Below are 144,179 nucleotides of genomic sequence, written 5' to 3'. Positions count from 1 at the left end.
GTGTTTTTTGACATTTAAATAATATCGCTGAAGCCTGTCATTTGGGAGTTGGGGGAAGTCCCCAGAGAAATACCTGGAAGCAAAATGACTCAAGTTCTAATTCTCTGCTCTTGGGATCCACTTGAAGCATCTGGCAGTCACTGAGAAGGAGGGGGAGGATCTTAGTTGCCCATCGTTTTCGAAGCTGCAGAGAAAATCAGGTTGAAGGAGGCCCACATTTGAAAGGTCTGCGGGCAGATTAAGATAAGTAGATTGAGGCCGGCCCAGAAAGCAGGTGTTTAGCTCTTTCCTGTAGAGATTTAAACAGTCCTTGATATTCATAAACGTAACTAAACAGATTGACTCTCAGAGAAGCCATTGACCCAGAAGTGGTATCCGTGGGGCCTGAAAGCATAACGAGCTGGTTGATCAAAGAGCCTTTCTTTCTTTTTTTTTTCTTCCCCACAGGTTTAATTGTGGAACTGGGGTTGGCGTCATTATAAGTGAAACCAAAATCAAACTGGGGGGCTGGCACACGGTTACACTCTACAGAGATGGGCTGAACGGGCTGTTGCAGCTGAACAATGGCACCCCGGCGACTGGCCAGTCCCAGGTGAGTGTGAGCCTCCCAACCTGCCCACCCACCCAGCACCCACCACGCGCGTCCCAAGAGGGCCCTGCTGCCGAGCTCAGGCCACGCTGGTGGGATGCAAGCTCCGGATGGGCTGGTTTTCATGGCAAACCCGTGCACCCCAGCTCTGAGATGCTCCTGTATCTCAGTGGCTCTTACCACTCTCGGTGGGCTTTCAGGGCACACATCCATCCCACATCTACTGAGGAGCAGAATCGGATTTGCAAGCGTCATTACTGCCGGGGCACAGAAGCATGCAGTTGGCTTTGTGCCCAGGGACATGTTCTTTTTCCACAAGGATATCAAAGCCAGGGGTAGAAGAAGGCCTGTATCAGAAGAATAGAAGCCATTATTAGTGCCAAACACAAAGCTCGCTTTTAAGGCAAGGGTGTTGCAATTCTGTGGCTTTAGCAAAGAGTTCAGAAAGTTTCACTTGGTTCAATATGCAGGAATGATCCTTTCATCTACCATTTTGGGGGGCCATGGTTATAGGAAGGGGCAAAACAATTTAACTGTGGGGCTACTCAGTAAATCACCTAGGTATTCACATATTCGTCATGCTCTGGGCAATTTCAGAACCATGTTTAGAATAAACAGTTTAGATTAGCAACCTGCCAAGGAACGGAGTGTGTAATTATAATCAGGCAGGTGTCTGTGTTCTCTCAGGAAAAATGTAGCAAGAAAACCTTTGTGTATATGTATATAGCTTCCTCCCTGCCTGGACTTTTTTACTGGCAAGATATATCCTATAAAGAGCCATGCTTTGCTGATTCCCATTAATTTGGACCCCAAAGCTTCCAAAGGAACAAGAATCCAAATATAGAGAATATGAATCCAGTGAGATCGCTTATGCATATATGCATGTACTTCTAAGGAAAAAAGACAGGATAAATGAACTACAGAATCACATAAATCCCAGAACAATAGCCCTAAATATGATTAAAATTAAGTTTGATAGGAATAAAGAAGCTTTGAACTTGGATCCAAAATAGTAATAGTGAATATAGGGCAGAGAAGCTATAATAAAAGCAACAACACATGTGAAAATGTCTTATGTTTTGAAGCAAGGAAGTTCAGTAAAGGTTAATAAGCAGAGCCATGTGGTAACAGCAAGCTGAAGAAATTACAAGTTGTATTAATAGAGGCATAGCATCTAGAAAAAGCGAGGTGATGATCGTATGATATCCTAGTAGCCCTGTATATAGCTTCTAGTGCTCTAATGGTAACTCTAATCCTCTAAGAGGATTGCATTCAGCTCTGTGATTGTACTCGAAGAGGTCCTGTAAGAGGACCACAGACATATTGGAACATGAAGGCAATCATTGAAACAGGAAACTGACCTGAAATCCCTGGAGTGATTCATTGAAGGAGCATTGTTTAGTTTGGAGAAAAGAAGGTGAAGGTGTGGATGGTGCCTTTTCATAGAATCAGAGAGGGAATTTGGGGAGAGAAGGACTTACTCTGTGCCCCCCCCCCAGGCTGATGTTGAATGGGAGAGCCTAAGGGAGTAATTTTAACTCCACTTAATCATACAAAAGTGCACAGAAGTGCAAAGGACTATCTCAGGAGACGGTTTCCTGTCCTGTCCTTGGGGGTGTTGAAAAAATAAGTTACCGAAACCTTTTGGTAGGGATAATACAAGGGCTCTGGAAGTCAATGTGAGCTTGGCTTATATGAGTGTTTGTATTTTTGCCAATCTTGTCCTTTGAATGAATATAAGAATTAATTGCAAGAAGCGTACAATTTTATGGCTACTCAGGGCAGCGTTTGCCACTCTCCTCCCGGGACTTGCTAGCAAGCTGTATAAGCAGGACAGCAGCTGTGGAATGTTTAGTAAACTATCTTGGGAGATAGTGACTCTGTCTTATATCAAGGTTTGCAAAGTTCTTCAGGGTCTGTCTGGCTTCAGCCTGACCCTAGGGGAGCTCTGTAGTATAAGTTATACCTCAGAGCGGTCCCAACCCAAAGCCGGTCAATTGGACTTTCACACTTTGGCACCCATCAAACACTGTTAAGTACTGTGTTGGGGGAAATGAAAACTCCAGGGCACTTCGAATTCTCTGCCTCGTAGGCAAAGCAGGCTCCAGAAACCCAAAGCAACCCTCACCAGAGGAAGGTAAAAGCCAGCTTTTACCAGACTATTGCCTGGGACGTTGTAAGGGGGGGCTCAGGGTTGCTGTTCCAGAAAGGAAAAAAGCGCAAAGTGGTCAGGCTCCTGGTACAGTCCTGAATCAGGGAACAGAGTGAAGATGGGTTTCAGGAGTGAATTCTGAGGATCTTAACGAAATAAGCCAACAGGGCATTCAGGTCATCCCACAAAAGCAGTGTGCCCAGAGGCTGGCAAACAGTCCTTACAATTCACTGTAAGCACTTTACAGCTGCCTCGCTCACATTCAGCACACTATTTATAAATGATTCTTATCCATTCATTAGAAAATGTAAAGTAACGATTAGATGTTCTATTTGTTGGCAACATTTCGTTTGCCACATTTCAGTGTCTTACGATCTGGACTTTAAAAATTCTGGCAACATGCTTTTTCCCAGTCCCCTTTAATCCAAATGAATGAAATATTTCTGTAATAAAAAAAAAATGACCAAGGGTGCCTTAATTTTGTCCCACCTAATGTTCAGGTCTGTGTTTTGTAACCTCAAAACCTGCAATCCAGTTTGTGGTTTTCTCTAAGATTAGAAATGTCCCGGGGCGCCTGGGTGGTGCAGTCGGTTGAGCATCCGACTTCAGCCAGGTCACGATCTCGCGGTCCGTGAGTTCGAGCCCCGCGTCAGGCTCTGGGCTGATGGCTCGGAGCCTGGAGCCTGTTTCTGATTCTGTGTCTCCCTCTCTCTCTGCCCCTCCCCCGTTCATGCTCTGTCTCTCTCTGTCTCAAAAATAAATAAAACGTTGAAAAAAAAAATTTTTTTTAAAAAGAAATGTCCCTACCTCACCGTAGTAACACACACACACACACACAAGTTGTATCCATGAGCAAATTTCAAAATATTTTGCAACACAATCTGTGTGGCAATTCTCCCCCGCACACACAATGTTTCTTGCAGGATATAGTATAAAGGTGGCTGGGAATAGGAAAGGTAAGCGTTGGCCCACATATACACAAAATTAGCATTATCATCTTTTGAGACACAGAATAACCCTGTGCACCATCCAAGGTACACAGTAAGTTGGTGTCAGGACTGGAAAGACAAAGTTTTTGTTGGATGCCCGGCCCAGTACCCTGCCCGTTGGTTTGCTCTTGGCTCTGACCTACCTTCCCTTCCCTTCTAGGCTTCCAAAATCATCCCTTCTCGAAACACAGCCCTCTGAGGAGCTCACTGAGTTTCCTACGGTAACCAGGGGTTTAATTTTCCAGTAAGGCAATGTCATAAACATAAACACAGATGGAAGAAAGCAGTGGGGCTGTAAACTACATCTTAACCATGTCCCTCATTAAAATCTGTTGTGTTTTGGCTTTTGATTTTGTTTAGTGAGTTACGGTTTTCTTCTTTCTTACAGGGCCAGTACAGTAAAATTACCTTCCGGACACCCCTCTATCTTGGTGGGGCTCCCAGTGCTTACTGGTTGGTCAGAGCAACAGGAACAAACAGAGGCTTTCAAGGCTGTGTGCAGTCGCTCACCGTCAATGGGAAGCGAATCGACTTGAGGCCCTGGCCACTGGGGAAAGCACTCAGTGGGGCCGACGTGGGTAAGTGGTTGCCCAGTGGGCCAGGGTGCTCTTGTGGGATTGCCTTTCTGGTGTGGGCCAGGGCAGTAAGAAGCTTCATGGATTGAAACCCTAGGCAGCTGGCTAATGTCAAACTTTAGGAGGGAGGTGGCCCAGGGGACAAGCTTGGTGCTTTGCAGACATGATGACCTGGATCTGAATAGCAAGATAGGATAAACAACATGGCGCACCAAACCCTCGGTTGTGTCCTGTTGCCCTTGGCTCTCTTCATGAAGCATGGCATGGTCTCATCCAACAAAGCAGCAAGCAGTTCAGCGCTTTCACCCTCCCTTACTCACCCAGTTCAGTGGAAAAGCCAACACAGTAATGTAAGAAGAGGTTCCGTATGCTCTCTGCTTCCAAAAGAAATGGTCACATTCTAATTCTTGGCCACTGTGTCCAACTTTCTCATATGCCCTCTCATTAACTCCTCATGCCAGCTCTAGGAAGTAGAAATTGTTATGATACCTATTTTATACATGAAGAAACTAGGGCTTGTAAAAGTCAAATAACTTCTCCAAGATAGCAGGCAGAGCTAGGACTGATTTTTATTTTTCAGCGGTTTAAGCTTCACAAGAAAACTGAGGAGAAGGTACACAGATTTCCCACCTATCCCCCACCCCCACACATGCATAGCCTCCTCTATTAGCAACACGCCTTTGTACCTTTGTTACAAATGATGAACTTGAATTACCACTTCAGTATCACCCAAAGCCCGTAGTTCATATTATGGCTCACTCATGGTGAGCCGTAGTTCATATTATGGCTCACCCCACCCCCCACCTCTGGCAACCACTGACCTTTTTATATTCTGTATGATTTTGCCTTTTCCAGAATGTCATATAGTTGGAATCATATGTAGCTTTGTCAGATTGGCTTCTTTCAGTTAGTAATATGCATTTGAGTTTTATTCACGCCTTTTCATGGCTTGATGGCTCGTTTCTCTTTAATGCCGGATGATATTCCATTGTCTGTATGTACTGCAAGGCATGTTTGTCATGCCTACTGAAGGGCATCTTGGTTACCTTCAAGTTTTTGGCAATTGTGTATAAAGCTGCTGTAAACAGTGTGCAGGTTTTTTAGATGGACATCAGTTTTTAACTTCTTTGGGTAAATACCAACAAGAAGTGTGATGGTGTGGTGATCACATAGTAAGAGCATGTTTCATTTTGTGAGAAACTGCCAAATTGTCTTCCAGAGTAGCTGTTCCATTTTGCACTCCCACCTGGAATGTTTGAGAGTTCCCGTTGCTCTACATCTTTGTTAGCATTTGGTGTTGTCAGAGTTCAGATGCTAACAGATGTGTAGTGGTATCTCATTGTTGTAAGTTGCATTTCTTTGATGACATATGATGTGGAGCATCTTTTCATACACTTATTTGCCATCTGTATGGCTTCTTTGGTGAGGTTTTGTTAAGGTTTTATTTAGCCCATTTTTTAATCAAGTTGTTTATTTTCTTGCGGTTGAGCTCTCAGAGATTTATATATATATATATTGGGCAACAGTCCTTTATCAGATGTGTCTTTTGCAAATATTTTCTCCTAGACATGGCTTGTCTTCTCTAATTTTAATGAAATCCAGCTTATTAGTTATTTCTTTCACGGGTCATGCCTTTGGTGTTGTCTCTAAAAAGCCATCCCAAGCCTTACCCAAGGTCATCTAGATTTTTGTCCACATTATCTTGTAGAAGTTTCATAGTTTTGCATTTTACATTGAGGGCTGTGATCTCTTTGAGTTAATTTTTGTGAAAGGTGTAAGGTCTGTGTCTAGATTCAGTTTTTTGCATGAGGTTGTCTAGTTGTTCCAGAACCGTTTTTCTGAAAAGACTAGGATTGTCTTTAAAGCAGTAAGGACATTTATTTCCGTCACTGAAAGCAGATAGATAATTCTAAGGTTGGTTAATTCAGTGACCATTTTAGCCTGGAAGGGGTGCCATAACACAATACCACAGAATGGGTGGTTTTAGTAACATTATTTTCTCACAGTCTGGAAGCTGGAAATGCAAGCTGAAGGCACTGGAAGGTTTAGCTTCTCCTGAGGCCTCTCTCCTTGGCTTGCAGGTGGCCATTCTTTCACTGTGTCCTCATCGGGCCTTGTGTCTGTGTCTATATCCCTGGTGTCTCTCCCTCTTCTTATAAGGACACTGGTCAGATTGAATTAGGTTCCCCCCTTAAGACCTCACTTAACCTTAATTAGCTTCTCAAAGGCCCTATTTCCAAATGCAGTCACATTGGGAATTCGGTCTTCAATCTATGAATTTTTTAAGTAACTTCCTCCTAAAATCCCTTTGTCTAGATGAGTTGGTGCTTTGCATATAGCAAGCATGTTGTAAGTATTTGTTATTAATATTATTATTAATATTCTGGCTCCACCCATTCAGCAGGGTATCAGTTGTTTTTTCTCTCTTCCTTGGACAAATGGGAAACAGTCATGAAATCCAGATCTGCAGTCTTGAGGTTGCATGGTGACCCCTGACAGGTAGCTGAGACCTTGCAAAGTTGAGCAAGGACCGATTTCTGGCAGTGTTTTATATTCTCACATTGTGCAAAACCAGCCTCTCCATTGAGCAGGTGGTACCAAATGGGCCCACCTTGCTGGCTCTGGGCCCCCCCCCCCCCCGAAGCTGCTATTGGATTATTTGATGTCTACGAGCCTTGTGATGAACTTTAATGGCAGGCATCAGTCTCATTGCCTTTTTTCATTTTTTCCCCATTTTCCCCCTGGAGTGCTAGAACAGAGCTGGTTATTCAGCCTCCATACTTGCTTTACTTTGAGTTAGTCCTCCAGAAATTCAAGTTCTTTTAAATTAAATGCAGTGCCACCATGAGGGAAGACTGGGCTCATACAAACAGCAGTGAATTTCTGGTGGAGATACAGGCTTCCAGAAGAAGGTAATGACAGTAGCAGAGTCACGGTTCCTTTGTCTGGTATCTCTAACTTGTCACTGCTATCTTCAACCACAGCTTTTTCTCTGTCCCCCTCCCCACCTCCATTAAAGCCTACCTCAACTCCTCAAAGGGGCCTTTCATTACGGAAGCCTTTCCCCTTCATCACCTTCTTTAGATTATTCCCAGCAATTAGACTCTAAACCCACATTCTAGAATAGTGAGTCATCTCAGCAAAATTTCGCATTCGCTCGCCCAGACTTTCTTTTATTATTTCCATGCAAATTCTTAAACCTAAACCACTGGAACTCAGTTTTTCCAATCCTGTCTTGGATTTCCATACCCCACTGGGTCAATGTGACAAGTTGGGAAACCAACTTCTCAAGTTATTTGAGACTCAAGACGTGTGAGGTGGCCATGGGTCTCACCATGGTTTATCACTGTTTCACTCATGCTTTCTCTCCAGATACTTTTTTAAGGATCTGCTTAATGTTAGTCATGATGCCAGGTCCTGGGGAGACAGTAATGAACAAGAAAACAGGATCCTACCTCAGCCCTCATGTAGCTGCCACAAGGAAAGACCAAACTGATCAAATAGTCACACAAGTCAATGAAAAAATTACAATTCAGCATGTTACAAAGAAGAAATGGTGGTATAATAATAGTGTATAATAGCGGGATTTTATGGGCTGGAGCATTCTGAGCATATAACCATTCTGAGCATATAACCCAAAGCTGATATCTGAAGCATTTCTTTTTAAGCAGATAAGAGAGGGAAGATCATTCCAGGCAGAGGAAATGGCTTGTCCCAGTGGGAGTATGAGGGGGAGGTGGTTTACCATGATCTGGTCTGTGTTTTGAAACGATCCTTCTGGCTGTGGAAAGCTTATTGAAAGCTGTGTTCAGGGGGCACATGTAAACTGGCTGGAGGCTATGACGACAATCCAGATCAGAGATAATGATGGTTTGCTCTAGGCTGGTAGTGGTGGTGGAGATGTGGACCGAGTGGACAGATCTTCAGTCCGGGAAATAGACTGGCTTCAGTTACGGATTGGTGGACAAGGGGCAGGTGGTTGCTCACCATCCATGAGTCCTTCATGTAGTCTGCCCCATCCCACCTGCTGTTCTCTCCTCGGAGGCCTAATTTCTCTCCTGCCCTCACCTCATTGTCTTGCATAAAGCTGGCATCTAGTAGGTTCAATGTCAATAAAAGTTATATACTGATGATGAGGTCCTGCCAGCTCTCTGTGCACATGACCTTGCGACTAGCTTCCTTCCTCCCACTCTCAGAGTTGACAGTTTTCCTCCTTCCTAAAACTCTGCACCCATCCTTCCCTGTATCCCTGGACTTTGCTGCCAGGATCATCAATTTAGTAACCCAAAGGTTCTTAACCGTTTGTGTGCTGTGAACATCTCTGGCAGTCTGGTAAAGCCTGTGGACTCTTCCCAAAATGGTGTTTCTCTTTCTTTTCTTTTTTTTTTCTAAAGATTTCAGTTTTAAGTAATTTCCCCCTCCAACATGGGGCTCAAATTTACAGTCCCCGAGATGAAGAGTCACATGTTCCACTGACCCCGCCAGCCGGATGTTTGGAAACAAATAATGTTTTTAAATGTAGAGAATAACATCCATGGTAGGAAACAATTACATTGAAATAAAGCTATGCAATCTGTTTGTTTAATGTTTATTTCTTTTGAGAGAGTGAGAAAGAGCGTGAGCACGAGCGGGGAAGGGGCAGAGAGAGAGGGAGGGAGAGAATGGGAAGCGGAGTCTGCTTCCCAATGCCAGGTCCTCTGTGCCTCAGAAACCAGCTCCTGCTCACAGCCGTGCTCATCATTGTACTCCCGCCACTGTCCTTTCAGACCGCCAGGCGAGGAACCCGGAGGCCTTGCTAGGGTCTGCCTCCGCCTTCAAGCTCTAGAAGGGACTGGCTGGGTCTCCCTTCCCCGTGTCTTCGCTCCCTGTCCATTTCCTCTGCTACCACCCCGGCCAGCCCCACGTTCCCTCCCCGTGGGAGTCCGTTCCTCTTTCCCACGCCGCCGCTCATGGGCCATCTTGCGTACCAATTGCCAGCAGAATCCTGCCGCCGTGTTGCTTTCATCAACGCCCCCACCCCACTCCCCCCTCTTAAAGGATAGTCACAATGCAAATTTGTAAAGTAATATCTTTTCCATGTGTAGCTAAAATAACCCAAGAACCTTGTTTCTTCCTGTGGGAGCCGCCCTTCTCGGGGAAAGAATCCCAGCTCGTCGAGACCTGGGGGGGGGGGGGGGGGGGGGGGGGGCGCTCAGGGGCTGTGAGAGTCCGGCTCTCATGGTTCCATGTCCATCACCCCGAGGAGACTGGATGCTGGCCATGTTCTCAGGCGGTGGCTGCAGAGACCACCGGCCACTTCTGCCCTGAGCTTCCAGTGGCCCCAGCTGGAATTCGCTGAGGCCAGCCCACCCCGGCTGTGGCGACGAGCCATCTGGACGGGCTTTAATTAAACTCTGTCCTCGACTCCTGAAGTCAGCCTCTTCGGCTGGCTGCACACTATACCCAGCCCTGCTCACGCTCGCAGCGAGGCTTCGTGGAAGAAAAGACGGGGTCAGCTCCACAAATGCAGAGGACGGATGAGAAAAGGATGGGGGGCTTGCCCTGCTGAGATGGCCAATGGAGGCTTTTCATCCCACCAGAAGTGGGCTTGCAGTTCAGGCAGGTGCAGCATCACAGCCTGTGGGGCTCAGGGCCGGGCCCCTCACGGCTCAGTCAGAGATGTGCTCCTTTGTCCCTACCCCGGGAGCAAGTGTTTAGTACTCATTTGTGTTGCTCTGGGCCAGCTAGTGGCCCATCTGTGAAATTTATTTCTTATATTCAAGGAGAAGAGGAGGGCCAAAGAAGCAGAAGAAAAGCAGAGCAGGAGAAGTCCATGTGTTTCCATGTCATCTGATGATCTTGACAGTGAGAGTATACCCTGTATGGGCCTCTCTGATACGTGTTTGGTAAAGAGTATGGACCCATCTGGTGTTGAAGCTCTCACCGCTTTTTACTCCAGGCCACCCTCCTGTCCCCCATAAGATCTCAGTTTTGGAGGTGGCAGTAGGGATGCTTGAAGGCATATGCTGAGGTATTATGAAGCACCCCCCACCCCAGCCCCTTCCTGCCCCAGACAGAGCAGTGGAAGGTTGAGGCCAGGTTATAAGTTAGATGTGGCTTCTGTGTTCCCCTTATTGCCTCAACTTTGAACCAACCAGGCAGTAGCACTTAAGGTAACTGGGGCCACACAAATTAGAATGCTTGGAACAGAAACACCATTTTGACACAGAAGGGATTGAAACACGCTCTTGTTGGAATAAGAGACAGATGGATTAACGCAGAAACAACTCATTCATCTTCGTCGGTGGTCGTAAAATTGTCCAAACAATTTACTATTTGATTTATTGTGTCCGCCATGTTTTAAAGATTCTTTGTGGCTCTTCATAAAGAACAGGCCAAAATCAAACTAAAATGAAGGGTACGTTCCACCTACCCTGAAGGCTGTTTTGCAGCTGGGCAGGGGTACAAATTAACACGAGTGGGAGCTGAGCGTGTGTATTCAGAGCTGGTGCGGTCAGCTCCAGCGTCTTGGACTGGCTCACGCGATGAATCGGTTTTGTCATTCCTGTTCTGTATTTAGGGGAGTGCAGCAGTGGACTCTGTGACGAAGCCTCGTGCATCAACGGCGGCACCTGTGCAGCAGTCAAAGCCGACGCCTACATTTGCCTGTGTCCCCTTGGGTTTAAAGGTCGACACTGTGAAGATGGTGAGAAAGAAGCAAGTTGGCTGCACTTTGCCTGCCCTGTTAATTCATGTCGATGTAATTTTTCATCAGCGTGCTCTTAGCAAGTCCCATAAATGTTTATGGGATTAAAATCTATACATTGTTGGGAGAGATGGGAGAATCTGTTTTGTTTTGTTTTTTTATCAGATTGGAGTGCCTTTGAGTGTCAGCGTGTCAAGCCAACCAAAGATAGGTTCATTTTAAGATGCTTCTGGGCCAGGCTTTGGTGGGCTCCTTTTGGCCCTCAAGTAACTTTGAAAAGCCTTTATGCGTGTGGTCTGTATCAGACTGAATTCAGAGCATCTGCAGCTCATGCTTCTGAGAATGTCTGACAGGTTCAGAGAAAATGTGGGGAAGAGACACGCAGAGTCGTTAACAATGGGAAGGCACAAGAGTAATCTTTCTTCTTTTTGTTACTGTTCTAGTGAATTGTCCACCTCTCGATACTATACCTGTCTCAATACGTGTAAACACATGTGCATACGCAAACACACAGAATCAGGGGAAATTTCAAAGATTTCAAAGATTTTGGCAAACGTGTGGAGTTGGACACTTTTTTTGAGAGAAGAGAGAGAGAGCTCATGCAAGTGTGGGAGGAGCGGAGGGAGAGAGAATCCCAAGCAGGCTCCATGCCCAGCACTGAGCCTGATGTGGGGCTCGATCTCACCACAGTGAGATCTTGACCTGAACTGAAATCAAGAGCCGGATGCTTAACCAATGAGCGCCCCCCAGGTGGCCTGAGTTGAACATGTTTTAACTTTCCTACCATTGATTCAAATTTGGACCTAAGACACCATCCTGGGCAGGGTGGGGGGGGTTTCTTTAGCACTGAATAATCTCAGATCTCAGATCACCTAGAAGAGGGCGTGTGAGTTCCTGTAAGTCAAAGCTGTTACATATCATCTCATATTTTGTAGCCTAACATAATAAGGCTCGATCCTTGCTCACGTCACACATCACTGCAGATCAGTGAGGAGTTTGGGTGGGGGTGGCCTCTGTGCCATGCAGTCATTCAGGGACACAGGCTCTGCCAGGCCCTTAGAATCCTCCCCTGCTTCCTGCATTCAGCTAGCAGGTGAGGGACGAGAGGGTGCATGGAAGATGGTAGGAAGTTTTAGGGGTCAGACCTGGGATGCGTATAATACTCCCACCCACAATCCACTGACCGGAATTCAGTTATACTACCCAATTCACTCAGGGCAGCTGGGAAATGTAGGTTAGCTCCGTACCCAGGAGGAAGAGAACATGGCTAGTTCTGCCACAGAGGGATTTCTAACAGCACGCTTCTTTCTTCAGCTTTCACCCTGACCATCCCTCAATTCAGAGAGTCCCTGAGATCCTATGCTGCAACACCCTGGCCTCTGGAGCCCCAGCATTACCTTTCCTTCATGGAGTTTGAGATCACGTTTCGGCCGGACTCGGGTGATGGTGTCCTCCTCTACAGCTACGACACGGGCAGCAAAGACTTTGTGTCCATCAACATGGCAGGGGGCCACGTGGAGTTCCGCTTTGACTGTGGCTCTGGCACTGGTGTTCTCAGGTAAGGGCTGAGACCTTTAGGGGCTCCTTTCCCCCCCAGAAAGCTCAACAGCGGTCACTTTGGAAAAAGATGGCCTTGTCCTGATAGCTTGCACTATTCCTGTCGTCCCTCCGTGGTTCTCTTTTCCAAAACGTGTCCTGGTGGTATGACATACTTCATTATGGATCATTCTCTCCTACTGGCAAGTTTTCCTTTTGTCAGGTAACTCCCCGGCAGGTAGCAACTCTCTGCTTCAACCCATGGATAGGCTGCCTTCATTTTGCACAAGGCCATCACAAAAACCTGATGAATTGTAGTTGATCAGTCCGTGCTCCTAGCATCATTTTGTGGGCACTCCGTCAATAGAGGAAACAAACAGGAAATTTCCTGTTAATACTAGGAAAGAAGTATTAACAGAAGTTGAATGGACAGACATGCCCTTGGTGACCTGACTTTGATTTTTTTACCACCCTCTCGCATTGTTTCTTTGATGGTGACTAGATGGTTAGCACATCTCTGACCATTCTCCAGATAAAGGAGTCTGACAGCGAATCTGCAAATCACAGAGGCTCATCCCTGACCGATATGTTCGAGAAGGCGGTGCGATGAGTGGTTTCAATAGCATGGCAGTGAACAGGTGCTTCTGAAGTACTTGCTGGTATCTGCAGAAGTGGCTCTGGGTCCTCAAACCTTTCCTCCTGTTATCTAGCTTGTACTGTTAATTTACTTGGAAGATCAATTGTTCCCGTACAGCGCGTCACGATTTTTACAACACCCTCAGAGCCTGATGATGGTGGATACAGACGTTTCTCTTATTTGTTTATGTCTCCCTCTTCGCACTGTGTTCCTTCCACGGTAGTTTTTACCCTCCAGCCAGAGGCCTGCTAATCTAATGCAGACATGCTCCTTGTTCCTATATTCGACAGATTCTCTTTTGAAACTCACTACGATGTTTCCTTCAATGGTGCCCCGCAGCAGGAAATCCAAAGGTGGTGGTTGTTTTAAAGGAAATTGCAGGCTGCATTCAATCGTAATTTATGTTGCTAGACTGCCATTTTTAGGAAGACTGCGGGAGAGATGTTACAGCCATACATCGCCCTTAACTGCTGATCATTTCTCACGGCCGATGGGAAATGCTTGCTGCATTAGGTTTCAACAATTCTTAAAAAGGACAGTTCATTTTTGTCCTATGGCTGAATTCCTGCACGTCACTGACACCTCCCACCTTGGGTCATGGGCAAACATTTTTGTGCCTCTGGTTATATAAAAACATCCTATGTCTCAAGACAACTTTGGTGCGTGTTTAATTGATTCAATTTACATAAGATTATGCAAAACAGTCTAAGCAATTCACGTAGAACTGTTTGTCAAGTTCAGAAGGGAAGACACCTTGAATATCACCTTGTACTTTCAAATGGCTTCCTCCTGGATAAGGAATGACCAGAAAGAGTGAGGGAGAGGGTCGGGCTCATCAGCCCTCCTCTTGGGCAGATCGCACACCCCCCCCCCATGGCTCCCCTCCATGGTGGCAGCTCCAGCTCTGGGGTCACAGACACATAGGACCTTAGTGTCCAGCATTTCTCTCTTTCATCATTCTGTGCCTATTTGAGACAAGAAGTGTTATTTAATTTTTTTTTAATGTAAGATATCGTTTCCCTGCCTGTCAGAAAAGTGCCTGGAAAAAGAATTCAGAGTATCAGGTGTAACGAAAAGAAGGCAAGTGCCCAGAATGTCCAAGGGAAAGACCACCCCTGTCCCATCCCCTCCCCAGGGTAACCTGACAACAGGGATTACTGTGGGCATTTCAGGTGCCCCGTTGCAAGATGTTTATTCTGAAGATCATTTCTAAGACTTCCTGCTTGAGTAAGAAAACTCAGTAAAATCCTGAACCACAGGAAGTTGTGGAATTGGCCAAATCATTTTAACTTTAGGAAAAGGATAAGGTGGTCAAATTCATTATGAACTTGATTCAAAAATCGAGGCAATTGAAATGAGCTCGTGACGGCTGTGATCGATGTAACTGTGCCGAGGAAGGCAGGGTATTGACAGGGAATGACCTCTGCAGGACAAGAACACGACTAAGGCGGTGGTACTTATTATGGAGATGGGGCTGCTTAAAGAGTGCCTCTGGTTTCTTTATTGCATATTGATTTAGCCAAGGTGATTAAATTCTAATTGCTAAGGACAAATCACAAAAGCATTTGCCAGAGCAAAAGAATCAAGTGAGGGGGTGGAGACCTTTCAATAATTGTGCCCATTGGTATTCCTGACAGTTTTCTAAGGATGATCCAGGACCAAAAAATAATTGGGAGGTTCAGTGAAGGCCAGGAACTAGACATCATTAGAAATACAAATGCAATAATTATCCTCTTCTTGCATACCTCACTGTCCAAAGTAGCGTGCAAAACTCTTATCGAAATCATTTAAACTTCAAGCACTTTCATGTTGAATTAATTGAATTTTTAGTTTTAATCCTTTTCACAATATCAGACAACATGGACTCTTTCCCCCTGCCAGCGTTTTATTATGAGAAATTCTAAACATGTGGAAAAGTTGAAAGAATTATACAGCAAACATTTTTTATTCCTCCCACCTGTCATCTATAATTAACATTTTGCTATATTTGCTTTATCACATGTCTAGCTATCCTTATATCCATCCATCCATCCATCCTAACTTTGTATGCATTTCAAAAGATGCCGTAGCCATCAGCACACGAAAGAATCTGTGGTTTACACTACAGTCCAGGTAATTTTTGTCATTTTCAAAGCTTGTGTGCAACTATGATCACATTTCACTGTCACCTCTCCTCCAGGACACCAGGCTCATCTTACCCACATTTCAGGCTTGTTGGAAGTAATAAAATAAAGTGATAATTGCAATGCTCCTACCATAAAGGGGTCCAATAAACGGACCGAGCATCGCTGTGTTCACTAAGCAGGAGTGATTGTTTTCTTGTGATGGAATGAATGAGGTAGCTAAGGTTGCATCGGTTCATCAGGGCAGCTTGATGAACACTGTCCATACCACCACTGATGCTATCCCACGCTCAGCTTCCTTCCTTCAACAGGAGTGAAGACCCCCTCGCCCTGGGCCACTGGCATGAGCTGCATGTATCTCGCACAGCAAAGAATGGTATCTTACAAGTGGATAAGCAGAAGGTAGTGGAGGCAATGGCAGAGGTAAGAAGGACACGTGTCAGTGCAAACTGGGTTACTGTTTTCTTCCTGTCCTGGAGAGAAAAGCAGCAGAGTAATGGCTAAGTACATGGACTCCAGGGCCAGATTGCCTGGCTTAAAACCCAAGCTCCCCACTGGGCAAGTTACTTAACCTGTCTGTTCCTCAGCTGCGAATGGGGTCATAATAGCAGCAGTCTCACAGGGCCGTTGCAAGGATTAAGTGAACTAATACAAGTACATCGTTTATGAAATCACTTGCCACCCCCACCCTACCTCCAATCCCTGTCTTTGTTGAGTCAGTGTATAGTGTAGTAGGTCAGGACATACATTGGAGGTCGGGCCAGTGTTGTGGGGGCCACACATCTGGCAAGAACACAGCTCTGATGCCAGGCTCCTGGATTCCAGATCTAGCTCCATTACTTACCAGTAGTGTGAACTCAGATGGGTCACTTGACCTGCAAGTTTGTGTTTTCTCATCTATAAAGTGGGGATGATGGCAACCATAATAGCGCCTACTTTGTAGAGTTGTGCCAATTAAAATAACTATATATGTAAAATACAACAGTACATGGTCAACACTATGTAGCTTTACTTATTCCTGTTGGTTAATAGAGTACTCTCATGACCTCAAGAGCACAGAATTTCTACTCAAATTTATAACTTTCACCCATGATTTTATTTCCAAGGTCGTATCCAAAGAAAATAACATTAAAAAATTTTTCTTTAATGTTTATTTATTTTTGAGAGAGACAGAGAGCATGAGCGGGATAGGGGCAGAGAGAGAGGGAGACGCAGAACTTGAAGCAGGCTCCGGCTCTGAGCTGTCAGCACAGAGCCCGGTGTGGGGCTTGAACCCACGAACTGCAAGATCATGACCTGGGCCAAAGTTGGATGCTTAACCGACTGAGCCACCCAGGTGCCCCAAGAAAATAACATTTTTAAGAAAAGATAAGAGAGATTTGTTTTAAATTTTAACCTACTAGGATTCTTTACACACAAAAAATTTAGTCCCCTAAAGGGGACTTAGGGTTTCCACTATGTTAATTCCCAATATCATTTGTGAATGTGGGTATTCTGATAAGAAAGTGGATTGGTAGAAAAAAGAAAAGGAATAAAAAAAGACTTTTGGTGAGGAAAGAGGTATTTAGTTGGAGAAGAGAGCAGAAGGAAGAACACGTATGTCCCAAGGCCAGTATCAGAGATGGTAGTGGTGGGAGGTCCTGTCAGAACCAAGGACTTTCTCAGGATAAGAAGAATCCCCAACTGGGTTCTGCTTCAAGAGGTGAGCACTCTTCAAACCTAGAAAATGTTCTATATATGTATTTGTGGAAAGAAGGAAGGAAAGAGAGAGGGAAGGAAGGAAAATAGAAAGGCAGGAAGAAAGGCAGAAAGGAAGGAAAGGTGGATGAAGGGGAATGGATTTTAAAGGGAGAACAGGAGTAATTTCTGGTATGATCCAGAAAATTCTAACAACTGACTTCAGTCCAAGATAGAATTAGTAGCTCACAACTATAGACTTGACTAGACTTGACTATATGTTGACTTAATATAAATTCGAAAAAGCATTGTATCTCTGTAGGCCTTAGTTACAAACATTTGTAAAACAGGAACAAAAGTTCAGAATGGAATATTTGCAGGTGGTAGGGTTAAGGCCTTTGATTATGAAGAAGAAACTCTTTAGGACACAGTATTTACTGTCGGGATCCTACAGTGAAGAGACAACACAAAGGTAAAAACCACACCTCAGAATTTCTATTGCTACAATATCAGAGAGTAAGAATTCAACCAATATGGTAGAACCAGTGCCTCCCTATTGGCTTTTTGAATGGACCAAGCTGGCTGGAGTGCTGCCCACCTGGAAAGCAGTGTGCACATGTGGGTACAGGTGTAGCCAGTCTGTGTGCATGTGAGGGTGTTTTGTTTTGTTTTGTTTTGGGGTTTTTTGAGGCAGCTCTGAGACAGGAGTGGGAAGGCTCCATGCTTGATCTCAGTGAGTTGAGCCTTAATCACATCTTCCCCCAGCAGGGGATTCTGCTCCCCAGCTGTCCATACCATGTTCAAAGGCATAGGTGACTCTTTCGGTTAGAGAGCAATGGGATTAGGAGTAGTGGTCTTAGAGCTTAGAGATGGGTGGGATGAAAGAACTCTTCTGGGGATTAACCCAGGGCCTAGGCCCCTCAGTGTCCATGCGAAAGCCAAACTCTGGGTTGCTCAGCTGAGAAATACTAACAGCCAAGGGTTGAGTCTATGCCAGACTTAAGGATGGGATGTGCCTCTGAGGGTTCCAGAAAACCCTAACCAGCAGCTTTGCTCAGGTTTTCCAACCACTTCCAGCTAAACAGAAGTGGCAGATCTAGGCGAAGCCTCCTTTCGGTGGGGTCTGTTTGCTTTTCTCCTGCGGTTCCCTGTGGGTGTGGCAGCTGCAGCCCTGTCTCTTGTCAACAGGAGGGGAGGGGGGGCGGGGGGAAGGGGTGCAGGGGAGGGTTTTGATGAGAAACCAAAAGGAACCAGCTCTCACCCCATGAGGCCACGTCCTGTTCACTGGATACAACTGTAATTCAAAGGTTTTTCAAAACAGCCTGTTTCTCTGACATCCCTTTGACCCTGCAACCTTTCTCCTTTCCACTTACTATCTTATTTTAACTTTAGAAGAGCTAAGATAGTGATTGGGGCCTGGGGGGGCGGGGGCGGTGGGGGGGGGGGGCGGTGTGGTAACAGCTCCCTCCAGGGTCAGCATTCCATCCAGCCACTACAATTCCTGAAAGGCCTTCTGCTTCTTTAATGAACACTGCCTTCCCCTCCCCCTCCCCAAACCCCTGCCTAGTTAAATAAGAACGCTGCCCCAAGGTTACTGATGGAAGGCAATTCTGTCTATGTTCCAATCAAGACCTCCATGCTGTTCCCTGGTGGGACCTGGGCACTGTGAGACTCTCCTAGATCCTGTACCTTCCTCTCTGTTCTGTCTCTCCTTCTCTATATTGACCTGACCCCAAGTCCGTTCTCCTCCCTCTGGCCTGTAATCTGCCTAAAACACAGATATAACTATTTTTTTTCTGCTTAAAGCTTGATGCTTTTTGGGTAGAGGGCGTTTCTAAGCATGCAGTATCTGGCCCCTCCTTGCCTCTGCCCTTATACCTACTATATTCCTCTCAAGCCCTGACTTTGACTGATTTCTATAATTCTGACTCTTCCTTTACTACCTCCCAGACTATCTGTGTCTAGGGTAGGATATGTGCACTCCCTCCTCAAGTGCATCCAGAGTCCCCTGAGCAGCCCTTGCTGAGCTAATCCCACCTGCCCATTTATGTGTCTGGATTCTGCCTCTGAGGGCAGAAACCAGGTCTTCCTTATTTACTGTTGTTTGTCTAGCATTTAGTGCCTGGGACACAGTAGATGCCCAGTAATATTTGTTAAATTAATGACTAAATGCTGCTACTATTTATATTTCCTTTTACCACAAATCAAAGGAAATAATGATTTATGTTAGAGTCTCAAATTTCCATTTATCTCTATTTGTTGTCTTAGGACATTTTCACATTTTGCTTCCAGCTCATGTGTGAAAGAGTTTAGACATTAAATATTATACACAGCTTGTTGTCTAGCCCACCCGTTAGAGTTTAAGCTGTTGAAATGACCGGTAACAGGGCAAGGCTTTGGGGGTTGACCTGGGTAGTTTTCTGAGAATTTGGAAAAGAGAAGAATTTCTCTACCCTTTGTAGTTGATAGCAAGGAATGCCTCCCACCCACCATGCCTTCCTTTTCTCTTGGCCTGAAGAGGTTTTATTTTTACCACTGCCTAATATAACAATAGCTGGTCAGACTGGAATGCTGATTAATCATCCAACTCTGGGCAAAGTGCTAAATCGGTGGGCTCTCTGCCTCCAACAGAGGCTAGGCTGTGCTCAAGCGGGTCACAAACAGCTCCAGAAGATCAGCTACAATAAGGGCTTATTTCTTACTTGCACTACGTGTCCATCAACGTTCAGTTGCAGCTCTAATTTGACACCCCGGCTGAAGGAACAGAGAGAGAGGGAGAGGGCAGTGTGAGTCACCTTCTGGCTCTGAAACCTTCTGCCCGGAAGTGATTCATTTCCCTTCTGTTCATGCTTTATTGGCTGAAGCAGGTTACCTGGCCCCACTCGAGAGCAACAGGTTGAAGGTCATCTCCCTGCAGGGAGAAGGGGCTCTTCTGGAGAAGCGCTGAATGCTGGTGGACAGTGATGCGGCCCACCACATTCACCGTGACGTGTCTATGTGGTTGATATGATGGCTGCCATTTTCTAGATGATGAAACGGAGTCCCAGAGAGGTTAATACATTTCCAAACATACAAACAGGCAGTAAGGTCGCAATGCAAAACAACGTGAAAGTCCAGCCGGCCTGTTGCGGTGGGTCCTCAAGGTGTCTCTACCGTTTGGCAGACCTTACTACCTTTTCTGAAGCTAAGCCGTGTTTTGGTTTTCATCTGTTGGCAGGGAGGCTTCACACAGATTAAGTGCAACACGGACATTTTTATTGGTGGAGTCCCTAATTACGATGATGTGAAGAAGAACTCGGGCGTCCTCAAGCCCTTTAGTGGGAGCATCCAGAAGGTACAGGCTTCGCTTTTGCATGTTTATTGTGTGACCTTGACTACAGACAATGGAATTAAGAACCGTGATCAGTGGAATCTGCAGGATCCAAAAAAGAAGCTTGGAGGAAGTTTTCACGTTTTAAGGTTTTCTTTTTTTAATGCTAGCAGCATAGCTTTCCAACCCCATTTTCTTATAACGTCTGCTCCTGGGCCCCCGTCCAGCAGACATTCCACGAAAGCAACTCAATGAAGATGGGTCTTTACAATACATCCACCGAAGGATCCAGGCATTGCTGGGGGAGGCAGCGGGCATCAGGTGGCTGCAGACAGGCTTCTACCAAAGGGAAGGAAGCCAGTGGAGTCTCAGAGCAACTCTTGGCTCAGTGCTTCTCTCTGAGGTGCTTTGAAGTTCCTGCTCAAGTCAAGAGCCAACTCTCATCCCACCTCCACCCCCATTCCTACCCCTGCAATTAAGCAGTTGCAGCTCATCAATCACGTAACCACACTCTTAAGAGCAGAGATTAAGGAGTCCTTCCATAGAAGGTTCGGGGGCGGGGGGGTGGAATCATGCAGCCAGTGAAAGATACAGGACATTGACCCCACACATATTTGTCTGTTATCCCTTCTCTTGGGGCTGCCCATGACCTCTCCAGTTTCGATAATATGTTGTGTCTGTAACAGAGGTGCAGGCTGACTCACCAAACCAGATTTCCAGGACCATCAAACATCAGGGAAAAAAAGCATTTGAAGAAAAGCATATTCGATTGCTGGATGTTAGCTTCGTCCTGTTTTCCTTTAGCAACCAGTGGTGGAATGTGGGCCATTGGTCTTTCTAGACTTGGGGTGAAACATGAGAGAGGCTAAAATGAAGGCAGGACAGTGAAAGAAAGCCCTACTGTGATTTGCACATCTGGGCACTAGGAAGGGCCCGGTGGGGCTCTGTTCCCCTCCTCTTGTATCCCAGTGTGGAGCACAGAAAAGGGGTCCAGTCAATATTTGCTGACTCTGAGGTGTTTCCCTTTGTTGCTGAACTGTGATGTCAGCGACACCTCATCTCAGCCCATTGTCCCCCGTCAGTGGGTTTGGCCATGTTTCATCATGCATTTGAAATTCTCACTGAGAAATCAAGCTGAGATGCTAAGAGGCCTCCCCCGCCTCCCTCCGGGCCCCTGTCAGGCTTTGCCCTGCCCCCTTCACGTGGCACACACAACGTCCGGGAAAGGCCACCCGCCCCTCCCGGTGGCTGAGTCACTGGCTGTGCCACGTCCTGAAGGGGATGGTAGCCTCTTGGCCTGTCTCAAGGACGTATGACTGAGTTTCACAGTCTTTCCCTTGAAGCACGAAAAGGGGAAGATTGTAGAAGGATTCTGACTACTCTCTTGCAGCTTGTAAGATTCAAGACTGGGAAAAAGTGTTCTCCTAACTCTCCTGACACCCTCCAAGGACTAGGCAGGCCTATGGGACCATGGATTAGTGGCAGGAAGGACCATGGCTAACCTCTTAGGACCCCCTGCAGGGTGGGGGTCTTTCTGAGAGGTGTTCTGTCTCCTGGTTCTGCAAAGCCTGCCTGACACCAAAACACCCAACAGCTCAAGGTAAACACGCTCTCCAAGTGGAGGGCTGAAAACGTTGGGTCCCCCAGACGTTATTTGGGGCTGGGAAACCCAGTGGCCTCTCCCTATAATTCATCATTTTCATTGATGAATGGGGGATGTCATTCCCCCCATTGCAGGGAAAAGGGAGTGAAGGCAATGGATCCCTCTTGTCCCAGTGAATTTGCACAGCAATGACAAGAATGTGATCTGAGTGTCACTTTTTTTTTTTTTTTTAATAGTGGGGAAGGGGATGTGGGGAAGGGAATTCAAGAGTATCAGGGAGAGAGGATAGCAGGAAGGGATGGGACAATCTGGGAGACCCCACTGATGGAGCTGTAGATGACACGAGACCATCAGCCAGAAGAACAGAGCAGTACAGGGAGAAGCTTCCCCCAGCCCCATTGCCACTAGAAGGCGTCAGTCCCCCTTTGATTTCTGCCTGTATGATACTTCGTTCTGTATTCTTCCCTACTTGGCTTTATAGCAGCACCTCTCAACCTTGGCTGTATTTTAGAATCACCTGGGAAGCTTTTAAAAGTTACTGTTGACTGTATCCTGCCCTCAGAGCTTCTGATTCCATTGATCTGGGTGAGACCTGGGGCATTAGTGTATTTCTTAAAGTCCCTCAGGCGATTCTAACAGGCAGCCAGGTTGAGAACCTTAATTTTGTATTTATTGAGACTTCTTTACGACCTCCCGGAATCTTCCAGGACCAGAGGACGCTTTACTCTCTGCAGATTCTCCCAAGGGCCACAGAGCATCACTTCAGTGCCTGCATCACTTACTGGGCGGTAAAAACAGGAACCAGACACTTTCTCTTTTATGAAAGCTCCCCCATCACATGTAGCTGAGGTTAACAGGCTGAGGGAAGCTTTAGCAGACTGCAAAGATGTTTTCTGTGTTTACATTTTCTCCCGAAGATCATCCTGAACGACCGAACCATCCACGTGAAGCACGACTTCACGCGGGGCGTGAACGTGGACAACGCAGCCCACCCCTGCGTGGGGGCCCCCTGCACGCACGGGGGCAGCTGCCGGCCCAGGAAGGACAGCTATGAGTGTGACTGCCCCCTGGGCTTCGAGGGGCTCCACTGCCAGAAAGGTACACGGGGTGGGGCTCAGGCGCTGCACCGGGGAGCAGAGGGGACCGACTTTCCAGAAGGATCTGGCAACCCGGGGACAGCCGTGCCAGTGGTTTTTATCACTGATTTCAATAGCATATGAGATGGTTAATTGTTACATTAAACAAGAATTGAAATGCTGAAATGCCTCTGTAACAGTAGGTAAATGGCTTCTTTCCTGAGAATCCCCTCAGGGTCTAGCCACCAAAAGGTTACATCATAGTGTAGGGGGGTTCCCAGGACCCCTGCACCTGAGCCATGCCTGTCCTCATAGGTGGAGACTTTATAGGCTGGTAACTATTTTGACCCCTTCCTGCGAACGCTATAAAGTGTTCTAGGGCGCCTGGGTGGCTCAGTCGGTTGAGCTTCCGGCTTCGGCTCAGGTCATTATCTCACGGTTTGTGAGTTTGAACCCCGCTCGGGCTCCGTGCTGACAGCTCCGAACCTGGAGCCTGCTTCCGGTTCTGTGTCTCCCTCTCTCTCTGCTCCTCTCCCTCTCATGCTCTGTCTCTCTCTCTCAAAAATAAATAAACATTAAAAAAAAGTTAAAAAAAAAGCGTTCTGTATGTGGCTGAGAAATCGCGCCAAATACAGAAATGTATAAATTCTAAATAGGTTGCTTCAAACTACAAGTACAAATAACCTTCTGTAAAGTGCTGTTTTTCATGCTGTTTCCTCTGTGCCTCAGTTTCTCATCTGTAAAACGGGAATAACCAGGCAATAGTGTCTAACACAGTAGTGTCCTCATTTAGTCCACATGAGACGATGCGTATTGCTGAGACAATGCCTGGTAAGTACTCAACCAGGACTAGCCATGTTGTTACTGGGGAGAAAAATAAAATGCACTACAGGTGCGGTGAGCTACTCAGCTCCCTACCTTCCGTTGTCTGAAAGCTAGAGCAAGTCACAGGTGGTGAGTCCCTGCTGGGCTGAGATTTTCACATCTGCCCTAGGGAGGCAGAGGCCACGGATCTGCTATCTAGAAGAGGCCTGCCAGCATATGGTTATCATATTGGGCCATATGGATCTTCTTGTTTCCAACATCAGTATGGCCTCACCTGTCCGGGAACTAATAAAAAAAGGTAGACAGGCCAAAGGAAATAAGGCAGGGGGCAGCCTAAGTGAAGGGATGTGCTCTCTCTCTTTCCTGTTTATTTCCAGGTTCCCGATCTTTATCAGAATTATGGCTTAGGGAAAGACTGTTAAGTTACAGGTAGATATTGCGGTATATGGAATGCCAGGAGAAGTTGTTTTGCAACAGTCTTGGGAAATATGAATGCTAATTTGCTGGCTGGAAGCCTGAGTAGTATTATATTTAAATGAATTCTGAAAACTGCCTGGAAAATTATATGAAATATATTTATTAACATAGCTCACCCTAGCGGTGAACCTCCAAAGAAGAGTAATTGATCCATTTCTGAAAGATCCTGATTATAATTCTAACAAGCAAATCGTTGTTTAGCTAATAGTGGGTACTTGCAGAGATTTAGTTCGAGAGTAGCCCATTCATTCAGAGAATTGAGTTTGGATTTTACACATTAGTGTTTGAATTTCCTGGGTCTCCAATTTTACCACAGGCAATTCAGGTTTGCTCCTGCCTTAAATGCTAACATTAATGGTCAATATATAAAGTCCAGGCCTAAATGAACATGCAGCTTTGAGAACGAAAGGAAGAAGGACGGGATAATTTGTGATCTTGTTAACCCTCCTTTCCCGCTGTAGAATATCAGCCATGACAGGTGCAAAGCGCTCACATTTATAGCTTCATAACTGTAGGTTCTGGTTCAGTGAGAAACACATCTCACCGGAATGAGGAGTCAGATCTCCATGCAGGGCCTGGGCCTCCTGGCAAGATCCAAGGGAATGGACAGCAGCCGGGGGAACCTGAGGGGACGTTTAGGCCTCTTTTTCTGCAACGTGCTCGGCTAGAGTCAAGAGTAAAACCCAGGCAGACTGTGAGCTCCCCTTGTGTTGTCTCAGTATTTTTTTTTTTTATGCTTTGAAATAAAGATAATGCTCCTGGCAGAATGGCAGCTGTTGCCAACCCTAGGAAGATTTATACATGGGGAGCATGGCCTGTATCATGTCTTCTCCCATCATGTGGCTTGAGAGGATTAATGCGCCTGGGCACAGGTTAGGGCTGTTAAGGACAATTTTCTTCCAGGCCCCAGCAGGCACCCAGTGGTATGCAGTTGCCATACAGACTCATTGGGGTGAGCATCTAGTCCTGAGTAAGGATGGGAAAGAGAGGGGAGAGAGAGAGGCAGCTACACTCTTCCGTAGAGATGCATAAGAACATTCTAAAAGTTGGGTGGATTCTTAGTCGGGGAGACCAAGAGTACTTAGAAGCCATTCTTGGTTGTCAGGATGAATCCTGACAAGTAGACAGGAGATGGTCTTGTCAAATCCAGCAAGGTGATCCCTAGCTTCATAAGTTAAAAGTTTAAATTTTTCCCCCCTCCCTGACAATGTTTCAAAAGCAAAAACCTATTCATAGTGTCCCCTCCAGAAGTTAAACCGGTCCTTTTACATCGAGCGACATATTGCAGACGTCACCAGCATCTGACCTCATTCAGTCCATACCACCTCCTTCAGGAATTTCGTTTTGGGGATCCTCGTGAGTCTAGTTTTCTCCAACCTGGTCAGGGAGTTTGTGGCAGGCAGGCGGTTTCCACGAGGGCCCTCGCTGGGAGATGGACACTCGTCCTCACCACTTGGTGGCACAGGAGGACTGGAGCCAGAAACTCACACGAATCCTGGAGTGGTGCTAGACACTCAGACCATCGCTATGGTTTGGGGACCTCCCCCTCTGTTCTTGCAAGGCTGAGCCCAGACAGAAGTAGGGATAGGGCTCCCGCTGAGCTCCTCGCTGCTCCCAGGGCACAGCAGGCTCCCCGCAGCGCCAGGAGCTACAGAAACCTGAGCCTCTCCAGCCCAACGTGGGGAACCCACCAGGACAGGAGAAGCCAGAAGTTCTTCCCCCCCCCCAAATAATTTTTATTTGATTTCATTAAAATTTTTAAAATGTATATATTTTTGTCAAGTTAGCTAACATACAGAGTATACAGTGTGCTCTTGATTTTGGAGGTAGATTCCCATGACTCATCGCTCATATACAACACCCAGTGCGCGTCCGAACGAGTGCCCTCCTCAATGCCCATCACCCATTTTCCCCTCTCTCTCCCCCACTCCCAACCCTCAGTTTTTTCTCTGTATTTAAGAGTCTCTTATGGTTTGGCTCCCTCTCCATTTGTAAGGTTTTTTTTTCTTCCCTTCCCCCATGTTTCTCAAATTCCACATATGGGTGAGAACACATGATATCTGTCTTTCTCTGACTTACTTCACTTAGCATAATACCCTCCAGTTCTATCCACGTTGTTGCAAATGGCAAGATTTCATTCTTTTTCATTGCCGGGTAGTATTCCATTGTTATATATGTACCAGAAGTTCTAACCCCCAGCCTGCTTCTAACTTCAGGTGCCTACAAAAACCATAAAGCTTGACTTTGGTGATTCTCTCACCTTCCATTTGGGGGCTCTCACTCTTAGATGCCTCCTGCCACCTCAAACTTAGGCACCCCATATAGCACCCCAATACTGAGACCCCCTTCTCATTTCACCAGAGGGGCATCACCAAGTCTTCCCTCCTCATATAATGTATGCCCCATCCTAAGGGATTTCTGTTCTCTCTACTCTCATCCAGATTTACCCATCTTGTGTCCAGTCCCTCAGAGTTCCTGTATCTAAGTAAGTGACCAGCAAGTTAAAGCAGAGTTTCACAAGGCTTGTGTAAAAAATTAGGTTCTAACAAATATTAATGACTGCTTTGAGCACACACACACGCAGAGACAGGCAGACACACAATCACATACACAAAATGGCAGTGGGGTTCCATGGTCAAATAAGCTTGGGTAATCCTGAGCAACCACAATTAAACAGCTCTCTCTTCTGCGGGACTTCTCAGGGACTTGGCGATGATCCGAGTGTCTACGACAGGGGTACAGGGTGCAGCTTCTTCCTCCTGGGCTTCTCCCAGCCAAGGGCACACAGGCCACCTGGGAAAGAACTCAGCCCTGGTCCTCCCTTCCCTTCCCTGCATTGCCAAGAAGCTTGGGCTCAGATCGTGCAGGACCCTGCAGGCCACTAGATGGGGGTGTTCCTCTGTAGCAGGTGGGCTGTACCCCACTCACAACTGACAGCCAAACCGGTTTGGTCACATATTTGTCAGGGAAGCGCAGTCCTAAAAGATTGGGTCTTGCCTCATCATTACAGATACACCACAAATGCAACATTTTGAACATTTTATATTGTACTTAGCAAATGGACAGCGTATTGCTGGGTCTGATTTAGATGATTTTGTTATTTATTTATTTGGTCCCAGTGTATGAAAAAACAGCTTCAGTAAATATAGGCCATAATATATGAAAACTCAGTATATAGAACCACAGATTAAAAAATATATTAATTATGCATAATACAGGGAAGTTTTTCCCCTTGGGATGCTGTATCATTAAACAATGGAAACATGTGGGGGTGGTTGGCCTAGATGTTGCTCTTGAGATCCTTGACAGCTGGTCATAAAGAAAAAGGTATTCTGTTGTTGTTCACTCTGTGCCTACAGAGTAGGCGTCATGTAACCAAGAATTCTGTACCAAGTAGAACTTTCCAGCAAGGGATGGAGCTGCCCTGTGGATGAGGGAGTTGCCACCATCGGGATGGTGTTGGGAAAGTCAGATCACACCCCCCCCAGGTCCTTCCTCTGCTGTGGTCCTGTGAGAGAGCCAGCACTCCCGTCAAACTATTTAGAGTCTTTTGGGAATTTCAGATCCCTCAAGTGGAAAATTCGCTTTGCCTGGCTTGGATGCTGCTATTCATTGGGGTATTTTTTTGTGTGTCAGCAGATGGCACAAGCTTCTGGGTGTAAATGGAAAGACGTGACAAAAATACTTGTCGACTAGTGTAGTTGCCGCAGAAAAAAAGACCACGTAGAAAAAAATTAGATTAGGATAAAATATCGTCGTGTTTACAATATTTAAATAAACCACAGGGGCCAGAAAGGGCCAAGATGGTCATTTCTGGCTCTAATGTTTTAGTATGGAATTAATATTTCTCCATATGTACTGCCTACAGTGAGTACATTTTCTCCATTTTGTACTCAGTCATGTCATTTCTGGAGCATCCCCCTGACGTTTGTTAATCACAAAATAAGCAGGGTTCTTGGATCTTCCAAAGGGGAGGTGAAGGTGGGAATTGGGGTGGCATTTTTCCACTACAGAGAGAAAAGAGGCAGCTCTTTTCGTCTTTTTCTCTTTCACATGTAGTCTAGAGGCAAGAAAAGTAATAATCATGGACAAGGTAAGTGACTCTTTAGCAAGGAACTACTTCTGCAGGTTTAGAATAAATGGGGATTGTTGGTTGAAGGTCAGGGGAGCCTCGGAAGTGTCAGACAACTTACTTAAATCTCTTCTTTGCCCACCGCCACCCCCACCCCCACTGTTCAGTGAAGACTTAGTTAAGGAGGTGAGTCTGTGACTTGGTGTAATCCTGCTGAGAAAGATCCCAGTGGTCTCTTTGGGATTCTTACTGACATTCCCCTAGGAGGGTGAGCTGGGCCCTCTGCAGGGATCTATGAGGGAAACAAGGCTGGTTTTCAGGGATCTGCAACCAAGAGAATTGGGATTTTATAATGACTGTGGAATTCTGACTTTCCCTATTCTGTTCCATGCTGGCACCTGGCAGAGTGTGGGAACTACTGCCTCAATAGTAAGTACAGTACGTTCCACGAGACACTGGGAAAGCACCCCGGGTTCGTGCCTGGGAGAGTTCTGGCCAGGCCACGGGCGCAGCACGGGCCGACCACATGCAGAGGGATCCGGGGAAATGGTGAGGGCCTCGGACACTCTACCAGGGTAGTGGGAATCCTCCCTCTAAAACCACCAGCCCTGAGAATGCGCTGGTCTCCCAGCTTGTCTCAGGAGGAGCCTGAGCCCCAGAGCCAGGGGGCTTAGCAGGCAGCCGGACTGGGCTCACACGGACCCCTTTGAGGCTCTCCGTATGATGACATGTGACAAGAACATCCTGCCCATTTCAAGGAGTCCAGGGGAACGATGGCTCTTGGCCACAGGCCCATGTCCGTGGCCAGTAACAGCAGGGATGGGCCCTGCCTGTGCCTCTCTCCCTGGGGGTGAGCCAAGCCCAGTAGGGGAGCCTTGGCTATGTTTAGCTCTGGGAACGAGGACTCGTCAGCTTGGATAGCCTCTCCCTTTTCCTTCTGGGCACTCGTATCCTGATAGTAGGGGCCCGCTTCCTAGCTGCAAGCCCCCTTTTACCTCATCCACTGTTGCCCTCTCATTTCTGCTTCTGTTCTTCTGGGTCCTTCTCTCTCTGCCTGGCTTTCCTGCCCTGATTTCTTTCCCCACCTGAAGGCTGCCTGTCCACCTGGCTCTCCTGTCTTTTCACGCCATCTCCCTTCCTTCCTTATCGTTTTCTTTTCGAACCTTTCCCTTCTCTTTCCTTCTTCCCATTTGTTTTTCTACTCAACTTGTGCTGTTTTGCACCCCGCTCTTTTTTCCTCTATTTCCCTCCTTTTCTTCCCCTCTTCCTCCTACGCACTTTAACCAGAGGGGAGAGAGGCTGGTGGTGCGACCAGAATTTTAAGCTACAATAGCCCCCCGCTTATCTGTGGGGGAAACGTTCCAAGACCCCCAGTGGATGCCTGAAACCACGGACAGTACAGAATCCTATATATTCTATGTTTTTTCCTGAAAGCACTTACCTACGATAAAGTTTAATGTCTACATTAGGCACAGTAAGAGGTTAGCAACAATAACTAATGATAAAATAGAACATACATGTAACAACACACGTAGTAAGAGTTACGTGACTGTGGTGTCTCCCTCAAAATATCTTATTGGACTGTCCCCACCCTGTGATGCTATGAAATGATAAAATGCCTGTGTGACGAGATGAGTGAGGTGGAAGGCGTCACGCTCCTACTGACTTCCTGAGGGTTGTCAGGAGGATGATGTCCCTCTGCACCGCGGCCGACCACAAGCGACTCAAAGTGTGGACGGCAAGAGCCTTTCTGGGTTCTAATAGGCCCTCTCGGCTGGCTGCCCCCTGTCCAGGGCTGTGCTGCACCAGAGAGCAATAGACCAATTTCTTCATAGTTCCCTCAGAAACGATCTTAAACGTTTCACTTCTCTTCCTTTGCTTTTCTTGTTTCCTCCCTTCCTTCCTTCTCTCCCTCCTTCCTTTTTTTTTTTTTTTTTTTTTTTTTTATGAAAAGATTTTGGGAACTTGCCAACAGAGGACCTTCTATTGGGGCTCAATGTCATCGGGTTTGAGCGTTTGCTGTTGTCTTTCTCTCTGTCTCTCTTCATGTTTAGGAAGTTATGCTCTCCTACTGTTCATAGTATCAGATAGTTACACACTCCCTCTCCTGGGTGTAGAGTCAGCTCAGTGTCTCCTTTGTGTCAACTGCGTATTTTTGTGAAACTAGAACTCGTTTTATAAGCTGCCTTAGGGGCGCTTGGGTGGGTCAGTTGGTTGAGCATCTGACCTCAGCTCAGGTCATGATCTCACGGTTCATGGGTTCGAGCCCCACGTTGGGATCTGTGCTGACAGCTCAGGGCCTGGAGCCTGCTTCGGATTCTGTGTCTCCCTCTCTCTCCACCCTCCCCTGCTCATTCTCTGTCTCTCTGTCTGTCTGTCTCACTCTCACAAAAGTAAACGTTGCAAAAAATTAAATAAAAAAATAAGCTGGATTTTTGTCTCTCATTTCATACACATTTCTTTGAAAATGAGATTCATTCCATGCTAATGTCCTTAAACTGTCATTTCTAAAGAGGAAAAGATATTGCTACCTGTGTGGAAACGGGTGATTCCTAAGGAAAACAGAGTGATGAGAAGTTAGAAAGAAGGAAACGTACTTCTAAAATACTGGAAAGTTTTTGCTGAGTGGGCCGAGGGCCAGAATTAGGGAGAACCCATTGGCTTATGGTCTTTTGCTGTCTTAGCTGTGTGATCTTGGGCAAATCCTTGATGATTCCTGTGCGTCATTTTCCTCTTCTGTAATAATGGGAATAACCAACCCTCCTTCATACTCCCTGCTACTTCGTGGAATTGTAGTGAAGATCCTACGAAATGTAACAGTGGGAGGTGATTTGTTAAAAAAAAAAAAAAAAAAAGAGTCCTAAACCTTATCCTGCCCACCTCACCGATCTCTTGAGGTCATGGCTGAAGGAGTGCTGGGGCAGATTGGCTTCAAACAATGCAGTTCTGGTGGGCTTTGTTCGGAGAATGTTTTCTCTGCCTCCCTCGGAGAGCATCTAGGGTTATCCCCAGCTGTTCCCCACATGGCCCCGGACCTGCTTTTTGGATTCCAAGAATAATTGGGCACAGTTCAAGTTTCAACATATTGCAAGGACTTCTCAGTAGTGCTGAGGCCAATAGCAGTGACAGCCAGCCCCAGGGAGGTAACCACAGGGAGACACCAACTCCCAGCCACGACAGGCAGTTCTGAACCTGGCCAAGTGCATGTGCAGCCAAGAGGAAGGGGCTGACAGGTTGTTAAATGTCCCATTTCCAGGAGCTGGCTTCCTTTGTATTTTCCTGCCATGTGGTTGAGGGCTGGGGTCAAGGGAGCCATACTCCATGTAACCTCCATTTTCTGTTCTGTCTCAGCGATCACAGAAGCCATCGAGATTCCACAGTTTATCGGCCGCAGTTACCTGATCTATGACAATCCAGACATCCTCAAGAGGTAAGAAGTTACAGCAGGCACCATTCTCATCTCTGTGGGGGTAGATTTCTGAGTCTTTCCCAGACTTTTCCTTATCTTACTTGCCGGAAGATAACTCCCAAAGAAGTCCTTTTTGCTGTGGCCTCGGGGGGGGGGGGGGGGGGGGGGGGGGCGGAACACACACACCATAAACATAGAAACCAGAACAAAACAAACAAAAAACAAACTAAACTTGAAAAATGCTGCCCTTCGAACAACCCCATTACAAACAGCCCAGACCCTTTGTGGTCAAAGGGCCTGGAGAGAGAAACTACCCAGCTCCAGGATTTGCGATACTCGGGCTTTGAGAAGCAAGAAGGTTATGAGTATGAGTCCCCGGGAGGGACAGTTCGCTTCACGTTGTCCTGTGGCCACAGTCTGCGGTTCTGCCCGGAACCATTAGCCCAAGCGCCCCAGTGTTCCCGCAGCCAGCCAGTCTTCAAATGCAGGTGCCACTTTGTATCTTCCTTAGCAAAGGTCCTCTGTCCTCTGCAGCCTCTGGCCCACTGAGGGAGCGGCTTCTCAGCTCTCATGTGGGTACAAGGAGAAGCCCACGTCCTAGCCGTGGCTTTCAATCCCTGGTGGCAGGAGCTCCAGCACTGCTCTGCAGTCCAATTCTCCTGGTTTGGAGCGTGTTTACAGGACAAGGGAAAGGCTGGCCCAGGCCAAGTCTTCGCCCTTGTGAGACGCATCTTTGGTGCTTTTGGTTTGCCCTTCTCTCCTTTTTCCTCCTCTGGTTCTTTGTAGTTTATAGGGTGCCACCCCCCCCCCAACCCTGCCACCAACACCATCATTCTAGAATTTTCCTTCATCTTCAGGTTGACTGCGTCTTAACAGACTAAGGCAAAGCTTTAAGCCAAAGGCACCCAGTTCTTAGGGTGGAGTCTGGGGGCTTTTAAGGGACAGAAGTAGTAACGAGACCTTTTCTTGCGGCATTGGATGTCCCTGGTAACTCGGAACACACACCAGGCAGGCATTGCTTCATTTCTTTAGTTCCAGGTTGTATTTATCTAGGTTGTCTTTGCATGGGGCCTTAGGAAATAGGGATTCCCAGCCGAGAGAGAGCTTCTTCCTTCTTCAGCACTTTCTCTCCCCAAAACGGAAGGGCATTCAGTCCCCAGAAAACAAGGCAGTGTGAAGAGGGCCCAAGTCTTGAGCGCCCTGGTGCTTAGTAAGAGGCACCGGTGGTTTGGGGGAGTAGAGGGGTTTGGTGAGAGGAGGAGGTGCAGGACCCCAAACCAAAGCAATTGCGTGTACACACATGTATATGAGATGTGTGTGAAGCTGCAAGTGGAAGTCAAGATCAGGGTCTGTTTCAGTCGGATGCCTTTGGCTGCAAATAACAGAAGACTCAGCTCAAAATGTCTGAAAAATGAAGGGCATTTATCACATCACATAACAAGCGGTCCAGACTTAGAGTGGTTCCGGGGTTTGTTAAGTCAGCGATTCAACTGTATCATCAAAGAGTAAGTCTCTTCCATCTTCCTGCCCTGTTATCCTCAACAAGTTCCCCAATGGCCCCACCCTTCATGGTTATAAGACAGCTGTCCATAAGATGCTCATAAGATGGCTATAAATCAGGGCAATATCCAGTGGAAGTAAACATTTTTTTTTCATGTGCCTTTTTTGTTTTTATTTTTTAATGTTTATTATTCAGAGAGAGAGACAGAGCTCGAGTAGGGGAGGGGTGGAGAGAGAGGGAGATACAGAATCCGAAGCAGGCTCCAGGCTCTGAGCTGTCAGCACAGAGCCCAACGTGGGCCTCGAACTCATGAACCATGAGATCATGACCTGAGCCGAAGTCAGATGCTTCACCAGCTGGGCCACCCAGGCACCCCAACATCTGACTCTTTTTAAAAGGAAAAGAATCTTTCCTAGAATCCTCCTGATAAATTTCCTCTGTCTCATTGGACAATATTGGTCACATGGCCACCCCTAAACCAATCACTGCAAGAGAAATGGAGCCATTAATGATCAGCTTATACTAGTCAATGTATCCAGAGCAAGTAAAAGAAGTAAGGAACTTAGAATAAAAGATGGAAAAAAGCAGATCTCTAGTGAGTAGGCCAGGGCTGGGTTCTCTGCACCCGGCCTGGTGGCAAAGTCACCATTATGGACCCTGCTTCTCACTGCTTCACTCTAATGCGCTGTATGGGGACAGTAAACTTGATCTCTTTCTATGTAGGTCGGGCTCTTGGAAAACCTAGACAAAAGTCCCCTCCCCCGTTCGCTGCAGATAATCCCTGAGTGAAGATGGTTTGACTGAATGATTTTTCAACTTTACAGTGGTGCAAAAGTAATGTGCATTCAGAAGAAACTATACTTTGAATTTTGAGTTTTTATCTTCTCCCAGGCTACGATGTGTGATACGATCCTCTCTCATAGTGCAGGGCAGTGGCCGTAGCTCCCATTCAGCCATGCCATCGGGAGGGTGAACCACAAAAGCACTTACAACCATTCTGTTTCCACACAACTATTGTGTTTCTCACTTTCAGTATGGTATTCAGTAAGTTACACGAGACACTCGACACTTTACGTTAAGGTTTGTTTGGGATGATTCTGCTCTCCTGTGGGCTAATGTAAGTGCTCTGAGCACGTTTAAGGTACGCTATGATGTTTGGTAGGTTAGGTGTATTAAATGCATTTTTGACCTAGGGTATTTTCAATTTATGATGGGTTTATCAGGGTATAACCCCATAGTAAGTTGAGAAAGATCTGCACTAACATATATTCTACAGCTCCTGACCAGGTACGTGAGACAGAAGGATGGCACGAGCGATAGGAAAAGAGAAAAAGAGACTTTCCCAGTAGTGCCATATGAGGAGCAATGCTAAATTATGTTTACTTTGATCTCACTTTGATGTAAGGACCTCATGCTCGCTCTTCTCCTTTTATTAGATAAAACCCTGGTCACTTTAGTGAGACTAGATTTCTGAACTGGTCTATTCCCAAAAATTGATAAGAACACATAAGCATGTGATTATATGCCCAGCCATGGCTGTAGGGGCAGGGAGCTGACCTGCCTGAGCATCCCTCCATTCCTCTCAGCTTCCTCTTCCTCCCCACCCTGCTGCTGCCCCAATAGCTCTCAAGATCATTATCCAATCAAGCCACCTTCCTTGACTGGCACTCTGCCCCATCTGGCACTCTGCCTCCTGTTCTGCCCTAAAGGACAGTCCCTGCCAGAGCAAGCCATCGATGGCCATGATCATAGCCCAGAGGGCTGCTGACTTGAACCCCTTGGCAATTAAGAAACTCACTCTCTGTTGGGGAATAAGGAGCGCTTTTCCAAGGCCCCATGAAGGTGGGACAAGAAAGAGGAAAGACCTAGGTGTGTATAGGGGGTCGTGCATCTTCGATGCTGCCATTGGCCAGACTCTGGCTACTCTGTGACTCATCAAGTACTCTCTCGTGGAGTTTCGCCACATGTGGGGAGGGGACACTGCTGCAGAATGAGAAGTCCAGCATTTTAGACCCATACTGTGACTCGTGGCGGTGATGCCATTTTTAATTTCCTGGTAGTAAGTATCGGGAAGGCCAGATGACCCTCATTCCTGGTTTCTTGGGGCTGGTGGCCAACACTGGGATTATGCAGAATGGATGTTGATGGACACTGGTTGGTTTGTTGCAATTATTTCTCTTTTTCCCCCAGGGTATCCGGATCAAGAACAAATGCATTCATGAGGTTTAAGACAACTGCCAAAGATGGCCTGTTGTTGTGGAGGGGAGACAGCCCCATGAGGCCCAACAGTGACTTCATTTCCTTGGGCCTTCGAGATGGAGCCCTGGTGTTCAGGTAACCCCCTCACCAGCTGTCTGCAGCATCACCTTGCGATTTTTCTCAGTGCTGATCATGCCAAACAGAGCCATGCCAAAGTAAGCCAGCACACATTTTGCTGGAATTGACCGTTGCCTGAAGCGCCAGGCTTATTTGATGCTCCTGGTGTTTCGATGTTTCATCCATCTTCTAGAGCAGTAGTCAGCAGATTATAGCCTGAGGACCAAATGTAGCCCCCCACCCAATTTTGTAAATGAAGTTTTGTTGGAATTCTGCCATACTCATTCATTTATATATTATCTGACTGCTTTCGTGCTTCACTGGCACACTTGAGTAGTTTCAGTGGGGACTGTATCGCAAAGCCTAAAATATTTATTATCTGGCCCTTTACGGAAAGTTTTTTGACCCCTGTTCTAGTATGTTGCAGCCATATGCTCCCCACTTGGAAATTAGGAAGTCGTAGAGAGAGGACTTTGATAGCGCCAAGCATGGATATGACTCTTCAGCTCAAGCTAGCTCAGACGGATGCAGCCATCGAAGGTCGCGAGACCTGGATGTAAATTATGACTCTGTTCCCTATTAGCTGTGCAGCCTTTGGAAGGAGAATGCCTGCTTTCCAATCTCCCACGGCAAAGAAGAGCAAAGCACAGATTCATACGTCAGTAGGTCGACCCAACATTTGGCTTTCTGTAAATGCTTCTTGGGTGATACTGATAAGGCAGTCCCAGAAGTTCTTACCTCCTTTGAGTGACTTTAGACTATTCTCAAACTTGTCAAATGGATGGTTGTGAAGTGGCAAAAGGGTTTCCTAGACCACTGCTCCCCGCCACACTGGGCGGGAGCTGGGTTTCTCCAGGCAGGCACTGGCTTGTGTGATATGAAAAAGCTTCTGTAGAGATTTTGATGCTACGTCCTCACTCGAGCTTAGAAATAACTTATCCAGGTTCACCTGGGTGGCTCCGTGTGTTGAGTGTCCGACTCTTGATTTCAGCTCAGGTCGTGATCCTGGGGTTGGGGATCAAGCCCCGTGTCAGGCTCTTTGCTAAGCATGGAACCTGCTTAAGATTCTCTCCCTCTGCCCCTCTCCCCCAAGCGTGGTCTGTGGACCAGCAGCATCCGTGTCACCTGGGAACTTGTTAGAAATGCAGATTCTCAGCCCCGCCCCTGACTTACTGAACCAGAAAAACTCTAGGGGGGTGCCCAGCATTCTGTTTTAACGGTTTCCCCAAGTGACTCTGTGTCTGCTAATGTTTGAAACCCCTGCGTGTCTCTAGATCGTCTGTCTGCTCCACGGGGGTAGGAATTTATCTGGCTTTCCCTTTTTTAATTCCTCCTCTGGTGACTAGCACAAATTCACTACATGATAGGGCATCAGTTGGAATTAAAACAAAGATGACTGACCTGTGGAGAAGGGGAAGATTTAATTCTGAGGCTTCTGTGGATCATGCACTGGGATTACTGACAGCCAGAGTAGAATAACCGTTAAGTCTTTTTCAGTTTGAACAAAAGGCATCTTGAGAGGAAATGTCACTTGCCCAACATCACGCTTGCCCCCAGACAGCAGAGCACGCTAAGCCATGCAGTCCTGTGATTGCCGGGTTCTAGTGAGAGCGCGTGTGGTTGGAAGCTAGAGGCTGGCCGGTGGGAGCAGTTCTCACCGGCTGGTCCCCCTTCCCCCGCTTGGCCCCGAGGTCAAAGGCAGAGCTCTTCACACCCCACTTTCAGGCTGGCTGCCGCGAAGCCATTTTCTTGTGGTTTTCCTGTGGTTAACCTCACCAAGGCCTCAAGTGCTTGATTGTGCCCAGAAAAGGGAACTGAAACAGTAGCTGGGCCGTGGGTGGGAGGCCCCACTTCCCCCTAAACCGCCAGCTAAAACCCATCCACTCAGCCCAGTCATGGGAGCTCGGCCCAGGGCCCTCCCGGCACAGCTCTCCCTCTGGCTCCCACAGCCGGCCACCCCCACTTCCCACACCCCCAGAGACCCTTCTGACAACTCCACGGCATCCCAGCCATTTTTGTTAGGATACCAGTTCTTCCTCGGGATTCTGAAAATGGGCCCAGTGTTTTTCACTTAAGCCTTGGAGTTCTAGCTGTGTTCTGTGTAAGGGATCGCCCACCTCACCCCCACCAAGGCACACATCTGCGCCCGCCCCTGGGCCTGGGGCCACAGCCTTGTTGCCTCTGCTGCTTTTCCTTCCTCTGGGCAGTTCCTTCCCACGTCCATTCACCCAGCACCTACTGCGTAGGAAGCTCGGCTGCGGGAGGCTGAGCAGAGAGAGGAATTAGAGTTCAGGCCAGTGGGTTGAAAATGTCAATGTACATAGTCAGCAGGGAGCTCCTCTCCGAGGTCGACTCCCGGCACCACCCCCAGAGATTCTGCTGGACCAGGTCCTAGTGGGTGCCATCAGGAACCACGCCCTAAGAAACAGCATCTGAAATGATCAAAAGCGTGGGCTTCTGAGTCAGGTTTGCACCATTCCCATGGCCGTGTGACCTCTCGCAGGTCACCTGACCTCTGTGAAAGGAAACCGTTGTGAGCATTGAAGGAGTTAATTCACAGAATGCAGGGCCTGGCATATCTAGCAGTTAGTGGTAATGGTTATTAAAATTGTGATCTTTGAGCAAATGTTTTCTGTGTTTCTGTGTGCAAGATTAAGTAGAAGAAAGGGAATCCAAGTGTGTGGATACTGGCTGTTTTGTTTCATTACGCTTTATGGTTGGATATGGGGCATAAAACCCAGTGAACAGGTTTGTGACAATCGCTTGATTGACCGTCTTTCCCACTGTTTCCGTGTGACCTTGATAACATTTTCAGGCAAGAGAGAAAAAGGAAGAGATGTGCCATTAGCAAAGTGCCCTGTGCTACAGTTCAAAGGGAACGTGACTAAGCAGGGGTTGTCACCACATGGAGGCAGCCGAGTGGTTTCCAAAAGGCCTCACCTGGTGGCTCGTCAAGCCAGCGCCCCCCTTGGTGCTCAGCCCCATAGCTTCTCGCACACAGCAAGTTAAGTAGGTAAATTTGGACTAAAATAAGCAATTCATGCTAACCAGATTAACAAGGCATTGATAGAGAAGCCAGACATACATTCATTTGTTCATTCATTCTATATTTCCACCTTTAAAAAAAAAAAAAAAACAAACACCTGAGGTATAATTTACATAAAGTACACAAATGTTAGGTATACAGCTTGATGAATTTGGTACATTTAAAAAAAATTTTTTTAATGTGTCTTTATTTTTGAGAGAGGAGGGGGGGGAGGGGCAGAGAGAGACGGAGACACAGAATCCGAAGCAGGCTCCAGGCTCTGAGCTGTCAGCACAGAGCCTGACGTGGGGCTCAAACCCAAGAACTGCTGGGAGATCATGACCTGAGCTGAAGTCTGACGCTTAAAACTGGGTGAACCACCCAGGTGCCCCTGATTTTGGTAAATTTTTAAACATGTAGATGCCTGTGTAACCACCCCCAGAACAATATAGAGAACATTTCCCTCACCCAGGGAAGCTCCCTCATGCCCTCTCCCAATACAGGTAACCACTGTTCTTGGTCTCTTATCATTGCAAAAAGCAGATATTCCAGAGTGACAGGGTGTCTGGAGAGGCAAGAGGTTATTTGGAGGGTGAGATAGAGTGGTGGTGGGTATTGGAGAGTCAGGTCGTGGAGATGCCAACCGAGCGGCCCCTCCAACCTCCACCCCACAATGAGGGCTGGATTCCCGTCTGCCAGGTTCAGTGTTGACTCCCTTGAGCACTTTCGGGCTCTTTGCATGAACAGGAGCCTAATCAACTGAAAGGTTTCCACTCACTGGATCACAGTCTCATTCCAGTCTAGCGTCCCTGAGATTTTACCCAAGTCACCCTGATTCAGAAACTTGGTGTTCCTGGCCTTTTTAGTTACATATTGACAGACTGTGGGTTTACTGTCACACATGACTACTCTTCCAGGAGAGGCCTGATGAGTTTAACTCTTGGTGGCAACTTTCTCCTTATTACTGGTTCCTGCAGATGTATTGTCAACCGTGAATATGAGCTGCATTAAAGACCGCATATATTTGGGGTAATGGGGTCATTTGGATCTTACTGTGTGCTGTGCTCTTTGTATATAATATTACCTGCAGTCCTTCAGGGAAGATATTACTCCCATTTCACAGATGAGGAAACAGGCTTAGAGAGATCAGGCAAATGGCCAACGTCCCAGAGCTAGTCATTGGCAACGCTGGGAATCAAGGCCGGCTAGTCCGATCCAAGAGCTGATGCTCTTTCTGTTACCCTGTGCTACCTTTCCTAAAAGCCACACTAGTAATTCAGCTCAGTTGCTGCCAAGCAGCTCTTGGCCCTGCTTCGTATTCGTTCATTTCTTCAAAAAGTATTTGGCCACTAAATAATGTAATCTGACGATTCCACCTGCAGGCTGCTTCCTACAAGGGGACACAGGATGTGGGAAAATTCATTAGAAAGCAGTAAACTTTTCAGGATCAGAGTGACAACTGTGTCTCCTGGTTCGTCAAGTCGCCCAGGTTCTGTGCCTGGTTCAGTGTCTATGGGCTGTGTGACTCCGTTGATCTGCCATTATTACAGGAAGGACCGATAGTGCTTTCCCTGGGAAAGCCAAGTGCTTTCTGTTCTTGCTGTCTTCTCAGAGCGAGTGCATGCAGGAGCTCAGTAACTAATCCAGGTTTCCTTTCAACATTCCTAATTCTTGGCCAGTGAAGTAATGGAGAGATATGTCCTCTTCTAAGATGAAGAGAGAGGTGTCCTGGTGGAACACATTTTCTTCGAAGAGCATGATTACATAGGCTTTATTACATTATCAAGGGGAGGTCTATGCAGTTGGCCCAGTGCCCAGCCTGGAGTAGTCACTCACCAAATATTTGTTGAATCGAATTAAATTAGAATTATTGAATGAACACTGGACTAAGAGGGATATTTCTCTCTCGTAAACAACATGTGCACGTCTTCTGATAGGAGGGTATCTGGAAACTGCACTAGAAAATACAAAGCTACTGAGTAGACCTGATGTCAGAATAAAATGGGGAGGGAGGAGCAGATAAGATACCAAGTTAAGTCCTATATGTTAGTTTGGGGATTTTCGGGTAAGTTCCCCTGATCTCTTTGGGGCTCAGCCTACTCCGCAACGTTCTGTTTTGTTTTTCAAAAGGCGAAAACACGTGTATTAGTTTCTGAGAGCTGCCATGACTGTTATCACAAATTGGGTGACGTAAAACAATAGAAATTAATTCTCTCTCCATTCTGGAAGATAGAAGTCCAACACGCAGGTGTTGGTAGGGTCGGTTCCTTCTAGAGCCTCTGAGGGAGAATGTTCTATTCCTTTCTCCCACGTAGCAGTGGTTGCTGGCAATTCTTGGTGTTTCTTGGTTTATAGATGCATCATTTCAGTCTCTGCCTCCATATTCGTGTGGCATTTTCCCATGCATGTCTCTCTCTTTGTCCAAAAATTCCCTTTTTATAAGGACATATTGGATTTAGAGCTGCCCTATTCCAGTATGACTTCATCATAAACTTAGATTACATCTGCAAAGACCCTATGTCCAAGTAGGGTCACATTCTGAGGTTCTGGGTGAACCTTAATTTTCAGGAGACATCATTTAACCTAGTAGCACACATTACAAATGATAAAACCCTTCTTGTTCCCGATACTATGGTACTGATGCTTCTGTACATGGGGCCCAAACAAACAAACACCTTGAGGACGTTATGCTAAGTGAAATAAGCCATTCACAAAGTGATAACCATTGTATGATTCTACTTATATGACGGACCAAGAATAGTCAAAGTCACAGACACAGAAAGTAGAGTGGTGTTTGCCAGGGTCTGGGGAAAGGGTGGATCGCGTGTTGTAGCTTATGGGGCTCAGAGTTGCAGTTTTGCAAGATAAAAAGAGCTTTGGTCATTGCTTGCACAACAATGTGAACATACTTAACACTGCTAAACTCTACCCTTAAAAACGGTTAAAATGGTAAGTTTTATGTTATGTGTATTTTACTACAACTAAGATTTAAAGAAAACTTTTTTTTTGTTTTAATCATTCATGGCCTAGCCTGGAAACCTAATGCTTTTTATAACATTGTTTTGTTTCGTGTTAAGAAAACTGCATTCTGAGTCCCAAAGAATGTTCGCGATGAGAATCGTTTGTGCACGCTTGGCTGCCTGTAGTATAGTACTTCATTCTGTCTGTCTTGTTCTTCCCCCACGCTGTCAGCTATAACCTGGGCAGTGGTGTGGCATCCATCATGGTTAATGGCTCCTTCAATGATGGTCGGTGGCACCGAGTCAAGGCTGTTAGGTGAGTACCTACCAAAAGGTGAGACAGAGGTCGATGTGCTATCCCAGTCCCTTTAGCCCCAGTGTCCTGTTCCCCAACCTTGCCTGGCATCCTACTACTTCTGACCTGGGTCTTTCGGGGCATTTTGTTACTGACTTCCACCTTACTTTTCCCAAACACTGGCAGACTAGGGAGGCTGAACTCCCAAATCTTCACTCGACAGTGAGCTTCTGGAGAAAGAACTCTTTGATGGCTAAAGTGGAAGGGGGCCTTGCTATCTAGTGAGAGCTAGATAAGATTTCTGGGCATGTGGACTTTAAGAAATGCTTCAACTCTCGTTGTGTAGGCAATTGCCTACTTTTCCTTTTTTTTTGACATTACAGAGCCTTAGAATCTGTGTGTAACCTGCCCCAATTACATATTTCCCCTCTCACAGAGGTCACTACCTTGACTTCTGATTAACTTTGGGTGAATGATTCCTTTAAAATGAGTTTTACTACCTGTGTCCATATTCTTAACAGTATATTCTGAGAAACCAAATAGCACCAGGCTTAAACTTAGCTCTATAAAAAAGTGGCACTCTTACTCTTAAATATAGAGAACAAACAGAGGGTTGCTGGAGGGTTGTGGGAAGAGGGATGGGCTAAATGGCTAAGGGGCATTAAGGAATCTACTTCTGAAATCATTGTTGCACTATATGCTAACTTGGATGTAAATGAAAAAATGAGTTAATTAATTAATTTAAAAAAAGAAATGCAAAAAAAAAAAATTCACTCTTGCCATGTTAGATGAAGGTTCTAGGAGATGAACTGAACAGAATCTTTGGGTCAGGTTCCCTGAGCATTTACCGTAGCCCTCCGTGAGGAGGTTGGTGGGTGAGGTCATGAGTAAGGCTTGGGAAACATGGGGCTACCATGATCAGTTTCCGGCTCAGCTCACATGTAGGCTGTGGTGGGAGTAGCCTCGATGGACCCCAGTGTCCTGGCCATTTTGCCTACCTCTGATGCCTGAAAAGATGTGTAAGGATAAAGAGGCAGAGCCATGCCAACTGCCTGGGGGGTTCAGAAAGCCCTTGAAAAGAGACAGTGATTTTTATGAAGCCCTAGCTCTGACTGGTTGAAAAAAGGAAATGTCTTTCCCATAGTGAGTATTTATAATGTTGATCTCAAATATATTCTAGGATATAAATTTAAATGCTCGTAGTTCAACTTCAAGATACTACAATGTAGCTTCTGAGTTCTTCATATTTCTCTCTTTACTCATCTGTAAAAGGGCTCACTCAGAATCATCCAAAGGAATATGAAATACCACATTTGATCCCTTTAATTCCCATCCTGGGAACATCAGAGAACACCTGTTGTTAATTTCCTTGAATCGAGAAGGTTGGTGGAATAGTCAGACATTGTGGAATGATTATTAAATCCTCCAAATTGTTGTGGTTTGATTATGCTCATCAAGATACACACTGGTGGGGATTCTAGGCACTTCCTAGACATCTCAGGGAACAGAGGTCAAGTGACATTCCCAAGACTATACAACTCTCTGTGAGCAGAACCAAAATTAGAATCTTAGATCAAAGCTCTTTCCATCCCACCCCATGGAGTGGCAGCCCACCCCAGCTAGGATTTAAGATGTTTTAGAGGGATAAGACAGGGCATGTTCCAACAGAAGGACTTTGAATGTCAAAGCACTGAGCTTGGCACCACAAAAATGATTTAGTAGACCTGACTGTTATTATTGTAATCAGTGATATCTCTGCCTGTGGGTCTTAGATTGCAGTGAGGACTGAACAGAAGGAACTAACCAGGAACTGGAGAGATGGGAGGATTCAAGCAGATATTATAAATTGTGCCCCAGAGGAGCAGATAGGCCTAGAAGGGGTAGTACAACAGATCCAAGCAGGAACTGGGTTAAGGCCATGGTTTTCAACTAGAACTAGAAGGGTTGGATGAATACCTTAATTCTCTAAAGCAGGCTTCAGAGTCAGAAATAGAAGAATTAATGAAGAAGAGATCTCCAAGGGAAGCTCTGCTTCCTACATTGTCTTGCTCTGAGTAATCGTGGTCTTGTAGGAATTAATCCTGGCAGAAAAGAGAAAGCAAATCTTCATTTGTTAAGGTTCTTCAAGATGCCAGGTGCCTTACATACTTTATCTTGGTCAATATTCACAGCAACTTGGGTTTTGTGATCTTCGTTTTACAGATGAGAACGATGATGGTATTGGTAACAATAGCAGCATCTTCCTCTACTACTCTTTGTACAGCAATTGCATATCAGGTACCATGCTCTGTGCTTTGCACGTATAATCTCTCATCAGTAGCCTCGTAGGATAGGCATAGTTACTCCCATTTCAGACGAGGATGTTGAAGCTTCACACATTCACTTGTTCATTCATCTACTGCAGGGCTATTCCAGACACATGAGACACATCATTGAATAATACCATCACCCTTGCCTTGATGGTCTTGCGCTCTAACGGGAGGCAGTAGACAATAAGTAATGGACCTAATAGCAAAGTATATTACTTATTATATTAGAAGTCGATACCATGTTTTTTCAAATCTAAGATGCCAGTGATTGTAAGAAGTATCTTCATTTCAGAGATATAACAAAATGAAAAATTCTTAGAACTGATGAAATGAAATAGTAAAAATGGAATTTTTTAGAGTAATGGAGGGGGGAAAATGGCAGGTCAGGCAAGGCGAACAACTATGGGCATTGCCCATCATGGCATTCAGGTGTGAGATCCAAAAAAAGCATAGCCAAAACGGGGAGGCAGTATGTGGTATCGAGGGTGAGGACAGAACAGAATTACCTCTAAAGCTAGTTACTAGAAGAGTTGCTACCAAGATGTGAGGCCCAGGCGACAGATTTATATTAGTGTACCCCCAAAAAGGAGGTAGAGCCAGGAACCTCTGGAAGGTGAAGGAGGGGCTAAAAGCAGGAAGATCAGTTTTAAAAAATGTACTTGAATTTACTTGAAGAGTTAGACCCCAAACTTCTTTTCTACTTCCCATATTTGGCACACTTCCCTTTGCCTAACCATGGGAAAATAATGAAAGGCAGTTCTTTGGAAGAGTGAAATAAGGGTCTGGAATGAGAGGCACTAGGCATAACTAAATACTGGACCGTATACTGGGCTGGGGACGTGTTCAAGCTCATATATTGAATATTAAGGACCCTGTAATTCTTCCTCCAGTGAGATTACAGAGCGCTGGCAGCCATGCCTATACTCCACAGTAAAGGAAGTAGAAAATTCGCATGTCCCCCAGGAAAATGATTGAGCCAGATCACAGCACAATGAAGCCCATCACACAGTCAACAGAGCCCATCCTGCACACAGAGCTTCCAATCTGCTTTTTAGTGCTTTTTTTCTTCACTTGACTATGAAGTGGCAGTCAGAAATCACTGGGCATTTGAGAAAAGTCTCCAGTGTAAAAGATGGGTATCACAACAAATTAACATAACAAAGCAATTTGAAGGAAACAGACGAATGAAAAAAAAAGATAAAACATATTACAATTGTCAGGGAAGAAAGGCTATTAACCCAAGAAACAAGAACAGTTTGCTATAAAAAAGGAACATTAGAAGATCAATAATGAACTCCTTTAAAAAAAAAAAAGTGCAACCTGTGTTGGTACACCCCCTCCAAAAGCTGTACAAACAGAGGCAGTTTTTTGAAGGTCATGGGACTGGGTAGTTTTGGAAATCAGCTTAGAAAATGGTTAAAGCCCTTGCCACAGATGAATACCTCCACTCCACTGTGCCCAGAGTCCCTTCTGGGTGACTCTCTAAATCCTTTAGAAACTTCTAAGCTGTTCTTTGTCCTCCCCTAGAGTAATCCTCCCTCTACAATACCTGCTTCATTGGCTTCCCGTTTTGCTTAGAATAGCATTCAAACACATCATGTGCCATCATGTCACGACCACTTCTCCCCTTACACGTTCTTCTCTGGTTCCCGTCAGCAGAGATGCCCTTCATCATCTGCTTCTGGCTGCTCTACTCCCACTTCCGGAATTCTCTATGCTTAATCTGTACCAGTCCCCTGTTTTTTCTCCCGTTGGCATCGCCACTTCCTGCTTGCATTACCCTCCTCCTTCACCTGACCTACCCATCCTTCGAAACTCAGAATCTCCTTTGAAGCTTTCCCTGACCCTCTCTCCTCCTGTGTAATTGCACAGCATCCTGGCATTACTCTACTGCAGAGTTGGGGGCACGATGTGGTCATTTACAATTTGATTTTTTGTTTGCCTCGGTAGACCATATACTCCTGTAGGCCAGGAATTTTTTGTTCATTTTTGCACCTCTATCATTTAGCATGGCACCTGGCACAGAGTAGGTACTTGAATACAGTTTTATTAAAATGGAGGGTAATTAAATGAAGCTCCAAAAATCATGGTTTCTACAGGGATGGCCAATCTGGAAAGATAACTGTGGATGACTATGGGGCCAGAACAGGCAAATCACCTGGCATGATGAGGCAGCTCAACATCAATGGAGCTCTGTATGTGGGTAAGTGACCTTTGACCAAGTCTAAATTATGCCAGTGTTTTCTCATTAATCTTCCATTTCTCATGGTGGGGCTCCCCAAAGCGGTGTACTTCACTGGATCAGATACTTAGAAATTGGGAAGCCTGCCAGATATTCTCTTCTTCCATTTTCTGAACTTCTGACTCATCGCTGAGGGGGCAGGAAGCACTTAGATGCTTTTGTGCTTTTGGGCTGAGCCACCAGGAAAACCATGCTTTTCTTGTTTATAGAACAGGAACCTGCTTAATATAGCTCCGAAAGTTCCCTCTGAGGAAGGAGGATCTTTCTTTGGCCCTCTCAGAATTAGAATGAGTGGTGTTTCTGTAAATAGTTTAGAACCTGCTACTGCAGATACAGAAACCTGAAAATACATCTCTATCCATGTGATAGTTCCTAAAAGTGCACTTGATTGAAAGCATTCAATATCAGTGTATTTCTTTCTGTTTAAGATGACATCACATTTACATGTTACATTTTGTTGACATTATATAACATTTCAAATTTTATTGGATACTATTTGGCTGTAAGTGGTCAATTGGGTCAGAAATCACATGCAAGGAGGGTGTAAATAGCGATTGTGTGTGTCAGATTGATATCAGTCAACCTGTTCCTTCAGGGGTAATCATTAATTGGACAAATGCTGTGCACTGAGCAGTTCAAGGGGCTCATAGCCCTCACTCATCGTGTCAGCCAAGGGACGCCTTGGTCAGTAGACAGGTGTCCTAAAGAGACATCCTCCCCTTTGGCTCACCTCCTCTCCCTCTTGCTTCCTGGCAGGTGGAATGAAGGAAATTGCTCTGCACACTAACAGGCAATACATGCGAGGCCTTGTGGGCTGTATTTCTCATTTTACCCTGTCCACCGATTACCACATTTCCCTCGTGGAAGATGCCGTGGATGGGAAAAACATCAACACTTGTGGAGCCAAGTAACACCAGCTGGCCTTGCCCAAGGGACACAGCCTTCTATCCTGAGAATCCCAGGGGCCCCGAGCCCCTGCCCGATGCCATACGCAGAGGCACGGGGACCAGGTGTGTTTCCTCTCATCAAGGAGAAAGTACGCCCTGATGAGAAACGAGACCCAAGACAGGAGTCCCTGTGTGGCCTTTCCTGCTGACACTCTGTGGGCCAAACCCAGCGGAATACTCTGTGTAGGAAGCATCGAATTTTCTCCATTGAATGTGTAGGGGCTGCCAGAGATCACACATCAATGCAAATTCCAGAGCCTGTCTGCTGTAGCTCAATGACTGTGTTGTGATTCATAGTGCATAAAAAAAGAAAGGAAAAAAAAAAAAATAGAGACCCAAAGGGCCAAAGGGCAGGATTAAAATACTTCCCTCCTTCCCTGACTCATGACACTCTTACTGACAGCAGAATGACCATTTGACCTTGAACCTCGAATTTCTCACCTTGGTCCGAGAATTATTAGGATTAACCCCTTCCACTCCTCAGTGGCTAGTTCAGTGTGCTCTATTCCATGAAAATAAGGATGAGGGGAGACTAGACATGGAATCACAGTTATAATGCTGCCCCCTCCCCCAGTTTACCTTTAATGGAAAACCCCTACTTTTTATAATGGAAATCTAAGAAAATGGGCACCATGATTTTGTAGCTGTCTTTTTGTATGTGTATATTTTTATAGCTGCAGATTGTCCGCACGGTATACTTTTGCCAGTTGGCGTGGACAACCCTGAATTCTTTGCACACTTCCAAAAATTTTTCTCCCCAAAGAGACTTGTTTGGGCCCTTTTGGCATCATTTGGAGTGGGATAGGTAGCTTGGGGTGAGCACGTTGGGGAGCTGACCATTCTCTTTTGGTAAACGTTGGCTCAAGGAGATGAATATGAAGCTTCCAGAATAAGCAGATTAAAAGGCACTTACTTGTGTTACTGAGGTTGGTCACTGTCATTTTTGTTTCAAGCGAGGGGGGATGTCTGTAGGGAACCTGAATAAAAGAGATGAGAAGGCTAGAACTCTTTCATTCGGTCTGGTATTCATTTGGGGGCTGTGTTACGGATCCTGACAGAGGCGATGTCCGCAAAGGGACACTCACACAATTAGTAACGAACAGTAGAAACGATCCCTGCAAGTCTTACAGTGCTGTTCTAAGGCTGTTCCGGGCCAGGGGGTGCCCTCAGCATGGTCCGAGTGTCTGGGCAAGAACCAGAGACGCGGGACTGCTTCCTCTGAGCCGTCGGCCATGCCCCGGCGCTGTTCACGCTTGTGACCCTGCAGGCAGCTGGCTCACTGGCACATCTCCAGGATGGGACTTTGCTAAGGGAAAGGTGAGATGAACACTGTCCCCAAAGAGAAGGGAAATACGATCCAACTCGCGTAAGAGCCTATAATTAGTCCGTCATGAATCTCCTCTTACGTGTGCACCATTTGTGCAGCAAAGACTTCGAGCTTTGGGCCAAGCCCAGTGTGGGCACTTGACGAATTCTGAAAAATGGGGCGCCGGGGTGGCTCAGGCGATTGAGCGTCCGACTCTTGATTTGACTCAGGTAGTGATCCCAGGGTTGTGGGATCGAGCCCCAAGTTGGCCTCTGCACTGAGCGTGGAGCCTGTGAGAAGAGATTCTCTCCTCCTCTCTCCTGCCCCCTCCCCTGCTCTCTCTCTTTCTAAAATAAGAAGAAAAAATTATTCTGAAAAATGAATAAACTAGAGACGTTCACTTTGTGCTTCAGCCTTCTGCTTCCTGCCTTTGGGAACTTTGATGACCAGGCCCCTTCCTCCTGGAGGAATAACAGCAATAGAGGTAATAATGACAAGGGTCATAACAGCAACAGTCATTCTTCTCTCCTATGGAGGTCACCTTGGGAGTACAGGTTGCGGGAAAGCCAAGTGGTAGAAAGTGTGGTCTTGTTTTGTGCCCTGTTTTAGTTAATTGCAAAATCTTCCTGCTAGCGATCAGCTTCGAAAATACAGAATTATCATATTGTTACATTCTTATAGCCTTCAGTCTGCATCCTACACGCTTTTTTGAACTCTGGATTTTCATGTCTCTGCACAATATTTTGTGCCATTTTCTCAGCCCAGAATTTTACATTCCTTAAGCCAACATATCGGTATTCTCTGTCCCCTTCAGGGAATCGATCAGAAGATGTCTTGGAAAGTGGCGTTTACCACCTCCCAACCACCTTCACCTCAACATCTTTTCCTTGGAGATTGCTAGGACCAGTGTTTCCCAAGATACTATGGGGCTGCTTTCATAGCACAGATGGCCTCCAGCCAAAACAAAACAAAACAAACAAACAAAAACCATTGTTATTTTAGCAAAATATCCAGCTGAGCTGAAGCCACAAGAGTTGTGTTGTAGATGATCTGTTCCCTGCAGGTGTTCTCCCTAGAAAAATGCGATGACTCAGGGGTGAGATCCTGGGAGCCAGTGTGGAAGCTGATAAGAATTGTGAGCTCCCTTTGCCCCCCAGCCCCCACCCTGGGCGGGTCCAGAAGGGATGAGAAAGGGCGACACCGACACCGTGGTGGGCTGGGGCAGCAGGGATCCTGCTGGCAAGAGGGCCCCAGAATAGGGTGGCCCAAAAGGAACTAATCACCTGAGGGCTCAGGATCAGAGAACAGGGTAGGAGACAGTATACCTTAAGCCAAGAGCGAGGCTCTTTCACCCTTTCAGTGAACAAAACCCAGGAGATACGGGATGGGTGGAGGTGGTGGTGGGGATGAAAACTTGGTTCTGAAGCTGAGGACTCGGATTTGGGGTCGGTGGCTGAGACCATCTCAAGCTGGGTCTGTGGGTGCCCCAGTTTCCCCTCCCTCTGTTGTCTACTGCTACAAAAACCTGCACCCCCGGCGGCCACAAAGCCCCAGGGTCATACCCCAGTAAGGACTAATTGCTCTCGTGTATTGAGTGGTCAGCCAGGCAACTCTGATCTCGGCCGGGCTTGGCCAGGTGGTTCTTCTGGTCTCAGCTGGACCTGTTCACTCGGGTGGTGGCTGGCTGATTTAGGATGGCCTCGGTGGGGACGATGAGGTGACTTGGGTCTGCTCCGTGTGGCTCTCATCCCCCCTGTGGGACCAGCGGGTAGGTGGACATGCCCTTCGTACTGGAGGAGAGGGCGAGGAATAAACTGGAGTAAAGGTGGAAGGCCTTTGACAGCCTAGGTTCGGAACTGCCGCGGGTCCCTTCTGCCACGTCTTATTAGCCCAAGCCCATAGATGCGAGAGATGAAGAACGAGACCACACCTCTGTAGGAGGGAGACAGCTGCTGAGTCACCCAGCAGAGGGCGAGACGCGCAGCCAGGGTGAGGCGGCCCCTGGCCGTGGTTGTCCCCGCGGTGGGGCGGTGGGGACGAGGTCTGTGAAGATGTCAGTGGCCGGCCCAGGGGCCATCTCTGCCCCTCCTCCAGCCTCCCCTGCTGGGCCCTGTTCTCCCTCCTCCTTCCACCTGTTGCCTGGTACTGGGCAGCTATGCTGTTATTCTAAGGAAGGGGAACTAGCAGTGGGACAGGATTTGTGGCATAGCCCTTGGGTAGCGGCTCTGTTGAGAGGATGTCGAAGAAGCTTCCTGGGCCCTTGGCTCCAGAGAGAGGTTTGAGGAGCCGGGGAGCCGGGAGGTGAACGCAATGCCTGTCCTGCCCGGGAAGGATATTGTGAAGCGTGGATTCCTGAAGATCTTTCGTCCCACAATCAGGACCTGAGAAAATTTCCCAGACTTCCATGTGTTCTAAGCAAGGATGGCTGAGGATGGGGTGAGGACAGGGGATGTTCTTGCCTTTCTTATTAAAACTGGCTTAGTTTCCTCTAAGCCCCGTTGTGGGATTTCTTTCTGGAAGGCCTTGGTGGGGGGGGGCGGGGAGGGGGGGGTCTTGGTCCCTGCAGTGTCCCAGAAGCCCGTGAGTTGCAGCCTGATGACTCCGGCCTGGCGGGCACCACTCCGAATGGCCGCCCCGCTCGCCCACCCTCTTATTAGCTCTTCATTTCCGGAGCCGGTGCTGTCCCAGCCTCCAGGCCCGCGCCAACACAAACAGGCCTCGGGTTTCCATACACTGACTGCCCTGGTTCCAGAGGAACCGGTGCTTTCCTTCCGACTTCCCTCCTCGCCTTCCCTTGCCACCCACCTCATCCCTTCTCCCCCTGGCGAGCAGGCCCTGCCTCCTCCCTGAGTGGGAGGAAGGATCTCGGAAATGTGCCCGGAGCTGGCAGCCCCAGTGCTTTCCACTTGGAGGAAATGCTGCATTTTTCACCTTTAACCCAGAAAAATATGGTTCTCAGAATGCTTGTTTTTAGCACTGTGAGTTCCCAAAGGAAGAAGAATAGAGAGTGGGAGAGGCTCCCAAGCCCTCTCGGCTCTGAGAGCCACCCCCCTGCCCCAGAAGGCCGTTCCTCCTCGGATGGGGAGCGCCTGCAGCAGCCTGCAGAGGCCCAGCTGCTGGGGAAAATAAAGGCAGAGAATTCCAGCTCCGAGTAGAAAGACGATTAATCTTTTAGGAGAGAGGACTGGACAAAGCATTAGCCCCTCCACACTCCCTTCATGGCCTCTTCTAGCTCTTGCCCAGGCCGGCAGCATCCGGTAGCTGCCGTTGAGGATGGGGGGTGGGGGTGTGGGGGTGCCCTGCGCCAGCCCAGACCCTTAGCTGATAAGCGTGTGCGATCAGCTTCTCAAAGGTCTTAGTGGAAGTGACAGGCTGTCACTCCGGAAGTTCCAGCTTACAGGTGGCTATGTTCGGGCAACGACACGAACTCGCTTCTGGGATAGCCCCCGTGGGGAACTGCACTCCAGTCTCACGTTCACGTGTTACATCTTAATGACGGTCCTCCTTTGATGGCGCCCAGAGCGGATGCGCATGGCCTGTTTGGCTTGGCAAGACAAGCTGGCCAGAAAGACTGGCACCTTGCCCGTGGTCCTTCCATGAGGACACAAGCATGATGCTTCGTTGTGGAACTTTCCTACCCCTTACCCCGACCTGCAGTCAGGACCAGCTCAGGGGCTCCGGGATTCTTCCGCGGCATTCTGCTGCGTCCTCAGGTTAGTTGTCACAGGCAGCACAGTCCCGGGGGTGAGGGGCCAGTGCCCAAGTGTCCGTCCGCCGCTTTCCCATCCGAGCCCCGAGTCTGCCTTCTTCCAAAGTTCTCTTCTCTCAAGGACTCCGGTTTGAATAAATGTGAAAGCAGAAACCAGAGCCATTCCATCAGGGTGGGGATTCAGGGACCCCCAGGATGCAGTGAGGTCTGGGTTTGAAGTTTTTTTCCCTTCTCACCTCCGCCTCCCCCTCCACAAATAACCTCCAGAACCCGGGGGAGTTGTTGCAAACTATTTCCAAGCAGCAGCGTGCTCCCCGGGGCCCCGGCCAAGAACTGAAAGCACAGGGCAGGCAGCGGAGAAAGCTCGCTGTCTCTCCTCCTCTTCGTGTCTGCCTTTGCAGAGACGTCTTTGGTCCTAGAAAGGCTCCTGGGAGCACTTGTCTTTTCCTGGAAGGATGTGAGAGGAACACTATGTCTCAGTATTTGGGATGAGGTCGCAGCTTTCTATTTGTCTATCTTTATCTTGCTGACCTGCTCACGCTCCAAGTGGCTTACAGAGGCACGGAAATCTCTAAACACGTGGTGCGACCTCCCCCAGTGTCCCAGCTGCCCACCTCCAAGCAAGAGTCCCGCTTGGGGCTATGGCCTCCTTGGACAGCCCGGTTATGGGGCTGCAGCTCTGACTTGGCTGAAAGAGGACTTGGAATGTCTCTGAGAAGGAAGGCCAGGGGAGCTCAAGAAATTTGCTCAGATATCCTCATTTAGCCACAAAAGTAACAGGCACCGGGCCAGAGGATCAGCTGCAGAAAATCCTGCTAGGCTGCAGGAAAGCAGAGACCAGGTGAAGAGACTAGCAGACCAAGAGAGTGTGGAGGAGAGGCTGCCCTGGCTGCAGGCGTCCTGTGTTGTCACTAGCGTCAGCTCCAAAGGGCACCTGGCGGAGTGTGGGCATGATGTGGGGGCACTGTCAGAGCAGAAAATGTACCCGCTGTTTGTCCAAGTCACATTTCTCCAGCCTCACGAATGAAGCTGGGGGACAGACTGGTCCAGCCCCTCAGGACCGGGGAGGTAAAATGATTTGCCAAGGGTTGGGGGTCTTCTTTACAGTGACAGGACTGCCTCTGGCCTGGCAGCCCAAAGCCCTTGGGGTTTGTTCAGAGGCTTGGGGGCTGTTAGGCTGGAGGGAGGCCAAATGATCTCTTGGGGCCTCACATGCTTTAGCGCTCGCCTTCGCAGAATGTGCCAACACACGTTTGCTTCATGAGCATTTGCTAAGGATTCTCTCGGTGGGAACCGACCCCTGGATGAGACATGGGTGAGCCTACGAAGGACAGAGAAGACCCAGCTCCTCAGATCCAAGTGTCCCCCAGGGCTGTGGTCTCGTCTGGCACACTCACCGGCCACCTGCTCCTTCGAAGCAGTCAGGAGACTTTCTTCAAGGCCCGTTCCCTCCTGTGAGCGCTCCTGATTTGGCTACCCATCGTGGATAATCTTCCTTTCTATGCACACAAGTCAACTGATGGGTAACCTAATCGTGGGAGTGCCATCCTGTCACATTCACACTCCAGGGAGTGGGATTGTAGCAGCCCGTGCACCAGGGGCGAGCATCTTGGGGGCCATCTTAGAATTCTGCTGGCTAGACCCCATCAGCCCTGACTACCAGGCGGTGATAGCTCCCACACAGTGCTTCACTGGAAACCAGATTTGTTTTCCTAAGACACGTTCATGTCATGTGCTCTCTTAGTAAAGAATGCGCCACAGCCTGCCGCATCCCTAGACAATGAGTCAAAGGCTCCTAGGATAAAGGGACTTCTATTCCCGGAGGGTATCAAAAGATTTCAAAATCCCTGTTTATAGTTCCTGAAAGTCCTGTTTCCTGTGGGTCCAGGGACTCTTACCAATAACGGAGGGCCCGGGATGGGGTTCAGCTGCTGGTGTGGGTGCCCCGAGGACTGGCTAAATTGAGCCAGGCCTTTTCCGACGGCCACCCTGCATGAGCCCTGAGCAGCCCCCACTCCCGAGCTCCCGCTGGCTGCCCTGTCACCTTAGAGGAAGTACCGTGTAAGCAGAATTCTGCGTTGTCAGAATCTTCATTAGTCAGTTGGTATAAAAGACTACATTTTATGGCATAGAAAAGTTGGGGAGCGCTTGAGTATAATGGGCTAATGGTTCCTAGTGTGAAATCTGAGTGTTGTTTTTTAGTCCCAGCCAAATCAATGCCAGACGTCTTTGCCTGGCTTTCGAAGTCATCCATTATTTAATGAAAATATGAATAGTATGAATACATTACAGACTAAAGGAATTCAATAAGGACTAAGGAATAAGAAATTTAAATAATATTTCCATATGCTAGTGTTACATATCCATGAAAGAACAATGCACATGAATATTCTATTGATATGAAAAAAAGATTTTCAAAATATGTTAAAAGAGTCAGGTTTGAAAACAGAATATACAATATAACCCTTTTATATATGCATGCATATACACGTATATGAAAATGTGTAAATATTTACATATACACATCCACATAGGAAAAATGTCCGAGAGGATAACAGGCAAAGTGTTAAAAATAGCTAATGCTATATAAGAAGATAGCGATTTTTTTCCCATTTCCTTTCATTTATTTTCTAGTTTTTCTTCAGTGAGCCAGTAGTAAATATTTATTGTTTCGGCCACTCGAAATTCTACCTCTCTTCTTTTTGGGGGACTCTGTGTGGTTTTTGTAAAAGTGGCCTCTGAACAGCCACATGACCAGCCCATGGACGGACACGTGACACAGGCCAGGCCCACCAGAGTCCTTGCCCATCATGCTGGGAGGCCACTGGAAAAGGCAGTTGCCTGTAAGCTTGGAGGAGCCTGACCCTACGGGCCCAGCTCTCTGGGGTCATCTGACCTGAGAGAAGAAAGTTCTGGATGTAGAGACGTGTTAGCCCCAGGTAAAGTGAGGGTCTACAGCCCCGTGTGGCCTGCGCAACTTACCGGGACTCACCTACCCATCAGGTAAATGTCTGAGAGATGCCATAAGGGTTGTCTTCTGGAGAAGCAGATGCACAATTCAAGGAGGAGAGGTGGGGACAGAAATGGATCGCCTGGTTATGCAAATTGTCACTTGGAAGAATACGGAGAACCTAACCCAGAGAGAAGGAAATCGATTTCCAGACAGGGAGGAGGTGCGGTGGTGGTGGATGGTGGGCAGAAGGAGGGCTCGAACCTGTTGTCACTTCAGTCAAGGCTATTTATCCTTTATCCACTGCTGTCAAAGAGATATGAGGATAAGAGCAAATTTCCTTGAGGAGGAACACAGGGTCACCACGTTCAACAAATACTTGAGGACCTGCGGTGAACAAACCTTCCCTGGCTCACCAGAGAAGGAGCGCCTTGGGCCACCACCTTGTCTGAGGCACAGCAATTCCGTGAGGACCCCCTGTCCTTCCATGGTTGGAGACTTTGCCACAGGCGGATCACCTCTCTGTAAAATAATGTAGTTCTTATAGCCAGGAAACAGGCCACGTATTGGCTTTTCAAGGTACGGTTATTTCAGGACTATTTATCAGGCTCTTGGGGTGTGTCTGATACTGTGCCGTGCTCTGTGGATGCAGCGCTGAGACGCTCAATTTCTGTGTTGAAGAAAGCGTTAGAACCGTGCTCGGTGAGCGGAGGGGGTGGGGGTGCAGGGAGAGGTGGGGGTGCTGTGCAGAGGTGGGCTGCCTGGAGGGGTGGGGGTGCTACACAGAGGTGGGGTGCAGGGAGAGGTGGGAGTGCCGTGCAGAGGTGGGGTGCAGGGACAGGTGGGGTGCGTGGAGAGGTGGAGGTCCTGGGACACTGGAAGAGAACTCCCTGAGCCAGCAATGCTTTGAGACGTGAGGACTGAGACAGTCACCCAGGTAAAGAAAGGTGGAGTCCAGCATCTGAGCAGGTGGGAACAGGCCCCGTGGTTCATCTTGGCAGGACTCTTGCCGTGTAACAAACAGCCCTCTGGGTAACTGTGGGCCGAGCCTAAGGTGCATCTTATCCGTGTCTAATGCATTTTCACAGTTGAGGTGCCTGTCACAAAGAGCCGTTTCTGAGGCTTCTGGAGGGATAGAGTCACATGTAAGAATCTCACACCTATTCTGTTGGGAGCATCACATACACTATGGGAATCTTCACGACAGCTTTGCGAGGTTATCAAGACCCACCGTTCAGGGCGGAGAGGGAGAGTTTGGTAATTCCCCCAGGGTGGGCCAGGTAGCAGGTGGTGAAACCAGCTGGGAGCCGGATGTGCGTGGCTCAGGCAAGCCAGCCGCCGCCTGGTCTCACGGGAAACCCCGTCCACCGCCACAGGAGAGGAAAGGAGCCACCAACGGCAGAAAATTAGACTCGAGGTTCATTTGTGAAGGGTGCCATTGGCTGTTGGTAATTGGGCAATCTGGGATTAGGAGGGTGCACGTGTCTTGCACTCTGCTTCTTCAGGGCCTCCTGCCTCTCGAATCAGAATCCGCCCTGAGGACCAGGTGAGTGGGGGGCGAGGGGTGTGCAAGCACCTGCAGGGATAGGAAGACGGCGGCGGGGGTGGGGGGGCGGAGGCTCCGGCCTTGGAAGGCTGTCTGCGGCGGGAGACGTGAGGGCCTGCTTCCACAGCAGTGATAAAGCTGGCTGGGGTCACCCGGGAAGCAGATTTGCATCTGAGCTGGGACCTCAGACTCGTTCTCACCTTTCAGAGGTTCAGAGAGAATCTTGAGCAGCCAGGACATTTCAGTTGCACTCATTTTAACAGGATTTCTGCTTCCCAGTTTTTACCAAAATCCTCCTCAAAAGCTTTTCTTGTCTCTTTAATCTGAAACTAATCACTCTGGGATAAAATCATCTCCAATTTAATCCCGAATTAGTTCAAGACATCTCTAGTTACATCAACTTCGCTGGTTCTTAGAGACCGAATAAATACTTTTAATTCAATTTTTCTGTCAGTCGCTCCAGGGGAAGGGTACTGGATCAACTTCATAGGCCATTCAAAACTAACTTTTACACAGCTCTTTTGTAAAGAACTGGGGTTTGTAAACTAACATTTTTGGTGATGTTGAATACATTAAAAACAAGTTCATACATCTCTTCTTTCCCTAATACGTCGTTCCTCTCTTTTTGACCTTTTCAAAGTCCCTACGGTTGATGGGGCTATATATTTTGGCTCAAGAATTCACTATCTGGGAAACAAGTTATGCATGGACATCTCCCTGGAGGACAGACCACATGTACACGCTCTCTTAGGGCTTAAACACTAACACGTGTTTCACAACTAATTTAAAATTAGTTCACAGTTTCTTCAGGTTAAATTGTGGCCCATTCATATTTCAGTTGTTACTCTGGGTAAGGCATAGGCTACACAGGACCAAAGACTTAATTTCTCCCCCTTATGAAATTCTACTTAAGATCACTTCTTACTTGAAAATTACTGAGGTTTTGCTGAAGCAACGACTGGATTTCCAAATTCGGTAACTTGAGATAAAACTAATATTGATATATTCCTAGAAGCTCCAGAAATGTTGGTCTTCAGAGGGAAGAAATTAGAAACCATACTTTTAAGGACCAGTGTTGTTTTATAATGTTGGAGTCCCGCTTTTTGGATATTTTTATGCTAACATTTCTGGTACACAGATTATAGATTTAGTGGAAGATACAGATGATTATCTCAATGGCATAGCAATGTATTAAAATATTTAAAATGTATAGATAGCCCTACGTTATTGCTTCATAAACCAGTGTAATTCTTATCAGAATTAACAGAAGTATTAAAGCAGAAGGTATTTTTCCTAAGTGCTTAAGACAGGAGGGGGGAAAAAAAACAGTAATGCCCAAATTCGTCTGCATAAGTTGTAAGAAAATATATTTATTTTTTTCCATGACAATACTATGATAAAATTGTTAAATACATGCACGTTTTAAAAACAAACATAAGTAACATCTTTAGAGTTAACAGCCAAGCATACTAGTTTTACATTTAAGGTGTCTTAGTAATAGGTTACTTATATTCTATGTTCTTGATATAACCATGTTCTCCAAAAGATATGGAAACTAAATTCTGAAATTATACGAGGATACAAAATGTTCAAATTTTCCATTCTAACAGCAACATAATCTCCACATTTTCACAAGGCAGAAAATACTTCAGTTGTCATCTCTGTTAAGTGGAGTTGTTTTATTCCATTTTGAACTCGGAATTCTGTGAATCAGACTGAATCACACAAATATACTGCAATCTGTAGTTTGCTTCCTCTACATGAGTATTTAGATGTTTCCTTATATGATTAAGTATGATTTTAGGTACAGATTATCACAAATTATAGCTCGGGTTTTTTGTTGTTGTTGTTTTTTTAAGTCTGTAGTGGTGACATTTTAAGAAATGAATACAGGAACAGTGTTGGATTTGATTTCTCCCTATCTTTCCGCTACATCTGCACACACCTGACCAAACAAAAATTAGTAAACAGTTACTAGTATTTATTTTAAAAACTGAAAATATTTAACACAGAACCCTTAAAAAAAAAAACACTCACTCTACAAACAACCTTATAAAAAACAAAAAGTTATATCTGTTCACAGTATGTGTATTTTGTAAACAGTAATTCACTACGATGCAATTTTGAAAGTAAAAAAATGGCAATTTCCTAATGTTATGAAGAGGACCTCTGACTTCTGGCCAACTAATGAAAGAGAAGAAAAGGCAACACATTCCTTTAGGGTAGTTAAGTTTTTAAGTGACTTTTACCTTTGGACCTGTTTTTAACGTGGTTCTATCTCAAATTTTGGATGTCTTTCTATCCAGGCCAATCTTTTTCAAGCAACTGTGAATTGAAATGTATGTAAGAAAAAGCCATGCTCCTTTCTGAGAAAATAACAGGAGAAACAAAGCCCATGGTAGCTTAGAATACCCACCCTTCCACAACAACAAACCGAACAGGGTTTTTTGTGTGTTGTCTTCAACTATTCATAACATATTCACATTTTCCCAAAGCATTATGTTGGAAGGAAAAAATTAAATAGATGAGTCTATCATAAACATCCAAAAGGTTTTGGAATCAAATTGGGGGCAGAATATTTGAAAAATGTCTTATGAAAATCATTAATTACTATTGTTTTCTATGCTCCATTACAAAAATACTAATGTTAAACCTAACAGTTTAGCTTGTCCATGTTTCAATGAAAATTTTATATACCATCTAGAAATCTTTCTGAGCTCTTATAATGGAATGCTTAGGAGAAATAGTAAGTTCAGAAATTGAAAGTTACCCCTTTTTAAAATGGAATAATTATGAAGGGAAGTACATTTTAAGTGTATAAGGAACTTCAATACATTTAAATAAGCCATCAACCAGGTATACAAAGTATTTTTGGCTTAAGGACAGCATAAGGTCTATGGTGTTAGTTATTTGGGCTTTTTAAAATTATGACTGGCTACTGACTGCAAAGGCAATCTCAGAAGATTTATGTAACACAAATTAATTTTCTTCTCAAATATTCATTTCCCCCACTCACATCTTTTAACTTATAGCCATCAAAAAGTACTATGTTATTACCGTTTTGTATTTGGTTAATATTCAATCAGTATAGTTTCCATATTTAAGAGATTTTGAACTTCCTGTTTCTATGGTTCTTCAGCTAGGCACTTGTACATAAAAACATTCAGAAGTTTTCCCTCTTAAAACACTTTTAATTTTCATTAAAATGTTGCAGTTATGTCTTACATAGGTAAATTCTGTCTATAACTTAGACACTTATAATCCAAACTATGAACATTCTTTTTTTTTTTAATTTTTTTTTTTTCTCAACGTTTATTTATTTTTGGGACAGAGAGAGACAGAGCATGAACGGGGGAGGGGCAGAGAGAGAGGGAGACACAGAATCGGAAACAGGCTCCAGGCTCTGAGCCTCAGCCCAGAGCCCGACGCGGGGCTCGAACTCCCGGACCGTGAGATCGTGACCTGGCTGAAGTCGGACGCTTAACCGACTGCGCCACCCAGGCGCCCCTATGAACATTCTTAATAGAGGGAGAAATAAGCACTACCCATGATTAAAAGCAACAGAAACCTTTCAGAACTCAGTATCACAATTGTAAGAATTTGGATATATTCCAGATCAAATCACATCCCCTGGAATTTTACCACACACGATAAAGCCTGACACATGAACTTAATGTTCTTGATCCTCCATATAGGCATTAAAAATAGCTCATTTGTATTATAACTGGCATGGATGTGATCATGTAATAGACAAAAGCTCAAACTGAAAAGAAATAAAAATCTCACGACCGTACTGAAATAAGAAGTTTAAATATTAATAGCCCTGGTACATAATCCATGAAGACATAAATGGAGCAAATGTAAACCAAGTGCTTCCCAATGATATTCTAAGGTCAGATCTAAAAGATGCATTTACAGTAAGTTTAGAAAATCTTTTCCTTCTGTGAAAAATTTTCTTCTGGATATATATATATTTTCTTCTGGATAATTTTCTTCTGGATATAAAAAGATGGATGGATGGATGGGCATGGTACCATGGAATTTTGTTTTGGCGGGAAGTGCCAGTTTAAAATAAATGCTTTGAAGAAAGAGTTTATCCAGAGAATGAATGAGTGCTTATATTAATCGGTTAAGCTCACACATCAGTGTAGTGTTGGTTCACTAGAACACATGCTGGTTGGCACAAACAGGTCCCAAGTTTTGTAGCCATCAAATAAAAAGACACTACGAATACTCATGAGGGAGGGAAGAAGATGGAAGGAATAAGACAGTGATGCTTTTGCAGGAGTCTTTCCCAAGTTTTCGTTGAAACTGGAGCTACTTCGTGAGTAGATCTGAATCTTTCAGCCGATAGTCTTAGATCCACACAAGCTAGATCCTGATGCATACCACCCTTCAGGAAAACTGCTTATTCTGCACGTTCTGGAAGGGGCCTCGATAATTACTCATTGAACTCCCACTATGTACCTAGTCTTTGTAAATAGTTAATGATCTCACATTTGAATTCTGAGATGCTTAATTTTAGATAAGAAATAAGAAAAAAAAAGACATTTTATAAAAGATATGCAAATGTTTAAATGGTTCGAAACAGGTAACAGTAAAAATTACTTTAGCGTAAATAGAAAAAAAAAAAAAGTCTTATCAGATTATGTGCCTGAGCAGTAGAAAGCTTTGAGATAACATTTTCTGCATGTCGAATGTTAGGGAGTACTTCAATTTCAAAAGACCGTAAAATGGATTTCAAATTCTTTTTGCACTAACCTAAATCTAGTTATTCAAACACAGAAAGGGCTGTAATGTTCCTAAACGCGGACAACATGAAAACCACTAAGAATTACAGGACTAATAACTTCCAGCAAGAATCCAAGTTGCATCAAGTTTTAACAGTGTGACTTTCACCAGTTTCTGAGAGTGCGACAGTACTGGGTGTCTAAATTCTTCAGTCCCACGGGCCGTGAAGGTTATGCTGGTATGGAAGACGAGGCTGACACTTCCGCCCTGAACTTGTTCCACGAACGGCTGCTTCTGAGTCTCAGCCGCAGAACAGAGCACCTCTGTCACCTAAGCACATAAACACACAACTGTCCAGATACCCAGGGCCACAATCTCAAATCCAGGCTTCTACAGTTCAACACACTGATGACTGCAACTCTATGTGGAGATTAATCCACGCAGTCCATAATGTACAAGCTCTAGCTGATGTCAAAATGCTAGCTACGTCTTCTAAGAATATTTTTATGCTAAATGTTGTTTATCGAGGAGGGCCACTCACAAGAGAAAGGCAGCCATAATGACCACCAGAATCTCCATTTCTCACAAGGGAAACTTGATCTGAAATCGGCTACTAAGTGAACTGGCTTGTAAGAGATATGAAAATGCGTCCTAATACACAGTACTATTAAACAGACATGGTGGGGCGTAACTGTAGTTCAGATATTTAGAATGTTCTAAGCAATGACTAGGCCTTAGTTGAGGAAAGAGGGATTTCCCAATTACTTTCCCAGTCAGGAAGGGCTGGAGAGAACAATTCTAGTCTCCCCTGCCCCAGGCAGAGGAGCTACCATGACTGGACAGAGCAGGACCCCTACGAAACTGCTTTTCACACTGGAGCATGGCCCCAGCATTGACGGACAGTGCACATTTACCAGGGTCTCCAGTGCCACAAACAACTGGATATGTGACAAAGGGCATCTTCTCTCTCCACCCCTCCCCTCTGTCTCCCCGTGTTGAGGCCACCCCCATATGCCCAGGTTGGGGGGTTGGGAGTGGGTGGGAGGTAATAACTTAGGATTTACACAGTGGGTCTGGCTATCTTCAATTCCGTGGGAAAAGGCAAGGAACCTTTGGCCTGACACCTAAACCACATACTCCAAAGCATGAGGCAACTTATCAGGAGCCTACCCACACTAACAGTGTTAACTCTGCTTCCCATTAACCTAGTGATCACTGTGTATGGAACCCCAGAGGCAGGGGAGAGCAGAGCCGAGCAGCTCTCTGAACCTTTTTCATGCAGGAAAAGTACTGAAGTCTCGGACAAGGTGAAAGGACTCAAGAGCCCAGTGATATTCCCTGTCAGCTGAACAAATGAGCTGTATAGGCTGGAAAGGGCATCGGATCCACATGGCCACGGCTGCAATGCATAATGCATATATACTGATGACACAGATCAATTTCTGCTGGCCTGCCTTTTCCCATTCTCGGTGAGGTGTAGTTCACACCAAAAAAAAATGTCTACCTTAGCCAACACGTATGCTATCCTAAGGAGATGAAGTGCAGGATCCATTCGGTTTCAGGGGGAACGAGGCATGAGTTGCGGGCAGCAGGGGTGTGGTAATGACCAGCCACGGCGGGAAACGAAGGCAGCCCCAGGTCTGAGTGTCTGGGGTGTAAGCTGAGGAAAGGAGCCCAAGAAGATAAAGAAGAAGAGAAAACTGTTAGGGATGGCTCTGGCTTGATAGATTTTTCACTGTTGAAAATCCCAAGGAGCTATGACATGGTTTTAATATACTTTGTGTGTATATAATTAGTTCTAGTTCATCCCACGTGTCCATATAACATGAAGCTCAAGAACTTAGCTGAACTCTAGCAATTAGAGCCAGGATTCATAGAGTACCCAAATGGATTTTGCTCCTTGTCACCCTGTGGCTTTTTTCCATGATGTGGTTTTTATAAAAGAAACATTAGGAGCTAGAAAAAAAGACAACTGATCCATTATATGCAAATACATCACAGAACCTCGAATGATAAAAAAGAAAAAACCAGGCACATTTTGATGTATTCAGAGATTTCCATTTTTCAGGTACTTTGCCTTAACTGTCAAAAGACAAAACACACAAGACAACGTGGGGGTGTGGGAAACAGAAGATACACTTTTGAGTTTTTCATTCTGACCACATTCGTCCTAGACATCACTTATGAAGACCAAAGGGGGCAGAGGATGCTGAGAGGACACACAATCACGGGCAGCTCACAAAGAAAATGCTGTGCCCTTAATGCAGGCGTGCCCACGGATTCAAACTGACTTTGTGACAGTTCATACAAAATAGCCCTTGAGTAACTGTTCCTACAGGAAGCATTATCTTTTTAGTTTTAGATTTAAAACTTTGAGGACTGGATCAGTCTGGACTCACGATCATTTCAGAGGCAGAACCTGCCAAAGTGCCTGATCAGGAGGAACGTTTGCTACGAGATGTCCTGGGTCATCACCGCCTGGGTGCGTGGGGCTCCGTGGCACAGCCTTCTCAGGAGGCACTGACACCGATCAGGGCTGCACGAGAATAGCCGACACAGCGAGACTGCCCAGTAGTCACCTCAAACAGGAAACCCCTGGAATCCTGTGTTTATCAGTAATGCTGAATTTGCTCATGTTTACAAAACAGGCACCGTGTCACACGCAAAAAAACAGATGTTTAGAAACACTTAGATCTGCAGTCTCAGAAACTTCAATTTTAAGTATTAGGGCAACCAACTGCAACAAGGGAAGTCAGCATGCAAGCTACAAAATAAGGGACAGGTTTGTAAACCCTCCCAAAGCAAGAGAACACGATTCTCATTTGGGCTGGTCAGTGTCACGCTCATTTTCAACGTTTGTACCCCTGAGAAAACTGTTTGATAACCATTATACAGTAGGCACGGAAATCAGTATACTTTATCAAACAAAACACTAAGTAGCTGTTGCTACGGTAAAAATTATATTAATTTTTCGTAAATGCTGTGGATAGAGGAGAATGATGTTAACAACTTTGAAATCTGTGCTTGGTTTTCATCTAAATGGAGCAAGTGTCAGGCAAATAAACATCATCTGTTACTTTGACATTTTTCTCCTGTGCCTGTAAATCTGCTTGCAATTCCATAAAGTATCCGTATGAGAAAACCACTGACAGAACAGAACGTGCTGCTGTGGGAGTTGTTTTGCATGTGTGGGACCGGACAGGATTAGCCGTGAAGTGCTCCCCAAAGGTGGAGCACGAGAGAATTCTTTGGCTCTAATCACAGATAGCTCCAAAATGAGTTGCATGGTCTGGATTTCTGAGTTACCCTACTTGGGCCATGAGACTACGTTAAGAGCACATTAACACTTGGAGTGTAACTTGCGCAGTGAGGTCCACCTTGCTAACAACACTTCACAGGATCCCTCCAAGATGCCCCGTGCTGGCACGGCAGCACCAGCAGTGAGAGCTTACTGAGATGGCAGACTGAAGTGACAGAGTGACACTGTTAGTCATTCGGTTTGTTCTGGAAGAAGTTTGTAAAGGACCACCCTCCTCCATTCGATTTAGGAGAGTCTTCATCTTTAGGAGGAATCAAAAATTGTCGGGAGTTAATGGAGCAGGGACTTCCAAAAGAGACAATTTCGCTGTTGCTGTCTGTGGATCTGGGAGAGTCTGGAGATACTAAGTTCCAAGTATTTACATTGGCCTGAGGTCTGTAACCTGCAGTTTTATCTAAGTCAGCGTCTGCAGCCAGGTCTTCTACAGTAGAAGTGATGGGGAGGTGCATTTGTGGCTTATAGCCTGCCCCCGCGACGGGGTCGCTCTCTTGTTCCTCTTCTGGTTTTGCCTGAGGCTGGTACATGGACTGGACATCGATGTAAATGACTTGTGAGGTCCCTCCGGCTTCATCCACTCCCGGGTTCGGTATTTCTTCCTCGATGACTGGCGGACAATAGGACACCACCACGTGGTTCTCGGGTTCCGCATCAGAGCTCTCTTCTGGGCGCTCGGCTACGGGAGAAATTATTTCTGTATCTTCTATTTTAGGAACTGCTGATCGAGTTTCCAGAACTTCAACATTATTTGGGGTACAAGGATTCATTTCTAATGTTTTGAGAGCGCTGTTTCCCTAGAAATAGATTATGAAACAATGATTAAGAATAGCACTAAAAGCTGCCACAATGCCCTTCCTACAAAAAGGGGCGTTGCTGGAGGGATTTTTTTCACAGCTGTTTATACAAATTTGTCTCTACTCTTCTGTGGTACCTGCTAGAACAAAGTTACTTTTTTACATATCAATATGTTCCTTGCTATTAATAGCAATGGAAAAAAGAGCATGGTAAAAACGAGTTAAAATTAATAATTTCAGAAGTTCAGCAGATGTTAAAGCACTGCTCTTTCGCTTGATACATTTTACGTTGGATGATATTTGCACATTAAAAGCTTTTCACAAAAGACTGAAAAAAGGAGGCCAGTACTTCAAAGAGAAACGTAAGAAAATAAAGGGTTACCTCACAGACACTCTTCTGAAACTGTAAAGCTTTACAATTTTCTGGATTTGGAATGTCAGGGTAGAAGGTTTCTTTAATCCTTTAAATAAAGATGATTAAGTACATTTAATAACTGAGATGATCAATTAGACAACAAATAAGTTAGTAAATCACTAGGTTTACTTGGACATTTTATATGATGCTTTAGTGAACTTCTGAGATAAAAATGCAAGATCCTTTTTAGTGTGATCATTCATGAACCTTTGTGTACAATGCACTGAGAGGTTCCTATTTGAGACAGACAAGCGGTACTTCTATTTTAGAACGACAGCATCTTCTGAAAATAGAAAGCAGTGAATTGAAATGGTGACTGTACTCCCAAATCATAAGTGAAACAGAGGACCTGCTCATCTACTCAAACGTCCACAGTGCAAACTAGATTAAGCAGGGCCCATTACTGTGGGAACATATTTGCATCAGGCAGTTCTCCACTGCTCGTAACAGGTTCTGGACTATTAGGGGAAAAGGCTATTAATGTTGAGCAAAAACTAAATGCAAACATAAAGGGTATTTTCTCAGTGCCATATTACATTTATAGCTGTTAAAAGGAAGTTTAGTATTTGAAATTCCTGCAGGAAAAAACAAAACAACTTTGTTAAATGTTAAGTATGAAATGTTCTAGCTTTTAAACTCTCTCATGTTGGGGCGCCTGGGTGGCTCAGTCGGTTAAGCATCCGACTTCGGCTCAGGTCATGATCTCACGGTCCATGAGTTCGAGCCCTGCGTCGGGCTCTGTGCTGACCGCTCAGAGCCTGGAGCCTGCTTTGGATTCTGGGTCTCCCTCTCTCTCTGACCCTCTGCCGTTCATGCTCTGTCTCTCTGTCTCAAAAATAAATAAACGTTAAAAAAAATAATAAAAAAATAAACTCTCTCATGTTATCTTTTGTATTAAAGTCATTTTTAAAATGTGATTTTTGGTAATGAAAATATGGTTACCAAAACAGGGTATTCTATAGTTCTAAACTATTACTATGCTAATTTATAAACCGAGATTATTAGAATACATTCTCTTCTCTGTCATGAATGATGGCATTTTTAATGCCAGTGAGGGCTGTCTATGCCTGAACACAGCCATCTGTCCCAAGCCCAGCCCAGGACAATGCCTGCCAGTTACCATGATGTACTCTCTCACACGGAGTCCCTGCTTACCACCTCACCTCACCTCCTGCCTCTCAAGCTTCACCCAGACACACAGTTCCTCTCACTTTCTCCAGATGACCAAGCTCTTTCCAATGTCTGGGCCCGCACAGGAGCTCTTCTCTCTCCCTGGAAAACTCTCTCCTCTGCTTACACTTTGGGACTCCACTTAAATGGAACTCCCATAGGGAAGCCTTGGTTGGCATCTCTAGTGACGTGGTTCCTGTTATTCCCCTCCTGGTGCCCAGTGACTTTCCTAGTACCCACTCATACTTTGTAAGCGTGCATTTACTGGATGATTATGTGTTTAATGTCCACTTTTCCCTACTACGATAGAGGTCTATAAAGATCACGCTTATTTAGTTCACCTCTGTCTCACTCTTCACATGGGAGATGTCATTCATATTTGTTGAATAATGAATAAATGATGGTAGTTTCTAAATAGGTCATCAGGACAAATGTGATCCTAATCATTAATCTTGCATAGAGGTACTGCCCTATTTATGCCTGTAAATATTTTTTAGTATATCTGCTATTACTTAAAATTATTAGTAAATACAGCAGGAAAAAATTTACCTTTCACTTGACTAAAAACCTTTAAATAACATGCCATGTTCTTGCTTACCATGAAATCCAACATTGATCTGACTAAATCCACATTTTTCACTGACTAGTTTCAGCCAAGTACTTCTCCGTTAACACATAAACTAAACAATCATGCTCTTAAGAACACAACAGCAAGAGTAAATGCAGGTACCATTACCATTCTCGTTTCCGATAGCAAAGAATGCTCGTTACCACTCCCACAATGACCGCCACCGCCACTGGGATGAGGATGGCAATAATTAATCCCACAGCTAAAAAGAGAATATTGGATATATTCACACCACTATTTTTAGCATGAAGTATAGAATAAATTCCTATCAGATACATTTAAATTGATAGATTATTTAAAGGGAAAAAAATTGCACTGCTCCAGGGACACTGAAAAACTACTCAAATATGACCTTTAGGCATTTTAATGATGTTTACACTAATACTTAAAATTCTTTAGAGCACAGCTGAGCGCTACTGACCATTCGATTCTTCTTCCCTGTGTGTGGGGCGGGCGAGGAGGCTGACGTGCACGCTCTAGGAAGTTCCACAGAATCCCTGGGCTTCACCCATGTGATCCCAGGAGCACCCCACAGTTCTGGGATCCGAAAATGTCACCAGACATCGCCAAGTATCCCCCAGGGGGCAAAATCACCCCTGGCTGAGAACTGTATCCTCATGGTGCTTTACTCAGTGTGTGAAGCCCACCTCGGGGCTACAGGACACACCGTGGCCTGACTCAAGTTCTTTGCCACGGACAGTCAAGACTATCTTCCCCAGTCTCCATCTCAAATTTGTGAATGCTGGGCTTTCCTTTTTTTTTTAAGGATATTTCTTTCACCCTTCTCTAGATATGTTAAAAATCACATTTAGGGGCGCCTGGGCGGCGCAGTCGGTTAAGTGTCCGACTTCGGCCAGGTCACGATCTCGCGGTCCGTGAGTTCGAGCCCCGCGTCGGGCTCTGGGCTGATGGCTTGGAGCCTGGAGCCTGTTTCCGATTCTGTGTCTCCCTCTCTCTCTGCCCCTCCCCCGTTCATGCTCTGTCTCTCTCTGTCCCCAAAATAAAAATAAAAAACGTTGAAAAAAAAATTAAAAAAAAAATCACATTTAGAATGGTTAGGGCAAAGAAGGATAAAGTGGGTCACCATTATCTGAATTCAACATGCATTCAGAACTCCAGACTTCAGAGGTATCCTTAATTCCTTAATTTCTTAGATACTCACGAGGAAATAGCTCCAGATAACTGGCAAGAATAAATATGAAGCCATCCCCATGGCCTCTTAACACTGCTGGCCACCCACTTTAAACACGCAACACGTGAAATTTTTTAGAAGAGGGTTCCTACAGCGACAAAACTTGCTAGAAGCGTTATGCGCTCAAGTGTGGAAAGCATCTCAACAGCAGTAATTAACTTACAATTTTCCTTTGTCACCACAAACATGCTCTTCTCTGGGCCCATTCCACCATCTGTATAGGCTCGCAGGACCAGATGGTAACTCGTTTTACCCTGAAGATCGGCAATTCTCAGTGTCTTCTGGGAGAGGTCGGTAATATTCTTAACCTTTATGTCAGAACGACCTATTTTTAAATCGAAGATTATTATTCTTGATCTCTACACCATTTTAAACACCTGGTCATTCATCTCTTGTTCTACCCACATCCCTTTCAAGTGACTGGTTGCTGGTCACCGGGAGGACCAAGGCCTGTGGAATCAGCTAAGTTCTGCCAGTTAGTAGTTGTGGAATCTGGACCTGTTACGTAAACCTCTCTGAGCTTGAGTTTCTCTGCCCGTGGAAGTGAAGTTGCCATACATTCCCTAGGACAATCCCAGCGTATAGCCGACAAACAAGAGATGTCTCTTCTCTTCCTAAGGGCATGAGAACACACCACAACCGCAACTTGCTGGGGAGGGGGACACAGTGCCTGGGGCTGGTCCTGCCTGAGCTGAGAGAGAGGCTCGAGGGAGGAGAGCCCGCCTCGCTAGAGCACTTGCTCCAAACCACCCGGGGTAGAGGCAGCGCACCAGGGTTGCCGGACGAGTCACTGGCGAGGAAGCCTTGAATCATTTCAAAAGAAGTATGAAGAACTGTCTAAACCATTATTTTCAAGTTTGAATCAAAATACCGGAAGACAACAGTTTGCAAAACCGAACTGTACTAAATGGCTAACGGCCAAAAAGTAGCAGCTCCCTGCCAGCACCTTCCCCTGCCACCGACAATCACCACACAATCTGCCTCTTTGTGGATTTACTTCCGTATTTTGAAAAAAAAAAAAAACCCTCAGACTGGCAGTGCTTTTACAAATCTGATTTGATTTTGATTTATAAATTTGATGTAGACCTTCCATATGCAGGTCCTACAAAGAAGGTGACGCTTTGGTGTTCTCCACACCCCTTCTCCCTCTCATCCCACGTCATTCACACAAACACATCGAAATGTCTGGGAAATCCAGCGTGTACATCACTAGGATCATAGAAACATGAATTCCTGTTAAGACAAATTGCTTGGTCTGCTCATGTTTCCTTTGTTTTACTGTTGTAACTGCATGTTTTTGCCCTCATTTGCTTAGTGTACCTATTCCTAATTCTTCCCATATCCTCCTGTGAATATTCAACACAATTTTTCACGTGGCCCAACAACAAAATCCCAGTGCCACGACCAGCTCCCCCCAAACCCCTATGTCCCCCGGGGTCCCCTCCCCAGGGTGTCTGCTCCAGACGTCAGGCTTTCCTAGCTCCCACCCTCCTGGACGGGCCTGCCCCCCTTGCTTCCTCAGGATGATGGGCTCTTCTAGAGCCCCCTGACCAGGGGGCATGGGGGAGGAAAGATCTGCAGCTCTCCAGGTCTGAGAATGCCTTCGTTCTGCTCTCACATGGGCTGGAAGACTGACAGAGTACAGACTTCTAGGTTGAAAGATTTTCAGTCAGTATCTTGAATTTTCAGTTAGTATCTTGAATTTTCAGTCAGTATCACATAGCTGTGCTATCTTCTGGCATCCGGTATACTGTTGAGAAGTCCGAGGCCGCTCTCATTCCTGATGCCTCACACACAAGCCACTTTTCTCTGTTTCTAGGATTTGTTCTTTATCTATCAGGTGCTCTGGAAATTCATGACGATCTACCTTGGTGTAGATTTTTTTTTCCTATTTATCTGTGTACTTTTACTCTATATAGCCTGGTCTTTCACTTCTGGGAAATGGTCTTATGCTCCTGCTTTGGTAATTTACTTCTATTTCCCTCTTCTCTCTCGCATGGCAGTGCATGTCTCTGATGCTCCAACTTCCTAATCGTTTTACTCCAAAGTTTTCTCCTCTGCATTCATCTAATCTGGGGAAGAATCTCTCTATTTTCAATTTTCCTCTATCTTCTATTTTTCTTTAAAAATTTCTTAGATCACATTTTTAATTTTGATGAACCCTTACATATCTTCTGATTGTTCCTTTTTAGAACATCATGCCCTTTCAATAAATACAGCGCATCTCAATGACACAAGGATAGTTTTAAATTTGTTTCCCCTACACTGAACCTGTTTCCTCTCATTTCTTCCGGTTTCTGTCCTCATGTTAGAATCTTTCTCAACCATCTGGTTACCCTTGGCTGCTAGTCATGGTTAAGAGTGAGCCTCTGGAAGGTCACTGTGAATTGGTGGCGCTTACTGGTTGGCAGGCATCGCTTATCACTGGTGGGAAATGACCAGGTCAATTTCCAGCCTTTCACTGGGACAGCCCCCCACTATCAGCACCTTTTGTGTCATTCCTCAGGAACCATGTACTTTTTCCAAAGAAAGATCCTCCAATCTCGTCCAAGGAAACAGGCCTCGCTGAAGATGTCCCATTAGCTTTCTATTAGAGGAAGGAGAAGGCAGGGTGCTTCAGACACTGCTTCCTGTCATGTTCCCCTCTCTGGAGGCTCTCTGGCTCAGTTTCTCCAAAGAATAAACCCCTTGTCTTCAGGCAGAGGAGAGAGCACTCATGTTCACTACATGAAGTCGGTGCAGGACTTGGGGGTTCTAACTGCTTCTTGCAGACTTTCAATCACCCTCACTGGTCAGCCCATATCCATCCTAACCATCTGTCTCCAATCCTGGCCCCTACAATGAGTGAAATTATTTCTCACTGAAGCCTGAACGTCCACCTGGATTTCATGGAGCTCCGCTTTTCTCTAGGTCATGTGCCCCACGCCCATCAGCTCCCAAACATCCACATCTGGTGTACTCTCGCCTGTCCAGTTGCCTTTGTTTTCTTCTTTTAGTGACGAATCCATCGCCTCTAAATGGAAGTCCATATGCTAGAATTTTAGCTGATCCAAGTGTAAAATTTCTGAGCATTTAAGAAAAGTTTCACTAGACTCTGGATGTTGGTAGAACTTTGTGTTTAGGATTTTTCTCACTCACAGGCAGTGGAAGGTTCAGGAAATGCAGACCTCAGTGATGTGGGGGAGGTACCCATGGAATGCAGCTGCTCTGGGAAGTAACCTAGCTAATGCCTGGTCAGCATCTCCATCCAGCACTGTTGTTCTCTACTTGCTGGACAGGCATTAAATAATTAAAATGGTTTCTTTCTGAGGAGAGGTCATTAAGGGAAATGAAAGCTCTCAAACGGAAAAGATGATATGCTTGTGTTATGTGGCTATGAACAGGAATCATCTGACTCCCAACAGAAATATAATTTAGGGAGAAGCCAGAGGTCTGCGCAAACATCTCTGTATTTGTAAATTTGAAAATTCTCTAAGGTCTTTGGACACACGCTTACCAACTGTCGAGGACTGACTGTACTTTTTAGGATCTAATGGAGACACACGTCCCCAGTCAAGTCAATTAAGCTGGCCAGCTCATTAAGGCCCTGGTGAACTGCACGGGTGGCTCTTTGTCACAGAACAGCAGACGCTCCAGAGCCATTCTTTGGGTTCCTGAGCTTTTCTCCTCATTATAATTACAGATGCTATGTAAGATGCTATGTTATGCATCATACAAGACTAGAAAGAGATGGTCTCCCTGTCCTATGGGGCTTATTACCAAGGGTTGCAGAATAAATAATTTAAATGAACGGTGGTACGTGTCTTTTATCACACACTAAAATCCTAAAATTCTCATATTCATACATTTTCATTTATCTATTTTTCAGACAGTTTTGGAAACAAGTATTAAGTTGCTCAGCAGAATTTCTTTTTCTTTTCTTTTCTTTCCTTTTTTTTTTTTTTTTTTTTTTTTTTTTTTTTTTTTTTTTGTGGTTAATGAGAACTTCTAGGAAGTACTGTCCTTGCTATACTCACAATCAGGTAATTTACTTACCGGATTCCAAACCCCTGGTCTTAGATGTGTCTCTCTCTCCTTTTTCAAAGTAAAATAAATATCCTCTTAAAAAGCCTCTAAGCTCTTCCACAGGAATATCTTCCCATCTTACTAATATTGAATCTGCAGATGTGTCCTCGACAGTAAAATTTGGGGCAACAATTGGAGCTGTAAAAGGGAAAAAGTGGATAGTTAAGGGAGGATTTACTGATACGGAGCAAGACATCAACATTTCATGAAATTTCTATCCTCCAAAATAACTGCATTTGGACTTAGAACTTTATTCTCTACTGAGTCGTAAAATTTCAGAAATTCTATCACAAGTGTTTTTCCTGTGAAGCTTATATGCTAATAACTAGACACACAGGTGGAACCCAGGACACACACACCCAGGGAAGCGTTCTGGGCCAAGTCTGTAAGTGGTCACTCCAACAGACGGTCTCGAAGCTAATGGTGTTTTAAATGCGTTTAAGTGCAAATTAAGTATCTTTGACATCAAAATGAAGATCTGGTTTTCTCAATGGTGAAATCGTGAAATATAAACATTAGAGGAATGAAGATGAAGTAATCACGATTTTAAATTCATCAAATGAATTATTTTTCCTTCCTTGAGCTAAGTATCTCCATTTAATCTATTTATAGAATTTACTCTTGCAATTGATTTCTATTTTTTCACATTACCTTGAACTCCAAGAAATCTTACCCACGTAACTTACCCAATTCTTCTATATATCCAATTATAGAACGCAGTAACTGATATCCTTGATTTCTGCACCCATACAGAAAAAAATTGTATCTTACACCCGGTCGAAACTGATCTACAGGGTGAACACAATTAACTTTAATAAGTACATATTACTATGGACATCTATTTTAGAAATATCCAATTTATGCTAACTTATTCTGAAATTTCCAAAGCTAATTTTAAACAGATGTTTTCTTCTTCTAAAACAATACATCTGTATTTTCAAAATTGACAAAGTGAAAAGTGACCGAATAAAAATTAAACAAATTCGCTTCTGTTGTAATGAACAGTATTATAATATGACATGACCTTGAAGGGAAAGAACAGTGATCAAAACTTGCTTTTTTTTTTTTTTAATTTTTTTTTCAACGTTTATTTATTTTTGGGACAGAGAGAAACAGAGCATGAACGGGGGAGGGGCAGAGAGAGAGGGAGACACAGAATCGGAAACAGGCTCCAGGCTCCAAGCCATCAGCCCAGAGCCTGATGCGGGGCTCGAACTCGCGGACCGCGAGATCGTGACCTGGCTGAAGTCGGACGCTTAACCGACTGCGCCACCCAGGCGCCCCGCATTTTGTTTCTTAAAATCAAGCAATGGAGACTTCTCCCCAGGATCTGGTCCAGGGTCAGTTTACTAGCAAGTCGCAGGTCCCCATCAAGCCCCTGGAAGCCCTTCCCTGGCCAGTGTTCTCTCTCCCTCCTTGCTCCCCAAAGCAGACACTGACATTTCCGCCCTCCCTTGATGCTGCAGGGTGGAAGGACCTGGCCATAGAGTCAGCCTCTCTTTGTAGCATTACCATTCAGTGCCCTTGAGTTATTAACTTCACAAGACATGCAAGAGAAGCTTCTTAACTTCAGTTAAAAAATCCCTTTTAAGATACCTCCTCAATACCATGCAACGTGAGAAATGTTGGGAATGGGCGGACACAGTATGGCCCATGGCCTAGAGAGGCTGGCAGAGTGGTGGGGGGACAGACGAATGGGGTAACCATGACACAATGTGCTAGACCACAGGGGTCTATCATAGGCTGTGGCACCTTCAATGACCAAATGAATTTAAGAATATCACGAAAATCCACCAAGAAGTGACATGTGAACAGGGCCTTAAAGGGCAATCAGGAGCTCACCAGTGGTGGTCTAGGGAGACGATACTGCTTGGGGGAAATTCTGGTGTGGTGAGAGCACCAGATCTCCAGCTACATGCCCAAGGAACACCAGTGGGTCTACAAGCTCAAAGGAGAGATGGATCAACCTCTACAATCATTCTGCAACTTTTTTCTTTCGAGACAGGTGTACCTGAGGTTATTGTAATCTGCACGCACCCAGCGTTATGTTACAATTATGTGTATCAGTATTCTATAGGGTTCCACCGCCTTAAGAAGAAAAAGAGCCCGAGTGGGGTTCCATGTTTTGAGGTCATAAGATAGAGAGGATAGTGGAGTGAGTACATAAAGGGGACAAGAGAAGTGCCTCCCAGCAACCATATATAATGGAGACAACTCCTGGCCTCCTGAGGCTCAGAACAGCTCTGAATGTGAATCCTGGTGCTATCCCACACCAGTTTTGTGACGTTGGGCCAAGCCACCTACTTCTCGGAGCCTTTGTTCTCTCAACCACACCGCAGGGCCTTTGCTCACCTGCCTTGGCACAGGAGGCTGGCCCTCTCACCCTACAGGTCACACGCTATCCAAGGAGACCCCTTTCCACACCACTGAGCCTGCCCTAGTCCACCCAGTCATTCTCAAAGCCCAAGCGAGAAGGCTGGAAAACGGACGAGAGCTCCGGTGGGGTGTGCCAGGACTGTGGGAGACTCAGGCAGCTCCGTGGGGGGAGGAGGGGGCCCAGAAGAGGAGCTGGTATGAGCTGGGCACTCTGATGAGGGAGGTATGCTCTAAGAAAGGATGAAGGGAACCACTGCATATTTCAAGAAGTGGCAAATAATCTCAACCGACTTGGAGTAATCTCGTGGGCGGGACTCATCTTCACCATTTGACAGTGAAAAGGGCAGGCAGGTAGCCCTGGTTCTCTGGGAGATAAGAATCAGCAGCTGCTTGCTCTCCTGAGCCTTGTGCCCATGTGAGGGAGAACCACGGCAACGGAATGACCTCGAGAAGCACCACCACCACTGAGCTACATGTTCCACAATTCCCGAGGGCAGAGGTACAAAACACTCATCAGCCGCTCAGAAGGAACAATGATAGTGGAAAGGGGGCTGTAATTACCAAGGATAGGGCTGGCTTAGCCTGCAGGTTACCACACACTCCTCATGGCTGAACTCGAGACTGCTCATATCTAAAGCAGCTCACCTGGTAGGACTCACGGCTCATCAACAGTCAGACACTGGGAATGGCCCCCCAAAACATGCACGCACCATGCCCCTTGCCACACGGGTGCCCCCATGCCCTACACCAGCAGTGATGGCTGCGAGTCCTTTGTTCTCGGCTCTGCCTAACCCCTCAACCTGCGCCCTGAGCACACGATGAGTGAGACCATACTACTTAGGGTTCCAGTCTTTTTTCTTCAGGAGCACTTGTCCTTGGTGTTACATATTTGACACAATCTTTGGCGTTAACATTCCACTTTCTAGATGTACTGTAATTTACTCATTCTCCTATTTGCTGTTTGGGTTTTCAATTTTTATGTTTATAAATACCACTGTGGTGAACATTCTTACATGGTATCCGATGTCACTCTGATTATTTCTTGGAATAAATTCTCAGACAAGTAATTACTAGATCAAAAGATATGAACCATTTCACACACATATGGCTACAAAGCACTTTCCAGAAAAGTCACAGCAATTCACAGTGGTGGTGGGGGGGGGGGGGTGGTCACTCATTATACCCAGTCACACCATATACTGCCGTTTAAAAATATATTTTAAGAACTTTCATTAAGAGGCATGAGTTCATCTTACCAGATTCTATTACAGCTTCAGTGCTGTTGGAAGGGACTTTTTTCCAGTCCATGAGGCAGGGCTCGGCCCGAGAGGAGTTACACCACTTAATAACATAGTCACAAGTCATGCTGGGATCATAATTCCACGTGAGGAGAATTCCATTTCCCATCCCGACAGCCTGCTCTACTTTGAGATCATCTTCAACAAGAAAGAAGTAGGGTTTTATACTTGTATTAAAAACAATAACATACGGTAAATCTCATGAAAACGGGCAGGAGTTAGAAAAATTACTTCACTGTAGAGAAATTTTAAAATAGTGCTCAAACTAGATAAATCTCTAGCAAAGTTTAGAAATGTCGCTCTGTTATTTCTGTTGTAGAACAGTAATTACCGGTATATACAGATAAAGTCAGAAGCTGGAGAAAGTAATAAAGAGCACCCAGGATAGACGGTGACACAGCAGGGCTGGGATGTGAAGGTCAGCGTCAGGAGGGATGGGGCTGAGGGCGTGAGGGCACTAGACAGGTGCAGCAAGGCAGGGGGCAGGCATGCCAGAGGCAGGTGCAGAGCACGAGTGGACAGTCCTAACCTCTCCTCTCCTCGTCCACTACGGACATGAGCCCCACGCCAGCAGGCGGAGGCGTGTGCCTGCAACCCCAGCCCGGGGCACACGGAGCAGGAGCACAGTGACACGCGGTGAATGAGTGGATGGAGCAGACCTGCTTTTCCTTTCAGGCCCATGGTGGGAGTCTGGGCGCCGGGGGGCTGCAGGGGTTTCTGGAGAAGGTGTGAAGAATGGGGAATCTGCTAAAATGCAATGGGATCAAGAGCCGTGGGACGGAACAGCCAGTGTGGGCAAAGGGAGGGGTGAGATGCAGAGGTTGGTGGGAAGGGGGCCGTGCTGAGGTTCTGTTTCCCCATCCTGCCAGATCCCGGCCCAGGGATAAGGAAGGCCCAAGGTTGGGGGTGAGGATTGGGTAGGTTAGGCCGAAATTTCCCACAGTAATGGGAGAAAAGACATAATTTCTGTAACTGATTTATATTCAAGGGTTTAGTAAAAAAGTCAAAGAAAGGCTTTCTGGGAAAAAAAAAAATTGTGCTCATAAGGCAATTACTACCTAACAAAAGATAGCAATTTGGTTTAGAATTCAGAAGACTTTGGATTTAACATGTTTGGGCCCAATGTGATTAAAACCCCACAGTGTAAACTTGCTCTGAGGCCCAAGGCCGCCATCATGGGAAATCCTCAAGGCACACTGATTTCTTCTTAACTCTCTAGGTTCTGATGCTAGACCACTGTTAGTTCCATAAACTGCCACCTTCCGAAGGACACAGGGAAAAGGCAGAAATATAGTTCTTAAATTAAAAGACAACACAGCTATTGCTTATCATTATAAAGCAATGAAATACAGACTCTAAATCAGAAGTGTTGGTGTTCTCTTCTGTGTGTCTCTCTTTCCTTTCCTTTCTGTGCTCACACTGCTACCTGGAGACCTCTCTTTCTGGCGTGTGCTGCTTCCTGGGCTCTGTGTTGCGTGTCTCTGAAATGTATGGCGCCTCCCCTAGTCCTTCCTAATTCCCCTGAATTGTCGACTGAAACTGTCGACTGAAACAAAGCAAAGAACCAGCTAAGTTACAGGCAGTAAGAAACTGCCTCAATCAGGAGTTGAAAAGATACTCAGAGGACCCCAACTGGACCAACTTTTCTTCCTTTAGGAGTGGGTGGGCACAGATAGGAGACCCCATATTGAGGCAGGACAGCAAAGTGGGGGAGCAGGGAATGACCTCAAAGAGGAATCGACCGGGAAAAGAGGCAGAAGTGGCTATTTAAAATTCCCAAGTCTAGAGCTATAAAGGCGGCCAAGAAAGAATGGACACATCATTGGGAATCCATAGTATTTAAAGAAAGGCAGGGGAGTCTGGGTGGCTCAGTCCATTAAGCATCCTCTTGATTTTGGCTCAGGTCACAACCTCATGGTTTGCAAGATTGAGTCCCATGTCAGACTCTGCACTAACAATGTGGAGCCCACTTGGGACTCTCCCTGTTCCCCTCTCTCTGCCCCTCTGCCCTCTCTTTCTTGCTCTCAAAAAATAAACTTTAGGGGAGCCTGGGTGGCTCAGTTGGTTAAGCGTCTGACTTCGGCTCAGGTCATGATCTCACGGTCCGTGAGTTCGAGCCCCGCATCGGGCTCTGTGCTCACAGCTCAGAGCCTGGAGCCTGTTTCAGATTCTGTGTGTCTCTCTCTCTCTGACCCTCCCCCATTCATGCTCTGTCTCTCCCTGTCTCAAAAATAAATAAATGTTAAAAATGAATAAATAAATAAATAAACTTTAAAAAAAAGGCATTAAGTTAATTTCAAAACTGCCCCAGTTACTTTTTCAAGCTTATATTGATAATATATATTATAATATTATAATAAAGACATTTGTTGGTAAGACATTACCAACAAAGTGGCCACTTAAAATGAAAATTTTGTCCTGGCAGTGTGCAAAATAGCCTAGCTAATACAGCATCAGCTCTCATGGTCTTGGAGAGAGAAATGAAAACGGTACTTGAGTAAGTAGTTGAAACATTTCCTATGAAGAGTAATCTACCACCATAACTCTCCAACATTATGCACTAAAGTAACTGGGTAGTTATTTTATCCATCAGTAGATGTTTGGAGTCAACACTAATGACTGATGACTGCTGCCTCTCAGTGAATTCAGGACATTAATCTGCTTGTTCCTCCTTTTGCATCAGCAGCAACAGGGGACAGGAGAAGAAAGCTGACATTATGAGAGCAAACCACCTTTAAGATGCTTCACTCTAATTCCCTGTTCTTACGTACTATGTTATCTTAAGTACTCACCGTTTGGAATTTCCATACTAGCTATTTTAGAAGGTGGCGATGAACCAACAGAATTTTTTGCCACCACGCTGATGATGTAGTCATTTTTATCAAGTTGTAGTTCTGCCTTATGTTGAGGATCAGGGATCTCAGAAAGGGACTGTGTCTCCTCATCTAGTGAACATGACACATTATAGGAAAGGATTTTCCCATTAGCTTCATTAATGGGCAAAGGCTATGAAAAACAGAAAAATAAATTCTGTCAAGAAACCTGCAAAAAATGGCTATGTGATGAGGCAGGCCCATCCATCAAGTCTAAACCAGGTACTGCGTTAATCACAACAAGGTAACAGTGGAATAGATGAAGCTGTTAACAGTATAAAACACAGATTTAAAAGGCACGAGACCAGGATAAATCAGGAAAGTGATACTGAAGAAAAACTATACTTACCGTAAGCAGTAAGAACACACAGAAATTTAAAAATTAAGTAAATACAACACAGCATTTAGCCTCATTTTTCAGACACAAACGAAAAAAGTAGTAAGAATGACTGCTCTACCCAGCAAAACGTAAAAAATTATGGCATGAGGGACCCCTGGCTGGCTCAGTCAGTGGAGCATGTGACTCCTGACCTCAGGGTTGTGCGTGTAGAGAGAAATAAACAAAACTTAAAAAAATTACTACATCATAGTTTTATGTAAAAAAAAAAATTTTTTTTTAATGTTTATTTTTGAGAGAGAGAGTGAAAGCTGGGGAGGGGCAGAGAGAGGGAGACACAGCATCTGAAGCAGGCTCCAGGCTCCAAGCTGTCAGCACAGAGCCCGACGCGGGGCTCAAACTCACAAACCGTGAGATCATGACCTGAAATGAAGTTGGACGCTTAACCGACTGAGCCACCCAGGCATCCCTGTGGCATCAGTTTTTAAAAAATATTTAGTGTTTTATCAAACCAGTACATGCTCATCACCAGAAAATTTGGAAATTATACAAAAGTTAAAAAAAAAAAAACTATAAAATGTTCCCATGTCTATCTCTTTTTTTTTTTTAATTTTTTTTTCAACATTTTTATTTATTTTTGGGACAGAGAGAGACAGAGCATGAACAGGGGAGGGGCAGAGAGAGAGGGAGACACAGAATCGGAAACAGGCTCCAGGCTCCAAGCCATCAGCCCAGAGCCTGACACGGGGCTCGAACTCACGGACCCCAAGATCGTGACCTGGCTGAAGTCGGACGCTTAACCGACTGCGCCACACAGGCGCCCCTACCCATGTCTATCTCTTAAATACTTTTGCATTTTGATACTTTCTTCAAGTTGTTTTTCTAAGATGTAGATTTTTTAACATTGTTTTAATCATTCTATACAATTTATCTTTTTTTGCCTTTCTATAATATACTTGTCTATAATATACACACTTTAACGGCTTTATATTTTATGTAGTATTTTTACTAGTTGACCTGAATATTCCTTAAATAAATGAAATTTAAGTAGTTTCCAATTTTTCACAATACTAAGATAATACTTGGTGCACCTTTCAATGCCACTTTTCATTTTCATAGTTAGGATTAATTCTTTAGTATGGATTTCTAAAGTAGACTTACTGGGCATGAGGAAACATTCAAACTTCTTTATTTATGGAGCTAAACTGCTTTTCAAAACCACTGCTCCAATTTATATGATGACTCATGGAAGCCTCTAATTCAGACAGACCTTGGTATCAATGTTCTGCTGAAGGGGCGCCTGGGTGGCTCAGTCAGTTAAGCGTCCAACCCTTGATCTTGGCTCAGGTCATGATCTCACGCTTTCGTGAGTTCAAGCCCAACGTCGAGCTCTGTGCTGACAGCACGGAACCTGCCTAGGATTCTCGCTCTCCTCTCTCTGTGCCCTCCCCCCCACTTAAACTATGTCTCTCTCTCTCTCTCTCTCTCTCTCTCTCTCTCTCTCTCTCTCTCTCATTAAAAACAGAAACAACTCTGCTGAAAACACTGCTCCACAACAGGTCCCCAGTGACTCTCCGATGACCTGTTCTACCGTACCCATTATCATCCCAAGATTTGTGGGCTTCATCAGATGATGTTGACTGCTCACTCTTTCACAGAACCCCCTCCCTTGGCTTCTGCTATATTATTTTCATCTGGTCTTCCTGCCCATCTACCCTTCCCACTCTCCTCTGCTGGATCCTCTTCCTTTGCTGGTCCTTTTATGCTGTTTTCACGTAGGGGTCCGTCCTTGGCCTCTCTGCACCCTGCATGCTCTCCCTGAGTGATCCCAGTTACATGCTACTCAAAGCTGTGTCTTAGCTCCGACTTCTGCCCCGAACTCCAGAGCCTTACATCAAACCACCACCTATTAGACTCTGCTTGGATATCCCACTGGCACAGATTTTTAAAAACAGATTTAAAAAATTCAACCCCAAACAACTTAATTTTCCACCCAAATATGCTCGTCCTTGACAAATGGCAGAACCATCAACCTAGTCACCAAAGTTACAATCACTTCAGTATTTTTAAGCTTCGGTTAAGCATTCGTCTAGCTTGAACAACATTACAGATTTTCTCTATACCTGAAGTAATGGTTCTGCAGTACCAGGCTGATGTGTGAAATGGACAGAGCAAGCTCCTCTTGATCTTAGCCAAAGGCTGAGAAGTGATATACTGAAGTGACTGTATCATTGTTACTATATTATCATGAAATGTGACAGACAGTTGTTGGGTAGCCAGTGGATTTTCTAATCAAGAGTAAGGGAGGGGGGGCACCTGGGTGGCTCAGTCGGGTAAGCGTCCAACTCTTGATTTTGGCTCAGGTCATGATCTCACAGTTCATGAGATCAAGCCCTGTGTCTGGCTCTGCACTGACAGTGGGGAGCCTGTTTGGGATCCTCTCTCTCCCTTCCCCTTCTCTCTCTCAAAAATAAATAAACATTTAAAAAAATATGTAAGAGGGGTCATATACAGCCCACCACAAAGCAACAGAACTTAGAGTGAACTTGCACAAAGACCTACTTCACTCAAAGTTGTACTGACATCAAATTTTTGCAAAAATAGTTTTACTTTCAACAACAGAATTCCCTATTTGAAGAAATCCAATTATGACTGTTCTTATAATATCTGATGTGGAAAACAATGGTTTTTGATGTCTGCAAATCAGATAAAGAGTATAGCAACAAAAACGGTTGCTCTAGTAGAGAAAAACTGTGGAAACACAATGCAATTTACACTGTGTCTAAAATTTTTACAAAACTTTACAACTTAATTTTCCACCCAAATGCAAAAATTTTAAGTGGCATATAATAACGCAATTTACTTAAGGGAAACAAAGTACACACGAAATATGTAAAAAGTTCCCTATGTGTTCAAGATAAAAAATGTAACACCAACACAACTGAGATTCTAACTTGTGGCTTCTTAAGGTGTTTCTGGCTGAAGTGACAGACGTGGATGGAATTCACGAAATCCTCAGGTCCTTTCCAGTCCTCATGAAATCAAAGTAAAGAATGCTCCGATCTGACAGAGAAGACCCTCACCATACTGGCCGTGGTGATTCAGTAGTGATGAGGGGTCTGGGGGGTTTTAGTACCAGGTTAGATTCTCAGCAGTGCTTCAAAGAGCCAGTCTGGGAAATCCAGTCTCCTGGAGAACCCAAGTACCACACGCAAGTTTAGCATAATATAATCATTTAAATATCTAAGGAAAAAAAATTGGACATTTACCTTCCAATAGATTATTAAGTTTTTTCCATCAGAACTCCACTCTCTCCAAGTATCTGGTCCCTTTGAAGGAACTAGGAAAGAGATTTAAAAGTTAGCATTCGAAGACATGTACGGCATGTCAGTTGAGACTACCGATAATTGAGAGAGTGGCGCTTGAGATTCTTTTCTAGGTTTTTGGAATTCTCCATAAAAATGTGAAGCAGTTCAGTGGCTTCCACTTAGAAGTGAAGGGATGAAACAGCCGAGCTGTCAACGTCTGCAAGACATAAGGCCCCTTCGAGTGGATTAAAATCACCCTTCAGACCCTACCTGAGGCTCGTGCTGCTCTGGCTCACATCTTCCCACCTCCTCCTGCTCAGGTGGGCTCTGGCCGAGCATGGGCTTCCTGGTGCCCCGCTCCTCCAACGTGTTGAGGACACCTGCCTCAGGCTTCCTGAGCTCTCTGTGACCTCTCTTCCTGTGCGCAGAAGCTCTCCTGCCCTGGCTCCCCGTGTAGCTTGCTACCTCGCCTGCTCTAGATCTCAGCTCCAATGTTACCTTAATAGTGAGGTCTTTTCCAGCTACCCTATTTAAAACTGCAACCCCTCTTCCCCCGTCACTTTCTTTCCCTAGTCCCCTTTCTCGGCTTTATTTTTCTCCCAACATACTACTTTTAAAATTTTATTTCTAATCCTCTAGCCTATAAACTCCATGGGCAGAGACTGTTTCATCCACTGCTATATCCCTGGTGACTAGAACAGTCCCTGATACATGGCGGGTACTCAGTAAGTATTTGTTAAGTGAATTAATGCTGTCATCTTAATGAGGTGTGAATCAAGTGTTTCCTCTTGGCAACAGCAGCTCGTCAACCGAAGGTAAAGGCTCCTGGGGTAGCCAGTCTACAAATGGCCAATGACATTGGTCACGCCTCCTGATATGCCTGCCTGTGTGGCCCACTCCTACAATGTATCAGCATCAGCCTGTGTGACACAGAGTGCAACAGACACGATGGCTCCTCCCTTCTGAGGCGAGGCCATAAAAGGCATCGTGGAGGCACCATGGTCTCTCTCTCCTCACTAAGTCTGGGTGGAGCTAGCTGCCATGTTATGAGGCCACTCGGCAGCACTACGGAGAGGTCTGTGTGGTGAGGACCAGCCACTGAGCGAGCCATCTTTCAAGCAGATTCTCTAGTCCTAGGCAAGCCTGCAGCCCCCACCCACATCCACACTGTGGCCTCACAAGAGACTCGAAGCCAGAGATACTCAATTAGGCTGCTTCTGAGTTTCTGACCTAAACTCATCGTGAGAGAATTAATGTTTACTGTTTTAAGCCCCTGAATTTTAGGGTAACTTGTCAGGCAGCAATGAATAACTAACACTCTCCGTCTCTGGATTCATGCATGGGATTCCATTTTGATGATCCAAACCACCTGGACACAATATTGCAAAGCCCCTCTCACCTTTCTAACCTTCCTTCCTGTGGAGACGCAAAGTCTGGATCAATACCTATCAGTCTGTGTTTTACTGTTCATTAATTGTTGGGAAGAAGTTTTACACCCCCCCCCCCCAAGTTATCTAGTTTAAATAAAGCTTTTGCTATCTTTTACTGAATGACTCCTGAAAATTATACCTATTTTTAAGTTTTTTGTTTTTGATTTTCAAAGCTGACATGTGATTAATCAAGGATAGAATCTCATTCTGTCTTTGGAAATTATCGTACTCAGAAAACCAGTCAACTAATTTTGCACCTATTCTGACCTATTTGGTGTACTGCAGAAAGAGTAGTTCAAGACCCGTGGCCCCATCCATTTCTCAGGCCTAGGTCGCAAATAAAAATTCCAACAAATTCTCTTTCTCAAGAATTGTCTTCAGCAAACAGAACTGAACAGAATTAAAACAGAATTAAAATTCTAGGAAAAGGAGGAAAAGACTGTGAGCAAAATCACCCCGTAATCTTAGCACAGTTTCCAGTTTGTTTCCTCTGCATCATTTTAGGACAGCTGCAATCATCCGGCAGACAGACCTAGAGTTTCCCACACAACACGGGCCAAGTAACTGTCCACACTATCCCAAACCTTAGAGTCACCATTTAAAATGTCTGGATGACATTTTACGAGCAGATACTATACAATTACACAATTCAAGTGTTCTCCTTTTACTCATTTGGTGACATTAAAAAAAAAAAAGTTGTAAAATTTCAGGATCCCTAGTGATATTTAGCCATAAATCATTTAGTTAACTTACTGGCTTCTGTGGTTAAATATTTTTTTTCATTGCTCCATTTGCTCCATTTCCAGAAAGTTTCAGCAGAACAGCGAATCCGGAAAGTATATACAGTATATGGGTTTAACTGGTCCACAGCTACAAGATAACTCGAATTTTCTACTCCTCTGATCGTGACATTCCGCTATTAGAGAGCAAATAAATATGCAAATGTATGTATAAGTAATGTCATGTGTTTAAAAACACACATTTATACACACATACTTTTTTTTGATAAGAAAGCTGCCCAAATGTGTAACATAAATTGACTAAATGTCCACCTGAGTTTGCCTTTAGAGCACTAAAGTTAGTTCAGCCACCAAAACGTTTTAAATTTTTACGTAACTACCAAATCGGTAAAATTATGCTCTGCAACAACAACCAAACAACTTCAGTGTCATTTTAATCCAAATACTGGATCTAAGTAATAATTATCCATTAAATTATGCAGAGAAGATGATATAAATTTTGATCATCGGTCAATGGCTAATGGTAATACAATAAGCCTTAATATATGGTAAGCCTCAGATTTACTAATCTAAGATGACCTTGAGGATTTAAGTACATTAGGTATATCTGGAAGCTTCGAGGCAGGCATCGTCTTGTGCATTTTTTAATACAGCACTTAGAACCTCTAGTTTGGTGTTAAACATGCGGAATAGTCAACAAATTCTTATTTAAATTACATAAAAAATGAAACAGTTTAAACAAATTTGGGGATGTGCATGCCTCAGGAAATCCTCTGAACTCCCAATTACAAAGCTTTCGGGGTTATATTTTGGCCTCTGAGTTTTGTAGCAACCATCAATAAGCTTCCAATGAATATTTTCATTACAGTCTCTTTTATTTGGGACTTAGCACAAATTACAAGACGGTACAGTATAAAAGCCAACCTTAAGTATCTAAACGGTATTAAAAAGTCGTGCTCTCACTTACTCACTTGTTCCTACTGCTGCACTTGGCAGTCTGAAACCTCTCTGGTGCTTATTATTAGTCCATTAATTCATGCTGGCGGCTATGGCAAAAAACTACTTATTCATTCACAAATTTACTGGGCACTAGCTATGTGCAAGATGCTATACTAGACCTGGAAACAACCTAATAAAAGTGCAACTCATGTTCTAATAATATCCAGTATTATAACTGTGTTCAAGTACTAAATAAAAAGCCATTATTACATTGATGTATAGTGCCTTAGTTCTTAGTAAATCTCTATAATAAATAACCTGAGAGCCTATGCATATCAATTTACACAATTCTTTAAGTTTATTTATTTTGAGACTCTCTCAAAGATAAAGAGAGAAAGAGAGGGGCAGAGGGGCGGGGGGAGAGAGAATCTCAAGCAGGCCCCATGCTGTCAGTGCAGAGCCCAATGCAGAGCTTGATCCCGTGAACCGTGAGATCATGACCTGACCTGAGATCAAAAGTGGACGCCAACTGACAGAGCCACCCAGGCGCCCCTCAATTTACTCAATTCTTTTCGAAAACGAAATATTTTATCTAAAGTAACCTCAAAGCAAGTCTACAGAAGAATCTTACTCACCAATTCTTGTACTGAGTTAGTTTTATTAATTTCAATTTGACATAAAAGTTTAATCTTTGCAAAGTTGCCCGGTAAATGCCAGGAAAGTATAACAGCTGTTGAATTAATATCCTTCACTTTGATTGAAGTAGGAATACGAGGATAAACTGTAAATACAATTTGTAGAGATCATTTTAAAAGCTCTTTTCTAACATGACAAATGACAATCAAAAAACCCCGAAAAACAAAAGAGGTATCATTAGTACTGATCAACAATATTCCACTCAGTATCCATGGAACACAAAAGCTCACTTTTACTGCTGATATCATGCCCACAGTTTTCATGGACCAACCACACTCAAGGTTCCTATACTGCCATCAGGAATACTACAAGGTCGTAGGAGCATAATCTCTACCTTTAAGGAACCTCTAACTTGCTGGGGGACTGACAAACAAAAAGAAAAGTAACAAGAGTACATATGCTGAGTTTGAAATGTGTGGCAGAGATATTAACAGCTACTGGAGTTTAGACGTCAGTGTGGTAGGGAAAGTCTTAGAGTGAAGATGGGTCTTTTTTTTTAAGTTTGTTTGTTTATTTATTTATTTATTTATTTATTTATTTATTTATTTTATATATGAAATTTATTGACAAATTGGTTTCCATACAACACCCAGTGCTCATCCCAAAAGGTGCCCTCCTCAATACCCATCACCCACCCTCCCCTCCCTCCCACCCCCCATCAACCCTCAGTTTGTTCTCGGTTTTTAACAGTCTCTTATGCTTTGGCTCTCTCCCACTCTAACCTCTTTTTTTTTTTTTTTCCTTCCCCTCCCCCATGGGTTCCTGTTAAGTTTCTCAGGATCCACATAAGAGTGAAACCATATGGTATCTCTCTTTCTCTGTATGGCTTATTTCACTTAGCATCACACTCTCCAGTTCCATCCACGTTGCTACAAAAGGCCCTATTTCATTTTTTCTCATTGCCACATAGTATTCCATTGTGTATATAAACCACAATTTCTTTATCCATTCATCAGTTGATGGACATTTAGGCTCTTTCCATAATTTGGCTATTGTTGAGAGTGCTGCTATGAACATTGGGGTACAAGTGGCCCTATGCATCAGTACTCCTGTATCCCTTGGATAAATTCCTAGCAGTGCTATTGCTGGGTCATAGGGTAGGTCTATTTTTAATTTTCTGAGGAACCTCCACACTGCTTTCCAGAGCGGCTGCACCAATTTGCATTCCCACCAACAGTGCAAGAGGGTTCCCGTTTCTCCACATCCTCTCCAGCATCTATAGTCTCCTGATTTGTTCATTTTGGCCACTCTGACTGGTGTGAGGTGATACCTGAGTGTGGTTTTGATTTGTATTTCCCTGATAAGGAGTGACGCTGAACAACTTTTCATGTGCCTGTTGGCCATCCGGATGTCTTCTTTAGAGAAGTGTCTATTCATGTTTTCTGCTCATTTCTTTACTGGGTTATTTGTTTTTCGGGTGTGGAGTTTGGTGAGCTCTTTATAGATTTTAGATACTAGCCCTTTGTCCGATATGTCATTTGCAAATATCTTTTCCCATTCCGTTGGAAAATGGGTCTTAAGAGGAGCTTTGAAGGGAGAATCTGAGCAAAATGGCAGAATGGATGCAGAAAAGCATTTCAGGTTGGGCTCTGAGCAAGAACAAAGGCGCAGTGATGCTGATGACAGTGCGCGTGCCATGTGAGCGGGAGGAAAGCAACATGGGAAAATAAAGTTGAAAGGCAGAGGGCAGGGAAATACACACAAACACCACCACTCAAGTATAAAACGTAGCTGTTTGGACCTTATGAAAACCCGGGAAATAACAAAAATGATGAGAAGGAATAGCTGATGAAGTGTACTTATGTTTACAAACAAGGCAACAGGGTCATCTACTAATCACTTGCAAGTCTGTTTTTTAATGGCATTTGGTTTAAGCCTTTCTCAGTGACCGAGTCTCTAAGAGAAGGCCTCTATGTCACCGTTCTGTGCTGCAGAGGCTGGTAAGGACCCGATGCAGCAGAATGCCCACAGGAATGAATGCTAAGAAGATGGACCATATTTAAGTTCTATTTGGAGCTATGTATTAACAGGGCTGCTAAAAATTCCGGAATCATTGGCAATAAAAAGGAACAAGCTACTTACTGATACATACAGCAACTTGGATGGATCTCAAGGATACTGCCCTTAGTAAAAAATGCCAATCTCCAAAGGTTATACACTGTATGATTCCATTTATATAACATTTTCAACATAACAAAGCACTGAGAGGAATAACAGATTGGATATTGCCTAGGGAGCGGGATGCAAGAGCATGTGTGGAGGGGTGGTGGTGGAGGGGTGGTGGAAGGGTGAGGGTGGGGGTGGGGGAGGGATGGGGGTGGGGGAGGGGATTTGCCAACGGGGCAACAAGAAGAAGTTCCTTTGTGGAGATAGAACAGTTCTACATTGATTGTGTTGGTGGTTCTGTGAACCTATACGTGGATACAACTGCACAGAAGTGCGCGCACGCACACACACACACACACACACACCTCTAAGTGCACGTAGAAACTTGCGAAAACTGGGCAAAGTCAGCGGGCCAGCTCACTGGCCTGGTTTACAGTAGTGTACCAGTGTCAACTGCCTCATTTGGAAATGATACTATATAGTTACTAAGACGTCAAAAATGGCAAAAGCTAGGTGAAGAGGTCACGGGCTGTAATTTATATCTTTGCAACCACCTGTGAGTCTATAATTGAAATAAAAAGCTTTTAAAACTGGGGTAAAACATTTTTCAGGAATCAAAACCTATTAGATAAGACCACTTAAGGTTTCTCTGAAAACGACTAATTCAAATTTTTATCTGAATTCAATAAAATGGTGAAACGTAATTATACATTTTAAGGATTCTCAAATAAAATTTATAAAATTTATAAAACTAATTTATAAAAAATTATGAAACGAGAAAGAAAATAGTAAAAAGTAGTCCCTGGAAGCACTCCTCATTAATCTCAAGACACTCCAGCACTTCTACAATTATTTTTAAGACACGGGTTTATGAAGCAGCTTACCTTTCTCAGTTATGTTAACTAAAATAGTTGATTCTGACCGACCCAGAGGATTGCGAGCATTCAAAGTAAAATTATATATTTCTTGATTTGGACGCATTTGAAAGAATAACTGGTAGCTTTCATTTGTTGGTGCTTCAACTCTTTTAAATTTAACATATTTTCCTGAGAAACTATGAATTAAGAGAGCAACAAGATTAAAATAATTTCAAAATGGCAAGAGAGATAAATACTGCAGGAAAAAATAAGTGGGTAAAATTTCTAATAATTAATCTTTTTAAAAAGTTTATATCTCTAACTATAGATGTTACTCCAGACTCTGGGAAGAAAACGTGGAGGATGCAGAAAATAGATGAAAATAATTGGCCAGGAGCCTACTACCCAGAAACAGCCTCTGTTCATATTTGAGGGTTCTTCCAGGATTTTTAAAAGAGCATGCAAATATAGTCTGTGTGCATGTAATATGCATATCCAATTTCATACAGCATACTGGATTTTCCATCTTGCTCATAACATAAATGAGAGCACTCCCTATGTCATTTAATACCCCTCCTATGTACTCCTCACTGTCTGACATTTTTCCCTCACTAGTGATCTTTACCTTTCAAATAAAGTGTAACTTGTATTGCGTGGGCCCACCAGTGCTGTCGGTCTTCCGGGATTCCAAGTACATATAATCTCTTTTAAATCGTATGTCTCACAATTCAGTTTTTGAGGAATATCAGGTGGATCTAATGGGAAGAAAAATGTAGTTACAGGTGATAAACAATTTCCCTGAAAACATGTTTCACAAATGTTAATTATGTTTTGTACAATTTCTTTTAAAAATGAAAATAACTTCGTGTTTACACTTTACCTTTGGAACAATGCAGGAATTTCTGTAGCATGCTTTGGAGTTGATTTTACATTAGAAATGATGGATTACAATATGCTGACGAATGACTACTAGCTCATTTGGAAGCTCCCCAACAACGACCCCCCCACCCGCCTCAAAATCTACCAAATCTCTCAGAGGAACCTGGATCCAACAAGTCAGAAAAATTTACAGGTTAAAAGTATCAATATCTATCATTTATAACTGTGATTTGAAAAGAAATTCCAATTCAAATTAAAAGTCAACACGGGTCGTGTTACAAGTTTCAAAGTTCTTAAAGAAGTTGCAAGGACTATTACTTATAAAGTATCTCTTGGTGAAATGCTGCATCTTCCTATAATTCAGAAGTGACTACTGCTCTTTGGTTTTTGGTCTTTATTGAAATGATTCCCTCTCATTTTGCAGGGACAAAACAAGAAAAAAAAAAGAATGTGTGTGTGTGTGTGTGTCTTAGACCTTTAAAGTAATAATGGAAAATTCTGTGTTGGACACTAGTTACACAAATTGGTTATTTCCAGGGTCACCTGGGTGGCTTGGTTGGTTGAGCGTCCAACTCTTGATTTCAGCTCAGGTCACGATCCCAGGGTCATGGGATCAATCCCTGCATCTGTTTAGATTCTCTCTCTCTCCCTCTGCTCCTCTTTTTCTCTCTCTCTCTCAAAAAAAAAAAAAAAAAAAAAAAAAAGAAGAAGAAGAAAGAAAGAAAAGAAAGAGAAAAAAGAAATTGGTATTTCTTTTTTTTTTTTAATTTTTTTAACGTTTATTTATTATTGAGAGACAGAGCATGAGCATGAGCATGAGCAGGGGAGGGGCAGAGAGAGGGAGACACAGAATCTGAAGCAGGCTCCAAGCTCTGAGCTGTCAGCACAGAGCCCGACGTGGGGCTCGAACCCACAAATGGTGAGATTATTACCTGAGCCAAAACCAAGAGTTGCATACTTAACCAACTGAGCTGCCCAGGTGTCCCAATAATTTTATTTTTTAAAAACTAAACTTTAGGGGCGCCTGGGTGGCTCAGTCGGTTAAGCGTCTGACTTCAGCTCAGGTCACGATCTCGCGGTCCGTGAGTTTGAGCCCCGCGTCGGGCTCTGGGCTGATGGCTCAGAGCCTGGAGCCAGCTTCCGATTCTGTGTCTCCCTCTCTCTCTGCCCCTCCCCCGTTCATGCTCTGTCTCTCTGTCTCAGAAATAAATAAACGTTAAAAAAAAATTTTTTTTAAAAAAACTAAACTTTAAAAACCGTTCTTAGACTGTGTGAGTAACTGAAAAGGACTTAGCAAATTTCCCATACCTTCCTGAGATAGAATAATGTCCATAAATGATATTTTAGGTAACATTAAGAGGAGTCATGAGTATTTATATTGAAGTCTAACAATGGCATAGTGAGACTAAAACTGACATATTTGTTTTGAAAACTGTTTTAAATCTAAGGCCAAACTTTAAGTCATTTTATTAGAATGACATGCCAAATTTTTGAGTACACTAAAAATGCTGATTATTTTAGTATTTGGCAGATATGTTAAGTTGAAATAGTTAAAATCCAAATAACAGGAGTAAAGAGAAAGAAGGAGAAGGGAAGATGGGAGGCAGAAAAAATATGAGAGGGCAGGATCTGAAAGGTAAGGTACTGCCTTCTCAAATAAATTAACTTATAAAGGAATCACCTGACGCCAGGTAAAAACTAGGTATAAATCAACTGTATTACCAGCAAATAGAAAATGTAATTTAAAAAACAAAGCCATTTTTTATGAAAATGATTTCAAATGAGCAAGTATGAAATCTGACATTGACATAAATATTTAAACACTCTAATTCTATGTCACAGTGTATTCTGTTAAAATGCTTTAAGTATGATGAAAGATTAGTATTTAGGTCAATGTTTAATGCTGAAGTGGCACTATCTATGAAAATAACTCCAGGGGCGCCTGGATGGCTCAGTCAGTTAAGCATCCGACTTTGGATCAGGTCATGATCTCAATGCTCCTGGGTTCGAGCCCCATGTCAGGCTCTGTGCTGACAGATCACAGCTTGGAGCCTGGAGCCCGTCTCAGATTCTGTCTCTGTCTCTTTGTCCCTCCCCGGCTCGTGCTCTCTTTCTCTCTCAAATATAAATAAACATTAAAAAAGAAAAAAAGAAAATAACTCTGAGTGATTACTGAAGAAATAGTATTTATAAAATAAGATCTATTTTCCTTAGAACTAAATTAGCTCATGAACAAACACTGACAAGTATTGGTAAATAAGTATTTTTCTGTCTGCTGGATAATAAGTTTATTTGCAATTACAATAATAAACTTAAGAGGAAAAAAAGCCACTGTTACTACTAGCACCAAACACCAAATTCATAGGAATAAATTTATTAGAAGATACATAAGACTTTCTATCACCAATATAAATCAAAGAAGACCTAACTAAATGGAAAGATAGACCATGTTCCTGGCTTGGATAACTCAGTATAGAAAGAATGAAAATTCTCCTAAACTGGTCTCCTCAATTAATAGATCTAATGTAACTCAAACCAAAATCCTGGTAGGTTTTTAATGTGTCTTTTGAACACATGGCCGGTTAACACGATATCCATGAGGGAAAGAAAATAATGACTCTTGATCCCTAACTCACACCATAAACTGCACTTGCTGTTAAGTCCCTAAAGAAATCCCTCTGAAGGGAAATTCTACCACTGCTCCGGAGTTAACAAATAGTATTTCAACCACCAAATGCTACAAATGAAGGTTAATATATGAATTAAATAGGTTTGTCCTACTATGTGACAGAAGGTTAGAACACTGTTAGAAATAATAAAAACTTGATGGATATTCTCATCTTCTGAGTTTTAATTTTTGTCTTTTGTACTTTTAAGTGGCTGTCTCATTTTTTGGTTATCACTTATCAGGTAGCCTCACTACATACACCACTGGTTCTCAGTTTATATGCTCCATGATCATTTATGAGGAATGTTGCAAGTCATTTCCTAAAATTCCATTAGGAAAGAAATTTCTAAAGTTTAAATTTGAACATAATCTCACTTTCACTTGAACTGCAAAATGCATTTCTGGGAAGACAAAAAGGGAACACGGTTCCAGCCATCACTGAGAAGTGCACCTAAGCCTGGTTATTTCCTTGGGAGTGTATCAGCGAATCGACAGAATTCCTCCTAAGTTTCAACAGAAGGAATAGAAAGGTGGAGAGCTGCTGGTCTAGAGCACAGCTGAGAATCAAAAAAAGTTTAAGAAAAATCACCACACAAGCAAAAGAAAATCACAAAACCCACTCACTACGTTCCACACACTTTATTCACGAGACCCTTTAGCCCAAACTCCGCCTCGAATTCAGAATTGCGGGGGAGGAAGGGAAGCAAGAACTGCTGGAGGCAAAGCCATCAGTGCGCCACAGGACAGTTGCCACAGGAGAGGGGACAGAAAAGCTCGAAACGCAAAGTCCCTGTGGACACTCAACACAAGCTATATAAATAGGGCAGTCTCCCACAATAACTTCTGGAAACATCCTGTACTTTTAGAACTGTAGGAGTGACCACATTAATACCGATGCCCCTGTGTAACGGAGCATATGTTATACACACAAACAGGGAGAGGGGGCCCTTTCATGCATGTCCTCCAGTTACTCCTCCTTCTCAAATATATTACTTTAAAAGTCACAGAAGCCTGCAATACACTATTGAAAGATTTTTGTGTAAAATCATTACAATTTCTTTAACTGGGGTAAGTTTTAAAAGGTATGTTTTAAATTTTTTAAAATTTACTTACTGTAGAGAGAGACAGACAGACAGCAAGAAGGGGAGAGGGACGGAGAGAGACAGAGATTCCTAAGCAGGCTCTGTGCTGAGCATGAGGCCTGATGTGGAGCTTGATCCCACAACCTTGAGATCATGACCTGAGTTGACATCAAGAGTCGGACGCTCAACTAAGTGACTGAGCCACCCAGGTGCTCCAAAAGGTATGTTTTAAAGTTAAATTTTAAAAAGATATGTTCTAATTAGGTGGGATGTTTTACCTTTTTAATTTTAAAATATATGTTTTTGGTGGGAAACTGACACAGAGTGGCCCTTGAAAACACAGGGTTTGGGGAACCAACCTCCCACGAAGTTCTCACGGAACCTCCCAAAAATCTACATGCAAGAGCACCCAGCTGGCTCAATGAGAAGAACACGCGACTCTTGATCTTGGGGGTCATGAATTCAAGCCCCATTGTTGGGTGTATTTTTTTACTAAAAAAATAAACTTAAAAAAAAATCTATATATAGCTTTTGACTCCCCCAAAACTTAACTACTAGTTTACTGTTGACTGGAAGCCTCACCAATAACAGACAATTGATTAACATAACACATATTCTGTGTATTATATTCTCACAATAAAGTGAGCTATTTAACATGTTAAGAAAACCATAAGAGAAAATGCATTTACAGTACTGTACTGTATTTACTGAAAAAAATTCATGTATAAGCAGACCCATGCAGTTCGAACTTATTTTTTTGTTCAAGGGTCAACTGTTATATGAGATAATTCCTGAACAATGCAGGATTAAGTATTATATACTAATTACCCTTGACTCAACACAGCTGTTAACTAAGAATTCAAAAATTACCGGCTGGATATTGCAAATCTTCTTACAAAACCTTCAAGTTACATAAATACAAGATTAGAACTCATCTTAAAACAAGCAAAAATTTGGATGCCTTCATCTATAATTTATTAAAGTATTAAAAAAAGAGAGAAAGAAATAGCACCATCCCCCATCACTTGGAAACAGCATTAAAGCTTTCAAAGAGGACCAAAACAGACTACTAGGAACTCTTTCTTCAGTATTATATACTTACATCCTGCGAAAATAACTGTCCCAAATATGTTATCTTCTGTTGTGAAAACCACATTTGTTCCACTGTTTGCAGAAACTGATATATTATGGATCTTGATTGCAACATTTTCCCCATCAAGATGAATAAGGGGACAATTTGTTTGGCCAATCTGTGCTGATAACACTTTTTCTTGAGTCACACAACAAAATGTTATATCTGAGCCTACAAGTATCACTTTGTCTTGAGGAAAAACCTTAGTCTGGGAATCAGGAGACCCTAGAAAGAGCAAAAGGAATCACAAATACTTTAGAAGCATTTTATCATAAAATAGCCCAGTGTATACAAAACATACTATAAAGTGTTTTGTAATAATGGTGGCCCAAAGACAAGGTATGACCCCCCAGGTTTCAAAGGAGCAAGACCTACCTACACAAGAAATAAAAGTAGGTATGTCTTATCTACTTATGATGGGTGATGGTGGGGGAATGCAGGGGACTATAGGCCAATAGCTAAGGTCACAGGTTAATGTCTTAAGAAGTGTAAAGGTTCAAATTAAATGGGTTTATATCCACACATAAAAAATCCACAGCAAGAAAAAGTCACTCATTATATAATTCTATTCCTCTGAAATGATTCTATGTATTTAGGGCCGACTTCTTACTTTCCATCAGCCTGAATATATGTTTAAGTATTCTACATCTTAAACAAACTTTTTCTTTAATCCTAATTCCCTGCTGGTTAAAGCCACACCTTTTTATTTTCCTAAATGTCCAATCTTTTTAATTATCTCTAGTTTCCTACTTACTCTTTAATCTACCACAATGTGGGTCCTACCTTGACCATTCCACTAAGGTGTCTTGCTGGCCTAAATTGCTCAGTCCAACAGCCACTTCTCAGTCCCCCTTCCCTTTGACATCCACAGCATCGGGTGTGTTGCCTAAGCTCTAACTTCTCAAAACTCCCTTCTCTCTTGGGTTCTACACCACTCTACTCCACCGGGCTACTCTTACCGGGCTACTCTTAACCCTCTGGCTACTGTCTGCTTTGCTGGCCTCTTTTTCTTTCATCCTACCCTTAGACATTCAAGCTTGTAAGATGTGTATCCCTGGTCCCCATTTCTCTTTCCCTGAGCATGTTAACCTCCAGACGTAAACAATATGAATCGCATGTATGTTGATGATTCTCAAATAGAGATCTTCAGCTCCTACTAATCACTGCCTATGAGACACTGCTACCCAGACACTTCATAAGCACCTCAAGCTTAACATATTAAGAATGAATTTATCTTCCCCACTGAATTCATTCATATATTTTCTGCCTCAGTGGAAGACATCACCAGCTGCTCAGCTGCCCAAACTAATGCTCACATTTGGTTCTATTTCTTGGTTACCAAACACACAGTCACCAATTTTAATCCTGTGTCTGCAGTGTTCACAACTTTTCTCCCTTTTCATTTCCAAACCCAAGTGCCCTACTTTACAGCTTCACTGTCTTTTGCTGAACTGCAAAAGACCCTCCTTACTCATCTACCTGCTTCCAGTCCTTCCTTCCTCGGATCCACTTCTCCATGCTGTCGCTAGAGTGGATCTACAATAAACATCAGCCTAGGTGTTGACAACAATTTTTCAGGCCTTCTCTCCCACTGCCAACATTCTACCTGCATGAGTTCCATTCAGGGTGCAGATGAGTTCAGTACACTTACAGATCCCCATGTTCTCTGCAATAACTCTGCAGCTCATATGGATCTGCACTGTGGGCAAGAAACTAGGAACCTTTTTTTTTTTTTTTTTTTAAATATAAACCTGACGTCAATAACATCTACCTAAAATTTTTACGTGTCCTTCAATGCCTACCACAGTGACTTTCAAACCTAGACGTTTATGCAATGACTCGGGAAGGTCTCTAAAAATACAGATTCCTGACTCCTACCCCAGAGTTTCTGAATCAAAATGTTCTGAGAGAGAGAGAGAGAGAGACTTGGAAGATCCTCAGGTGACCCTCATAACGCTAAGTGGCGTTCGGAGAACTTAAAGCTTAAACTAAACCTTAAGCAAGATTAATCTAATTCATTTGAAACGAAAGCTTTTCACATATAAGCTTACAAGAAATGTTCTTCAGTGGGCTCCAGTCACTCCATTCTTTGCGACCAGAGAAATGAGGATCGTCAACATAGCATCTAATTGCCACAGAATGCGTGGTGCACTCTAGGGGCATGTCTGAGGCCCAACTCCAGTGATGAACTGTATCTTTGCCATTCACAGTTGTGTTGTGGGTCACCTAAAAAACCAACACAAACACAAAGTGAGATTTCTAAGTGATAGGTTCTGCTTTATTTTCAGATTAAAAGACGCAACAGACTGTACACAATCACCACTAAGTTAAATAAAGGTTTGTCCTTTTGTACAACCCTCTCAGTTTTTGAAAAGGCATAATAACTCACAGAATCCATAATCGTGATTCATTTATGTTTCCTTCTTTTGTTTTCATTCCAGTATAGTCACCATACAGTGTTAAATTAGTTTCAGGTGTACAATTTGGTGATTCAACACTTCCATACAACACCTGGTGCTCATCACAATGGGTGCACTTGTTTACTTCTTCAACTTTAGGCTCCACTGCGTTATTACACATGATGTTCCTTTTTCCAAAACATTGCCTAAAATGATCTCCATTTTTCACTGAGGAAAAATAATGGGTCTGTACTTCCAAGAGTTAAAGGCAGGAGTGCCTGGGTGGCTCGGTCTGATTCTTGATTTTGGCACAGATCATGATTTCACAGTTCGTGGGGTCAAGCCCCACATCAGGCTCCTTGCACTGACAGTATGGAGCCTGCTTGGGATTCTCTATCTCCCTCTCTCTGCTCCTCTTATGCTTGTGCCCCTCTCTCTCTCAAAATAAATAACTTAAAAAGAGTTAAAGGCAAAGAGAGGAGCAGCATTTCAACAAAAAATTGTTTCAGGTTGGATTTGTATCTATGTGTTATATGTTTAAAGTTTTATTTTTAAATATGCAACTTATAAGTAATATAAAATAATATAAATTATTAATTTCAATTGTGAAAAATGGGAAGGATTTCAATCAAATATTGAGGATCTACTAAAAGAGACCTTGGGACCTCCAGCCAATGACAACAGCTTAAATAATTGTATTTCCCTTTCTATTACCTTCCGAAATGTCTCCAATACAAAAGTGCATGGATTTTTAAAAAAGGTATAGATGCACAAGGGCAAACACAGGAGAAGAAACACCACCAGTGAAATTCTGGATGGTGGAGGGCTGATGGACAAGGGGAACGGACTCAGAAGACCTGAGAAAGCTGAACCTGAAGCCTTCAGTGGAAAAGGCAGAAACAACCTGACTTTTATCATGGAAATGCCAAAGGGCTCAGGAAAGGGCTGTATGCACCAGGCTCCTATGGAAATGCAGGTGAAGGTGAGGCACAGAACAGAAAGCTGCTTGAAAGTTGTCGGAAGATAATGTTAGATACCCAGATCCCCTCCCACATTCTGTGCTACCAAAAGACTACTCCTCTTCATCTTGGCAGATGGGAGATTCATGCTCTGTGAAAGTAAAACCAAATATCTCTGGAATGAAGAACCTCAGAAAGAATGGAGAATGGGGAATATGGTACCACAACCAGGAAGACTGCTAAACTATGCACTGTGAAGGCTGGTGTGCTCCTGCCTTCTCCTCAGCCATTAGGAGGCTAATGGCAGAGTTCCTACTTACCTGGTAGGAACCAAAACGAATTTTCTGGAGCATAGTAACAGGTCAAGATGAACACCTAAAATAATACTATTAAGATTCTGCCAACTAGATGGCCCATCCTAATCACCTATAATAACATCTCAGTCAACAAGACCCTGGATGGCAAACAGAAGTTCCTATTAGATTTAAAAAAAAAAAAAAAAAAAAATTTAAGAGCCACTTAAAATATGAGCAGCAACCAGGATGACCAGAAATTGAAGAAAAAGTTCTGAGAGTCAAAGATCAAAATAAAGAAAAAAGCAACTTGAAGAAACAGAACATAAAGAAAAAATATTAGGTAACTGATGTCCTCAGAGGTAAGAAGAGATACTGCATCCATTAAACAAACAAAAAGAACAGAGAAAAGGGACATCTTGTACATTAAAAATATATATATTAATAGAAATTCAATAATCAGACTGTAAGATAAAGTTTAAGAAAAAACTGCTCAGAAAATTGAGGAAAAAAAACAGGTAGAAAGTAAAAACAGTAAGAAAATTACTTCCCAATCTAGAAGGTCTGATTTCTGAAGAACGGAGAAAACAGAGAGGAAGAAATCAAAGACATAAAATAAGAAAATTTCCCAAATTGACAGACATGTGGTTTGAGACTGAAAGGAGCCCATGACTGTCTAGCACAACAAAGGAAGACAGATCCACAATGAGAAACAAATGGAACAATGTCTTCAAATCTTGAGGAAAATTCCCCAACTTACAATTGTATACCCAGCTAAAATAGTAATCACGAATGAGTGCAAAATACATTTTTAGAAATGTGTCTTAATGAATTTATCAAGTAGCATTTTATACTCCCACCAGAAGTGTATGAAAGTTCCAACTGTTCTACCTCTCCTCGATATTTGGAACTGACAGTCTTTTAAATTTTGTTAGCAACTAATTAAGAAAATATCTATCTTATCTATATCTATCTATCTATCTATCTATCTATCTATCTATCTATCTATCTCTGGAAGCTATCATTGTAGGTAACAGAGAGTATCTATAATAAATAGCTAACAACTACGAGAATATACGCTTCTACCAAAATGAGAAAATAAGAGGAAGAATTCAGGAAAAAGAGGATCCATTGTAAGAAAAAGGTAAAAGGAATCTCCCGAATGATGACAGGAGACCTCTTGGACCGCAGCTTCATAACAAATGTGCCAAAAAGAAACACAGAGGTTTGCCCTGGATGGGTTACGTGTATACCTAGGTATTAATCTCTTCTAATCAAGGGCTGCTGGTAGGAGTGGAGGCTGCTGGAGCTCCTGAGAAACCTCTGGCCACGAGAATCCTCAGCTACTTACCACACTCCTGCTGTACAAACATTATCTACGTGAACCCTCTGTAAGAAGTCTTGAGAAGTAAGTCAGAAGGTCTCAGAGCTATTCACAAATGTATAGCTGGTAAGATACTAGTGTGCATGGACATTTCAACAGGAGATTCATAAAACTTGGAGAGAATTCAGGAATGAATTCATGGAGCATGAAAATAAAACTAAAAATATAATACAAGAAGTTGTACCCCCAAAAAAGGAAAATGATAATACACTACTTGGTTCAGTTGTGGATAGTGTTTATATAACCATAATACAAACAATGAATGCCAGGCTACCAAAAATTAGAGCAGAATGAGAGAACAATATTGGAAAAAGATGGGAAATGTAAGAGACAGCAAGCACGGAAGCATGCAAGTGTGTGTGCCCAGGGAAGGCGAGGGGACTAAATTTTCATTACCCACTGTTAAAATAAAACATTGCTCAAAACTGAAAAGAAAAATGAAGAAAGAGAAACATAAGCATGCGATTTGGAAAATGGAAATACATAATAAAAGAATCAGGTAAAAGAATTGAAAATTGTTGTTTATAGGGAGAGAAATATGGGGGGGGGGGGCGGGAGGGTGCCGCGTAGCTCCCAGGAGTCACTGGCATCCTGGTCTGTGCAGCACATGCTTCCTTGCCCGCGTATGAGGCCATGGGCATAAACAGTAAAGTTCCAAATAAACACTAACGTATAGTATTCTTGATTCTTAAACTATCACAAAATAACAGCATATAACCTGTCACAAAATGACAGGTTATAAGCAATTATGCTTTAAATGCTGGTATTAATAACATATAATTATAAACAAAAATGTCACATTTTACTACAGATCTGGATCACCTGCCCTCTTACATTTCACTTTTTAAAAATTAGTTTGTTCTATCTCTGTTTTTCTTGCCTCTTTCTCTACTGCTAGATACAAAGATTTTTCTTCAAAGATCACATCCCCAACAGTAGGGAATTGCCACTTTATCAGTGCCATCTTCTTTCGTATCTTGTGGCAATGAGCTAGATGATCTTAAAAATAGCATCTCTGTTCATGTATGCTTGATTTCACTTATGCTGCAAAGATCAGCCTTCTAACTCTAGCAGCTCTCAGGGAGCCCCCAACGGAAGTAATGACAACTGATAGTTGTTTAGCAGCTTTACAGATAACACTAATCATTCACTAAAGCAAAGACTGGCACCACTTCACAAATGACAAAAAGGAGGTTTGGGGAAGTTACCCTAAGCCGGTAAGTGGTAACCCAAAGCACAAAGTGTCAGGCCATGATAAAAAGCCACAAGATACAATTTCAGATAAGCAATAGTTATAAGATAACAATGGTACAGCTATATCAAAGCTACTTGCAAATCAGACTGACAGACAAGAATTGACATTGAAATTCAAGAAAAGAGAGAGCATTTTAGGCCAAGATAATTAGGATGGGCTTTAAAATAAGGGGCAGGATGGGGCGCCTGGGTGGCTCAGTCGGTTGGGCGTCCGACTTCGGCTCAGGTCACCATCTCGCGGTCCGTGAGTTCGAGCCCCGCGTCGGGCTCTGGGCTGATGGCTCAGAGCCTGGAGCCTGTTTCAGATTCTGTGTCTCCCTCTCTCTCTGACCTTCCCCCATTTACGCTCTGTCTCTCTCTGTCTCAAAAATAAATAAACGTAAAAAGAAAAAAAAATTTTTTTTAAATAAAATTAAATAAAATAAGAGGCAGGATTTGACTTAGGTCTTGAATGTACATTCAGTCTGCACTGGTGAAAAGGAAAGGGAAGGCTCCTTACACAAAAATAAATATATCTACTTTGTAGCGGAAATTGTGGTGGGTAAGAAAGAGCACAGACTGGAACTAAACTGCCTGTGATTGAGTCCTGGCTCCACTACTTAATGTCTTAATGTCTGTGTCTCTGTATGTTCATCTATAAAATGGGGATGATGTTCATAGTGCCTCCCTCATGGGCCGGCTGTGAGGATGCAAAGAACATACACAGAGCTTTTACCGCAGGGTCAGGAATGCAAGGAATTAACACCTACAGAGGTTTTACAGGTGTCAGCACTGCCGGAAGCACTGGAGACATGTTGCCTACAGTTATGGCGGCTCTCATTTTAGGAATGTCATACACAGAGTGTCAGAAAGGAAAAACAAGACAGTAACTATAAAGCACAGAGTCATTCTATTTTTTTTTTACCTTTACTGTCTATCTTATCTATGCACTCAGGCAAATAATTGTAAAATCATGAGATAGTCTTCCAATTCTTAAATCTATAACTAAGCACATTTCAAATCCATTGAGGAGGAAGAGAGTTCAAGGAACAAAAGGGGGGATTACCAAGTACCAGCTGTCAAAACTGTTCACTGCTATTCCTCATCATCCTTGCGATTAAGAGCAAACTAAAAGCAGATCATAAGGAAACCATAAACAAAATTTTAAAAAATAGAAAAAAAAAACATGTACTACTAAATGTAATAATGTTATTTCAGGTTCAGATAAATTCAAATTTACAGGCTTATACAAAATTTCTCAACAATTACTATGACTAAATAGGTTTCAAAACATTTATTTTTATGTTTATAGTATTAGACAAAAATAAAATAGCAAATTATATGGATACGTTTGTTTATGTAAAAACACGCACACAAAAAAGCTGGAAAGAAAAAGAAAAATGTTTACTGTGTTTGTGTGGTGGAATCATGCATTATTCCTCCCTTAATTTATTAAACTTACTGTAATGGTTATACATCATTTTAATAATTAAGTGATTTTTGAGTCATAGCATATAGTTTTTAATGAACCCTAAAAGGATAGTTGATCTACTCCCTTATCACTGTAATGAAAACTTCACTGATACCACCTTAAAAATCTTTTAAAATTATTTGGTTTCTTTAATGTCACAAGAAAAAAAATCTATTTTGATTCAAACTTACTAATTTTATGATTTCCGTATTTTCTTTACGCAGAATTTTAACTTCCCAGATGACATTTAAGTGACGGGGAAAAACAGAACCCCTGTCATTCCACTTCAGGTGTAATGTAGAAGTTGAGAAATCAGCAGACAAATTCAAGATCTCTGGAGTATCTGGAATTAAGGCTTGGGAAAAAAACAAAAGACAAACTTAGTAAAATAAGTAATGTTGTCTTCATATTGTAATTCCGTTAATCAACTATTTTAAACTCTATTCCTTCTTGATCAAAAAAGAATCAAGAATTAAAAGCAAACTCTCAAAGTGATTACTGACAAAAGAGAACATATGTATTTATTTGTATAAGCAGCTCCCAATGATTCATCAGTCAAATTTGAGTAAATTATTATCAAATCTTAGTATGTTTCCTTATACAAACAGCTACTGGGTTCCCATACTACTGTAGTGTCATCAGTCTGGAATCTACAAACAGGCAACATCAGAGAGAAGTAAAGGAGCTTCCTTTGGGTAACTGTAGGTCAAGCCTAAGAAAATGACGGAATATGGAAAGCTTGCTTTGGTAGACCTTTCCATCTGTTTCCTCTGCACCCTTCCCACTCATCTCCCAGTGTCAGAACCCCGAATGCTGGTGAAAGTCACCCACCTGGGGATGCTACGAGCTATTACTGGTGTGGGTATCTGTAAACAGCAGCAAGACCATAGGAATGACCAAGGCATTAAGTGAGGATGCCAACAGGGTACCATGCAGATCTGTGAAGTACTCAGCAGGGTAAGAAGTCCTTCAGAAAAGCTAGTTGAGCTGTGGCGTGCAATGCAGTGCAGAGGGCTGGGAGACATAATGTGATTAAGTGGGAGACCACTGGAGAAAGGCTGACCAGGGTAGCAAGGATATGGATCGTGATACCTCATCATGTGCATGAGGGATATGGAAAAGGAAAAACCCTGATAGGCACTTCAAAGAAATGACCAGATTGAAGAAATGAGGGATTAGCATAATGAGAAAGGGAAACATCTAAGATTTCTTCAAGTTTCTAGCCCAGAAAGCAGGCAAAAGGAATCACTGACATTGGGAAGAAACGGGAGGATAGGCTCTGGATGACCAAGTGTCTGGGGAGGTAGAGCCTACCAGTGGAGAGGTCTGCAGATAGCAAGTGAGAACGGGGACCATCAGCACCATGGACACAGACTCAAGAGGAACTCTCTGAGTGTAGCTGAAGAAATGAACTTGAACACAGACTCAAAATGGCCAAAGCTCGTTTGAGAGCTACCAATAGACAGTCACAGCCTCAAGGAGCCAGAGAACCCCAGCAAGAATCCTGAGAGGCACAAGGAAACCAGAGACGATACAGCATTGCTGAGACCAAAAGAAATGGGTTGTCATCTGGGCCAAATAAAGACAGTTCATTGAGGAAAACTGAGCAAAGACCACTGACATTGGTGAGGGTACTGTTAATATTTGAGAGAGAAGTTTGGGAGAGCAATGGGCTCTGAAGCTGCCTTACAAAAGAAAAAAAAAAAAAACATGCTCAAGGATATAGTATCTCATAGGGAGAAAATGGTAAATTTCTTACTTTTCAAAACCTTCAAGTCTCCCTACCTACAAGGGATGAGTAAATTACTAAAATAGTTTGGCTCAATGAAAAACACATAAGATACGAACCTGTTCTGTTCTATGAAACATAGGCTTCTCGTATGAAGGGCAGACAATGTCGGGATTCTTTTCTGCATGTTCTCTCTTCAAATAACAATGTGAAGGTAAGTTAAAAGAAACCCAGAGACACATGTTCTTGGGGGCTCACACCTCTCCTAGCACTTCCCCAAAAAGCACAGGGGCCAGTGAAATAAGTCACGGCAAGCACAAACTGCAGGACTTTCCAGAGGTAGGGTAGCCAAATGTGCTAAGAACATAGCACTATATAACCTATATTTGCACTATACAGCCTATAACAAAAGTGGCAGAGCAAATCAATACAAATTAGTCTTGGGATTTACGAATAAGTTCTTAATAAATTTAGCTGAAATTTGCTGAGCACAGTGCTCTACACTGGATCTGTGTAAAATATTTATGGCTGTACAGGAAATAGTACACGTGGATTCAAAACCTAACCACTATGTAGCAAAGTCAACAGTTTCACAGATACATGAGGACAGTGGAGGATGCTTTACAGGGCAAATTTTAAGTAGGAACTGCTTTTAATTTTTTTTTCAACGTTTATTTATTTTTGGGACAGAGAGAGACAGAGCATGAACGGGGGAGGGGCAGAGAGAGAGGGAGACACAGAATCAGAAACAGGCTCCAGGCTCTGAGCCATCAGCCCAGAGCCCGACGCGGGGCTCGAACTCCCGGACCGCGAGATCGTGACCTGGCTGAAGTCGGACGCTTAACCGACTGCGCCACCCAGGCGCCCCAGTAAGAACTGCTTTTAAAACAGAAGGAGCCACTGGGGCATCTGGGTGGCTCAGGTGATTAAGTGTCCGACTCTTGGTTTCAGCTCAGGTCACGATCTCACGGTTCATGAGTTCAAGCCCGGCACTGGGCTCCAACACTGACAACATGCAGCCTACTTGGGATTCTCTCTCTCTCTGCCTCTCCCCCCTCTCAAAATACAATAAATAAACTTAAAAAAATAAAATAAAACAGAAGGAGCCACTATATCATATACCTGAAACTAATATGTTAACTAACTGGAATTAAAATAAAAACATAATAATAATAATAATAATAATAATAATAACAACAACAATAAAACAGAAGGAGCAAACAAGGAGCAAGAAATTCAAGGTGCCAGTGTGATCACCCAGAGCAGAGGCTTCTAAGAACATGGTTCTTTCAAGTGTTTCAGGATGTCATGATCCAGTAACTTAAAGATTATGGGAGCATTTACACAAAGGCAGTATTTGTCTATTAAGATGCTCCCTCCCTGAAAAGTACACGTCATTTACATGTTATCTAAATAGAAGTGGGCTACTCTTCAAAACACAAGTCATATACAGCATTTTAAGCTAAGGAAGGTAATAATCACAATTATACAAATGAAAAGATTAAATACACACACACTTTTCTCACTACTTCATAGTATACATCCTCACAGTAAAAGGGAAGTTTCCCTAAGTTCCCATGAACTATCTATTATCTGCATTTCTTTCCAGCTAAAACGGACACTTGAGGACAATATTAATTTGCTTTCTAAAAAACAGGAACTTTTCAGCTGGGAAAGAAATGTAACCATTTGTGTTTATTTTTTAAAGCTAGTACATCTTTACCTATAACCTCCATGTTCTTCTTCCTCAGGACATCAGAAGATGGGGGCTTCCCTACTTCATTTATGGGATCTACATGATTTTATTCTGCCTCAGACAGATCCATACTTTCAGGTTATTTTAAGAAACTTAAGACACTAAAAGCCTTACAAAGACTTCTTTTTGTGCTAGCCCTGGCCAATTAGAAGCTTATTAAAAAAAACTGTACACAAACACACACACACACACACACATATATATATTAGTTTTCTTTATATGTATACTGTTGAAAGCATCTGAAGAAAACTGAATTTCTCATACTTTTTTAAGTAGCCAAATGCCCCAAACTCCAGATCCTCTAACGCACAACTGCACCAACATTCCACAGCTTCTCCCGAGCACAGCAGGTACTCAAAGATTTGCTGATGCAGCCACCTCCCTCTCTTATATTCATCTAGTTTGCTTTTCAATTTTCTTAGCAGTATTATCACAGTAGTAGCAGCTTAGTATTGGGATACTATTAATCTAATATTCTAATCACAATCAGACCCAGTATTATTAAAAATGCTACCAACAAACTACATGATATGTAAAAGCAATGAACTATATCATTCTAGTAAGTCATCCAGAATCTGTCCTGATTTGCCTTTCTAGTTCTTTAATTTTTTTTTAAATGTTTATTCATTTTTGAGAGACAGAGATAGACAGAGCATGAGTGGGGGAGGGTCAGGCAGAGAGGGAGACACAGAATCTGAAGCAGGCTCCGGGCACTGAGCCGTCAGCACAGAGCCTGACCCGGGGCTCAAACCCACAGACAGTGAGATCATGACCTGAGTTGAAGTCGGACGCTCAACCAACTGAGCCACACAGGCGCCTCCCCCCCCACCCCTTTCTACTTCTTTCTATCCAATACTGACATCTTCAAGCAGCTCCCAGACAGAATCTTCTCAATACCTACTGAAAAATCAGACAACACAATCTGGCTCTCTGACAGAGTCCTGGGGAATTTTTTAAAAATCTGGAATGAAATTAAGTTAGATTCCTCATACTTTACTACAAAATAATTCCAGATGTGTAGAAGATTTAAATCAAGCATGATAATAAAACCGAAATCTCAGAGAAAAATAGCAAGAGAGTGTATTTATATAAAAATGAAAACCATGAAGTTTAAATTTTAAATTTGGGCAATTATTTGTAGGAAATATGGCAGAATTAATAACAATATTGAGAGCTCTTGTGAACTGATGGAGGAAAAGCTGAGTTTCAACACGAGAGAAAAATGAGAGAGGATACAGAACAGTTCAGAAAAGAATGAGAATGACTGATCATTTTTTCCCAAAAAAGTAATCACAGAAATGCAAAGTCAAAGTGCTCTAACTGGGGGCCACCAGATTGAAATGGCAGAACTAAGAGAAATTGACAAAACCCAGTCCTGGCAAGGAAGTGAAGAACAAGTCCCCTCTAGTGTGACGTTTGCAAAGAGACTCAAATGCAAAGAGACTCAAAAGTTTTGGAGAGCAACTGGCCATGGACATCAAAGTCCTAACAAGGGGACTGTTTTTAATGCAGCTTTCCCAATTCTAGGAATTTAGCCTAAGGACATCATCACACAAATCCGAAACACGTATTTGCGAAACATGTTCATTAAAGCATTGGTTATTACACTGAAAGACCAGAAATAAAAATCTCATTGTTAATAATCAGTCACTTAAGTAATTACGGTACCTCCACTCAGTGGAATACTCTGCAGCCTATACAAGTAATACAGATTTATTTAAATATCAAACCGAAAACTCTGTTTTCTGTTAAGCAGGTTACAAAGTACTAATATGAACCTCACTGTTTATATGTATATGCACAGAAAATATATTTAAGTGTTAACAGTATTTCTCTGTGGGTATTGAGATCATGGCTGATCTGTTCAAAACATTCTCACATGGATCTCACATACAGCTACAGAAAGAAAGTAACAAACATGGCTCTTCTCTCTTTAACTTAAAAGGCAGTGAGACAGATGCTAAGTTCCTGGAAAGCACGCTTTGTTATTATCCTTTCAAAATCTGTTCTATCTCAGACACAGACTGCTCCAAACATGCATCTTATCTATAAAATTGAACAAGTCACCAAGTTAATTATATTTTTCTCCTTGTTGCAAAGTAAGTCATCCTTATAAGACTCATCATAATGTCATTACGATGCCACGCCCTCACAGTTGTCAGGAGAGAAAGAAACCTGCTTCTCCCACCATTAAGAGTCAAGAGTACTGGGGTTTTTAAGGTCTCAGTGTGTAGCAAAATCTCCATCTCCATCAGTCTGGGCTATGTCACGAGGGTAACATAGGTCGTAGGCATTCAATCAACACACGTGTAGAAGATCTTGCCACGTGCAAGGCAGTGGGCGAGGTGCCAGGTGTAGAAGGCACACTCCCTGCCCTACTGAGCCTATTTCTTGCAGAAGCAACAAACGCAGTGCCTTATTACATAACACATTATTAATGCAACTGTGAGAAGTGCCACGAAGGAGAAAAACACACTGCCTAAGGGAATGTTAAGAAAGGAATCGGATCTCCTCTGGGAGGGGATAGTCAAAGACCACTTCCTAGAGCATGCGACACCTGAGGAATTCCGAAAGGTATGCAGGAATCAACGAGGCGAAGTGATGCCAAGAAAAGTACCCGCATGTGGAAAGGATCATCAACTCTGTGACATTTACTCTGACTCCTTCCTTCCTGATCCTGGCTATGCTCTAGAATCCACAGTATGGTTGCTGGGGAAATGCAACTATTAGTCTAACAAGTGGAATTCAAAAGAAGAGTAAATTTCTGCCAATTACAAAGCACTGTTGCTGCCTTATTTTCAAATCAATTTTCTTTTCAAATACTTACAAACATTTTTTTCATTTAGTGTGAATTTACTTATAGGATTTCCAAAATCATATAGACGATTTATGGTTATTTCATGATCGCCAGGTAAAAGAGCTGGGATTTTAGCATTTGCTTTCTCTGACTGATAACAAGAACGGGACCTGCAATATAAAAAATCACATTTTAATTAGTGGATAAAACTAACAGTGCAATTTTCATAAAAGCCTGATTAACACAAAATGCACCAGAAAACACTTTCTGTTCTTTTATACAGAAACACGATAGGTTACACTGCATTTTAAGACTGAGAAAAGAGAGGTTAATGGTAAGTGCATCAACATGGAGGATGAATAACCAGATTGGGCCAGAAAGTCGAGTGATAAGCAGAGATGGTCATTTCAAGAAACTCAGGATTTCAGCATGCCCTTCACACTCCCACCAGCCTTCCCTCTGCAGCCTTCCCTCGAGCTGCACACGCCTGCTCCCCTAACCCCCCACCCCTCTACAGAAGACCATCACAGAGTCTCACGTGCAGAGGCTGCTCCACAGATAGAGGACAAGAATGAAACTGGCTATCTGTGGCCCTTCAAACACACCCTCGACTTGGCCACTGCTCCTGTTTTGGCTCACGGTTTGGTCTGAACAACACTTTCTCATCTGCTCTGTTTCCAAAGCTCTTCCAGTTCCCCACCCATTATCCCCTGGACAAAAGTCATTCCCCTCCTCTGTGGTTTCATGGCCCTCTGAACCTTTCAAGAGCGCATTTATATTATTTTTACCGTTATTCATGTATATTTCTAACGTCCCATGCAAATCTGAACTCAAGCAAAGGGACTCTGCGGTGTCCCGGCGTCCCAGCGTCCCTGCCCGGCACCTAGAGCAGGCCTCTCCACGTCACTCGCTAGGAGGGACCACCACGGAACAGGTCGGCTCACCTGTTCTCAGCCTCACAGTGGGAGGTTTCATTAGGTGTCAGTAACACAGAACCACCTGAATTTGCTAAATCGTGCTATTTCATAAGTTCCATTATGCCACTGAGCCCCTATCCTTTCAGGCTGGAATGTCCTTCTGTCCTTTTGCTGCTGAGAAGACCGGGAATCCGTACTCCGCAATCACCCCTCCAACAGCCTCTCCGGCACCCCACGCTCCTCAGTCAGTGCTCCGTCGGCCCTTCACATAGAATTTCCACATTTCTGGCAGCACCTGACCCACAGCACTGCTACGATTGGTCTCCTGTGAACAGAGAGCCAGAACAACTCCCTCTCCCTGTGGCCTGAGGTAAGCCACTCATGTTATTTACCAGGTTTGTCAGGTTCTCCCAGACCTGCTGGACTCACAGTAGGACTGCACTTCCCACTCCTCTGAGGAAAGGCATAGCGATGCGACTTTATTTGTGGAGAAATGGGAGTGAAAGTCACATCTGTCACTTCAGGAAGGAAGCTCTGAAAGTCAGCACTTCATGCACTGGAGGGTGAGGGAGCCCTAGGCCGGGCGCCCTGCGGGAGAGACTCGGGGTAGAGATGCCAGCTGGCCCCAGAGGGCCACAGGACGAAAGCAGGTAATAAGCCTTTATTTTCACAGCAGAAAATAAGCAAATAAGATGTTAGAGCTGTTTCTGCAACACAACCAAGCTCCTCCTGGTTGACAAATTCCCACAAAGCTTAGACTAATGCTCAATAAATGTACACCAAATGGGGAAAACCTGAGTAGTACTTAAATGCAGACTTATGTCAATTCGCATTAGGACCGCCCATCAGTCAACTGGCCTCAGAGCCGCCATGCTGAACAACTCTGGTGTCGCTGAACCACTTTCCTGGGCCCGTGGAGTCAGGGACAGCGAAGAGAATGTTCTGGTTTGCAGAGAGCCCAAAGGCCTCACCTCCAGGCTTCGGAGCTTGTGGCCTTCTCCAAGATCGCCCGAGAGGGGGAAGGTGGTGGGACCTGCGACTGGCCTCCTGATGCCCACTCTCCCTTTCCCTACATTAACCCCAGGTTTATCCAGGCACACTACCCCGCCTCTTATGCAAAGAGGCTTCCTCATTTGACTGACTTCTGCCAAAAAGATGCAAGCAGGTGCAAGACGTGTTGTGTGGGACTTCTTAGAGATCTCCTTAAAGAAAATCACCCTTCTTTTCCTCATTGCTTTCTGGAAAGGCAGACATGACGGCCACTCCTCAAGCATCCTGGGACCATGAGGCCCTCTGGCAAAGGTGGCACGGCAGCATGATAAAGAGGAACCTGGGTCTCTCATCAACAACCATGTCAGCCTTGAACTGCCTACTCCAGACCTGACCTTTCCCGTTTGGCAGAGTCAAAACCTCAACCTAACTGATCTAGACAGATGGTGTGGGACAGACCAGTAAAACTTCTCTACAGATCAGAATCCACAACATATTCAAGGTGTGTTCCATACTTAAGAATCAAAGTTTTAACCAGGAGAAGGGTTTTTTTCCACTTTGATTGACATAAGATTCAGATTTTTTAGGAAATAGCTAAGATTTAAAATTCCATTAAAAAATTTCTAGAACAAAATCTCTATGTTCTACAATTGAAGACCTTTAGGTTACAGCTAATAATCAAAGTATCTCTATTACCTGCTTTCAATGCAAACTTCATAAATAGTACCATGGCCTGCTCCAGAGGGTGCTTTCCAAGAACAGTCCCACACTTGCAAATTGTTAGTTATACACTTCAAATCACGAGGAGCCCCTGGAGAAGGAGAGAAACACACACACACACACACACACACACACACACACACACACACACAGAACATGCTTAATAATTTAACTGCACTGTAAAAAGGTCAACACATCAAATCATCTTTAGTCATGAGTATGAGCACATGTGTCTGCACAGGAGCCAGGTTCTTTCTGCAGGACTGACTGCAGAGTCACAGGAGGGACTGGTTTTAGATTTCTCTTTGTAGCTGTGGATTAAAAAATGAGAGGAAACCGATGGACGTGGGCCAACCACTAGACCACTTAGGGACTGGGCCTCCATCAAAGTCCCACCTCCAGCCACTAAGATAAATGCAGGGAGGGACGGTAGAGTCAAGGATGAGACCCAGAGAGGGCCTAGAAGATTTTTTAAATAGCCCCATTGGCCCCACTCCTTCCCCCAAAACAAATAACTACAAGTAAAAATTACGTGTTCCCCATGCCCACAAACACAGCTTCTGAGCACTTGTAGCCATTGCTGTCTCTTTGCCTGTTACCAGACTGCTACCTGCATGGAAACCCCATAACCAATCTTTAGATTTTTATGAAGCATATGACATTTACACAGTAATGACCTGACACGAGTCTGAAAAATATGTCTTTTGTGTAGGCCTAAACAACTGAAAAGTAACAAATGACTCAGAAGATTATAATCCTAATAGTGCTTATTCATACCTATAAAATAATATTAGGTCATGGAATACAGAAGCACTATACAATGAAAAATTATCATGCTGAAAAGAAAATGAAAAAAAAAGGAGGGTACGAGAGGGAGGACAAAAGGCAAAAGGAAGGAAGAGAGGGAAGGAGGGAGTGGATAAAGCAATTACAGTGTAAAAAAGGTTATTCCCTCTCAGACTCTATATAAATGTCTCTGAAAAAGATTTTTTTAGTTTTTACACACGACTGGCATGGCATTTAGGAAAGCAATAAATTATAAAGCTATTTATATGACAGAAAACAAAAACATTAGAAATACATTAGAAATTATCAGTAATCATAATAAAATTATTCAACAGTGATCCTGGGGGAAAAGTGATGTTTAATTATGGAAATAATATCAAAAATAAGTTCAGGGGCAAAAGGATAATGTTCTTCATAAAAATAAGTGAGTTAGTAAATCTACACAAACATTTTCAATATATTTAAAAAAGATGGACACAGCATTTTATTAAAGAAAGATGTTTAGATTTCATTTATGTGACATTCAGAAAAGCAAAATTATAGACAGAACATAGGTCAGTGTTGGCTGGAGGTGGGGAGAGAGGGGCTAAATACAGAGGAGCATGGAGAATTTTCTAGAATGAGGAACGTCCTACTTCTTGATTGTGCCGGTGTTTACATGACTGTGTACATTTGTCAAAACTCACACAATTTTATCCTAAAAGGGTGAATTTTATTTTATGTAAATAATATCTTAATTTTTTTTAATGGGGCAAGAATATTTACATCTACCTTTATGGGCCTTTATAAAAGAGAACAAAAAGTACACAGAAAAAAAAAAAAGATTGCAAAGAAATGGATTTTAACCACAGAAAACCTGAAGGGTTCAATAAAGACACAGGATCACCTCATAACCAAAACAGTAATGGCAAAAAATAGCAGTGGCATTGCAATCAGTTTATTCTCTAAGACTCAGATGTACTTACCCCTTTTCTGGCTATTTACTTGCTTCATTAAATACAGAAGAATAAATGTTAGTAAGAGCCGCTGGAAACTTGAAGTCATCCTCATCCTTTTACCATCCACCATCCGGGATGGTCTTCTCAAACGTAAGGAAATGTTCATCATCCGTGCAAAGCAGTCAGTCCTAGGCGAGGAGAAGAGTTTCAAACGGTGCTCAAAGTGCTCCAAAGACCCCTCGTACTGTGCCCACCGGCACAGAAAACAGAGCCGCGCGAATACTGAAACATATTCTACATGAACAACTTTGTGCACACGAGACTCAAGCTGCCCGGGCTTCAGGAGATGTGAACATTCAGACACAGCGGTTGCTTCCGGGATCCGTCACAGGCTCAACTTTCAATGACAGCCGCTTGGGGCGCCTGGGTGGCTCAGTCGGGTAAGCATTCAACTTCAACTCAGGTCATGACCTCAAGGTTCTTGGGTTCAAGCCCCGCATGGGCTCGGAGCCTGGAGCCTGTTTCAGATTCTGTGTCTCCCTCTCTCTCTGTGTCCCTCCCCCACTGCGCACGCTCACGTGCGCTTGCCTACTTTCTCTCTCTCTCAAAAATAAACATTAAAAAAAATTAAACAAACAAACAAATGATGGGCTTCAAGTTCAAGATTATAACCAAGCACATATTTATAACTCTCCACTCCAATACTATTCAGTACAGAAAAGCAGAACATGAAATTGAAGTTCTGACAATTTTAAACGATGTACGGAATGACATTTTAAATTTTAATTAACATAGTCATTTGTGACAAGTCATTATTTCTTTTTCGTTTATACCGTGATATGTTTATGTTTCATATAAAGTTAAATAGTTTAAAGAAAGAATTAGGATAAATAGTAGTACAGCAGGTTTGCAGATGTGACAAAAGTATTGACAACACAGAAATGATGAAAGTGTACCAAACACCACAATGGGAGGAAAGGGGCTGCTGGTAAACAAGAAGATGGGCACAGATTGAACCTGGAGTGCCATGGGGAGTGGCTGCAATGCAGACAGGCGTTGTTCAGCCTAAGAGCTCCCAGAGACACTTGTCAGCAAATGCCTAGAGACAGGGTACCAAGCACTGGGTCCCCATCCAGGCACTGGAGATACACACTGAGCCATACAAAGTCCTGGCCCTCAAGAAGCATGGACTCTAGTTGGGAGATACACATATACAAACAAGTAAGAAATTTCAGATCTTGAAAGGTGCTTTAAAAACTAGAAGAAGTCTGAGGCGCCTGGGTGGCTCAGGCAGTTAAGCTTCCGACTCTTGATTCTTGGCTCAGGTCATGATCTCACGGTTCGTGAGTTCGAGCCCCTCGTCGGGCGCGGCACTGACAGCGTGGAGCCTGCTTGGAATTCTCTCCCCCACCCCTGCCCCTCCATGGCTCTCTCTCTCTCTAAATAAATAAACTTAAAAAAAAACCCAAAAAACTAGAATAAGTCAATGTGTGTGACAGTGTGTAAGTGAAGATGTTAGCTAAGCTGAGGCCTGACTATAACTAGAAGATGGCCGTGATAAGAGCAGGGGAAAGAAAGGCAACAGCAGATACAAAGCCCTAAGAAAGGACAAGCTTACTAGGTTCAAACGTCAGGAGGAGGGGCTGGGGCTGGGTCCAAGAGGAGGTGGGCTGGTCAGGCCACAGAGGGCCTCTGGGCCATGGAAAGAATATGGAGTTCCGAGAAAAGAATCCACTGCTGTGTTTTAATCAGGGGAGATCCATGATCTGACGTGCACTTTGGGGAGATTTCTCTAGCTGCTACATGGAGGGTGGGCTCCAGGGGAGGACAGAAGAGGCAGGGAAACCATAGTGCAGGTGACATCACCACCAGTGGTGAAGGCTAGGATTCTAAGAGCAGACGTGGAAGAGGCAGTCACATGCAGGCTCTGTTCTAGAGATGGAAGGTCTTCCCAATGCACTGCAGGCAGGATAGTGTGGTGAAAAAAACACAGATTGGGGCTGAAGCCCAGCCGTGCTACTCATTGTGTGGCCTGAACCTCTCTGTGCCTCAATTTCTTCATCTGTAAAGTGGGGGTGATAACAATATTTTCCTCTTAAGTTTTTTGTAAAGATTAAAGGAGTAAATAAACGTAAAGCACTTAGCAGAGTAGCACACACGTGGTAAGTGGTATTGAGCGTATTCAGTGTGTGGTGTGAGATAGAGGGAAAAGACAGGAAGCAAAGATGGCTATCAGATTTGGTGGGAACACAACAATGGAAGGATGGTGGTGCCATTTAAATCCTCTCTGGGTCCATAAAGAGGGAGGCAGCGATTTACGGGGCTGTTTACAGACAGTCTGTTTATAACAGAGATTTGTTTAAAGACCTCAACTTTGATGTGTTCCTACTCCCCAAAGACACATTCCCTGCAGAATGTAAAAGAACTGTCCAGGAAATCAGAGCAGCTACCAAAGGCACAGATATCCAAGAGGAAAGGCTTCCGCATCTGACACACAGGGGTTCCTCAGAGGAATGACGTTCCCATTTGCTGCTGCTGGGATGAAGCCCACCACACACGAGTCCTTCCAAGGCACTGAAAACTCCTTGTCAGACCTAATAGTGCCTCGTTTTTATACTGGAACAGACAACCAAGGATCATAAAACATACAGGCAGAGCCCAAAACAATGAAAAGAAATTCCAAATAAACAGGGTCACCAGGGCAAAAATAAAAATTACTCCTAGAGAAAAGGGATAACGTGGAAAAGAGGAAAACTGAAACACAAAGAGAAAACCCACCTCTAAGTCGTATTCTCAGAATGAACAGGACTCAGCCATAAAAATAAGAAGAGATGCAATGAAAAAGGAATAATCAGGAATAAAAATAGCTCTTGTAAGTTAAATGTATTGGCTGATACTAAAAGTTTTTTAAAAACGGATACAACATTGAGAGCAATCTTTCAGGAGAAAACCCAAGACAAGAACAGAACAGGTGAGAAGAGATGTTAAGAGCAGGGACTTGAGAGAGGAAAAAGGATCCAACATCTAACTAACTGGAGCCCAAAAAGAGGATTCAGAAAACGCTTTTCTTAGCAAATGCAGACGGCAAGACTTCTCAGCTACTGCTGAATACTGTCAAAAACTCAGAACAGCAATCTCGAGTAGCTTAAATAATTATAACCAAAACACAACAAGAGGCACGGGCACACATTTTAAAGGTGTTCAGCCATTTTCTGGCTGAATAACTTCCTAGTCACTTCTGGTGTCAACTCGCTCACATATTAGAATGAAAATGTATTCGTGGAATGTCTAAAATGCCAGTTGCTAAAGTTACAGAATTATTACATAGCCTGTGCAGGAATAACTGAATCAAGGAGCCCCGGAAGCGACCAAACCGTAACTGAAATAATCACACACCGCATTCACTGACTGGCTAAACATTAGCTTGAGGTGAAACAGTCCCTCACTACAAGTTTACAGTTGTTCTAGAAAGGAGACATGTGTCCTGTGAAGTGGCAAGAGGGGTATGTAGGCAGGCAAGCTCTGGACCAGACCCTGTGGATGCAGACTCTCCTCCTGGCTCCAAGGCTAATCAGCAGCATGACTGAGGCAAATCACTTGATCCCTCCCGGCCTCAGCCTCTGGGACTGCAGCATCGAAGCCGCCTCTACTCGGGGCTCAAGTGAGAAGCTTCCCAAAGTCAAGGTGTGATATTCCACTCCTGTTGGCAGGCAACAAGCAAGCAGATACACCAGCACAAGGTCGGCGCCGACCGCAGGCAGCGATCAAGGACACCACTGACGAGGTCAGCGAGCATCAGGCTGGGGTGCTGGGTGTGCTCAGGAACAGGACAATCAATGGCAATGCCACCAACACCTGCTTAAGTGAACACACGCAGGATGATAAAGAAAACTTTCTTCTGCCCTTAACACTTATGTAGCAAATTCAGAGGAAGTCGCTCGCGCCATATGATACTGTGCTTGTGATAGATCTGACTTCACTACTAAGCAGAGTTTCAAAGGGACTCACTTGAGACCACAACAATACACAAACAGAGCCTTCTAATGAACTTTAATGGAAAAAGGACACGTGAAACTGGTCTTTGCTCCCTTCTGATAGAAACACTGCCAGAAATTTACTTTTTTCCCTACCGGATGCCTTATTCCTAGAGGAGAACACGTTTTTAGAGAGCTTTAGGAGCTGATTTTCAAAAGGAGGCTCACTGTGGCTTGCTGCGGCAGCCCAATGCAGCAGCACATTCCTGGAGGACAAAAGAAGTGACAGGCCACAGGGGCAGGCACAAACCGGAGCTCCCCGCCCAGCCTAGAGGTGGCAGCAGCGGGCCTCATGCTGCCAGATTTTATTTTTCAAGCCAAGGTAGAAACCTGGGATGTGTATGAAAAGCTCAACTTTGTAAAATGTACGGAACTAATTTGTATTTTTTAGACATTCTAAAGGCCAAACAAAATATGCCTTCAGAAGGTACCCCACCCGTGGGCCACCAGTCTGTCTCTTATGCAATACAATTATGTTAAAGGATTAAAAAACGTCAACAAATCTTCTTTTTAAGAAAACAGATCAAGCAGAATCAATTTATAAAATTGCTGGAATCGAAAGGAAAAAAATCTATTTTTCGCTGGTTTAGTTTCTTTACGTTGCGTCCTGACTTCGCATAGGCTGCGGAGAAGCGCAGGCCAGCCCGCACGCAGTGTTTTCCGCCCCTCCTGGGGAAATGGAACCTCCACGTATGCACTCGGATTGCTTCCTCCTCAGCTTTGAGAATCCTGGTTCCAATCTACATGAGGTTTTGGTCCTTTCTGCTGAGGACAATTAGAAAAGAGGGTTGAAAAGAGGGAAGTACAGCTAAAGGCAGAGAAGGACCAGAAACTGCGGTCGACAGATTTTGCTTGATCTGATTTTTCTTCTGGCGGGGTGGAGGGAGGAGGGGGAGCGGGGTGAGGAGGGAAGGGGAAATGTGGCAGAGAGCTAGTGTATCCTACCGGCAGGACTCTCCTTACAGTGGCCGGGTGGCACTACAGCCAGCGGGAAGGGGCTTGAGAAACACCTGTTCAGTCAGGGAGACATGAATGAAGATGACCCAGAGCATCCTTCATCCCGAGAATGTAGCTTTTTGTCATCACCATGAGATACTTCCTGTCACCGATTCAGAAAAGGAACTGCACACTGGAGGGAGAAAAGCCACTTAACTACAAGGCAAGATCACCAAACCTACAGGAGAGATGCTGGAATGTTTACCCCCAAGCAAGGGAGACTGAATGGAAAGTAAACAGTATCCATACTGCTGATTCATACTCTTTTAGTGTCCCTTCTTTATTCTTTTCTATTAGAGGACAAAAGAAAACGTTGAAAAACTGTGACCAGCAACTAGTTTCCTAACTGCATTCCCCACCTCCACCTCCCCTATACACGAGATCTTCAGCTCCGGGGCACTGCCTTTGAGGAAGGCTTGGCAGGAACATAAACTTCTTTGCAGTTAGGGAGACCCCACTGTGCTGTTAAATCAAGTGTGGGGATTTGAGTTGAGGGAGACATACCTATGAAAAACACAAACCTGGCTGGTTTGGAAAGGCAGACTGAGACTAGACTGTGTAGGAAAACAGTAAAGGTTTTTCAGGAAGAGAGAAGCTTGAAGGAAGTGGTGTTTTGGGAAGATTAATTAAGAGAGAACTGCAATAACAAAGACAAAGAATTGTTGATATATATATATATTCAGCTACAAAAAAGTCTAGTTCTCAAAGAGCCGGGCAAGTATTCAGCACAGTGAATTTACAGTTACAACAAAGTACATCACTGAGAATAACTGTGTAAAAGAAAATTTCAAAAGCTTCCAGGGAGGGGAAGGCCATCCATACAAGGTTTCGGAAATGAGACACTATGGGAACAGTTCTCTAAAACCAGGACGCTGGGACTTGCTGCATGAACCCGACCAGCCCTCCGCCAGCACACGGGGACAGTGACAGCACTATCTTCAGAGCGGGCTGCAGAGGAGACACTGGGTGTGTGGTCCACAGACACAGTGGGGGAGTGGGGGGGAGTATCAGACTTCTTGGCATTGAAAGCTAAAGAGAACATCTCCAGAATCTGTGCAAAAATTATTTTCACACTTGAATTCTATTCTCAAACTACTAATTACGAGAGATGATAAAATCTATTTTATAAAGCTATGCCAGAACTCAAAAGCTACACCTCCACGTACCTATTCTCCGGAGGCTACTAGAGGATGCGATTCACCAAAAAATGAGGGAGGAAACAAAACATGAGAGAAATGACCCATGGAACTGTAGCCCTGTGCCCTCCCCTCTAACAGTTACCATTTCCAAGCTGCCACACCCCTTCACAACTCCCTGTATCTGCAAGTATTTCCCTTGGGCCTGGAATTCCTTTCTGTATGGCTTTCTGTCGCCTCCTCTCCTCCATTCACTTGGGAAACTCCTGGCAGGAGGTAGGAAGAGCCCAGGGCGGCCTCTGAGATCCCTTCTGGGATTCCCCGGCAGGTCAGTGGCTCCTTCTTCTGCTTCCACGCTTTAATCACATCTCTAGTTCAGGGCTTGCACAAACAATGAGCCGTGGGCCATGTCTGCTTTTGTGAATGAAGTTTTACTAGCTCACGGCCGTGCTCACTTGTTACATGCTACCCGTGGCTGCTTTCGCATTATAGTGTTAGGACTGGGCAGTGTCCACAGAGACTGCATGGCCAGCAAAGCCTAAAAGATTTATTTACTACCTGGCCTCCTAGGGAAAGCTTGCTGACCCTGGCTCCCAGGCATCACTTCCCAGTTTTGTAATTCCTCCCACAGACTCCAAGTTCCTTGAGAGGATGCTGCCTCTCCGTTCACCGTAAGCCCCCACTGTCCAGCACGGCACTGACACTCACAAGTTTAAGCTGGCTGATGGCTGACCCAAGGACTGCCCAGCCCAGAACACAGAGTCGGAGCTGCAGTTCCCAATGGACGCACTGAGGCGCCCCAAGGCACAAAAGCAAGCCATCTGGGATATTACAGTGTATTTTAAATTTTCAAAGGAAACAAAGTGACATCACTGTCCAACACTGTCAGAACCTTTAGCTCAAGTTAGGAAGGCAAGTCGGTTTCTGTTTCTTTCTTTCTTTCTTTTAGAGAGAGAGAGAGAGAGAGAGAGAGAGAGAGAGAGAGCGCATGCAACACACACACACACACACACACACACACACACACACACACACACACGTGGGGGAGGGGCAGAGAGAGAGGGAGACAGAATCCGAAGCAGGCTCCAGGCTCTGAGCTGTCAGCACAGAGCCCGATGCGGGGCTTGAACCCACGAACTGTGAGATCATGACCTGAGCCGAAGTCGGATGCTTCGCTTAACAGACTGCTCCACCCAGGCACACCAAGGTAGGTCACTTTCAACACTAGGCGATGCTACATTCCTCTCAATGACATCACTTATCCTGCAAAGACAGGGTCATTGGGTGCTATGATAAAATACAAGCACCACCCATCCAGATATCAACATACAAATGGAAACAAGGGTGGCAGTATCCCGACCTGTTTCCAAGGTTTGAGAAGGTATGCAGTACCCAACAGGTTCACACAAGTGGCTTTTGAAGAATAACATCAAAATATTATCTTTCACACATGTGGCTTTTAAAGAATAACATCAAAATATTATCTTTGTTTTAAAAATTGATATGCGTTATTTTTCCAAACCGCTACTAAAGTGTCAGGTCATAAATACTAAGTTGTCTGGAACTAAGTACTTCACAAAAAGAGCTGTTAGGCATTTCTTTGGACCTAGGGGCACCATGAAAACAATGAAACATCAAGAGCCCTGTGAGCCAAGAAATGTTTGGGAATCTGAGAGACATCTCCATGGCCTCCGGATTCCATTATCCTGCTCTAATCTGAATCTGCGTGCAGGAGAATGATAATGAAATGTGACTTGTGCTATAAGAATATGTCTTCGTGGATTCTGCAGGATAGCGTTTCCCCAAAAGTGTTCCTCGGTCTGACTTTTTGTTTTTCAGGATCTTTACGTTCCTCTCCTTCAGTTTTGATGATCTTCACTCCAGTGAGGACTTCCCTGTTAATTCAAGGGGCTGTTCACTATCAACTTCAGCGTGTCAAAACAATTTTGAGGAGCGCCTGGGTGGCTCAGTCAGTTAGGCGTCCGACTTCAGCTCAGGTCACGATCTCGCGGTCCATGAGTTCAAGCCCCGCATCGGGCTCTGGGCTAATGGCTCAGAGCCTGGAGCCTGCTTCCGATTCTGGGTCTCCCACTCTCTCTCTGCCCCTCCCCCATTCATGCTCTGTCTCTCTCTGTCTCAAAAATAAATAAACGTTCAAAAAAAAAAAACAAACAATTTTGAGTACACCCCTCTGGTGTCTAAGACGCCTCTGAAGACTCCCCATGGTTCCAGCGTCAAGTTCCTGGCCAGCCTAGTAGACAAAACCCTCCAGAGCCATCCCCTTCACCCCCCACTGCAGCAGGGAACCACCCTCCAGCTCCACACATTCTCACAGGCCTCAGGACCCCCCCTCCAACCACTGCCTCTTGGGATGCTCCACACCCCCAACTCCTCCTGTGCTTCAGGATCCACCAGACACTCCACGGCCCTGCCGACTGAGGTCTGTACATTAGCCTCTCACCTCCGCTGGGCGGTCAGAGTCGCTGACATGCAACAGCCTTCAATAAATGCTAACAATGTCTATCACACCCGCGAACTGGTTTTTGCCTTCTATCACAAGAGTTAAACGCTCTATTATTATAGTACAGAAACAACCTGAAGAACACTCCTTCTTGGTCCAAAATCAGCCAAGGGATCTTCAACGTGCTGGGGAAAAGCACGATAAAAGCTTACCTTCCAAAAACAATCAGGAACAGCTCATTCCCCAGTACCTGCTTCCCCACACTCTCACCAAGATCAAGGATTTTTTTTTTTTTAATTTTGATCTCTTCCATCTGTTAGGCCATAAATGGCATTTCCTGAATATGTAGTCAAAACTACCTTTCACGTGTCTATTGGTAATCTGAGATGCTTTATGAATAAAATGCTCATTCTGTCTTTTGCCCATTTTTCTAATTAGACACTAATCTTTTTCTCACTGCTTGATAAGAAACAGCCTAACATCACAGCCCAGTATACAGATGGACTGCTACATGCACTGCACATATTTCCAGCTTGTTTTCTTACTTTCCAGTGAGGTTTTGTTGGACTTTCATTAAGTCAGGTTTCCCAATTTTGTCCTTTCTGGTTTCTGACCGTGAACACTTCCTCATGCCGAAGTTGTAAAAATGGTCGCCCATCTAATCTTCCAGTACATTTAAGGCTTTTAACATCTGAAACTTTGGTCCTTTTGAAATTAATTTCGGTGTACAAGAGGAGTCGGGACGCAGGTTCCCCTGGCCCCCAAAGGTTACGCTGACCCTAACACCACTAATTAAAGAATTCATTCCTTCCCCCATTGATTAGAGATGCCCATAAGAGAGCATTCCTTCTCAACTTCCTTGCTGGGAAGGGACTCCCTTAGCCCACCGTTCTTTCACCCTGTGCATCTTCACTGAACAGCATCATCTATTCGGTGGCTTTAATCATCGTTCACAACTAATGATGTCCAAATCCGTATTTCTAGGACTGGTCTCTTCCCAGCCACAGATGAACCATCTGTCCACCAGGCAACTTCTTGTTTATCTACACAAATCCACTCAAATGAGGTCCTTCAAGAATGACAAATATTTTGACGTGACATATCCACTTAGAGATTTCACAGATCCCTCAAAAACTCCACAGGTATAAAATTAAACTCAGTTTCCCTTCCCAACCTACTCTCTTGCGCCCCAGGTCTTGTTCGTGGCACCAGTCTCTCCTGGGTCACCCAAGCGAGAGTCACCCTTAACCCCACCTTCTTCCCCACCTCGTCCACCTACTCACCAGTTTTACCTCCTACACGTGGCTCCACCTCTCCCCCCCAACCCTTTCCCCCTCTCTCCAAGGCTACTGCTCTGGCGGGCCGTCAGCAGCATCGCCATCACATGTACTTTAATCACAGCTTAATCCACCTCGTGGCCTCTGGCTTCGGCGATGACTCACCTGGCTTCCATCAGCTTCTCCATCTCTAGCCCTCACTGTCCCTTCAAGCTTCAGGCCAACAGTCAGGAGGCGGCCCAACCAACTGCTCAGGCTGTACGTCCAAACTCAAATTCAAACTTCGGCCCCACAAGCTGATCCTCCTTCTCAACTCCCTGTCCTTGGGCGTCCTTGCCTCCTGGATCTCTCGCAGGCCATCACGCCCAGACGCTGGCATCACTTAATGTTCCCAGTGCACCCTGCACAAGTTCCACCTCGGGCATTTATTGTATCATACCAGGTATTAACGGAGGTTACGCTTTCCCTTCCTCCAACCCTCTCTTCCCATTAATTATGAGCTCCCTAAGGAACAGAGATTTATCTTTATAACACTCCTGCATCTGAAAGGGTTTTATATGCACAATATATCCAAGATCTATTCAGTGAATTGAACAAATCCACCCAAATGGCATTTTTGGTGGGGAACTGAAAATATTTTCATGACACTCAATTATTTCTTTACATTCTGAAGAGGAAGCTGTATGGTATGCTTTTGAATGCGCCTGTCTGTGACAGAAAAAAATTATGAATAAAAAGGTAAAATTGGCTCAAATTGTTGGCTTCAAAAAAAAAAAAATACATGGAGTAAAGCCATCCTAAAAGCCCTTTCTAAATTCTAAGAGGAAAAAAATGATTATGTAATAGTTTTGTATGGTTGCGATGCTGGTTTCAGCTAAGTCTACTATGATAATATAGAATGTACAAATGTTATTTTCAGGTATCATGCATTATTAATACATTATTTATCACAAGCAGGCATTGCTTTAAGTTCTTTAAATGCAGTATCATATTTAATCCCTGTAAGCACCCTATGAGGTCAGTATCATTATTCTCCCCTTCTTTATAACAAGGAAAATGATGCACAGACAGGTTTTGACACTTGCCTGAGGTCACACATGTTGTCCGGAACAGAACGTGGATTTGAATCCAGGCCTGATTCCCCCATCTCTAGACAATTACACATAAATGAAAAATGTGCAGTGGAAAACTCACTGAACCAGGGCAACAAGTCCTGGGCTCCAGTCCCTATTCCGCCACTGACCGGGTGGCAGGTATGTGACCTCAGACAAATTCCCTGATGTCTCTAGAATCAGACAACTACCGCCCAGGCCTACTTCCCCCTACTTTCCATGTCCTAAGAAATGCACAGTTGTTTCATTCCTGGGGCACGCTGCTTGTCACCGGGAACCAGCAGAGCTAGAATGCGTGAAGAGTGCTGGCCTCCTCCACCCTGCCCAGCTGCCCAGCTGCGTGCTGTTCCTGGGGAAATTCCACCTGCTTTACCAGGCACTTCCGGCTGTCACCTCAAGACAGAGGTCAGACAGCCTGTGTCCAGGGAACAAAACTGCAGACTGCTACCACCTTGCTGTTCTCCCAAGTATACTCGGAACTGGTTAGCTCCTAACCCAGCAGGTGCAAGCTCAAACCTACTCCGAGGACCAGCCGGACGAGGCGAGTGGAGCTGGCTGCAGGGAACAAGCACGGAGCGGACAGCGGTGGCGGGCAGCCTGGAGCTCGTGCTGGACTCCCACATAACTGCCACGTGGGAACACGGGGCCCCGGAAGTCACAGACCTTTTTGACCCTTTTTGAAAAAAGGGACAGGAAGGCAGGTTTGGTTTGGTTTTGTAACGTGAAATCTCCTTATTTTTAACGCTGGCAACTAATTCTTTACAAAACACTATGTGGGCCAAAGGAAACATATCTGAAGGCCAAGTACAGTTCTTAGGGCACCAGTTAACAACCTGTTTTCAAAATGTATTGGCATTAAAAAATTCTTGACTTGTTGTTGAAATGATCTTAAAATATAAACGGTCTGAAGATTTATATTTCAGTGCACAGATATCGACCAAAAGGGGCCTGAATGTTTCTTAACATTGTTTGGGGTTGGAATCTCAAAGCTCTCCTCTCCAAAAGAATTCACTGGGTCCTTTTCTTTCCTTTATGGTATTCTTTAATTACAGATCTCAAAATCTGAAGCATTATTTTAGAATACGAATGCTTCTCAAAAAAAAAAAAAAGGAAAAGAAAAAGAATTAAAACAAAACCTTTAGCTTCAGACCACAGTCTACAACATTTTGTACAGATGTGGGGGCAGAGCACTGCACCTTACATTCACTTGAAACTTCTGAACAGAGTGGAACAGAGAATGAAAAATACAACAGAAATAACTGGTTTCTGGCGAAACCATTTTGGAAAGGGATGTTCTGTGAGACGTTCCGTCAAGAAAGTAGGTTCTACAGACCAGAGACACGGAAGCTTTACAATGATCCTGGGTCAGACTGCAGGACATGTCAGGAAAGGGACCCTAGGCCAGTGTACTCAGCCCCCACCCCTCACCCCCTTACCTGATGAGGCTACTGAACTGGGAAAGCAAGCGTCAGAAACAGAACATATTTACTGAAAGGTATTTATGAACAAGATAAAGAGACACAGGTTGTACGCAAAAGAGTGAAGGGGGTTCTTTCACCATATTCCCCAGCCTTACTCAAGGGGTGCCTCTTAGCGGATGACGTCACCCTGGACAAAGTTTACTGACAGGTGTGACACACTATTTCTCTTGACATTGTCATTAACAAACTAGATGATGACACAGGAATCACATTCGTCAAATCCGTGGATGAAAAAAATGGGCAAAACAGCAAATATACTGCATGTAATAATGAGGATTCTAATAAACTAATCCAACAAACTAATCCAATAAGATAAATTCAGCATTGATCATTTCAAGTCCAAAATGACGCTGATGCTGACAATGACAACACATGTAGAAAATGAACAAACACAGGTTGGAAGAGACATAATTTAGCAGCCACATGTGGGAAAAACACCAAAGACTGATCAGTGAAATGGGCCAATAATGTAACGTAACTGCCAAAATACTAACAATAAGGATAACTCTTTTGCCTCCTCATTTACCACAATGCATAAAATCCTCTCCTCCAGTGGCATTAAAACTGGAGGATTCACTTTTAGTCTGAAAAATTAACAGGTAGGTAATCAAATGTCAAGGTATCATTAATATAAAACAGAGACTATTATTGTCTTTATTATTGCTCAAACTATGAGAAGTTCTCGCTTCAAGGGCGCCTGGGTGGCTCAGTCGGTTGAGCATTCGATTTGGGCTCAGGTCATGATCTTACGGTACATGAGTTCTAGTTCCCCATCGGGCTCTCTGCTGTCAGCGCAGAGCCCGCTTCGGATCCTCTGTCCCCCACCCTCCTCTCTCTGCCCCTCCCCAGCTCGTGGTCTCTCTCTCTCTCAAAAAAAAAATTAAAACATAAAAAAATTATTAAAGAATAAAAAAGAAGTTCTTGCTTCAATATAAATCTCACACCACACTTTCTTATCCCATCTCTCCACAGGTGTACCTACTCCCTGTTTTTTTCTCAGCTTTACTGAGGTAGAACTGACAAAACTGTATACTTTTCAAGTGTACAACTTGATGTGTTGATATGCATGTACCCCGTGAAATGACCACCACAATCAACTTAACACGTCCATCGCTTCACAGTTACTTTTTTGTGTGTGCAGAGTGGACATGCTTAAGATCTGTTCTCACAGCAATTTCTAAGCATACAATACAAAATTAACTGTACTCGCCCTGCTGTCCATTAGATCCCCAGAACCCACTCACCTTAGAACTGAAAGCTCCTACCCTTTGACCAACATCTTTAACCCAAGCAGCTACGTCATCGCTCCGGGCTCCACCTACCACGCACACTTGGGAACCCCTTGAACATTTAGCAACTTAAGGAGAAGCCATCAGTAGACCAGTGCTTGGGAGCTTTAAACGCATGGAATGCTTCTGCTCGGAGTTCAATCAGAAGCTTGAAAAACAGGCACGGAGGGCCGGGCGCGAGAGGAGCTTGTGTGCCACCGCCTGGACACTGTTAGGACAACACAGACGAACTTCAGGGGCCGGGCCTGGCGGGGGCCCCTTCCCCTCGGCCTGCATTGCTGCAGTGCTCCTCACTGGTCTCCGGCTCCCCAAACCCTCCACGGCACAACCAGGTGACGTTTCTGAAATGCTGGTCTCACAGGCCTGAAGTTTCCCACCAGTCTCCCTGACCTACTGGAAAAGGCGCCAACTTTAGCAGGACACGAGGCTTTCTTAACTTCCCAATCCCACCTCTGCACACATTGCCCTTGCGCTCAAGTTGCCCCAGACATACCAGACTCGGTGGTCCTCTGGGTCACTGCACACGCTGCACCCTCCGCCCGGCATGTCCGTCCTACTCTTCGTCTGTTGAACAAACATCAGCCCATCCTTTGAAACGAAGCTCACGTTGCACAGCAACCTCCCCTGGTGTCTCTCCTTACTGGTCCCCAGAACTGAGACAACTTCCAGTTGCCATTTACCATCTAGATCATCACTGCTGTCTACCGTGTAGTAAAAAGAAAGTGAAGAATCGCTCACTGTGTCTACCAAAAGCATGGAGACAAAAGGCAGATCGAACGCACTCAGCAAGGTACGTGACCTTCACTGCACCTGCAAGTGTTTGAGCTTTTGATCCCAGCAATAAATACAGCCCATGGAATGTGTGAGTACAGCAATCACAGCTTTGATTATCTGGAAGAGAGCTGAAAAGTTCCAAAACAGAGACGTCTGTAATTTTATTGAAGCTGGTGTTTGAGAAAGGGCGAGTGCGCTAAATTCGATGTCTAGCCGACAGCCTACCGTCCGCATGTCAACACGGCTTGGCTGCTTCCTACTCGCCAATGCATACTCAGTACATCTCACTGAGAGAGAGAAAGCGTGTTTCTTTCTGCAAAGTGGTCTTTCCTCAACCAAAAAAGGGAAGCTAACTGCTGAGGGGGTAAAATGGACCATGCAAAGCAATGGTGTAGACAGGAAAAACGTGAGATAAATGAAGAATAAAATGTTGGCTCTGCTGGTGCCTCTGACCTGTGGCATGACTTAACTTTCCATGCATTTTGTAGACACAAGAAAAAAGGTTTGTGGGGACCACGTTCTTTTATCAGGCTGTCTGAGGGGAATGATACGCAAGGTCACTACCTGTGAAATTCCAAGGCTTCCTCCGTGACTGTTGGGTCTGCTTTGCATCAGAATATTTCAACTGTTGCCAACTTAAAAACTGCCCTTACATTAGGAAATTACAAAATTAATGTCGTTTTATACACTGTCAAGTAGAAACATTACTCTAAAGTGCATGCTTTATTGTCCTCACCCTCAGTAAGAGTATGTGCTAGAATTTCTCAAATGGGATCCACGTATTCCATTCGGTCCTAAATTTACTAGTAGGAACCCATCACAGTAATTTTATAAAAGGTAAGCTCAGAAAGGCCCTTCCTTCACAGAAGACACACAGCAGCAATTTAGAGACTTTTAGCCTCGGGTATCTCAAGCAGGTGTAATGTAAACTGTCAGTGAAGGCAATAATAACCCAGTCTGCTCCTCAGGTGCTTTGTGGAATAAGCAGGAGGCACAGTTTGTTTCACTGAAAAGTAACATCACAACGAAGTTTCTTTTAAAATTGCAGGGGAGGAAATGAGGTCTACGTGTCTGTCAGCTGCGGAAGACCTTTTATTGAGTGTGAGTGTGCCTCCTGGCCCTGAACCGTCCTGGTCACCTCCCATGTCATACAAATGATGGGGCATGTCTGTCCTGGGCACTGCTGTGTACCTGATGCCTACCCACCGCCCAGGAAAAAAAGGCCCCTAACAGTTACTGAAGGAGTGAATCACATTTCATTCTGACTCTACAAAAGGAAAGATGACGAGACCTTGACCTTCAAGAACTTACTACTGTTAAAGACAAAAACAGAAGGGGAAAAAAGCCTTCAATTCAAAATAAAATTTCTTGGCAATGGAAAGCATTTCAGTTTTAAAGTAAATAAAAATGCAGGGTGCCTGGGTGGCTCAGTCAGTTAAGCGTCCAACTCTTGACTTCAGCTCAGGTCATGATCTCATGGTTCATGAGTCTGAGCCCCACATAGGGCTCCACGCTGACAGTGGGGAACCTGTTTGGATTCTTTCTCTCTGTCCCTCCCATGCGTGTTCTCTCTCTCTCTCTCTCTCTAAATAAATAAACTTAAAAAAAAAAAAAGTATAAACTAAATAAAAATTCAACAAAATCAGCGACCAAAAGCAATGAAATATTTTGTCAGAATGTCCTGAAATGCTTTTCACAACAATGGGACTTGTAAAACAAATTATTCTGCTTAGAAATTCTATATTAATAGAAATATAATATTGGTCTTAATCATATCAGATAGGTGAAGTCAAGGTAACACTTATCAAACGCTACTTTAGGCACCTTGAGCTGGACATTATTATTCCCATTTTACAGATAAGGAAAGAGAGACAGAACCTGCCCAGGTTCACACAACCAGTAAATGGGAAATAGCATCTGATCCCATTGTCTTAATCATATAACATGCTTTATATAGTGGAAATCAGGAAAACAGTAATAAAAAAAAATAACTAATAGTCACTTGTAATTTCAACACACAAAGATAATCCTACCTAATATTTGGTGTATAATTTCCCTGACATTTTCCCATATAATAGGTAGAAAACTGTATACACATTCTGTATTCTAGACGCTCTGTCACATTCGCCCTCCAAAATAAAATCACCAAAAAACTTAGATCAATTTACACATGCATGCGGTGCCAGGGTGGCTCAGTCAGTTAAGCGGCTAACTCTTGATTTTGGCTCTGGTCATGATCTCGAGGTTCATGAGGTCGAGCCCCATGTCTGGTTCTGTGCTGTGCCAAGCCTGCTTGGGATTCTCTCTCTCTCCCTCTCATCTCACTCTGCCCCTCCCCTGCTTGCTCGTGCTCTCTCTCTCAAGATAAACAAACATTAAAAAAAATTTTTCTTTACACACGCCATTTTACAATCTGCTTTTTCAGTTTGCAAATTCTGAATATCTTTCACATCAATAAATTACTCCCTTACCTACCTCACTGTTCATGAATAAAGGGTTTTTTCCATTACATGTACATACCACAATTTGTTTAACCAATCCCTATTATTGAGCATTTAAACTGTTTCTAGCTTAGAACTATAAACAAAGCTACAAAAATCATTTTGCAAATTAGAGGTTGTTTGTTTTTCTGTGTGTACTTTGTGGGGACGTCACCAGATTCTGGAAATGTCTTTTTCCCAAACTTCAGAGAGCACCCCGTGCAATTTTGAGACACTCCACACTAAGTGGACTTCCCATCAAGTTAAGAACCAGTGTGGGAAAGACAGCTACTGAGGAATATGGTCTCCACACGCAGCGTGGAGGTAAGAACCATTGCTACAGATTGGTCTCTGTACACATGTTTTTTTTTTCCTTAGCTTAAATTCCTTGTGATGGAAATGCCTGACTAAGAGACATGGCACATTTTTGAGGCTTTCGATGAGTAATACCAAATTGCCCTCCTGGAAAGTTGTAACAATTCAAACACCCACCAGCAGGATTTGAAAGTGACAATTCCCCCGTCCCTTTGGCTAGATTTGTTTTTAAATTTTTTTTTTCAACGTTTATTTATTTTTGGGACAGAGAGAGACAGAGCATGAACGGGGGAGGGGCAGAGAGAGAGGGAGACACAGAATCGGAAACAGGCTCCAGGCTCTGAGCCATCAGCCCAGAGCCTGACGCGGGGCTCGAACTCATGGACCACGAGATCGTGACCTGGCTGAAGTCGGACGCTTAACCGACTGCGCCACCCAGGCGCCCCTACATTTGTTTTTAAACAATCAAATCCCTATATGGCCTTCGGTTTTAAAAATAGTGAAATGACTGGTAAAACATATGTGGAGAAACAGCAAACAATTCAGACAACAAATGACGTATTTTAAACTTATTTAATTAATTAATTTATTTTGAGAGAGAGAGAGAGAGGGCAAGCAGGGGAGGGGCGGGGGGGGGGGAGAGAGACTCCCAAGCAGGTTCCATGCTATTAGCATGGAAACAATGCAGGGCTCAAACTCCCTAATCATGAGATCAAGACCTGAGCCGAAATCAAGAGTCAGACGCTGAACTGACGGAGCCACCCACGTGCCCAAATGCTGTATTTTAAAATACCTGTCTTCAAAAACAAAATATAAAACGTTAATGACATCAGATCCCAGCTGACAGAGCTTACAGAATGACAATTAGAAAATGTAGTGAAGCCAGACTCAGAAAAGTGCCAAGCTAGTAAGTAAAATGCCACACCTTCACTTTTCCATCTGGCTAATATGAGGCTTAATATTGGGGGCTTTAAGAGTAATGTGATATATTTTTTTAACAAGAAACTCATGAAATTGCATATTCTTTCAAGTTTTATAAATACTGTACTATATTATAGCTAATGGGGCACTCTGAAGTTGTTAAAATCCTGTAGATACTCATTTAGCAACAAGTATCTGAATGCCTATGGGCTGGGCAATGTTCTCTGTTGAGGACACAGTGGCGAACCCCACAGAGTCCCTGCCTTCAAGGAGCTGCTGTTCTAAGGGGGGAGGCTCAGGGCCCTGTAGCGAAGAATCAGCACATCGTGGTTCCACAGTCCCAGTCTGGAGCCACTGGATTCTTGGGCAAATTACAACAGCTCTGGTCTTGGTCTCTTCGCAAGTAAACTTAAGAAGTGGACCCGATGACCTGCGACCTCTTGTGGCTCTCAAATTCTATACTTTCTTCGGTTTTGTCTGAATGTGTAAGTTCTTATTACTGATACGTGCTTTGCATTTTAAGCTCTATATAGTTCCACAAAACCTGAACCTGGATCTCCAAAAAAGATAATTTCACATTCATGGTAAAACTCTGGTGAGCCAGGTATCTTCGAGGAATAAACACAGGAGAGGTTTCCAATTAGATGAAGATTTATGCTCCCAACTTTAACAGTTTCTTTGAAGAGGTTTCTAAAACCTTCTTGCCTCCTTCACTTTTGTACTGCACTATGAATACTGAGGCATGAAATGTGAAACAGGACCTCGCTGGTACGGCAGTGGGTCTCCAAGCGTGTGGCCAGGAACGGCCGGCACCCCAGCTTTCAGGCGGCACGGCGGCACTTTCAAGGGCTGCGGCACTCAGGGCCGGGTAGCAGATTCTCATTTCTCCCCAGCTCACCCACACCCCCAGCTCAACAGACACACAATTCTGCCCACAGAACATCTACCACTCACTGCCCCACTAGCATTTCTTATATTAGAAATGGGAAACACTACTTCTGCCACTTGTTATTTTCCACCAGATGTTCCTGCCGCCACCATTTCCACTGTCCTCAGATCCAGAGTCTCCTTGAAGGCTGCTTCTGAGAGCAGTGAGAGGAAGGCGCAGCAAGGGGCCTCAGTAACCCAAGCCCCCTTCTAGGGAAAGGCCACACACACACTTTCAGGAAGTGACATCACTTCTTTGTGGTCTAAGTGCAGAATGCTGCCACTTAATAACACAGAGAGATTCTCAACTCCAGGCACCTATCAGGATTCCAAGTCGTCTTCTGTACCTGCCACACAAAAGAAGAATTGGGTAAATGCCAAGATTTTTCTCACCTCTGTGCAAAATTCCATGAAGAGCTCACCCACCAGAAGTTCTTCTCCAACTTCCAACATAAAACCCATAAAACCGCATCTGATAAACACAACCTTTGCCTATGTGAGCAACATGAGCAGCAGTGATGGGCGAGAAAGTATCTGCTCTGATTTCAGACAACCAAAGTCTGATTTGGAATTCTGCATCTCTGTGGTTCACAGAGGAAATACAAAGGAGGCAGGAAAAGTACTTCAGCTCAAACATCTAAGCTGCTAAGTGACCACAACGAGTTACATATAAAACAGATGCTCACGTGCTTCTGCTATACCGCTAAAGAGCTTTCGCTGCAGTGACAGTGACAAGGGCAAAGCTGACTTAAGTTTTAGGAGCCACAGAATCCATCCTTTACAGTGTCTGTGCAGAACTCATGATAAAAAGTTGGAAGAGAAACCTAGAAACAACTTACTCGGTTCTGGTATCAACCAGTTCGAATACCAAATTAAAAAATTTAAAACCCTCACTCTGCGAGATGACCAAATTCCTAATGTCACACAGAAGCCAAAAAGTCACAGTCAAGAGAAAGATAACAGATTCTTATTAAACATCTATAACAATTACTTGGCACAAAACTCATTTCCCACGCTTTCAATTAATGTAAGGGAACATGTATTTAGAATGACAAACAGATTAGAAGTTGGGAAGAGGAAATACCCCAGTTCCTGATATTCCCTAAAATAGAACATGCACACATTCTTCCTGTGAGAATAGAAGTACCTGCATAAAGTACATATATTTTATTTGCTCATTAGTCTGTCATCTGCTCAAAGGAATTCATCCATTCAGTAAACAAAACCCAAAAAAAGGCATCTTTGAAAATGTTATGCTCAAGCAAATAGCAAATCTACTGATACCACAGGTGAAACTTCTGACTAAATTACTCAGAAGTCACTACAATGTCCTGGAAAATTAGGTATGTTTTTAAGCCCTCACACTTCAATTTCATGGAAAAGCAATCAAATGCAACCAACACAAAGCAATACTTTGAGAGGATGTACATCACAGATTTGGTAATGTCAAGGGCCACAGCCATGATGGAAAGCTCAAGACTCCCGAATCCAAGTATTTTGGCCAAAATCAGGCAGGATTATTTTTTTGAAACTCCCCAATTATTCATTACTTCAACAAATATTCACATCCAGCTGTTCCTGCTGGTGGGAGAGGGTGAGGAACAGCCAGACCCCTGCCTGCCCTCCTGGAGCTTTCAGCAGGTGGAGGAACAACCCATCCAAGGCCTCTATTCCACGTCTACAATACTACTTCACACGTGCAAACACTCGGGCACCAGGTACAGTGCCTGTTCTCCCCGGCCTGGCACTCTCCCCATCTGCTCTCCATCACGGACCCCAGCCACAGAGGCAGCCCTCTGCTCCTCTGGTAAGACAGGCCCAGCCTCACCGGAGGGCCTTTGCACCTGCGGTTCCCTCTGCCTGAGCCACTCTTCCTCCAGACCTCCAAACACACAGACTCCTTGCCTCATTCAGCTCTGCTCAAATCTCTCTACCTGAGAGAAAGTTCCAGGAACACTCAATCTAAAACAGCAGCCCCCATCCTGTCTTTACCACAGTGACTCATTACTTTCCCAGTACTTATTACTACTTGGTATCATTTCCTTTACTGCTTCTCTGCTTTTTATCCATCTCCCCCAGTAATTTGTGAACTCATTAAAAGTGGGGTCTGCCTGCCCTGTGCAGTGCTATATTCGCAGTCCCTATAAGGGTGCCTGGAATGTAACAGATGCTCAATGTATGCTTATTTAAGAAGAGCAAATATAGACAATATTAGCAGTTTTGTACTACAATGACAGGTGCCAAATAATAAGGAAAAAGAAAACATCTTAAACACTAAGAAAGTTGTTTGATAGGTTAAAAAAAAAGTATAGCTTACCCTCATCTTAAAAACACGCTCCAAAAATAAATGTAATAAACATGTAAAACTCAACATTGGCTAATACTCAAATGTTATGATGTATTAGGCTCAATTTCTAGGATTAGTACTGTTTCTACGATTCGTTTTAAAAGCACTGAGATGTCAATTTTTAAAGAGCCAAATATTTTCCAAAAGCATACCTCCCCTTAAGAGTTACTTCTAACCTCCCAAACTGTACAAATTATAACCATATTATAACAGCATGAAAGTATGAGATACTGGTGATAATCTACAGAAGGCAGGTATTTCAGTGCCTAATGGTAAACAAGTCTCATGAAACAAAAACTGCCTTCATCTTCAACTTAATCAAAGGTACAAGCCTTTTCTCCATGTTCAAAAATATTTAATCTCTTATGAGTTTTTCCTACAGATTATTCTTAAAAATTTGTATCTGTTCTTTTCTTTCTTTTCTTGAAACAAAGAGGTAAGGTGTTCATCAAGGTATATGACCTTAGTTTACTGGCCATCATGGCTCAGGCTTCATCACAAAGACATCAAAGATCTTTACGGGTCACTGTGAAATTATACAAAAGCAAAAAGTGTATATTGGAGAGAAGGGGCATTTATTTCCTGGAATGTGCTACAGAGACGTATGTTACTACTGCCTTTGGGAATAAGTGAAACCCACTCAAAAACTTTAAAAACACAAGTTTTACAATAATTTTATAACAAAATGTTAGAAACAACCTACACATACCTCAATTAAAAAAAAAAAAGAGGTTAAATAAATTATGGTTCATCCTTATTGGAGTACTCTCAGCGGCTCCCAGAGAATGAGCCAGCTCTCTTAAGTACTGATAGACTGCCAAGATTTAGTACTCTAAGGGAAGGGCGGGGAGCTGGTGCAGAACAGCATATACAAAGTGACCTCGTTTGCGGAAAGACAAATAAAAAGAAACATACAAAACGTTAATACTAGCATAAGGTATATCTGGAAAGATATATGTAAGGAACTAGGAACCCTGATTCCTGGGGAGACCAGGGTACTTGCTGCAGAGAAGGGAGAAAGATGGACTTTCCACTCCAGAGCTCTTCATATCTATTTGATCTCCTCCAGTGTGCACAAACTGCCCGTCCCACAAATTAATACAATACATTTCAATATCAAAATAGCGTATACGGTTACCAACATATTATTCAAGAAGACCCATTAAGAGTACAGGCTTTCAAAAATCACAAAAGTTGTTCCATTCGACAGCAGAGTTCCTGATCCTTAATTCCCAGAAGAGAATCCAAGTCTCCACTAATTAAGAGAGGCTCGCTTGTGATCTCACCTATTACAAAGCAAATAAGCCTCAGTTCAATTCTTGGAAGGGAAAGAGCTGCCTAGGTTCACCTTGAAAACATACCTCGTATTTAAATTGAGCTTGTAACTACCTAATGAAGTCTCCAAATTAACACAGTTTCCACCTGGCAATAAAACAGGACGTCAATGTCAAAAACGAGGGGAGAGTCCCCAGTTTTTGAGAACACACTAACTATTACACTTAGGTTTCCTTTCCTCTGTCAGGCTTGTTTAGACAAGGAACCCTCCGATTTTGGTGAAACATGATTTCAGATCTGCAGCAAAATAATTTTAGGGGGAGGGGCAACCATCATTTTCAGTATACAAACGCTTTAATTTTTCATTTGCAGCAGATGGGAATGGGCTTTAATTTAGGATTCATTTGTGGACCCCTGACTAAATGATACTACTAGGTCACATGACTTTTACTCCAACCAAAACTTTTTTTAATTAAAGAGAAATCTGAAACTGAAAACGAACAATGGGAAGGCAAACCTTAAACTGAAACCTTTTTGTTGAAAAATGTAAGTTAAAAGGACACATAAAAACAAATGCAAAGAATTCATTTTCACACAAATGTCACTCAAAAAAATGCACACCCGTTCTATCAATATTTGACTGCATTAAACACACTCATACAAAAAGGAACACAAAGATACCCAACGGAGAGTAAAGACCTCATATGCCGCTGAGTTTGTTTTTTGGTAGCCGAAGGTGGGCACCAGAATCCCATTATTCAAGCCCTGAAGTTAATGCACAACCACCTGACGTGCAGAGTTTTCTGTAGGGGTCAGAACTCAAGACTCCAGGTCCTTCCTTTCAGACAACACATCAAAAGTGGCATCGTGCAAGAAGCCTCATTTTGATCGCTAACACTTCAACTTTGGCTTTATCGAGGTTAGCGCCTTCGGACAGAAGCACATAAAAAGTACAGGTAAATTAAATACACTCATAAATAAGGGAGGAAGAGAGAAAGAACTGATTAATGAAGAGTCGAGGCACGGGGTCACGCAATCACCCGGCTGGTTACATCTCCAAAGGAAAATAAAAATTAAAGCTCCTTCCCATCCCCCAGGTAGCCTCTGGTCTCAGAACTTACTGCCCTACGTGGGGCAGAATTTCGCGGCCAGGGAGTGGGCGCCCTCCCGGACGCGGGGTGGCCCGAGGGCGCCGGAGCACGACCCGGAGCATTCCCCCCACCCCGGTGTCAGTCCTCGCGGACGCCCCCAGACCGGAGCCGGCCGGAGCGCTGCCCCCCACCCCGCCCGAGCCGCCAGGCGCTCGCGGCGACGCGCCCACGGCACCGGGCACCGGGCACCGTGGCTCGCGCTTCCCCACGCCCCGCGCCGCGCCCACCCGCCTCCGGCACTCACGGGCCGCTCCCGCGCCGCTATCTCGCCATCCCCCGCCGTCCGCTCGGCCGCCGCCCGGGGGCTGCCCGGAGTCCGCAGTCGCCCGGGGACCGGAGGCGAGGAGGAGGGGGGCCGGGCACAACCCGCCGCCGCCGCCTCGCCTCCCCAGTCCCAGCGCCGGGCTGCTCGAGGCGGCCACGAGCTGGGGGCGGCCGGCTGCCCTCCGCGAGCCCTGGGAGTCGCCGCCGCCGCCAGAGCCTCCAGGAGGCAACGCTAACGGCCACGGCCACGGCCGAGACGCTTCAGCCCGGACTGCGGCGCGCGGGGGCGGTGCCTGCACGCCGCTCGGCGGGGGGCGCTGCTGTCCCGGCCCCGCCCCCAGTCCCGCCCCGCCCCGCCGCCCGCGCCCCGCGCGCCCCCGCCGGAAACCGCCCGCGCGCCCCCGCCGTCCCCGCCCCCTGGCCCGGCCGCGCGCGTCCAGCCCTCGCCCGAGGGGCCGCCTCTGGGAGTCGCAGGAGCGCGGCCGCGCGCGGGGTCGGAGCGCCGAGGGTGGTGCTTCCGCGGAGAGTCCTGTCCCGAGGCCAATCTCGGAAGGTCATGGAGGAGCCAGGGAGAGCGAAGCGGACGGGGCCGTGCAAATCCCCACAGAAGGCCGGCTGAGCGTGCGGCGGCCCTGCGGGAAGGAGAGTGGCTCCCGAAACGCTGTCAGTGCGCCTTGCTAACGTTGCGTTGAGGACTGGAAAATGTGGGGCCGTGCTTTAGCCTCCCGTGTGAAAACACACGAAAACCGGCTTCTGTGCCTCCGCGAGGGTGGCGGGGGGGAGGGGAGGAGGAGCGATTGCTTAGATTATAGGAGTTACCTAAAAGGCGCCCAGGGCTGGGGCCCTGCGGCTCCAGCCACCTTCCTCCTCTGTAGTGCAGGGCTCCCTCAGTCCGAGAGGGCCCGCGGGGCATTCTGATAATATCCTGGAGCCATCTAGTCTTGCCTCCAAGGCGTGGTGGGTTTATTTGTGCAAAGAAGAAACGGATCCCTTAATGGGGTGAGATTTTTTCCTCCTTGCATTGTTCCCATTTCCGCAGTTTCACTTGGCCTCGATTTTCTTCCAGAGTAATGCACCAAATGAAATTAGCTGGAGAGCGCTTGATGGCGCAGAATCATGGTTTGAAGATGTTTACACTCTATGCCGGACGCGTTTGATGATGTTCTCTTTGGCACGATTAATTTTGCAAAGTTAAGAAATGTGCCAGATAGAGCCCCTGGCACGCAGAGTCACAGGGCTCTGCAGACACACCTTTGATAGGAAGCTAGCTTGTTTGTTTCATTTGTGATTATTTGACGCACCAGCACCAAAACCAATGTGTTTTCTAGAGACCTTTGGGTGAAATTCTAAACTGGCAAAATGAAGCTTATTTTCTGAAAGAACGTTTCACTATTGATAATGTGACTAAAACAGGCAACCAAACACCTGCAAGAATGTTAATTGAAAAGTAAGCTTCAGAGACAAAAAATGTGTTTCACAGTAAGACATGGTCCCTGCTAGTTCCTAAGAGCCAACTCCATCCATGTGAGTATTTTATTTTTTTCCACGTGCATATTTGCAACACCAAAGCTAAATGCTTCCTATTGTCCTTAAGATCTTGTTTGGAAAACATGGTTCTTCTCTGTGTACCTGAAGCTCGGTTTAAGATATACAACATTGCCTTTTGCTTACCCCCATTCTTGAGTCCATGATGGTTAGAGAAAGTTATTATTTATATTGGAGAAGCCTATAACTGGCTTTTCCATTAGGCACAGTGCCTAGGGCCCATAATAGCTTTAGGGGCCCACGTCAATGGTCTCATTTCAAATCAGAAGGAAAAAAGTTAACATTAAGGTCTAAGAGAGTGTTTTAATATACATTAAAATATTTGTCATTACACTAATACAATGTTAAAGTAAATTTTTTAATTTTAATTTATTATTTTTTAATGGAGGAGGGGATTCAACAGAGGCAAAAGTGCCTAGGGCCCCCAAAATCATGTGGTCCTGTTACCTAGGATTGAAAAGTTCCTTTTCATGAAAAATATTTGCAGTTTTAAGCACATAAAATGCTAACTTCTGGAACTTTGTTTTCCAGATAGAAAGGAACAAAGAAAGATAAAGGGAGAGAGAGAGAGAAGAAAACATTTGGGGGGATAATGCCTAGCCTAGCATCCATTGGGTATATACCATGTACCCAGATCTGTCCATTACTCATTTAAGCATCATGATGCACCTGTAATAGAGGTATTGTTATTGGACCTAGGCATTGATGCAGTTTTTTTGTGAGGCCTGAACTTTATGCAATTGGGTTAGTCCTCTTAAAGTAAAAACCAAATGCAGCCTACTCATACTGCTCTAGCAACACCCAACACAAGGGAAAGTGACAGAGGGAAAATCCACGTGCAAAAGGACCTCAATCCCAGCTGATTGTGGTTAAAAGAGCTTACTTTTGCCAACTGTACAAAAACACACAACCGCGTGAATGTATTATTGCTAGGACTCCTTCCAGGGCCATGAAGGGGGGCCTGGAAAAGATGCCTTGAAGCTTAGCTTTAGTTAGCTCCACAGAAAACTGCCTCTGATGTATGCCCTCTACCCAGTTCATAGGTAGGAAACTTAGGAACTTGCGGTAGCTCCTAAAGGCCACCATCGTGCTCACCACATACCCAGGTCTGGTTTGAAGAGGGGGGCGGGGGGGTGTTCACACTTCTCCCACGAAATTACGGATTTTATATTTCCATACAAAGAAGTGGCTTTAAAAATACGTTGGTAAGGGGCGCCTGGGTGACGCAGTCGGTTAAGCGTCCGACTTCAGCCAGGTCACGATCTCGCGGTCCGTGAGTTCGAGCCCCGCGTCGGGCTCTGGGCTGATGGCTCAGAGCCTGGAGCCTGTTTCCGATTCTGTGTCTCCCTCTCTCTCTGCCCCTCCCCCGTTCATGCTCTGTCTCTCTCTGTCCCAAAAATAAATAAACGTTGAAAAAAAAACAATTAAAAAAAAAATACGTTGGTAATATCCCGATTATGACGAGGCCATAATTCAGTTTGCAGCACTTGATATGGTCCTGTCATCTGTGCTGATAGGAGTAAATTTTTCTTAACTATTGTGTAAAAAGTGTACTAACCATTGTGGATTCTCCTAGGAATCTCAGCTTAATTTCAAGGGCCATGGATTTCACTCAAGTGTCACAGGCTAGTCAATTTGTAAATATTGCTTTATCGAGTATTTACTTTTTTTACAATTTCATGAGCTGTTGCAAAAGAAATATCAGAACAAGAATTTGTTTCTTTTGATGCTTAGGTCTTATAATATGAAGAGCCTGACACATAGTTCCCATTAAATGCTCGTTAAACAGCAAGAATGAAATAGAAAAGATCACGTAATTGGAAGTAAAAGGGTAGGTTATATTATAAGCTAAAATAAAATGGAATGAAGCAGCGAATTGTTAAACTTTAACTTCTTGCTGGACAGCAGAATTTAGCTTCTTAGTTATTTTGTGCCCAAGATTTGCATTCTTCTTTCAAATTCTTGGCCGTTCTCCCTGCTTTTCTGTTTTATGTTTCTTTTTTCTTTCTTTTTTTTTTTTTTATAAACAAGATTTCATTTGAAATGCTTAAAATATAAAATAATCTCTAAGTGAAACAAAAATCGTACTCATACCTATAATGTAAGTTCTGGAAATGAAAGGCTTTGTTCTCTGAAAGGGTCGATCACCCACAGAAGAAGCAACCTTGAGAAGATAAGGTTTTGTTATTAAATTACTTCCATCTTGGCCCTTAAGCTGGCCTCTTGGGATGTGTGATCTAACATGCATAGTGTTTATCAATCGAGGGGATGAGAACTGGCTTTGTTTCTGAAAGAAATTTTGGAACTGAATAAAAATCTACAAATTAAGTGTAGTGATTAACCAGTGAATAGGTGGGGTGAGCGAAACTGTTCTTTGTTTTAAGCCTGACTGATAAATGTAGATTTAAATTGGGTTATTTTAGAGCACAGTTTTGGACAAGATTCAAAACTTTAATTAGATCCCTGTAACAAGAAGACATATGAGAGCAATCAGCTAATTTTCTCTAGATGTCATGTTCCTTACCCAAAGTGGTCTGGAATGCTATTTGAGGGGCATGAAAAATGCGATAAACACCATGAAAGATAGTATCTGCCCAGGATACCGTGTAGAATATTCCCTCTCAGATAAAAAGATTTCAGGGGTGTTATGGAAACTATTTCGGTAAATTATTATATCCCTAGCATAGCCCCAACAGGATTACGTTTTGTTTGTCTTTTGTTTATTTATACTGTGCCTTCTTCCAAAGAGACTTAAGGTGGTTTACAGTGAAAGACAAATATTAAAAAGGACAAGTCAAAAAAACTCTGGCTGAGACAAATAGCATTTGAGCACAAAACTTAGCTCCAAGCTTCCTCATAGCCAAGTGAAATAGGGGAAATGAAGATTTTCATAACTCCCATTGTCAAGTAGAAGGAATCACACAGTTTATTTAGGAGAAAGTCTCTCCTGGCCCAAGTTCTGAGAGGAATTTAAGAGTCTTTATATAAGGGATACTCGAAAGTTAAGAGAGGTGCCTGGGTGGCTCAGTCAGTTACATGTCCGACTCTTGATTTCGGGTCAGGTCACGATCTCACAGTTCATGAGTTCCAGCCCCACGCTGGGCATCAGGATCTGTGCTGGCAACGTGGAGCCTGCTTGAGATTCTCTCTCCCTCCCTCTCTCTCTGCCTCTCCCCCACTCACACTGTCTCTGTCTCTCTCAAAATAAATAAATAAACTTTTCAAAAGACCTAAGTTAAGAAGGACACTACACAACATAATTTTTGGCCATCTTTTGGTGGCAAGCAGAGCTAATATATTTTTTTTTCCTGGTGAATAGCTTTGAAATTGCTATTGTTGAAAGTAAGTAGCAAGACGCCCACAGGGTTATTATTTTTTTTAGACTGTCCTTTGAAGGCAAGCCAAGGACGTAATATCAAAACCTTGGTTTTCCCAGTTTCCTTCTTTATAACAAGGGGTTATTAAACGTACCTACCTCGTTGGGTGGTGGAGAGAATAAATGAGTTAATTCCTATAAAACCACTCACCACTGTGTTACTTTTGCTAAAATTTCCCTCAGCCAACGTGTGCACATACAGTTTTCCCTCCCTTCTTGTAGTCTGTCTTGTATTGCAAACAGCCTCGAGTCCCTTTTGGAAGAATGCATTATGCATGTGCCTGGCACAGGGTAAGTGATAAATGTTAGCTGGGAATATTCTCATTATTACAATTTCTGCTCTCCCTCCTAAATCTATCAAAGCAGATGTGAGAGCCTGCTTTGGGACTAAGTGTGGTTGTGAGGTGGTTATAAAACCTTGCTATCCTTACTGGGTAAAGCGCGTCCTCTCCGTAAGCTTTCTCCCCTCCCTGCCTCGCTGGTCTTCTCTTTTCCTGCATAACCTCTACACTCATGCCTCACATCCTACCTTATGGCCCTCCATCCCTTCACCTTTTCTCTCTTCCTTCTTCCTCTCCAAACCCTCTCCTCTGTCCCTGTTTCTCTCTTTCTTCTCTGTATTCTGTATCTGTTGTCTAGAGTCATTCGAGGCAAAACAAGACATTAACACTGATGCTACCTTATCCCGTCTAGTCCATCATAGTCCCAGAATCCTGTGCTGATATTCTCAGTTGAGCTAATGGATGCCACAAAAGAGCAATTTACTCCATTCT

At 44.2% G+C, this 144,179-nt stretch overlaps 2 protein-coding genes across 4 annotated transcripts in view; one reads left to right on the top strand and one right to left on the bottom strand.

Moving 5' to 3' along the window:
* EGFLAM (EGF like, fibronectin type III and laminin G domains) overlaps positions 1-48,335 on the top strand; it is a 180,462-nt gene extending 132,127 nt beyond the window's left edge. The window contains exons 12-24 of one of the 3 annotated variants that reach the window (XM_043599661.1): positions 448-592; positions 4,119-4,308; positions 10,865-10,990; positions 12,305-12,548; positions 15,598-15,709; positions 20,181-20,297; positions 22,794-22,974; positions 28,732-28,755; positions 31,678-31,756; positions 35,427-35,570; positions 41,770-41,853; positions 46,241-46,344; positions 47,140-48,335. In XM_043599661.1, the coding sequence (XP_043455596.1) occupies positions 448-592; positions 4,119-4,308; positions 10,865-10,990; positions 12,305-12,548; positions 15,598-15,709; positions 20,181-20,297; positions 22,794-22,974; positions 28,732-28,755; positions 31,678-31,756; positions 35,427-35,570; positions 41,770-41,853; positions 46,241-46,344; positions 47,140-47,294 (1,705 nt within the window). In that variant the 3' untranslated portion in view covers positions 47,295-48,335. Of the gene's footprint in view, positions 1-447; positions 593-4,118; positions 4,309-10,864; positions 10,991-12,304; positions 12,549-15,597; positions 15,710-20,180; positions 20,298-22,793; positions 22,975-28,731; positions 28,756-31,423; positions 31,560-31,677; positions 31,757-35,426; positions 35,571-41,769; positions 41,854-46,240; positions 46,345-47,139 lie in introns of those variants that run through there. The other 2 variants (XM_043599670.1, XM_043599677.1) reach the window with 2 other exon arrangements.
* A 15,279-nt stretch (positions 48,336-63,614) lies between these two features.
* Positions 63,615-138,775, bottom strand: LIFR (LIF receptor subunit alpha). Its single transcript, XM_043599648.1, has 20 exons — positions 138,466-138,775; positions 114,273-114,433; positions 112,498-112,612; positions 109,925-110,064; positions 103,804-103,967; positions 97,925-98,099; positions 95,844-96,098; positions 90,738-90,867; positions 90,140-90,309; positions 87,089-87,234; positions 85,528-85,690; positions 83,306-83,376; positions 79,619-79,832; positions 76,785-76,964; positions 73,839-73,940; positions 73,123-73,290; positions 69,251-69,412; positions 68,004-68,097; positions 66,065-66,143; positions 63,615-65,682 (listed from the first exon to the last, which is right to left on the bottom strand). The coding sequence occupies exons 2-20, from the start codon at positions 114,412-114,414 to the stop codon at positions 65,059-65,061; spliced, it is 3,294 nt and encodes a 1,097-aa protein (XP_043455583.1). The 5' UTR covers positions 114,415-114,433; positions 138,466-138,775; the 3' UTR covers positions 63,615-65,058.
* Between the last annotated feature and the right edge of the window lie 5,404 nt (positions 138,776-144,179).

This window comes from Prionailurus bengalensis, chromosome A1, assembly GCF_016509475.1.
Source record: "Prionailurus bengalensis isolate Pbe53 chromosome A1, Fcat_Pben_1.1_paternal_pri, whole genome shotgun sequence".
NCBI lineage: Eukaryota > Metazoa > Chordata > Mammalia > Carnivora > Felidae > Prionailurus > Prionailurus bengalensis.
Note: the sequence above shows the minus strand (reverse complement) of the source record. Positions and strands in the feature narration are given on the sequence as shown.

Excerpts from the sequence above, each read along its gene's own strand:
- LIFR (XM_043599648.1), bottom strand. The coding sequence starts at position 114,414 with ATGATGAACATTTCCTTACGTTTGAGAAGACCATCCCGGATGGTGGAT. Across the intron at positions 98,100-103,803 it reads ATACGGAAATCATAAAATTA|GTGACCCACAACACAACTGT; the intron begins GTAAGTTTGAAT and ends TTGGTTTTTTAG. Across the intron at positions 66,144-68,003 it reads TGCTATCGGAAACGAGAATG|GATTAAAGAAACCTTCTACC; the intron begins GTAATGGTACCT and ends CTTTATTTAAAG.